The sequence below is a fragment of the Engystomops pustulosus genome, chromosome 3, assembly GCF_040894005.1.
Source record: "Engystomops pustulosus chromosome 3, aEngPut4.maternal, whole genome shotgun sequence".
NCBI classification, from domain to species: domain Eukaryota; kingdom Metazoa; phylum Chordata; class Amphibia; order Anura; family Leptodactylidae; genus Engystomops; species Engystomops pustulosus.
Genome location: NC_092413.1, coordinates 72,120,060 through 72,264,238, shown reverse-complemented (window position 1 = coordinate 72,264,238; position 144,179 = coordinate 72,120,060). Strand labels below are relative to the sequence as shown.

Below are 144,179 nucleotides of genomic sequence, written 5' to 3'. Positions count from 1 at the left end.
CAGAAATCGAAACTCATCAGACCAGGCAATGTTTTTCCAATCTTCTACTGTCCAATTTCGATGAGCTTGTGTAAATTGTAGCCTCAGTTTCCTGTTCTTAGCTGAAACGAGTGACACCCGGTGTGGTCTTCTGCTGCTTTAGCCCATCTGCCTCAAAGTTCGATGTACTGTGCGTTCAGAGATGCTCTTCTGCCTACCTTGGTTGTAACGGGTGGCGATTTGAGTCACTGTTGCCTTTCTATCAGCTCGAACCAGTCTGCTCATTCTCCTCTGACCTCTTGCATCAACAAGGCATTTCTGCCCACAGAACTGCCGCTCATTGGATGTTTTTTCTTTTTCGTAACCATTCTCTGTAAACCCTAGAGATGGTTGTGCGTGAAAATCCCAGTAGATCAGCAGTTTATGAAATATTCAGACCAGCCCTTCTGGCACCAACAACCATGCCACGTTCAAAGGCACTCAAATCACCTTTCTTCCCCATACTGATGCTCGGTTTGAACTGCAGGAGATTGTCTTGACCATGTCTACATGCCTAAATGCACTGAGTTGCCGCCATGTGATTGGCTGATTAGAAATTAAGTGTTAACGAGCAGTTGGACAGGTGTACCTAATAAAGTGGCCGGTGAGTGTACAATCCTGTTGTTCTTTCTCTCAGTTGTTGCTTATATGTTCCTTTCACTCAGAAGTAGCTTCTGAGCTCTCTCAATGGTTGAGGAAGAAGCCTTTGTTTTTTCTTGTTTATTGTCCTTGTCTGAGTGGTCCCGCTTGGTACTGTTACTTGTGAGACTTCCCTCTATGTTCTACCCCCATTTTTGCTATAGCTAGTGCTCATTATACTGGATTGGGTGGTTACGTCCCCAACATATGAATTTGGCATACCCCATACTTCGGCCCATCGTTTTACTTGGGTTCTTTTAAGGTGCCGGGGTTTAAAACCCCAGAGAGGAGGTCTAATGTCCTCCATCATATGCATAATGAGGGGGTACACTTTACTTTTACAAGAATCTCATTTTAAAAGGGACCATGTTCCTCTTATTATAGATAAAATGTATATGCCATGGTATCATAGTACCAATGTGGACTCTAAATCCATAGGAGTCAGTGTGGGCATCCATAAAAACATCCCATTTATCTTAGTAGATGTTAAGAGAGATTAGGAGGGGAGGTATATTTTTTGAAGTTATCTATTTACTCCAAGATTTTTACCGTGGGTAACTTTTATCTTCCCAAATAGAACCAATTACCTACTTGCACTTTGTTTTTGAGAGATCTGGAGACTTTTGCTGAAGGACTTCTGGTTATAGGAAGAGACTTCAATTTTGTGATGGAACCATTTCTGGACACAACTCCCGGTAGGCCTTTACACTCAGCAGATGCTGTAACTGTGCTGTGTTATTATGTTAATTATCTGTCTTATATTGGGTTACATGCATCACGACTTGAATTTATACGCTTGAAAACAGGTGTACCAGCCATGATTTAGTCACAATTCTTGGCCAGGTATTGCAATTCGCCGGTTGGATTCCCATCCAACCGGCGAATTGCAATACCTGGCCAAGAATTGTGACTAAATCATGGCTGGCATGGCATGGCATGGCAGAGGTGCCTGTCTATAGCCTGTGCCCGTACAGGTATAGGCTATGGCACAACTCTATGCAAGGCGTAGAAAGGCCCCAGTGGCAGTTTTGTCAGGAGGAAAAGGCCCCTAATAATTCTGGTGCATGCCGGGGTGGGGCAGCATCATATGCTGGAGAAATTTTGTCTTTCTTTGGGTTATATCTTATTACAGTTTTTGACTGTTTACTCTGTTTTTATACACATTTTTTTATCCTGTGGAAGTAAAAGTTTAGTTTTAGATATCACCATTTGTATAACTAATCACAGTTCACAGAAAAAGTAAGTGGGGAGTTGGTTATTAATGGTGGGGCCTATGTGAATAAATAATAAGGGCGCCACTATAGGTCTCTAAATAATAAGGGGTCCTACTACAAGTCTAGAGGGGATTAAATATTTAATAATAATTTAAGGAAACATACTAGCGTGGTAGTAATTTAAAGCTATATATACTATACTATATATACATATGCACAAAGAGTGCATAATTATTGGCCGTGTGCACATCATGTAATTTACTACCACGCAAGTGGTATACAGACAGTCCCCGGGTTACGTACAAGATAGGGTCCGGAGGTTTGTTCTTAAGTTGAATTTGTATGTAAGTCGAAACTGTATACTTTATTATTGTAGATCCAGACCAAAAAAAATTTTGCCCCAGTGACAATTGAAGTTTAAAAATTTTTTGCTGTAATGGGACCAAGGATTATCAATAAAGCTTCATTACAGCTTCAGTTGATTATTGCAGTCTGGGACTATAGTAAAGCATTCAGAAAGCTTCACCAGAGGTCAGAGGGGTCTGTCTGTAACTATGGGTTGTCTGTAAGTCGGGTGTCCTTAAGTAGGGGACTGCCTGTATTTCCTATAAGGCACTGTATAAAATTGATTGGGACATTTAATACTAAATATTTGTTAAGAGACACACTAAATTTTAAAAGAATAATTAAGGGGAAGATGATATGAAAAATAAGTAGGAGCACTGTATAAAAAAATAATCAAATAGATAAAAGAATTCATTGAAGGGCCTATATATAAAATAAATCATTTTATATAATGAATTAGAGGGGAAATATACAATTTATTAGGGGTACAGTATTAGTTATTCAGGGGTATTGTATATATTGCAATATATGTAAGGGTTGCAATGTCATTTTTGATAAATGCATGGGGCACAGTGTAGTTTTGTTTTTCAGGTATATTTTATATCATGGGGTGCAGAGCAAGTTGTAACATCCTTGAAGCTACTGTAACACAGGAAGAAAGGATTGGAAAGTGATGTTTTATTTTTTATTTCACTCTCACTTATATCCCTACTAGAGCCTAGAAAATTCCAAACCTGGATTTCTGTGATATAGGTAATATTTATGTGTTATGTGTAGGCCTAGGTACCACAGACAAGGAGCCTCAAGTACTTTAATTTGTACTTTTTATGCCTCATTAATCCCATTCTTTATCCTTTTAGAGATGGTATTTTTGAGGATATGCTTCCTTTGCTGCAACTTGGATATCACAAAAATACATTTTTATCTTCAATCCAAGCCTCTCAGCTCATCTCTTAGGGTGTGTAACATTTAAGAATCAGGATATGTTTATTCCTGTTCAATCATATAGATAGCTGCAGCACCCTTTTGATAGATTACTAGGTTTATTGTGAGATCCACCCAGATTTCCATGTGCATATAAAACATTTGTTTGGGTTATTTTCCCTTATAAAGATTAAAAACACTGGGTAGTAAGATAGCTTTTACAGAAGCAGCAGAATTCTGGGCTTTTAGCAGTAACTGGCATGTACAGTACAAAAAGACAAAGTTCAAACTAAATACAAGACCTCAGATCAGGGCACCCACTTAGTTCTAAAGCTGAGAAGGCTGACTTCCATCAAAACTTATGTTAAAAACCAAATCTATGTTTAGATGAGGTGAAAAAAAAGCTTTACCTCAGAGCAAGATACAGATTTTTCAAACCACTGCTTGTTTTACAATTTTTTTGTGGGTTTTTTTTTAAATCAATTTTTTTTCTTATTGAAGTCAGTAGTGGAAAAAAACAACAATCTATGTTACACAAAGTACTTGTATTTGAAAATGGAGCATGTTCTACAACTGCTTCTTTAAATAAAAATGTAAATAATAGTGCTGACTGTGACAAAACCTGCCACACCAGGGCTGGCACATGTTCACTTAGCCTTTTGATTTTATAAATGAATTTTTAGGGGTTTTAATTAATGATTTTTTTCTATAGTGATTGTCTGAATGTACTGTTACAGTAATCAATCAGTACTATCAAGTAATCAGATTGTCCGAGAGTATTCCAAAATTATACATCTTATTTAAATAATATTCTTAGACACAAATAGAGCAAGTGTATTCCTAGGACAAATGTGCTGAATAAACACATTGGCTCCCATCTGTATAAAGGAGACATTTATTGCCTCATAAACCTAAATGTAAATGATCCCATATTTTAAATAGCTGACACTGTGGTATCCTGAGTGCTGCAGATTGGGATATGTTGGTATCTCTGCCAAGTCAGATTACCTCTGGCTGGCTGGTCTTCTGGAAATTCAAGCCAGGTATTTGTAGTTATTTTTCCCATACTTATGAATTATAGGAATAATTCACATGGACTTGTTCATTTTAACTCAAAAGGAAAAAATGTGTCAATATAATTATTCTCAAAGGGAACACTGCAGAGGAAATATGTGAAATTCCTGTCTGAACTCAGTAAATGTATAAAAAATCAAACTATGATCAGATAAAAATTCAAGTTATCTATTTTGTTTTTCAAACTTAAAATTACAACAGACATTTATTTACATATTACATTAGTTTAGCAACTAAGTTACCGGTATTAAACCTAAATCAAATTACAATTTGTAATAAATTATACAATAAGGCTTCAAAAAAGTCACATTCTCACTTCATCAAATAAAATGAACATTTAACTAACACAAGTTACAACAATTATTTGTAGCTTAGGTTTAAAAAAAACTTTGCATTTTGATATAATGCAATGTTTACATGTACTAGGAATAACATTATTTGTACCTCATAAGTATCCCCTCATACCATAAAACATCTCAAAGGCATGAACATCAAAAGTTATGGTATTTGACACCAAGGAATTAGCAGATTATATTTTTTAACCATGTACATTGTGGGTGCCTTTAGGTATCTACATTCTTTAACAACCTTTGGCTACATGGTAAATGTCTAGGTATCTGTAGGAATGCAAGGATTCCATACAACCTTGAGATCCTTGAGACATTCTTTTTATCATGCCATAAATGAAACCTCTGGTCATGTAGGTGAAGGGTCTTGCTTCATAAGAAATAATTTCTTGATATGGCTTTAATAAAGAGAAATATTAATTTTTATTTATATGAAAATTAGCAGTGAAGTTCCACAGCCCTCTAGGGGTACACAAGGTCAGTTAGCTATTTTCACAGACAACCCCTGCAGACAAGAATTTGGGGAAGTACAGGGAGTGAGAGAGAGTGAACCATATGACCTCCTTCATGGCACAACACAATCTGAAGGCTGAGAGACTACTTTCATATATATACACATTTGGGGGGGGGGTATTTAGTCAGACACCTAAAAGCTGAGAGAGGCCTGTATTTGAAGTCAAAGGTAGACCTCAACTATTAGAGACAAAATGAGAAAACAAATCCAGAAAATCACATTGTCTGTCTGATTTTTAAAGAATTTATTTGCAAATTATGGTGGAAATAAAGTATTTGGTCAATAACAAAAGTTCATCTCAATACTTTGTTACATATTCTTTGTTGACAATGACAGGTCAAACATTTTCTAGAAGCCTTCACAAGGGTTGTACACATTGTTGCTGGTATGTTGACCCAGCGTCGCTGAGGAACACAGACTTTCAACTTTCTCCAAAGGTTTTCTATGGGGTTAAGATCTGTAGACTGGCTAGACCACTCCAGAATCTTTAAATGTTTCTTAGGAAGCCACCACTTCGTTGCCCTGGTGGTGTGCATGGGATCATTGTCATGCTGAAATACGCATTTCATTTTAATTCCCTAGCTAATAAAAGGAGGTTTGTACTCATAATCTTACGATTCATGTACACAGATCATTCATCCTGGTCCCTTTGCTTCACATCAGCTCCAACATCAGCTCAAAAGCATGATGTTGCTACCCCCCATGCTTCACAGTAAGTATGGTGTTCTTTGGATGCCAACATCTGTTTCTACCAAACCATTCTACTTTGATTTTACCAGACCATATGACATTTTCCCAATACTCTTCTGGAACATCCAACTGTTCTCTAGCAAAATTCAGATGGGCCAAGATATGTACTGGCTTAAGTAGGTAGGCATGTCCCTTGTGGCTAAGTGTGTTGCTGACGGTAGCCAGAGACTATACATATTATATATTAAAAAGACCGGTAGCAAAACAAAAGGGAATTAATAATGTTAATTTTGAGGTCATTTGAAAATTTAAAAAAATGTGTACTATAAATTACAAAAAAAACCTTTTTTCCGCTTTTAACCCCAAATAAGAATATAAATTGAAAAAATGTTTTTATTTATTAAAGGGGTATTCCAGGAATAAGCATAATTCATATACAAATGGGTACTCAAAATATAAGCTAATGTGTAATTAGTTGTTATTTAAAATTTTGTTCCCCTTAGCAGAAAAATGCTGTTGACATAGAGTGTAATGAAGAATTAAAATGCTACTGGCCCTTTAATCAGTCCGTTAATTTCCACCGCGCGGTCCATTGTGGAGAAGACAGAGGACAGAAGATGGCCACTGGTCACATGCCCACATCACATGTCCTGCACCTGCCTGGGCAGGTCATGTGGTCACCACTATGTTTGGCTGTAGTCAGTTGGTTGAAGTGCATCCAGTATGGTCAGTGTCATGGTGATGGCAGTTACACATCATTACTATGGTAACAGAGCAGCACAGTCTGTTATATCATCACCGGGAGCAGAGAATAAGAGGGAGGAGAAGTTACTGAGAACTAAAGGATGGTGGGACTTGTAGTTTCCAGTGGCGGCCATCTTAGTGATAACTCCACCTACTTTATAGAGGCCATAAATTTTGTAAATCATGAAATCAAACTATTTAAGCTCCGTTTTTTTTCTAATGACATTGAGTATTGTTGTACTCATTTATTTATAGCATCATGGGTTTTTGTGTCAGACATTCATATTCCCGGAATACCCCTTTAAGTTTTAACTAGCTCTATGTTTCCTGAAAAAAAAAGTTAATTTTAAAAAATTTTAAGGTAGCATGCAAAAAAAAAAAGTTATGGCCCTTAAATGCCACTTACGAATGTTCGTTAAAAATGCCCTTTCATTAGAGCATTTTCAGGCTGCGTCACTAAGGGGTTATAGAAGCAGTTACAGGTCTGTAAGAGCTACAAATCTTGCTTGTTTGTAGGTGAACAAATGCAGTGGGTACAGAAAGTATTCAAACCCCTTTAAATTTGTCACCCTTTGGAGGATTTACATTATTCCTCATCATGTCATTCACCATGGGATTTACCTCGATAAAGATAGTTGAGAAGGGACATTTCCTCATCTCCCTCCACCATTATCCCAAGTTTATTCCGCAGATGGTCAACATTTTCAGTTATTAGTTTTTTACAATTTATATATTTGTAAAACATACAACCTGGCCTTTTTTTATTTTCATTTTTCACTCCCCACCTTCAAAAATCTATAACTTATTTTTTTACAAGTAAAGAGCTCTGTATGGGCTTGTTTTCTGCGTAACAAATTGCAATTCATAAAGATGGTATTTATTTTTCTATGCCGTGTACTGGGAAGCATGAAAAAAATTCCAAATGCAATGAAAATGGTGAAAAAACGCATTTCCATGAATAACTTTTTTATACTTTGGCGTACAGAGCTGTGGGTGGTTTAATTTTTTGTGACTTTTGATGACGTTTTCAATGCTATCATTTTTAGAAATGTACGAACTTTTGATCACTTTTTATAGAATTTTTTATATTATATTTTAAAAAATGCCATTTCCAACTTTGGGCGCTATTTTCCGTTACGGGGTTAAACGCAGTGAAAAAACTTTGTTATATTTTGATAGATCGGGCATTTTCAGATGCGGCAATGTGTTTATAATTTTTACTGTTTATTTATATGACTTCTAGGGAAAGGGGGGTGATTTGAATTTTTAGTTTTTTATTATATTTTTTAAACTTTTTTTTTATTTTTACTATTTTTCTGACCCCCCTAGGGTACTTTGAACCTAGATTATCTGATTGATCCTACCATATACTGCTGTACAGTACAGTATGGCAGTATATGGAGATTTTCCTCCTTATTCATTACAAAACCCGCTAGATACATCAAGCCTCTTTAGCTTCAGCCTCTTGATGTATCACGGTGCACGAGATCAGCTGGGGGCTATCATGGCTGCGAGTGCGCAGGTGTGGAAACAGTAACACTTGCATCAGCCCACTACTGGCATGAAAGGGGGCGTATTGGGGCAAATCATCGCAAGTGGGGATAAGAGGAAGTGTCCAGAGCACCAATATTCAAACCCTATTACTGATTACCAGAGTTTTAGTAAACAATATAGTATTTATTATCTTCCCTATATTTGTGTAAGTACATAAAACAGAATACTACATTAAAAAATACAACATTTTTTAAATTTTTAAAATATTTTTTCTAGTATTTTTTTAATGTAGTATTTTTTTAAAATTTAGTATTCTGTTTTATATTGTACTTACACAAATATAGGGAAGATAATAAATACAATATTGTAAAATATTGTAATATAGTAATTAGTTCATGCAACAATAATAGAGTATGTCGTTTGAATATTGGTGCTCTCGACACTACCCCTTATCCCCATTTTCAGTTTTTGGTTCTCTAAACTATCCATGACCACAGTATATACATTCCCAATTGGTTGAGAAGGTATGCTTTGAGTAGCCCCACTTTTTATCTTTTTCAAATAATCGCAAGTGCTAGCAATAAGCTAACATTTGCGATTATTTCAGGGCTTCAATGCCACTAAAATGGTGCAGAGGCCCTGGTAAATATGCCCCAATGCCTATATAATTACACTATCCCCACAGAATCCATTATAGTAAAAATGCCCTCACAATAGCTAATAAATAGAGATGAGCGAGCACTAAAATGCTCAGGTACTCGTTATTCGAGACAAACTTTTCCCGATGCTCGAGTGCTCGTCTCGAATAACGAGCCCCATTGAAGTCAATGGGAGACTCGAGCATATTTCAAGGGGACCAAGGCTCTGCACAGGGAAGCTTGGCCAAACACCTGGGAACCTCAGAAAAGGATGGAAACACCACAGAAATGGGCAGGAAACAGCAGGGGCAGCGTGCATGGATGCCTCTGAGGCTGCTTAATCGTACCATTATGCCAAAATTATGGGCAACAGCACGGCCATGACAGAGTGACCGAATGAGGCTAGATAGCATCTAAAACATGCAATAATTGACCCTGACACTATAGGGGACAGCATGCAGAGGCAGCGGCAGCAGCGGCAGGCTAGAGAGTGTCATGGCGACATACCCTAAATGGAGTCAGGCTTCACCAAAGGAGGTGAGCAAGAAGCGCTGAAATGATTTCCTATGTGAACAAATGGTTGACAGTATATTTAGTCGATAACACAGCATGGTGGCGACATAGTGACCAAGTTCCATAACGTATCTGGTGAAACACCCGAAAAATTAGCCTGACATAGCTCGTTTGATAAGGGGACGACATGTGGAGGCAGCCATGGAGACGACTTCCATGATTAAGAGCGACAGTATGGGGCATTCATATTGCGCTGCTATGATTGCAACTTCAGGTCTCCAGCATGGCGGCGACAGATGGGCCGAGTTCCACTATGTATCTGGTGAAACACCTGAAAATTCTGCCTGACAAAGCTCGTTTGATAAGGGGATGATGTGCTGCATATCCTCTCGTGCTCCAGCGTCTGGGGTATACAGAGTTTAAATGAGACATTGGTGGACGCTGTGGAGGATCGTGGAGGCAAAATGGACAGGAAACAGCAGGGGCAGCATGCATGGATGCCTCTGAGGCTGCCTAATCTTGGGATGGAGCTGGCGGTCCACTGACAGATGAGCTTTCGCCTGTCCAAGCCCCTGTCTCTCGGCTCCTCCCCACCCAAAATGGGCCTTAGGGCCAGAAGCGTTTACTTTGAAAAAATTATAATTTTCAAAGCAGGCCAGGTCGTTTGAATATTTCACCTAGGAATAATGGAATAGCATAGTGGTTCTATTTTTAATTGTTTTTACAGAAATGGTTCCATGATTAAGAGCGACAGTATGGGGCATCCATATTGCGCTGCTATGATTGCAACTTCAGGTCTCCAGCATGGCGGCAACAGATGAGCCGAGTTCCACTATGTATCTGGTGAAACACCTGAAAATTCTGCCTGACACAGCTCGTTTGATAAGGGGACGATGTATGGAGGCAGTGAACTAGTAGTAGATTAAAGGTGCTGCAGTTAAATCTATGTTAGTTGGATCATGGGATGGAGCTGGCGCTCCGCTGCCAGGCGAGCTTTCGCCTATCCAAGCCCCTGTCTCTCGGCTACTCCCCAAACAGCACTTCTAAGAACCTTTTGTATAAGATCAAGTGTAGTAGCGTTCTTATAAGTTTGGGATATGGCGGGTGAGGGGAATGTAAACAGGTGCGCAAGAAGTGCTGAAATAATATCGGTAAATGATAAAAGTTTGCCAGTATATTTTGTGGATTACACAGCAGGGTGGCGACAAAGTTAACAAGTTTGATGTGGAAGCCATGAAAACAACCCAAAATTCTGCCTGACACAGCTCGTTTGATAAAGGGACCATGTATGGAGGCAGTGAACTAGTAGTAGATTAAAGGTGCTGCAGTTAAAACTATGTTAGTAGGATCTTGGGATGGAGCTGGCGCTCCGCTGCCAGGCGAGCTTTCGCCAATCCAAGCCCCTGTCTCTAGGCTACTCCCCAAACAGCACTTCTAAGAACCTTTTGTATAAGATCAAGTGTAGTAGCGTTCTTATAAGTTTGGGTTATAGCGGGTGAGGGGAATGTAAACAGATGCGCAAGAAGCGCTGAAATAATATCGGTAAATGATAAAAGTTTGCAGGTATATTTTGTGGATTACACAGCAGGGTGGCGACAAAGTTAACAAGTTTGATGTGGAAGCCATGAAAACAACCCAAAATTCTGCCTGACACAGCTCGTTTGATAAGGGGACCATGTATGGAGGCAGTGAACTAGTAGTAGATTAAAGGTGCTGCAGTTAAAACAATGTTAGTTGGATCTTGGGATGGAGCTGGCGCTCCGCTGCCAGGCGAGCTTTCGCCAATCCAAGCCCCTGTCTCTAGGCTACTCCCCAAACTGCACTTCTAAGAACCTTTTGTATAAGATCAAGTGTAGTAGCGTTCTTATAAGTTTGGGTTATGGCGGGTGAGGGGAATGTAAACAGATGCGCAAGAAGCGCTGAAATAATATCGGTAAATGATAAAAGTTTGCCAGTATATTTTGTGGATTACACTGCATGGTGGCGACAAAGTTAACAAGTTTGATGTGGAAGCCATGAAAACAACCCAAAATTCTGCCTGACACAGTTCGTTTGATAAGGAGACCATGTATGGAGGCAGCTATATGGACGACTTTTGGAGGCAGCTATGGCGATGACGTGTGGAGGTAGCAATGGAGACAACGTGTGGAGGCAGCTAAAAAGACAACATGTGGAGGCTGCTATGGAGACAATTTAATTTGGATAGTGCCTGTATGTGGCAGTCCAAAAAAGTTTTCAAACCAGAGGAGCAGGTAGGTGGCCCTCCAGAAAAATTAAATACATAGAGTACTATAGAGCCAGTTGGCCCTGGCAAAAAATAGCCAGTTTCCTCTGCTTTAGTGTACAAAGAGGAGGAGAAGGAGGACAATGAGGAGGAGGAGTGCATACATTATTCAGGTTGAGCTTCTTTCACCTGGTGGAGAATGAAAATCCGGAGAAATCCAGGCTTTATTCATCTTGATAAGCGTCAGCCTGTCAGTCGACAGGCGTGTACGCTTATCGGTGATGATGCCACCAGCTGCACTGAAAACCCGCTCGGACAACACGCTAGCAGCAGGGCAGGCAAGAACCTCCAAGGCCTAACAGCGCCAGTTCATGCCACATGTCCAGCTTTGAAACCCAGTAGTTGTAGGGAGCTGTGTGATCATTTAGGACGATGGTATGGTCAGCTACGTACCATCTTTCTGTAAAGATCAGCCCTACTCTGCCGAGACTGGGGACAGGTGACAGTGTCTTGCTGGGGTGACATAAAACTGGCAAAGGCCTTGTAAAGCGTACCCCTGCCAGTGCTGGACAAGCTGCCTGCTCGCCTACTCTCCCTCGCTACTTGTCCCGCAGAAGTACGCCCTCTGCCGCTAGCGCTGTCAGAAGGGAAATACTGTTTCAGCTTGTGCAGCAGGGCCTGCTGGTATTCATGCATTCTCACACTCCTTTCCCCTCCAGGGATGAGAGTGGAAAGATTTTGCTTGTACCATGGGTCCAGGAGAGTGAATACCCAGTAATTGGTGCTGGAATAAATTCTTTGAACGCGAGGGTCACGGGATAGGCAGCCTAGCATGAAATCTGCCATATGCCATATGAGTCCCTTCGCGCAAGAATTCACTCCCCTCACTGGCCTGACTGTCCATTTCCTCCTCCTCCAACTCCTCTTCTTCTGCCCATACACGCTGAACAGTGAAGGACTGAACAATGGTCCCCTCTTCTGTCTCGCCAACATTCTCCTCCTCTTCCTCCTCATCCTCCTCCACCTCCTCCGATATGCGCTGAGAAACAGACCTAAGGGTGCTTTGGCAACAAGGGAATCTTCTTCCCCCGTCTCTTGTGACGAGCGCAAAGCTTCCGACTTCATGCTGACCAAAGAGTTTTTCAACAGGCCATGCAGCGGGATGGTGAGGCTGATGATGGCTGCATCGCCACTGACCCTGTTGACTCCTCAAAGTTACTCAGCACCTGACAGATATCAGACATCCACCTCCACTCCTCATTGTAGACTTGAGGAAGCTGACTGACCTGACTACCAGTTCTGGTGGAAGTTGACATCTGGCAGTCTACAATCGCTCTGCGCTGCTGGTAAACTCTGGATAACATGGTTAATGTTGAATTCCACCTCGTGGGCACGTCGCACAACAGTCGGTGAGCGGGCAGTTGGAGGCAGCGCTGCGCTGCCCTGAGAATGGCAGCATCTGTGCTGGACTTCCTGAAATGTGCACAGATGCGGCGCACCTTCGTGAGCAAATCAGACAGATTGGGGTATGTCTTGAGGAAACGCTGAACTATGAGATTTAACACATGGGCCAGGCATGGCACATGTGTCAGTCTGCCGAGTTGCAGAACCGCCACCAGGTTACGGCCGTTGTCACACACAACCATGCCTGGCTTCAGGTTCAGCGGTGCGCCGTGATGCCCTGTAATAGCTCTTGGGCGGTGTGCATTTTATCGCCTAGGCTCAGCAGTTTGAGCACCGCCTGCTGTCGCTTAGCGATGGCACTGCTGCTGTGCCTAGAGCTACCGACTGATGGCGCCATTACCACGGATGGTAATTCAGAGGAGGAGGTGGAGGAGGTGTGGGAGGAGGAGGAGGCATAGTAGGCCTTTGAGACCTGGACCGAAGTAGGCCCCGCATTCCTCGGCGTCAGCAGTAAATGACCAGCCCCAGGGTCAGACTCGGTCCCAGCCTCCACCAAGTTAACCCAATGTACCGTCAGCGATATATAGTGGCCCTGCCCGGCAGCACTCGTCCACGTGTCCGTGGTCAGGTGGACCTTGTCAGAAACGGTGTTGGTCAGGGCACGGATGATGTTCTCTGACACAAGCTTGTGCAGGGCTGGGACGGCACATCTGGAAAAGTAGTGGCGGCTGGGGACCGAATACCGAGGGGCGGCCGCCGCCATGAGGTTTCGAAAGGCCTCGGTCTCTACCAGCCTATAGGGCAGCATCTCCAGGCTAAGCAGTTTGGAGATGTGGACGTTGAGGGCTTGGGCGTGTGGGTGGGTTGCACTATACTTCCTTTTGCGCTCCAGTGTCTGGGGTATGGAGAGCTGAACGCTGGTGGATGCGGTGGAGGATCGTGGAGGCGAAGATGGGGTTTTCGCACGGGAGGTGTTTGGGCCGTGGTCCTGGGCAGGGGGCTGACTAGCAGATGACACAGGGGAAGGAGCAGTGGTGTGCCCGGCCGGAGGTGAACGGGCTTGGTGCCATTGAGTGGGGTGTTTAGCATTCATATGCCTGCGCATACTGGTGGTAGTTAAGCTAGTAGTTGTGGAACCCCTGCTGATCCTGGTTTGGCACAGGTTGCACACCACAGTCCGTCGGTCATCCGGTGTTTCTTTAAAGAACCTCCAGATTTCTGAAAATCTAGCCCTCGCCACGGGAGCTTGACTACGGGAGACATTTGGCGCTGATGCACCAGCTCTGGCCCTGCCTCTCCGTCTGGCCCCACCACTGCCTCTTCCAACCTGTTCTGCTATAGGACTCGCCTCTGTCTCAGAAGCACTGTGTTCACCCGGCCTATCAACCCAGCTTGGGTCTGTCACCTCATCATCCTCCGATCCCTCAGTCTGCTCCCGCCTCGGACTTCCTGCCCTGACAACAACTTCACCACTGTCTGACAACCGTGTCTCCTCATCGTCCGACACCTCTTTACACACTTCTTCCACTACGTCAATAATGTCATCGTCACCCACAGACTGCGACCGGTGGAAAACCTGGGCATCGGAAAATAGCTCAGCAGCAACCGGACAAGTGGTTTGTGACTGTGGGAAGGGTCCAGAAAACAGTTCCTCAGAGTATGCCGGTTCAAATGCCAAATTTTGCTGGGAAGGGGCAGACTGGGGGGAAGGAGGCTGAGGTGGAGGAGCTGGAGGAGTGCTGATTTCGGTGACATGGGTGGACTGCGTGGAATAATGATTGGTGGACAAATGGCTAGAAGCATTGTCTGCAATCCACGACATCACCTCTTCGCACTATTCTGGCCTCAACAGTGCTCTACCACGAGTCCCAGTAACTTGAGACATGATGAACCTAGGGAGTGTAGCTCTGCGGCGTTCCCCTGCTCCCTCATCAGCAGGTGGTGCCTCACCCCGCCCAGGACCACGGCCTCTGACCCCTGCAGTAGTTTGACGCCCACGTCCATGCCCTCATCCTCTACCCCTAGCCCTCGGGTTAAACATTTTCTAAATTAAAGTGTAAACTTTAAAAAAAAAAATTTGTGTTTATTTTTTTTTTTTTTAAACAAAACGATGCTATCCTATTGCTATGGCTAGTTTCTAACCTACACTGACAGCACACAACTGGATTTTGTGCTGTGCCTGATGACTTTGAGTTATAAAAAGAAATAAACGTAAAAAAAATAAATAAATCAGCAGACTGTGCCTAATTCAAATCAAACCCCTAATAAATTGTCCCACTTCAATGTTTGAGGTGGATATGTGTGTCACTAAGAGCTAAACACAACGGTCGCAAGTCTCCCAGCAAATTACTCACAATATGGTACTAGCTGCACTACTAATGCCAGCAATCCCAGCCACAAGCAATCAAAAAAAAAGTAAAATATAACGCTATTGTAGGCCTAAGTAAGCTGTTGCGGTTCTCCTATGGCTATTTTCTAGCCTACACAGAAAGCACACTGCTTTGCCAGATTACTTTGAGTTATAAAAAGAAATAAACGTAAAAAAAAAAAAAAAATCAGCAGACTGTGCCTAATTCAAATCAAGCCCCTAATAAATTGTCCCACTTCGGTGTTTGAGGTGGATATGTGTGTCACTAAGAGCTAAACACAACGGTCGCAAGTCTCCCTGCAAATTCCTCACAATATGGTACTAGCTGCACTACTAATGCCAGCAAGCCCAGCCACAAGCAAGCAAAAAAAAGTAAAATATAACGCTATTGTAGGCCTAAGTAAGCCGTTGGGGTTCTCCTATGGCTATTTTCTAGCCTACACTGAAAGCACACTGCTTTGCCAGATTACTTTGAGTTATAAAAAGAAATAAACGTAAAAAAAAAAATCAGAAGACTGTGCCTAATTCAAATCAAACCCCTAATAAATTGTCCCACTTCGGTGTTTAAGGTGGATATGTGTGTCACTAAGAGCTAAACACAACGGTAGCAAGTCTCCCTGCACATTACTCACAATATGGTACTAGCTGCACTACTAATAGCAGCAAGCCCAGCCACAGGCAAACCAAAAAAAAGTAAAATAAAACGTTATTGTAGCCCTAAGAAGGGCTGTTGGGGTCTTGTAGAATCACTCCTGCCTAACACTATTCTAATAGAACACCCTAACGTGTAAGGGTACCACGTCATGCTGGGTGGAGTGCAGAGTCTCCTGGCTTGTGATTGGCTCTGTTTCTGGCCGCCAAAAATCACAACGGCGGGAGATGCCATTTTCTCGAGCGGGCGAAGTATTCGTCCGAGCAACGAGCAGTTTCGAGTACGCTAATGCTCGAACGAGTATGTTCGCTCATCTCTACTAATAAAGTAACCATGTCCCCACAGTAAGTGATTTAGCAACGATGTTGCCATGAAAAGCCCTTGTGATCAGAGAAGACAAGCACTGAGCGATATTTCTTGAGTTTTATTCCAATATAGCAACAAGTTACACATCAGCCATGTCCTATGGTACAGTGCCGCAGTTTGCTCTCCAGACAAAGGATCATCAACAACTCCTTCTAAACAAGTTTTCAAATAACAGCCCCACACCCAAAATCCACCCCCATTTCCTCTGCTATCTGATTATCACCTAGTAGGGGGGTGGGAATTTATTACACTAGTACAGCCAACCCCCACTGGATCTGTGGAATGACCAAGACTTCTGGAGGAGTGTAGAACATTCCAAGACTACTGAGGTCAATATTACACCCATGATTATATACAATAGAAAACAAAGCAGTGTAGAGCTGCACCATGAATGAGGGCTTGGCGGGTGCAGGTCTTCGTGGGGGTTCTGACATAAACCTAGCTCAACTAGTACCAAACGATGAAGCAGCACTCCAGGATAAAGTAAACGGGTTTTATTCCACCATTAAATAGCAACATTTCACCTTTTCCATAAAGGCATTATTGATAATGCCTTCATGGAAAAGGTGAAATGTTGCTATTCTATGGTGGAATAAAACCTGTTTACTTTATCCTGGAGTGCTGCTTCATGATTATATACAAATACACATAAAACTCACTACAAAACACCATATACATATCAACACCATATACATATCAAGAATACGCCATAGACTACCGTAACAGATGTACCACCTACTGTAGTCATTATTGGAATTGTTATCACAGTAGTCATTGTAGTAACCATGCGCACACAATAGCCAGAACATTAACAGTGCCCCCACTGTAGCCAATGTAGCAATAGTATCACCAAAGTTACCATTACAGACACAAGGCCCCCAACAGTAGCCAATATAATAACAGTGCCACCACAATTACCATGATAGTCACATGGTCCCCAATGTATGCAATATAGTAACAGAGTTCCCACAGATGTTAAAACTTTAACAGGGCCGCCAAAGAAGCCAAAACTGTAACAGGATTCCCTCAGTAGCAAGCACAATCAAAGGGTCCTTCACTGTAGCCATTACTGTCACAGGGCCCCCAGAGTAGCAAGTATAGTGACAAGGTCCCCCACACAGCAGCCGTATAGCCACAGGGATCCCTACTGCAGTCATTATTGTCAAAGCCCCCCCCACACACAGAAGCCAATTATAGTCACAGGGCCCCCATACAAGAGACCACCGGGTTAAAAAAAATGATACTCACCTGTCACCTTGCTCAGCAAGCACATCTTCTGCTCCTGCTTTATGCGGAGGTGGAGGGATGTCAGGAAAAGGAGCTGGCTTAAACAACACTTAGACGTAGCCCTTTGCCCTGAGCTAAAAGGTCAGGGGCAATGACGTCATCTGCGCGTGCACTGACTGCTGGTGCAAACATGTAACATCACTGTGTCAGAGTCCAGACTGTGCTGGAACGCACTCAGCTCAGGACAAAGGCCGTTAACTGAGTATCCTCTAATCTGGTGCTAGCAGAAACAGTGTTCGCCAGCCATTTCCTGTTAACTCAGGGCAAAGACCTGGCTAGACCTATGCCCTGAGCGAATGAAATGTTACCGTAACATGACAAATAAGTGTTGGGGCCCACCAGTCCAAGGGGGCCCTGGCAAATACCCAGTTTGCCACCTCCAAACACCGGCCCTGGGCGTGCCCCCTCCTTGTTAGGTCTTGTACCAGTTGTGACAGTTAACTGTCTTTTGCTAATGCCAAAACCCTTCTGCCATTCGAGGACCTTCAGGGTGCTGCCCCCCATTCTATATTAGGGTAGTTAAAGTACTCCATGATAAGTACTTCAATGTGTTTTGAGGGCACATATATTTGACTTATCAATTTATCTGCTGCCTCCATTATATTTAAAGCCTTATAATCAACCACATGTAATATTTTATTCTTTTTTACTCCCCTTATCTCCAACCATAGGTACTCATTCTTATTTTCCTTGCCAATATCATGTGATGCTGCTCCTGGGCTTACCTATATACCTTCATATTTATTTATTAGGGTTGGTCAGCTCAGGATGAGCCTCCATCACACTTTTTCCTCTACCCCTTTCTTTAACTACTATCAAGCTACCCACCTATGAGCCCACAGCTTGTCCTCCTTCGCTCACCTCATTTTAATTGACCCTAGACAGTGTCAGCTGTGTCTAATCTTGACCCTGCTCCAGAAGAAAAATGCCCATTAGTGTTGCCAGTTGACTATTGAGATCCAAAACCTGGGCTTCCAAATACTCAACTCACTTGCATCTAGTGCAAACATACTCACCCTCATTCATCTCTTCAAGAAATGCATACATATCTGAGGACACACACTTGATAGAGATGTCCATGTAGTTTTTACTAAAATGGGGATGAAAACAGATAGTACAAAACCATTAGTAGCAATTAATATAACACCAAATACAATAGCACTGCTTAAAAGGACTAAGCAAGCAAAATCCTTTTCCCAAACTATGCACCCCCCCCCCCTCCCCGCCAAAAAAAAAACTATGCACTTGCAGCATTCTTGCAGTCCTTGCTCCACTCTGTATCTACACTTGCAGCCTCTGTGGATTAGGGACTGAAGAAGTTAACAACTTTTCCCCCCACCCTTTCAGTTCTAGTACCAAAATCTCAGTACTATTGGGCAATCCCATTAATAGTTATACAGTCTACTTTCAGTGACCTCATTGAAGCATATAGATCTTAGGTCTCAAATTTACCCAGAGGCCGCTGGTGGTAGAGTCTGGATGAGGCCGGTCCACATCAGGTTTTCCACAAGAAAAGCTCTTACAAAAACATTCCAATGTTATCAAATGTCTTGATTTTTTTCATCTTATTTTGTGTTAAAAATTAAATTAATTAATTAATAAAACATAAATCAATCAGTAAAAAATAAAATAATAATAATACAGCAGATATACAGTAGAAGACTGAAGAAACCACATATAGTTGCTGACTAGAGAAATTAATTATTATTCAGATTCAAATGTCTGTATTTAACTTTGTGAACATGAATTGAACAGTGAACATAAACAGTTTTGAACATGGCTTCTTCTGCCTACTTCTTGCTGCTAGAGATCTGGCAGCGCTTGCATAGCCGAGCCACATTTGGAGGAAGCAGTTGAGACCCTCAGTGGGGCTTGAAGATGTTCATCAGTAAGTCTGGACCTGTACTTGGACTTATTGAAGTTTAAGGTAGAAACGTTTTTCAGACAAGTATGTGCTCCCAAAAAGACACATGGTCCACTTGGACATTTGGGAAAGCTCAGAGAAGATGGGGGCAAATCTCTCAAAAATTGCCCAAGCTTGTCTGCTTTTCCATTCACCTCCCTGAACTTGGCTTTGAGTTCAGAGTTGCACTGCAGGTCAATTAGCTCAATTTGAAGCACAGGAGGGGCATCTTGCACATCAAAGGAGAAAGGGTCTGCAAAATGTGAAATGTGGCTTTGTGTGTCTTGAAGTCTGCAAATCTGTGATCAAATTCCTCCTTTAGCTTCAAAATGACATCCACACCCACCTTGCCACTGAATGGTGTGCCATGTGCCTTGTAAGCTGGAAAATGGGAAAGGTTTGTCCGAGAAAGCTGGGCTTTTCATAACAAAAGTTTTGTAGAGGGCCTTGTAACTTCTTGTTTAGTACATTGAGATTATGTTTGAGATCAACAAGAAAAGCTAAGTCCATGAGCCATTTTGGATCAGCACAGGAACAGCAACCCCATCTTCTCCATGAAGGCTTTCACATTCGCTCTCAACTAAAAAAAAATCTCTTCAATATGTTTCCACTGCTGAGCCAACATACCTCTGTGAAGTAGAGCACATCACCATATTCTGACTCCATTTCCTCTAAAAGCACAAAACCTTCTATGCTATAAGCCCCCGCATCTGATTTGTTTGATGCATTTCACAACAAAATACATTACATTGTCAAACTTCAGGCATGTGCTGCAAAGGGTATTTTTTTTTAAAACAAGTTTGTATATGTCCCCTATGAATTTTAAGGTGTTACGGAATTTGATGGCGCTATATAAATAAAGATTATTATTATTAATATTATTAACAAGTACCACCAGTCCATTTTGCTCCCTGTCGTTGATGGCGCCCCATCAGTTGCTATTCCAACAAACCTCCTCCAAACGGGCATGGTATCACAAGCCCCCACTTCCTAAATAAAATTACAACGACTTTAAGGAATAAAGCAGACTGTGTTGTTTATTATGGGTTACATAAAATTAATAATTAAACAATTTAAATAATTTAATTAAATCGGAAAATCTCCTATCCCATGTTTTTAACCCCTTACACTTCCCGTAATATTCCATTTTTAATCACATACCCTTACAAAAAATGTTCTAAAAAGTGAAGTTACATGCCCTTATATGATACGACTGAAAATCGAGTCTGGTCACTGAGCTGAAAACAAGCATTGGTGATTAGGGGTTAATTAACTCTATTTATTCAACCAATGACAAATAAGATGAAACAAAAAAGCGCCAAATACAAACTGTACCTATTAACCCTATCACTACCAAACACATATTTCATTAAACTTATCCCTTGTACCAACCAGGGGGTTTATAACTGGTGGCCCCTGTCATTCTCAATGGCATCACAGAGCTGGTGTAATATCTCTTGAGCGGTGGTCTGGCCATGCATTGCAATCATTGTAAGCAATCGCTGCAATGACTTCAAAATTGTCATAAACGTCACAAACATAGATGGCAAACTGGGCAGTGTCGGTGATGTCTCATCAAGAGGTACACTGGGGCTGTGTAATTTATAATTCCACTTGGTGTCACTGTTTCAGTTTTTAGCCGATGCATCTTATCCACTTTTTTTTTTTTTGGGCCACAAGCTTGAGACCCCTGATATAGACCTATGTTGCTGGATATATCTGCTGAAAAAGAGATAAAGGTAGAGTCCTATATTTCTTTTTGCTAGGAGTTTTTATGGGTTTAGTATGGGATCATCTTACTGCCATTTGGTCATTGCTCCTGTTATAGTCAAGTGATCTATTGTTGTTTATAGCAATTAGTAATTATTTGTAATTTGGCTGTACTGGCTATTGGTGATTTTATTGTTTATAATTTATATTGTAAAGTATCATGTACTCTATTACTGTTGAAGTCTGCTACCTAAGGGGTGAGTGTTCCATTCTATCGCAAAAAAATGAAAGTAGGTCTCCATATGCAGTAGTCTCAGAAAACTGAAGGTCGGTGATCAGAAATAACAGTGACAGAGGCCGCTATCACCACTTGCTAAATGGCTGAGATGATGCCATCTTTAACCCCTTAACGACCTGGCCCTCATTTGTTTTTTCATTTCCATTTTTCACTCCCCACCTTCGAAAATCTATAACTTTCGTAGTTTTACATGCAAAGAGCTGTGTATGGGCTTGTTTTCTGTGTAACATATTACACTTCATGGTGATGGCATTGAGTAAACAAACAAAAGAATTGTAAACAAAATATTTTATTTTATTTCAAAATAATGACACACTGATTAAAGATGGTATTGTCCTAGGTGGGAGACAAACAGATGGTGATATCTCCCTGATGACGTGGTCCCTGCTCTGCAGCTGACCCCACACATCAAAAGGATTCCCTGCCTGATGTCTGCTCTGGGGAAGCACTAGGAGATGTAGACACCCTATAAACTATACTACCATAAACATACGTTGGTTAGCGTATAAATAAAACCTATTGTACATCCCTCCATAAGAGGGTTGAGGAATCCCAAAGAGGACATTTAGTAAACAAACAAAAGAATTGTAAACAAAATATTTTATTTTATTTTAACTTGTTCACGAATGCCCGTTGTATATTCACTGCGGCGGTCGGGTCCCGCAGCATGTAGAGGGCCCAAGCCGGTAAGTCTTTCCTGCAAAGCTACCAGTAGCCTCAAAAAGATGGCGGCGCATGGGCGTCGCCTAGGATCATCTCTCCCCGTGACGTCATCGGGGAGCGGCGATCCGTCTCCATGGTAGCCTCGGGTCTTCTGAAGACCAGAGGCTGTTTCATTTTAACCCCTTCACTACAATGTGCTGATAGCACATTGTAATGAATGAGGAGGAAAATCCCCATATACTGCCATACTGCAGTATGGCAGTATATGATAGGATCGATCAGACAACCTAGGGTTAAAGTACCCTAGGGAGTCTGAAACATAGTATAAAGAAAAAATTTTAAAAGTTAAAAAAAAAATTATAATAAAAAAACCTTAAAATTCAAATCACCCCCCTTTCCCTAGAACTGACATAAATATAAATAAACCATAAAAATCATAAACACGTTAGGTATAGACGCGTCCAGAAATGCCCGATCTATCAAGATATATTAAAGGTTTTTCAATGCGTTTAACCCCGTAATGGAAAATAGCACCCAAAATCGAATAGCACCCAAAATCGAAAATGGCACTTTTTTGCCATTTTGAAAAATATTTAAAAAATCTATAAAAAGTGATCAAAAGATCGTACAGTTCCGACCTAAAAATTATATCATTGAAAATATTATCAAATGTCTCAAAAAATGACCCTGCCCACAGCTCCGTACAACAAAGTATAAAAAAGTTATTGGTGCCAGAAGATGGCACAATCAAAAAAAAATTTTGTACAGGAGGTTTTAATTTTTGTAATTGTATGAAAACATTATAAAAGCTATACAAATTTGGTTTACCGGTAATCGTAGCGACCCAAAGAATAAAGTAGACATGTCATTTGGGGAGCTCAGTGAAAGACGTAATATCCAACCCCACAAGAAAATGGCACAAATGCGTTTTTTCACCATTTTCACAGCATTTGGATTTTTTTACCGCTTCCCAGTACATGGCATGGAATATTCAATACTATCACTATGAAGTGCAAGTGGTTACGTAGAAAACAAACTGTCACACAGCTATTTACGTGTAAAAATAAAAAAGTTATAGATTTTTGAAGGTGAGGAGTGAAAAATGGAAATGAAAAAACATGAAAGGGCCCGGTCCTTAACCGGTTAAAATAATGACACACTGATTAAAAATGGTATTGTCCTAGGTGGGACACAAACAGAGGGTTGTATGCCAAGCAGCGGATCAAACCTTATAACATTGTTAATGCAATCATATATGGCCATTGCTGCCAGCATAAGATCTAGTGGTGTAAATGGGGCAAGCTGGAATGCATAAGTGTGGTAAATAGTTTTACAAGGGAAAAATTCTCCAAATCATTAGTACAATAAGAATGGCTTATCCATATTGTTGATCGCCGCTGCTGTGGACGACAACAGCCCCGACGTACGTTTTGGCTGGGTTGCAGCCTCCGTCTGGGCGAAGGCTGCAACCCAGCCGAAACGTATGTCGGCTGGGCAGAAATTTATTTAATTGAATTAAATAGAGACCTTGTGTCTGGGGAAGCCCTGGGATATGTACAGACCATATATGGACAGATGGTGATGTCTCCATGATGACGTGGTCCCTGCTCTGCACACATCTCTCCAAAGGATTCCCTGCCCGATGTCTGCACTGGGGAAGCACTAGGAGATGTAGACACCATATATGGACACATGATGATATTACCCTGATGATGTGGTCCCTGCTCTGCACTAATCTGACACATGTCTCATCCGGCAGGGAAACCTTTTGTCTGTAGAAGCCAATCAGAAACGCAACTTCTGCCTTTAAAAGTATATACTAGTGCTGGACCTGGAGGGAATATCGGGGACAATCTCCCAGCTGCCCATGAGGGCAGGGCAGAGGCGAAAAACCAGGACTGCCCCGCCAAATCCTGAACGGTTGGGAGATATGCTGTTTTTGTATCCAGCAACAAATAGATAAAAAGTGTATTTAATTTTTTTCATATTGATATTCTTTTGTGTGGGGTTTGGTAGATCTGTAGGTATTTTACTCGGAGACATTCACCTTTACTTATCTTGACAGGATGCTGCCTAATTAATAGCGAGGTTTCTTAGCCAGATCTTTTCTTGCTGTGAAAGCAGCAGCTTATTTTGGCATCTGCAACATCCCCACCGAGGCCTAGCCTTTTCTTGGGGCCTGTAGGCAGCCGGGGCCCAGACTACCGGAGTGGGTGGCGGATGCGGCCTAGGCACGCTGATGTCACAGTGCTTGGTATGGGTACCAGAGGGCTGTCCTACAGCCTAGCAGGTCTTCAGCAGGTGGTGTGTGCTAAAAATATGGAGGGAGAGGCTGATGTACTGTTTCTCCCTGGGGCAACCCCTTAATGTCTGTAAGATATGTCCCTGGGTAATGGATGGGGAAGCCTGTGGTGGTAGAAAGCCGTATCCAGGAATCAGACAGAGGCAATGTTGTGCAAAATAACTCACAGTTCTTTATCGAACAACAGCAAGCAGTGATCATGGAGAGGAGTCCTCAGGAATATGGCACTGCCCTGGTAGTAGATGCAGGCTGGGATGGAGCTGTGTCCAGTTGTAGAAGCTGCAGCTCTGAGGCTCCTGACTCTGGTAATGGGATTAGGTTATGTGTCAGAACTGATGGTTTACTGACACTGTCTCTCTCTTCACTCCAGTCCATGTGCTGAGAGATCTGGTGGTAAGGCATGTGCTCTTGAGGAAGCATGAGGTCCAAGAGCTTGCTCCTCCCTGCCGAGGGGATTTGTTCTCCTGGTCCGCTGGTGGCTACCTCTCCAATCACATTCCAGTGTACATGGCAAAACACAATTGGTTGGAAACTCACACCCAATTAACCATTGCCTGTTCAGGCAGAATCTACAGCTGCTAATTACCTGAGTCTTCCTGCATTCACCCTTAATGAGTTAATCAGGCTCACTAGATGGACCCTAACAGGTAGAGGGCCTTATTGCCCCCTTTCCTATACATTGGCAGGGGTGTTGCACATGAACGTATTATATAGCAAACAGAAAAGCAAGTGTGCAAGCTTTTTGCGGGTGTTCAATGTCCAAAGTGGGATTTAGGATTAAGGGACTTAAGGTAACTGCTGTTTTTATGTGGTACACTTTTTCTGTAAATTCTTCTTTTCTTCCATATTTTCTCTTGTATGCCCCAGTAGTACAATGGACTACTATTAGTACAATAAGTGCCAATGCTACACAGTGTACATCCTGTGGCATGTATGCCTTCCTTTAACAGCTGTTCGAGGGGGAATACTGCTATGTTGGATGAGTGAAAATTTCTCATCTGGAAGCCCAGATTCTGGATCTAAATGAGCAAATTTCAAGGCTGCAGGCAATTGACAATGTGGAGCACAAACTCACTGGAGAAAATGGGTGTGGGAATGGTTGTATGGAGGTGCAGAGTGAGGTGGAAGCTATTTGGGTAATATGTAGAAGGCGGGGTAGAGGGAAGTTGCAAGTAGTCTAGTCCTGATCTGGTGCACCCCAATAAGTTTGCCAAGCTGGTGGATGAATGGGATATTAGCACAGGGGTAGTGATGCTGCAGCAAGACTTGGCCTCTAGCAACCATGGGACTGTCTGCTCCAGTAAAAAGTGGAATGGGAGCACAAGCAAGGTCAGAAAGGTGCTGGTAGGGGGAGATTATTAATGGAAACAGACAGGACCATCTGTCACAAAGATTATACATACCAAACAGTGAGTTGTTTTCCTGGTCCACATTGGCACCAATGACAAAGTAAGAGGTAGGTGGAAGGTCCTTAATGATTTCAGGGACTAAGGCCATAAGCTCAGGGCAGGACTTCAAAGGTAGTTTTCCATGCCACACCAGAAAGGCAGCAGTAAATTAGGGAGGTAAATAATTGGCTCAAAAGTTGTTGCAGGAAGTAGGGGTTTGGGTTCATGGACCAAATGGTATACACTCCCGGTTACTGCATGAACCATGTCCTGTGATAGACAGACCATTATTTTTAATATTTGAAGATTCCTTTAGGACTTATTCTGCTCCACAGGACTGGCGCAAAGCAAATGTGGTGCCAATATACATAAAAGGATCAAAAAGAGATCCTGGAAACTTAACTTCTGTTGTGGGGGATATATTTTTTTTGGGGGGGGGGATTGTTAGAGATGCTATCCTGGTGTATCTCACTCTACTTAACCTTATAAACCAGAATCTGCATGGGTTTATGAGGGATAAGTACTATCAGACTAATCTGATTGGCCTCTATGAGGAGCTAAGTTCCAGACTGGATCTGGGGGATGCTGTGGATATTGTATATCTGGACTTTTCCAAGGCATTTAATACAGTGCTGCATTAAAGGTTGGTACATAAAATGAGACTGCTAGGACTAGGGGAAATTCTGTGTATTTAGGTAAGCTAAGCTGTGTAAAGTAACTATTAATTAGGCTGCTAGTATAGCATTAGGAATGGACAGAGAAATGGTTGATGAGGTTTGATGTAGATAAATGAAAGTTATGAACTTTTGGAAACAAAAAGCACAATTATGTTCTAAACAGTCAATTACTAGATAAAACTGCAGCTGAAATGACTTGGGGGCTTTGGTGGATGGTAAACTTAATTTTAGTGACCAGAGCCAGGCAACTGCTGTTAAAGCAAATATAATTATGGGATATATCAAGAGAGGCATAGATTCTCACAATAAAGAGACAGGTGTACCCATGTACAAATCACTGGTCAGACCACACATGGAATATTGTGTACAGTTTTTGGCACCAAGAAGAACTAGAACGGGTGCAGACTAGAGCAACCAAGATTATCAGAATACAATGATAGATGGTTATCATATTTGTGGTTATTTAGTGTAGAAAAAAGGATGCTGAGGGGAGACCTCATTGCAATGTACAAATACCTGAATGGACAGTACAAGGATCTCTCCAAAGATCTTTTTATATCTAGACCTGTGACCAGGACAAGGGGGCATCCTCTACACCTAGAGGAGAGGCATCAACCATCTTCATAGACAAAGGTTCTTTACTGTAAGAGCTCACTGTGAAACTCTCTGCCAAAGGAGGTTGCTATGGAGGACTCTTTATACATCTTCAAGAGAGGCCTGGATGCCTTTCTGGAGAGCAAAAATATAATGGTTTATGGGGAAAAAACATTTCTTTAATTCTTAAAGGTTGGACTTGATGGTCCTATGTATTTTTCCCAGCCTAGCCTATGTACTATGATACTTCTATAATTAAAATATAGGTCTTTATATTTTCATTTGTTGTTACTTGCAACATGCAGCATAGTGTTAGATAAAAAATCTAAATGCTCAGGAATCAATTTAGCAGGATGCTAAGAAATTTGACAGGACTTATAAAAGATACAATATATTTGCTCAAAGTGCAACTCCAATTGTATCATTATTTTTCCCAAATTGTAATATGTGAGTCCCCCATTTAAAACAAACTGAATGTTGTACATATTGCGCTGCTCACATTTTCCTCTCTAAAGCTCTGTTTCTCTAAATCATTCTCAGCATCATCGAAGTAGGTGGAGACTTAACACTTCCAGTCTTTGTCCTAAATTTGAGTCAGTTATAAAATGTCCTCACTTCTCATGATGATCTGTATTCTCTCATGCGGTAACTAAAGTGAGAAGTAACTCAGAAGTAACTTAACCCCTTTCTAACTAGGCCTTAAAAGGCTTTAATGAGAGGGGGCATTTTGTAGTGAATTTTTATAATTATTGGTTTAAGGGCCATAGTTTTCTTTTTTTGTTCAGAACCTTAAAATATTTTCTGGCTTTTTTTTGTGACATGTGGGGATATTTAAAAATAAAAATAGTTAAAGATACTTTTTTCATTTGTAGTATTTTGGGGGCTTAAACTTGCAAAAAAAGGAGTAGAATATTTTATATTATATTATGTACAGTGTATTTTTTTTCAGTCGCCAATTAATTCCAAAATCATCATTAAATTCTTTCTCCAGTGTGTGCTGGTCATTTGGATATATAATATGCATAGTCTTGGGCAAACGGGGAAACTATGATGTTTTTATAGTGCAGGGGATAATTTTTTTATTTTATTGGGATATATTATTGTTTATTTTAATTTATTTATATTGTCCGTTTGTGTATGTGTATCTATTTAAACCATATATGTCTCCCCATGAGTTCATAAAAAGACCCTGGAGGACATTTCCACTTTCTAGTTTTCACCTGTAACTATGCATCTATATGAGCCCCATACAAGGTGGGCGTTTGCTTACAAATCAAATATAGGCTTTCTGTATTTTCAGAATTGACTATTTTGGGGATAAATACAGTTTTGAATTAAATTTTACATATTTCACATCAAAACCCCCTATATAATCAACCCATTTTCAAATCTTCACCCCTCAACCTATCAGAAACAGCTTTTAGGAAGATTGTTAACCCATTGAGATCTTCATAGTAATTGAATCAAAATGGAGGTGAAATTTAGAATGGTCAAATTTTGTGAGTTATACGTTCATTTAGCCCTAAAATTTACACATTTCCAAAAGATAAAAAGAGAAAACCAACCTTACAATTTGTTATGCAATTTCACACTAATCTTAACACTAATGTGGGGAAAAATCTATCATTTGTGCATCGCTGCCTTCCAAGTAGCATAACATTTTTACTTTTTTGGCTATGGAGCTGGTTGATGGCTTGTTTTTTGCTGGACATGTAGTACTGTGCAACAGTATTATTCTGGAGTACATATGCTTTTTTGTTCAGTTTTTATTGCATTTTTGTGGGATTCAATAGGTAAAAATCATAATTTTTGGCGGGTTTTATAAGTTTTTTTAGCGGTATTAATCGTGTGGGTTCAATAATTATTTACTTTTATTCTATGGATTGTTACGGATGCAGTGATACTATATATGTGGGGTTTGTGTTATGATTTATGAAAGACCCCCGGAAGGCATATTAAATGCCACGGTGGTGCTGACTGCGGCATTTAATGGGTTAAACACCCGCAATATGAACCCACTCCGACCACCAGTGTTACACTGGGTTGTCGGCTTGTAGCTAAAGCTGGCACTCCATGTATCCCGATGCCAGTTCAACTTCGATCCAGAGCTGAGCCAGCATCAGAATCGCGGCGAATATATCCACTGCTGAGCGCTAAGTCACTGCGCTCATTGGCTGATATATCAGCCGCAGAGTGGGAAGGTGTTAAAGGACATCTACCACCAGGATCAAGGATTGTAAACCAAGCCCATTGACATACGGATATGTGTGCCCCCTCCGCTAGGATCTGTTCTTTTCTTATGCCCTGTTTTTTTTTTTAAAAAAAAGGCTTTTAGAATTATGCAAATAAGCCTGAGGGGCTTTGGGCTCCATTGGTGTTAATGAAGCCTGGAGCCCCTTAGGCTCATTTGCATAATTAAAAAAAATGTTTTCTGAAAAACAAGGGCATAAAAACTTCTGATCCTGCCAGAGGCAGAGGTTTACAATCCTTCACCCTGGAGGTGGAAGTCCTTTAACATATATAGAAGCTGTTTTTGCACTGGTAAGATTAGGGGCTCCATCTATTTCAGGTAAAGAACAAACTCAATTGATGATGGAAATAAACACTAATAAATAAAATACAAATCCCTATCTACACTATAACAATCATCCCCATCAAGGCAAGATGATGGGGAGGTCTCCAAGGGTGCCCACCACTTTACTCAAAATCTCATTCTGCATGCAGTGAGCTTTTCGGGAGTTGTGCTTTATGTAGATTTGAAATGTGAAAAAATACATACTATACATTACAAAAAAGTCTTTTTCTCCAATTTTTTTTAACCCCCCAAAAAATAAAAATGAACAAAGGGTCCTTCAGCATTTTTTAACTTTGTGTCACCAAAAAATGCAAATATTATTAAAGGGAACCTGTCACCAGCGGGATGCCTGTTAAACCCCTAAACATACCTTATAGGCCGGTGTAGTAAATGCTGTCCAGACATGTCCTTTTAACGCTGGTGTGTCAGCCGCATGCTGAAATATCCCCTTATATCCAATTCATCTACTACCCTGTTTCCCCTAAAATAGGACATCCCCCGAAAATAAGACCTAGTACAATTTTGTTCAATCTGAGAAATATAAGGCCTCCCCTGAAAATAAGACCTAGCGGCCGCCATTGCAGCGGACCCCCATGTCATACATTAGTATTAGTAGATTTTTTAGATGCTGCAAGAGGTTGTGACAAGAGGGAAGAATTACAGAATAAAATCACTGACTGTTGCAGGACAAATACGCTACAAGCTGCTACATGGACATGAAGTGCTCATTTAAGGAAAGTTCTATTGCTAAACATGAGAGATTGGGGCCAAAAATTCCAATAGTTCAGAGTTTGGAGAGTAATAAGGATGTTTTAGAAGTTTATTTTCTTTTTGTTCACCAATAAATGTAAATTCTTGTACATGGAAAAATAAGACTTCCCCTGAAAATAAGACCTAGTGCCTCTTAAGGAGCAAAAATTAATATAAGACACTGTCTTATTTTCGGGGAAACAGGGTAGTTAGAGGGGAAGGCTTATGGGTTGACTAGTCAAGCATGCACCCAGCCTCCGGCCAGGTGCATCATTAAAACATGCGTTTGTGCCGCATGAGCTGTGCGGGTTTCTCCCTCCTGATATGCACAGGGCCAGAGAGGAGATACTACCCGTACTGCGCATGTCCGAGATTTCGGACGAGATCGCAGAGGCTTTTAGCATTATGCAAATAAGCCTGAGGGGCTTCGAGCTTCATAGTTGTTAATGAAGCTTGGAGCCCCTCAGGCACCGATCGAGGGTGTTATCGGTAAGTCTTTGCTCCAATATGCTATGCAGCCCTCTCCATGCACTCGCACCCGACGCGCACTGTACTATTACGGCGCATGTCGGGAAGGGGTTAACAGGCGTCCGCTGGTGACAGGTTTCCTTTAAGGTATTGTACAAGCCCTTAGACCAGTGGTGACGAACCTTTTAGAGTGCCCAAACTACAACCTAAAGCCACATATTCCTAACAAAGTGCCAAATGCCAACTTATTGGTCCCTGCTCTGTCACAAGTTCAAACATATTGGCGTCCTGTGGACACAAATACAGTAGAAAGAAGGAGAAACTATTATAGCTTCCCTCTATCACAGGTCCAGAGAAGGGGCTCCAATGATAATCCAGCTCTGTCCTCACCTCCTTGCTCCTCCTGTACTTCAAGTCACTTTTAAAAAGTGTTGAACGTGGCACATCCTGGGCTGCCTGTGACTTCAGGAGGAGGAGTCCTGAATGGTGACCTTTGTGCTGGGTGATGGCCTGGGTGCCCACAAAGAAGGCTCCAAATGCCACCACTGGCACTTGTGCCATAGGTTCGCCACCAGACCAATACATATGAAAATTAACTAAGGGGTTAACATACCTCCTAAGAGACTGAATCCAGTTTCCAAATGTTGTGTTTTGTGTAGACCTCACTATCTTCACACATACAGTAAATACACACGTTAGCATTTTTTAAGTCAGTTTACTATAATTAGGTAATTAGGTCACAGTTGGACATTGTTCATTTTTGATTAATATATATATATATATATATATATATATATATATATATATATATATATATATATGAAGTATAGCTCAACCTGTCATTTTTATCTATTTTACAATTTTATACGGTGGTTACGTTTCACATTTCCAGGCATTTAACTCCATAGCTAAGTGTTCATGTAATGAAGACCATTTAATCTTCATATTTAAAACGTTGAAATAGTTGCAAACTGAAATCCGGTAACAAAAATATGAAAAAAAAATAAACGTCACATTTTTCAGAAGAGTAATAAATAGTTCAATAGTGCCCTCTACTGGCCTTTTTTTAGTATTGTAGATTTTCTTTTATAAATAATAAATGAATGAAATAACAATGTGCAATTGAATGGTTTCTTCTCTTTTTTTTTAGCATCTTAATAAACGCTATATGTGGTCTTTTTGGCGGCCATTTCAACCGATAGGAAAGTGATGTGTTTAAAAAAAACTGCTATAAAAGTGGTGTGTATCACTGTGTGTGTATTTACCAAGACAAAGGGGCACATTTACTAACAACAGTGCAAACTTCACTAAGTGCAGTTTGCCTGTGTAGTGTGCAGAGGGGGCCCGATTAATGATTTCTGGTGCACTTTCTTCATAAATCTGTCACCCTCTGCACTGCTCGACGGAGTGCACCACCTTTTTTGGGTGCACCTTTAACATGGGGTATATGCACAGTCCGACTGAGCACCAAAACGCCCCCTAATTTGTGTTGCATGATGCCTAGTGCAGCCATGCCACAAAAGAGTCACATGTGACACAGATGTGGAGCAGACACTTCTTAATTACCTGTGTAAGCAGTTTGCACTAGAAAGAACATGTAAAGTCTGACAGAAAATTGGTGCATGGCCCTTAGTAAATTTTGCTCAAAAAGATTTTGTGTTATTTAGGTTCCACAATAAATGGCGAACATTTTTATTACAAAAAAACAATGTCAGATTTGTATTATTTTTTAAATATACTGAACAGAAAGGGTTCCACAGTAGGACATATGAAATACAAAATTGTGCTATTAAAAATTACATTTGGTCCCCCCCCCGCCCCCCCCCCAAAAAAAAAAGACCTCTTACAGCTATGGTGACCAAAAAATTAAAAAGGTAAAGTTAATTGTAGAAGGAATTGCAGAAAATAAATTAAAAATAACCTGGCCATTAACATATAAAACAGGTACAGAGATAAGGGATTAATAATATTAGTAAAATATCTCTATCCTGGAACTATATATTAAAAGGGTTTCCAATTTTTAGTAACCGATTTCATATCTCTAACCCCTTCACACAACACAAAGTACTATTTTGTCTGCAGGGGATGTATAGACAGAGCTCACAGGCTGATCTCTCTCCACACATGGCGTGTGTCAGCTCTATAAAACAGCTGACACCTGCTTCTAACTGCCCAAGTCGGTGCTGGCACCAATCATGGAAGTTAACCTGCTAGGTGCTGCTATTAGGGTAAACCACAGTATTTAACAGTCCTGCCAGTGGGTGCCACCATCTTGGATGTGCAACATCCCCCACCGGAGCCAAGCCTTTTCTTGTGGGCCAGGAGGCAGCCAGAGGCACGCGAGCGCACAACTATGACGTCACTTGGCCACGATACCGCGTGACGTTATGATTTGTGCGCTGAGGCTGGAAAGAAGATGGAGTCACAGGGGAGAAGAAGCCGAAGGTGGGGATATCGTGTTTTTTTTTTTTTGGGGGGGGGGGGTTAAATGCAAATTCACTGGCCAGGGACAGGATGTTCGTTGGTCGCGGCCAGATAGTATTTTACAGAGTGGGGGCAGCGCTGTCCCAAGATGCCGCCCCATCAAGCAGCATCAAGTCGCCTCATGGGTGGTGCGCCCCTGCTAGCACATAATAACTCTCAAACATGTACCACATGATCAGCCGTTCCATAACGCTTTTAACTTTAAATTGAGGTGCTTTTTTTTTTTATCTAGAGTAACTATGAATTTTCTTTTGTTTTACCATACAAATTCTGCATTTGTCTTTCTTACCTGCTTATGGCAAGTAATATAGTTGAAATTGCTTCTAAGTCTTCTGCCCCTCTGAAACCTGTGGAGTGCCACTCACTGCTCAAGGGCATGCACAGGGGCATCTGTGGCAAAATCAGAGGCTCTGTGGTAAAAGCACAGTAAATGGCATATTTTTATATCTTTATATACTATCCAGCATTTGTAACAGAGCACCTGATAGACTGTGTCCCAATTGATAAGGTATAACAACAATCGAAGAACAACAGAGCATAGTTTTCAGCATATAGTATATCAGTTTTATTGATAAGACAGGTACGCATGCAATATGTGCAAATACTAATATAGGAGCTTGTACAAATCAATACGACTTTGCCACGCATTACTTTATATACTATATCGACTTTGGATACTATTTTTATTTTTAGATACGTGGAAACACAACAAGTACCATACATACTTGACTATAAGCCAACCCGAGTATAAGCCGAGGCACCTAATTTAACACAAAAAAACTGGTAAAACCTATTGACTCTAGTATAAGCCTAGAGTGGCAAATGCATTGGTCACAACCTCCCCAGTATATAGCCAGCAGCCCCTTGCCCCCAGTATATAGTCAGCAGCCCCCTAGTATATAGCCTGCCCCTGCCCCCTAGTATATAGCCAGCAGTCCCTGGGGCATAACGATCACGCTCACACTGCTGTTGGAAGGGATGGTCCCGGGCCACATCAGTCACAGATAAACATCTGCCTGTCACAAGTTTTCTATTATCATTAATTGGGGTGCTGTATAGGTGTTATATCCCTTTACATAGAGGGCAGTATTATAGTAGTTATATCCCTGTACGTAGGGGGCAGTATTATTGTAGTTATATCCCTGTACGTAGGGGGCAGTATTATTGTAGTTATATCCCTGTACATATGGGGCGGTATTATAGTAGTTATATTCTTCTACATAGGGGGGAAGTATTATAGTAGTTATATTCTTGTACAAAGGGGTGCAGTATTATAGTAGTTATATTCTTGTACATAAGGGGGCATTATTATAGTAGTTATATTCTTGTACATAGGAGGCAGAATTATAGTAGTTATATTCTTGTACATAGGGGGGCAGTATTATAGTAGTTATATTCTTGTACATGGGGGGCAGTATTATAGCGGTTATATTTTTGTACATAGGAGGCAGAATTATAGTGGTTATATTCTTGTACATAGGGGGGCAGTATTATAGTAGTTATATTCTTGTACATGGGGGGCAGTATTATAGTGGTTATATTTTTGTACATAGGGGACAGTATTATAGTAATTATATTCTTGGACCACACTTAATGGTGTTGATCCCACCTACTAATGGGACCCTTTAAGATTTTTTTTTACAGGGCCACTGTTAATTCCCAGATTGCACCTGTCCGTGTTTGTTCTCTGTTGCTCCAGCTAAGGCTCCATCTTCAGCTCCCCGAGCGGCCCCGTCACATACACCAGTTGACATCATAGTGTATGCTGATGTCAGACTCAAGTATAAGCCAAGTTAGGGTTTTTCAGCACATTTTTTGTGCTGAAAAACTCGGCTTATACTCCAGTATATACGGTATACAGGTAGTCCCCAGGTTACGTACAAGATAGGGTCCATAGCTTTGTTGAATTTGTATGTAAGCCAAAACTGTATATTTTATAATTGTAGTTCTAGACATTTTTTTTTTTTTTTTGACAATTGGAGTTTCAAATTTTTTTGCTGTAATGGGACCAAGGATTATCAATAAAGCTTCATTACAGACACATTATAGCTGATCATTGCAGCCTGGGACTATAGTAAAGCATTCAGAGAGCTTCACCAGAGGCCATAGTGGGCAGAGAGGTCCATCTTTGACTAGCGGTCATCTGTAAGTCGGTGTCCTTAAGTAGGGGACCGCCTGTATACGCCAGTATGAGAGTTGTTTTTATAAAATTGTCTTAAGCTTTGCATTTTCCCTTAGCTTCCATCTTTTAGGATATATACATATGTATTTCTTTGGTAATACTGTATTTTTGGGGGTTTTATGAATTTGATGTTTCTATGTATTTTATATGGACAAAACCTTTTTTTATCATTAAATGTCCAACTGCAATGTTATCTACTAGTGCCAATTTTTCTATTATGTCCATTCTATTAGCTTGCCAACCATAAAATTGTTCAGCAGTAAAATGACATTATACTGCAATAGAGCAATATTGCAGTATATTGTATGAGCAATCAGACGCCCCAGGGGGTTAAAGCACCCCATTTCCCTATAACAGATCTAAAATTAAACAGTAAAAATCATAAACACGTTAAGTATCACCACCTCCCAAAACGCCCATTATATCAAAATATAAGAAAGAGGGTTCCCGGCACTGTAACAGAAAATATTGCCTAAATATGGCAGTTTTGCATCTTCCACACATAAATATTTGATTATAATTCTTTTGTACTAAAGATTTCATTTTTTAAATCTACTAAAACATAAAGCCTATTTAAATTTAGAATAAAGGGGAGGTATCATTTGGAGCACACAGTGAAAGCTGTAAAAACCGAACCCACATGCTAAGCCCACATTTCTGTAAGCAGAAAAATGGCTTTTGGAATGAAGGAAGTAAAAAACAGAAACTCAAAAATTCTAAGGAAAGCAAATATCCCAATAAGACTGTTACCTCGACTTTGACATTTTGTGATATATAAAGATTTTATTTTTATTTTAATAAAACAATATAATAAAACAGGTTGATATAACAGAGTGTAGCATAATATATCAGGATAGTATATATTGAAACATCACAATATAGCCAAATATATCGGAAATAGTATGTGTGCTGGGCCCTTGCACTCACAACCCCGTTAATTATTATTACTACTATGTATCCGTAGAGTTCTCAAAATGTATCCATAAAAGATATGTCCATAAAAAATCCACAAAGAATCCACACGTAATCCAAATTCAGGTTCCACTTTATTAGGTACACCATGCTAGTAACGGGTTGGACCCCCTTTTGCCTTCAGAACTGCCTCAATTCTTCGTGGCATAGATCCAACAAGGTGCTGGAGATTTTGGTCCATATTGACATGATGGCATCACACAGTTGCCGCAGATTTGTCGGCTGCACATCCATGATGCGAATCTCCCGTTCCACCACATCCCAAAGATGCTCTATTGGATTGAGATCTGGTGACTGTGGAGGCCATTTGAATACAGTGAACTCATTGTCATGTTCAAGAAACCAGTCTGAGATGATTCCAGCTTTATGACATGGCGCATTATCCTGCTGAAAGTAGCCATCAGATGTTGGGTACATTGTCGCAGCAGAAATCAAGACTCATCAGACCAGGCAACATTTTTCCAATCTTCTACTGTCCAATTTCGATGAGCTTGTGCAAATTGTAGCCTCAGATTCCTGTTCTTAGCTGAAAGGAGTGGCACCCAGTGTGGTCTTCTGCTGCTGTAGCCCATCTGCCTCAAAGTTTGACGTACTGTACATTCAGAGATGCTCTTCTGCCTACCTTGGTTGTAACGGGTGGCGATTTGAGTCACTGTTGCCTTTCTATCAGCTCGAACCAGTCTGCCCATTCTCCTCTCACCTCTGGCATCAACAAGGCATTTCCGCCCACAGAACTGCCGCTCACTGGATGTTTTTTCTTTTTCGGACCATTCTCTGTAAACCCTAGAGATGGTTGTGCGTGAAAATCCCAGTAGATCAGCAGTTTCTGAAATACTCAGACCAGCCCTTCTGGCACCAACAACCATGCCACGTTCAAAGGCACTCAAATCACCTTTCTTCCCCATACTGATGCTCGGTTTGAACTGCAGGAGGTTGTCTTGACCATGTCTACATGCCTAAATGCACTGAGTTGCCACCATGTGATTGGCTGATTAGAAATTAAGTGTTAACGAGCAGTTGGACAGGTGTACCTAATAAAGTGGCCGGTGAGTGCATATATATATATATATATACATACATATATACAGTATATACACTATATACACCATAGATTAAAAAAAAAAAACCTTTTCCCACTTTTTGTAACTTTACAAACTAAAACCCACAAAAAACTAAAAATTAAATAAGTCCTTAAGTTAATTTTTGACTAGTTCTAAATGTCATGAAAGTGAGGGGGAAATGTCAGAAACTCTATTATGACCACAGAATCCAATTAATTTTGGAGAAAATTGCTCCCTTACTTATATAAATGTGGGGTAATGAGTTTTTTTACATGGCAGCTGTGGAGCCAAGTGATCAAGGTTTACTGGCAATGTACAGAGAAAAAATAATTCCCCTCCCACCCCCTGACAAAGAGGGGTGTGAATGAAAACTAATTAAAAAGAATCTGTCTGACTCAAGCTATACAGTTTTAACATTAAAGGGATTTTCCTATGAAACAAGTGCAACACCCCTGCCGATGTAGCTTGCAGCCTGTGTAGGGTCTGATCAGCCCCACAGCAGATCACTACATAACACAGATGAACACTGCAGCAGTAGAGTCTGCCTGGTAAGGCAGGAGTTAAGTATTAAATGTGATGTAATATGTGTCAGCCAATCACATATGTTAATATCTTGTATTTGTGAGCTGAGATGTAATTGGAGGAGTAGCCACCACCTGATTGGCTGATTAGAAATTAAGTGTTAACGAGCAGTTGGACAGGTGTACCTAATAAAGTGGCCGGTGAGTGTATATGCTTTCTTTGTATCAAACAATGTAATTTGCGCTGTAGTATACTTCACTGTATTTAATGTAAGCTGCAGTCTCTGCATACAGTACGTAGATACACGTAACTTGTGCAGTAATAGATTTAGTTTTACTCACGACCGAAGTCCCGGGGAAGGATCTTGTATTACCATCTGTCCTTACTTACATAGATAGTGTGGTTTCTTTTCAAGCGCATTCGCACTTTGGAGTCCTGACGCACCACAAGTTTAAGCAGCGGCTTGTTCTCGGCCTCCAGTTATAAGGAGAGATTACTCACTTTTGTAGAGTTTCTTTTGTTTTTAAGGTTCTGTAGTTTTAGAAAAAACTTCTCCCTGTCTGGGGAGCAATAACCTTGGATCGACTGATCATCACTTGTTATCACTCTCTCGTCAAAAATTAAAAGGGTAAAGTCCTGAAGGGTTGGCCATTTTTCAATAAATATGCTCCATATTTATTATGTAGCATATATTTTCTCTGCATGTACCATGTGCCTCCTTTTGCTTTTCCCACCATGCTGCCCTCTGCATATTGCAACTTGTAGCCTCACATTCACCATGCCTGTCTGCAAACTCTGAGTTACAGGAATCTATGCATATACAGACTCTTTTAGTCCTTCTTAATGGCGAGCTCCACTGCGTCTTGACATACACAGTAACTTTACAAACTAAAACCCACAAGAAACGAAAAATTAAAAAAGTCCTTAAGTTAATATTTGACTAGTTCTAAATGTCATGAAAGTGAGGGGGACCACAGCATCCAATTTTTATCAGTGCACAGACATGTAAACTACATCTACAGATCCATAGAGAGTCTGCACACAGCACTAAAGTATCAGACTAAAGTAAGTATCAGAGAAGATGAATCAATTGATGTAATACAGTAGTATTGCAGTATATGGTAGGAACGATCACACCATCTAGGGTTTTTAAAAAACATTTTAAATCAATCCTCCTTTCCCTATAACTGATAAACTGATATAAAACGTAATAAACAGTAAAAATCACAAACATGTTAGATATCGCTGTGTTCCAAAATGCAGATCTATCAAAATATAAAGATGCTTCTTCCTGGCGGTGAATCCCATAACGGACTACTACTTTTACACCATTTTAAATCACATAAAAAATGTAATTAAAAAGTGATCGAAATGTCGCACAGTCCTCAAAATGGTAGCAATGAAAACATTGTCTCATTTCGTAAAAATGTATGAAAATGTACTAAAACGCAATAAAACCTATATAAATTTGGTATCACCAAGATCATATCGAACCAAAGAATAAAGCAGAGGTGTTATTTGGAGCACACAGTGAAAATCGTAAAAAACTGTCCTCACACGAAAGTGACGCAATGCATTTTGTTGCCAATTTTACCACATTTGGAATTTTTCCAGCTTCCCAGTACCTCATACAGCTCTGTAGAGAGAAAAGTGAAAAAGTTATAGATTTTTGAGGTTGGAGAACGAGAAATGAGCAAAAAAAACCTGCGGATTAAGGCAGTAAAGGCACGTAGGAAATTTATGTAAAAGAGTGTCCAACTCTCAGTTTGGGATTTAAAATACTTGATACTGTATTTTATGTGATAGAGCAACATAAAGTATCAATAAAATACATTTAAGTATAAGGATGTAACATTTAAAAATGTGAGAAATTTCAAGGGGTAATATAATGGGAATACAGACAAACATGCAATGTGATATTTGTTTTTATTTTCTAGTGTTCACCACCTGGAACAGTCAAGGATTTAAGACCTATCCACAGAATCCCTACTTTCTCATGATCTGTGGGTGTCTCATCACTGAGGATAGGGCCTAACTTGTGCAACATCCCCCACCGGGGCCTAGCCTTTTCTTGGGGCCTGGAGACAGCCGGGGCCCGCAGTACCTGAGTGGCTGGCGGTTGCGGCCTAAGCACGCTAGTGTCACGGTGCTTGGTATGGGGAACCGGAGGGTTGTCCTACAGTCTGGCAGGTCTCCAGCAGGTGGTGTTGGCAAGAAATGATGAGGGAGAGGCTGCTATAGCGGATCTCCCTGGGGCAACCCTTTGGTGTCTGGAGTATGAGTCTCTGTGTGGTGGAACGGGTGCCCGTGATGGTGACAGCCGTAGTAGCAGGGACCAGACGGAGGCAGACCTTGAAAAAAAATAACTTACAGTTCTTTATTGGAACCGACAGGAACAGTAGCAACGTGCCTTGACAAATGGTAGAATGCTGGAGATGCATTTGGAGGGAGCCACAGGAGTAGATCACCAGCCTGGATGCAAAGGGCAGGCTGGGAGGTAGCTGTGTCCTAGCAGGATGCTTCAGCTTGTCCTGGGTTGCTTCAGATATCACCCTTGAAGGTAGGATGACACCCCTTTCCTCTCACTAACTCACTACACTCTTCAGACAGGGAGCTGAGCTCTCCTGCTCTGGTCTGGTGTGCTGGGTGCACTGACTCTTCTGAGTCTGACTGAGCTCTTCCTCTCACACTGGACTTTAGAAGTTTCCTGACCAGGAGTTTTATTACTCCCACTGGTCAGGTGGTGGCTACTCCTCCAATTACATCTCAGCTCACAAATACAAGATATTAACATATGTGATTGGCTGACACATATTACATCACATTTAATACTTAACTCCTGCCTTACCAGGCAGACTCTACTGCTGCAGTGTTCATCTGTGTTATGTAGTGACCTGCTGTGGGGCTGATCAGACCCTACACAGGCTGCAAGCTACATTGGCAAGGGTGTTGCACTTGTTTCATAGGAAAATCCCTTTAATGTGAAGACTGTATAGCTTGAGTCAGACAGATTCTTTTTAATTAGTTTTCATTCACACCCCTCTTTGTCGGGGGGTGGGAGGGGAATTATTTTTTCTCTGTACATTGCCAGTAAACCTTGATCACTTGGCTCCACAGCTGCCATGTAAAAAAAACTCATTACCCCACATTTATATAAGTAAGGGAGCAATTTTCTCCAAAATTAATTGGATTCTGTGGTCATAATAGAGTTTCTGACATTTCCCCCTCACTTTCATGACATTTAGAACTAGTCAAAAATTAACTTAAGGACTTATTTAATTTTTAGTTTTTTGTGGGTTTTAGTTTGTAAAGTTACAAAAAGTGGGAAAAGGTTTTTTTTTTTTAATCTATGGTGTATATACTGTATATATGTATGTATATATATATATGCACTCACCGGCCACTTTATTAGGTACACCTGTCCAACTGCTCGTTAACACTTAATTTCTAATCAGCCAATCACGGCAACTCAGTGCATTTAGGCATGTAGACATGGTCAAGACAACCTCCTGCAGTTCAAACCGAGCATCAGTATGGGGAAGAAAGGTGATTTGAGTGCCTTTGAACGTGGCATGGTTGTTGGTGCCAGAAGGGCTGGTCTGAGTATTTCAGAAACTGCTGATCTACTGGGATTTTCACGCACAACCATCTCTAGGGTTTACAGAGAATGGTCCGAAAAAGAAAAAACATCCAGTGAGCGGCAGTTCTGTGGGCGGAAATGCCTTGTTGATGCCAGAGGTGAGAGGAGAATGGGCAGACTGGTTCGAGCTGATAGAAAGGCAACAGTGACTCAAATCGCCACCCGTTACAACCAAGGTAGACAGAAGAGCATCTCTGGACGCACAGTACGTCAAACTTTGAGGCAGATGGGCTACAGCAGCAGAAGACCACACCGGGTGCCACTCTTTGCAGCTAAGAACAGGAAACTGAGGCTACAATTTGCACAAGCTCATCAAAATTGGACAGTAGAAGATTGGAAAAACGTTGCCTGGTCTGATGAGTCTCGATTTCTGCTGCGACATTCGGATGGTAGGGTCAGAATTTGGCGTCAACAACATGAAAGCATGGATCCATCCTGCCTTGTATCAACGGTTCAGGCTGGTGGTGGTGGTGTCATGGTGTGGGGAATATTTTCTTGGCACTCTTTGGGCCCCTTGGTACCAATTGAGCATCGTTGCAACACCACAGCCTACCTGAGTATTGTTGCTGTCCATGTCCATCCCTTTATGACCACAATGTACCCAACATCTGATGGCTGCTTTCAGCAGGATAATGCACCATGTCATAAAGCTGGAATCCTCTCAGACTGGTTTCTTGAACATGACAATTAGTTCACTGTACTCTGTGGTGGAACGGGAGATTCGCATCATGGATGTGCAGCCGACAAATCTGCAGCAACTGTGTGATGCCATCATGTCAATATGGACCAAAATCTCTGAGGAATGCTTCCAGCACCTTGTTGAATCTATGCCACGAAGAATTGAGGCAGTTCTGAAGGCAAAAGGGGGTCCAACCCGTTACTAGCATGGTGTACCTAATAAAGTGGGCGGTGAGTGTATATACAAAGAAAGAAGAAATAGCAGCACAGTCCTTTTATAGCAGAGCGTTATGGGTGCTATCCTCATTCTCACCAGCCAGAGTTCAATAGCTATCCAAAAAATGAAGACAGACAGCACTCCAAAGTAGTGAAAAAACTTGAGTGTTTTATTCTACCTCCTGCAACGTTTATATATGTACTGATAGATGATCAGACCCAGCAGGTCTGCTTAAACTTTGCACACCCAGCAGTCATGTAAGTGTCTAGTCTATATACTGCATATACTGTATATACTGCATAAGATTACTTTAGTGCTAAGCAGTATGAGGAGGGTCTCTGAATGCTGGAGATCTGATCCTGCGCCTGTGATCAGTGCGGGAAACTACAGCAATAGCAAGAGACATCGCTACCGACACGAGACCCGTACTCAAAAGACAGTGGACAGTTGTGATTGAGTTACTATTTCTTGTTATTAAAATAGTGGGGGGGTTTTGCACATGTTGCAGATGTAGATCTATTGGGCTTCTTTGTTACAGGACAGTTTTAGAGGAGTAATAAACAGTGTTCTTCCATTCTAGCTGTAGCTCCCAGCGTTGCCCGGGATAGTAAATAAATCCTGTTAACCCATTCTATTTTGTTGTAGCTAAGAAAAAATATTTTATATGCATCTTTAGACTGTCTCTGTCTCATTCAGTGACTGTCTGCCTGTCGTCTACAGCTGATCTCTGATTGGTTTCCTTGAGCAACTGGAACAGTTTTACCTAAGACATTTCTAATAAATATCCCCCTATCTCTGCATCCTTATCCAGAGTAGTAAATATATGACAATTTTCCAGGCTATCAGCGGCGCCAATCACTCAGAATAGTTCCTTTTCATAAATGAATATCTTTATTCATAGGCCGAATAATAAGCGTTTCGAGCCCGGTCCGGGCTCGAAACGCTTATTATTCGGCCTATGAATAAAGATATTCATTTATGAAAAGGAACTATTCTGAGTGATTGGCGCCGCTGATAGCCTGGAAAATTGTCATATATTTACTACTCTGTTCTCCGACGAATTCTATTGCCGGAAAAAAACCAGGACGGCTGCCGAGACCACTACAATACCTAAGCTACTATACGAGTTGTACCGCTTGTACTACCAGAAAAGGTGAGCAGATTACCAACCAGAAACTGCTTTCACACATGTGGCGCTTGTATCGGTTTTCTCTCTTCTCTTTCTAATTCTGCATCCTTATCCAGCTTACCTCACACATAAGTGTCTTCTACTCATTGCCTATAGTAACCAATCAAAGTTCAGAGCTCATATTAATGACCTGTGGCAGAACAGCAGCAGCAGACAATGGCCCCTGTATATGGTGGGTAATAAGTGGGTTTTGGAAAAAGTGGGTAAAAATTTTGTCTCACATATTTTTAGAATAACCTTTAGAATAACCTTCTTTTTAATCTAAAAAATCTATTTATTGTGGAATTTCTGCAACCAATTGAGGCCTCATGTGAACGACTGTAAGTGACGGCTTTAAAAAAAAAAAAAAAAAAAAAGAAACCTCCCGTGCCTCTCCCCATCGCTCTGACCAACAGCTCCAAGAAGCAGAGCTTTCACCAAAAAGGTGAGGACTGAGGAGGAAGTAAGAGCAGGCAGGATCCCACCCCTATGGTAAGTCAGAAGTTGTGCCATGCTTCTTTCATTTACGGATGATAAAATTGAACAGTAAGAGTAAGTTCATTTTCATTATGCTTTTTTTTCAGTAGTGTTCTCTAACAAACTTTTGAGGCCTACACAAAACAAAAGCAGTTATACTGAGAATTAATTACATTTAAATATACTCTTGGGTGAGTTTTTTAAACACATTTGCTTCATATGCATGCCGGATTTACCAGACTGAAGTTACTGCTAAACTTAACTGACATGTTGATTTCGGCTGTAGTAGGTTTGGGTTGGTATACCTAACATGTGCATGAAGTGTCTGTTTAAGAATAATCATGGTCCTGGGCAACCAGTTTAAGAGTAACTGAAAACAGCAGAGGAATTTATCATGCGTTGTATGCCATATCTTCCCCCTTTTGTCTCTTCCATTTTTTTTTTTTTTAAATAGGCACAACATACTTTTTTACTTTGCAAAAATTTGAAAAAGCAAGCATTTATCACTTTTATACTCCTCTAATACTTGATATTTTATGAGAAAGATCAACATAATGTATTGATAAAATACATTTAAAAATGTGGTTGTAAAGTTAAAAAATCTGGAAAGGTTTGGCTGCGTTTGCATGTGGCGTTTTGAAAAGAAATGCAAAAATGCTGTTGACATCGGGGCAGATTTACTTACCCGGTCCTGTCGCACCCGTTGTACCCGTTGTCTGATGAGGATTCGGGTCTGCAGTGATTCACTAGGATCGTGCGCCCGAGTTCCTGCAGGTGTTGCTACTGCACCGAGGTCCGCCCGAGTTCAACTTCTACTTCTTGGTGCATGTGAATGCTTGACCTTGCGACACAATTCGTTTTTTAAATTCCACTTTTTTTTTCAAATCCGTCGGGATGAGCCCCATTGTGTGTAAACGCAAATGTTAATCAGGGCTGTGGAGTCCAAGTGATCAGAAAAACTGAATTAAGGCAGGATTGTCCATTGTATTTTCTTTAGTTTGCCTTCCCTCTACATTCACGTTTGTAGAAGTTAGCTGATCTAGCTGCTTCTGGTAGCCAGTCAGTGCCCCACAGTAGCCAGCAGTCACGTTGGTGACCCACAGTAGCCAGCCAGCAGACACGGTAATGCCCCACAGTAGCCAGCAGGCACAAGCATGCCTCACAGTAGTATATGAAGGGGGTGGCATACTTACTTTTTCCTGCTGGACCTGCAAAGCCTGATCACATCACGTGTATTCCTGCTCTGGTTTATCTCTGGCCCAGGCCAATTTTAGACAAAGTAGGGCTCTGGGCAAAACTAGAAGCGGGGCCCCAAATAAAACAATTTTATGAACAGTCGCATTTAGTAAGAAGCGCCCTTTAGGCCTGCACAATAATAACAATTTGTAGTTTACAAACGGTAATATGGGTAGGTAACCTGTAATATTGGACTGTAGGAGAATTTTATATGAAAAAGATTGATGATAGAAGATAAATATGAAAGATTATATAGATTTATAGATGATAGACGATATGGGAGTTAGATACAGTATAAGATAGATGGGAAGATATATAGATAGGAAATAGACAAATTATAGGAGATAGATAACTAGATAGAAGTTAAAGGGGTATTCTCGTCTGGGCATTCACATTCAGTTTCATTAATCTGCTATATATAAACATTTCTTCAATTAGATGTTATTAAAAAAAACAAAAAAAAAAACATCCATGTATGTCATATGGTCCCTTAGAAACAAGACTGACTCCTTGGATACCACCACCTCTGCTGGACCGATTGCAAAAAGAAACAAAAAGTTATTGTATATGAAATGTCTGGGAGTTACTGCATGTCCCACAGCCGTCCTGTGGTAATGATTGCAGAAGCCAGGTGGTCAGGCAGGACTAAATAGCGCATGTCTTGCCATGTATGCTTTCCTTGAACAGCCGTTCGAGGGGGAATACTGCTGTGTGGGATGTGTGAAAATTGCTCATCTGGAAGCCCAGATTCTGGATCTAAATGAGCAAGTTTCAAGGCTGCGGGCAATTGACAATATGGAGCGAAGTTTGCTGCTCCTGGAGCACAAACTCTCTGGGGAAGATGGGTGTGGGGAGGGAAGTATGGAGGTGCAGAGTGAGGGGGCAGCTAGTTGGGTAACATATAGAGGGAAGAGTTGTAGGGAGTCTAGTCCTGATCTGGTGCACCCCAATAAGTTTTCCAGGCTGGCGGATGAGGGGGATATCAGCTCTGGGGTAGCAATGCTGCAGCAAGACATGGCCTCTAGCAACCAGGGGACTGTCTGCTCCAGTAAGAAGGGCAATGGGAGCACAGGCAAGGTCAGACAGGTGCTGGTAGTGGGAGATTCGATTATTAGGGGAACACACAGACCTGTCACAAAGACTGTGCATACCGAACAGTGTGTTGTTTGCCGGGTGCTCGGGTTCGGTATGTTGCGGATGGGGTTGACAGATTACTGGGAGGGGCTGGTGAGGAACCAGCAGTTATGGTCCACATTGGCACTAATGACAAAGTAAGAGGTAGGTGGAAGGTCCTTAAAAATGATTTCAGGGATTTAGGCCATAAGCTCAGGGCAAGGACCTCAAAGGTAGTTTTCTCCGAAATACTGCCTGTATCACGTGCCACACCAGAAAGGCAGCGGGAGATCAGGGAGGTAAATAAGTGGCTCAAAAGTTGGTGTAGGAAGGAGGGTTTTGGGTTCATGGAGAACTGGGCTGACTTTTCTGTCGGCTACAGGCTCTACAGTAGGGATGGGCTGCACCTCAATGGGGAGGGTGCAGCTGTTTTGGGGGAAAAAATGTCGAGAAGGTTGGAGGAGTGTTTAAACTAGAGACCTGGGGGGAGGGCAACTACACTTGTGCAGGGCAAATAGACAGTGTACATAGAGAGCTGGGAAGAGTCATAGTCCATGAGGGAGGAAGGGGGGCTGGAATGAGATTGGGGATTAAGGCCAAAAGGAATACGGACAGGGAAAAACATATAAAGTGTATGTACACAAATGCCAGAAGCCTCACAAACAAAATGGAGGAACTGGAACTCTTGATGTTGGAGCGGAAATATGATATGATCAGCGAGACATGGCTGGACAGTAGCTATGACTGGGCTTTTACTATAGATGGCTATAGTCTTTTTAGAAAGGATCGTATAAATAAAAAAAGGGGGAGGGGTTTGTTTATATGTGAATTCTTGCCTCAAGCCTGTCTTGCGAGATGACATCAGTAACGCAAATGCAAATGTGGAGTCCCTATGGGTGGAGATAAGAGGAGGGAAAAAGAATAATAAAATATTACTAGGGGTTTGTTATAAGGCTCCAAATATAATGGAGGCAGCAGAGGAAATGCTGATAAGTGAAATGGATGCGGCTTCAAAGCATGGTGAAGTACTTATCATGGGGGACTTCAATTACCCAGATATTGACTGGGGGGCAGAAACCTGCAGGTCCTTCAAAGGTAGCAGGTTCTTGTCAACAACAAAAGACAATTACCTGTCGCAATTAGTCCTGGAGCCAACAAGAGGGGGGCACTGCTGGACCTTATCCTTACCAACAGACCTGATAGGGTATCAAAACTACAGGTTGGGGGGAACCTGGAGAATAGTGATCATAATATCTTTGATTTTGTATTACGCTTTACTAAGAGCGTTAGTGAAGGGGCAACCAACACTCTAAACTTCAGGAGGGCAAATTATCAGCAACTAAGGGAAGACCTTAAAGGCATAGACTGGGATAATGTTCTCAAAGACAAAAGCCCCCCCAAAAATGGGACTTTTTCTCATATATTCTGAAAAAGTCCTGTGAGAAACACATACCTTATGGGAAAAAGCATAAAAGGAACAAGAAAAAGCCTATGTGGCTAACTAGTCCTGTAAGGAAAGCAATAAGCGAGAAAGATAAGGCGTTTAAGGTGCTAAAACGTGAAGGTAGCGATGAGGCATTACAGGATTATAGAGACAAAAATAAATCCTGTAAAAAGCAGATAAAGGCTGCAAAAATAGAGACTGAGAGAAATATTGCCAGGGAGAGCAAAAATAATTATTTTTCAAGTATATAAATGATAAGAAGCTAAAAACAGAGATTGTGGGACCCCTTAGAAATAACATGGGGGTCATGGTGGAAGGAGATGAGGAAAGGGCCAATCTACTGAATGTCGCCTTCTCAACTGTCTTTACCCAGGAAAATCCCCTGGTGGAAGACACAATGAGGAATAATGTAAATTCTTTTTGGAATGTCAACAGTTTAAACCAGGAAGAGGTACGGCGCCGCCTCGCAACCACTAAGATCATCGGGGGTTCTGCATGAATTATGTACGGTGATAGACAGACCGTTATTTTTAATATTTGAAGATTCACTGAGGACTGGTTATGTTCCACAGGACTGGCGCATAGCAAATGTGGTACCAATATACAAAAAAGGATCAAATAGCGATCCTGGAAACTATAGACCCGTGAGTCTAACTGCTGTGGTGGGGAAAATATTTTAGGGGTTTGTTAGAGATGCTATCCTGGAGTTTCTCACTGTGCACAATCTTATAACCCAGCGTCAGCATGGGTTTATGAGAGATCGGTCCTGTCAGACTAATCTGATTGGTTTCTACGAGGAGGTAAGTTCAAGACTGGATCTGGGAGACGCTGTGGATGTTGTATATCTGGACTTTCCAAAGGCATTTGACACCGTGCCACATAAAAGGTTGGTATATAAAATGAGACTGCTGGGAATAGGAGAAAATCTGTGTTTGGGTAAGTTATTGGCTTAGTGATAGAAAACAGAGGGTGGTCATTAATGGCACATTCTCAGATTGGGTTGATGTTACCAGTGGAGTGCCACAGGGGTCAGTATTGGGGCCACTTCTTTTTAATATTTTTATTAATGACCTTGTAGTGGGTTTACACAGTCAAGTTTCAATATTTGCAGATGATACTAAGCTGTGTAAAGTAATAAATACTGAGGTCGATAGTTTAGCATTACAGAGGGATTTGTGGAAGCTTGAGGAGTGGAGAGAGAAATGGTTGATGAGGTTTAACGTAGATAAATGTAAAGTTATGCACTTGGGCCATGGAAACAAAAAGTATAATTATGTTCTAAATGGTCAATTACTTAGTAAAACTGGAGCTGAAAAGGACTTGGGGGTATTGGTGGATGGTAAACTTAATTTTAGTGACCAGAGCCAGGCGGCTGCTGCTAAAGCAAATAAAATTATGGGATGTATATGGGAGAGGAATAGATTCTCATGATAAAGACATAATTTTGCCCTTATACAAATCCCTGGTCAGACCACACATGGAATATTGGGTACAGTTTTGGGCACCAGTGTATAAAAAGGATATAGTAGAGCTGGAACGGGTGCAGAGGAGAGCAACCAGGATTATTAGGAGAATGGATGGATTAGAATACACTGACAGATTAAATAATTTGGGATTATTCAGTTTAGAAAAAAGACGACTGAGGGGAGACCTCATTACAATGTATAAATACCTGAACAGACAGTACAAGGATCTCTCCAAAGATCTTTTTATACCTAGGCCTGTGACCAGGACAAGGGGGCATCCTCTACGCCTAGAGGAGAGGCGATTTTACCATCAACATAGACAAAGGTTCTTTACTGTAAGAGCAGTGAGACTATGGAACTCTCTGCCGCAGGAGGTTGTTATGGCGGACTCTATGTACATGTTCAAGAGAGGCCTGGATACCTTTCTGGAGAGAAAAAATATCACTGGTTATGGGGATAAAACATTTATTTAATTCTTAAAGGTTGGACTAGATGGACTTGCGTCTTTTTCCAGCCTTATATACTATGATACTATGATGTCTGGCCACTGCTGCCAGAGTGTGAGGTGGTCGTATCCGAGGAAGCAATCTTCACTCAGGAACATTTTTTTTTTAATAACATCCAATTGAAGAAATGTTTACATATGGCAAATGAATTGAATTAAAATGTAAATGCCCAGATTGGAATGCCTCTTTAAGCATCTTCACCCTGGCATTCAACCAAGGGGTATTAAAAGGAGCAATACATCTTCTTCCCACAAAAGTCCACCTGCAGGGGGCGCCTTTAGGAGAGGATGCCTTGCGCAACTGTCAAGTTTGCCGCCCCCTAAAACTGACCCTGGCCCTGCATCTAACACCACATGATTCTGCCCTCAATGGCGCCTGCCCCCAAAAGCCAGCAGTGCCGGCAATGGCCCACAGTCGCCAGCGGTCACAGAGATGCCCCACAGTTTCCAGTTCTCATATGAAAGCCCACAGTAGCCAGCATTGAAGAGGGTCAGATTGTTTCAGATCTACCTCAGATCTACTGAGGTACCTCAGAGTTTAACTGGATGTAAAAAAAAAATGTTTGGATAAGATAAAAACCAACTGTCCATCACCAGAGCTCAATTGTTATCTAAAAACATAAATCATGCTAAAATAAAAAAGGAAACATTTTTTACTCTACATTATCTTCCACAGCTTAATTTCAAGTACTACTTTAGACACTATCTGTATATATCACTACATGGTCCTGTGATTGAGACACTTGTCTTAGAGGGGGTCACATGTTAATATCGTATGTACAGTTACCTAGTGGGCACAAACAATAAGGTAAGTAGAACACCAGTGAGAAAAACTATGATGTAGAAAAAACAATTTAATAGCTATTTAACTGATTCTAGTAGAATTTTAACCTGGCTGAAACCATATCTAGATTTGCAATAGCCCCATCAGGGACAGAAAACAGATCAACAATGGCACCCTTCCCGACCAGCCCAAATACCAGCCAAAATAATGTTACTATAAAAATAATTATAATTACCCTGTATATGCAGTAGACCTCCCTTCTACATGAAGTATTAAAACAGTTATGTATATTTTCTGTGATGTGGTCTACCGGAGTGATGCAAATCTTTGTAATTTTTATGATAGAGGATAAATTCTTGGATAAATTGTTTTACATAAATTCTTTTTTTCTGTTCTCCCAATATTTATTAACCCCTTTCAGCGCAGCCTTTTTTCGTTTTTGTGTTTTCATTTTTCACTCCCCACCTTCAAAATCTATAACTATTTTATTTTTCCATGTACAGAGTTGTGTGATGACTTGTTTTCTGCATAACAAATTGCACTTCAAAATTATGGTATTTAATATTCCATTCCATACTGGGAAGCGGGAAAAACATTCCAAAGGCAGTGAAATTGATGAAAAACCGCATTTGCTGATATGTGCCCCCTCTGGCAGGATTTGCTCTTCTTTTTGCTTCTTAAGCCCTTGTTTTTATGAAAAAAGGTATGAAAAATTATGCAAATGTATCTGAGTGGCTCCAGGCTCATTCGACATCTATGGAGCCACTCAGGCTCATTTGCATAATTTTAAACACTTTTTTCATAAAAAGAAGGAAGAAGCAAGAAACTAAAAGAAGAGCAGACCCTGACAAAAGGGGACATGCCGGCTTGTAAGTGTACTTGGTTTACAATCCTTTATCCTTGTGGTGGATGTCCTTTAAGAAGAGCTTGGACTGTCCTTCCTACATACTGAAGATAACATTTGCTTTCAATAAATATAGGACATACTTGGCAGTTCAAGTCATATTTGATCTCAAAACGTTCATTACTGACATTAAAGTTGAAATGATTTTATCCAGAAATAATGATTTTACAGCGCTTATCATTGCACTTCTTAATCATGTAATGTTGTAAAGGTGCTAGGATGTTTTTTAGGGGTTGAGGATCTCCTATAGTCAACCTAGTGTTTTCAAGAATAATTTTACCCAATATGATGTCCTTCTTTAGAATGGACCAGTGTTTGTGCAGGATATCAGGTATTGCTTAAGATTCTGCACTGTAGCAAGTAGTAAAGGCTGCAATATTTGTCTCTTTAGACGTTTCCTCTAGACATTGTTCCTCTTCGTTCTTGCTGGAGCAGCAACGTGTAATCACATCATGCGTCCACCTGCGCCTGGTTGTCACTGGCCTTAGGCCTCACCAGCCTTTGACCCAGTCTCATATGGATGCATCACCATACGTTGCTTGCTCTGCAGGCAACGCATTTATGCAGTCTGTGTAATAGATTGAGAGAAGTGGAGCATGGGAGCTGCAACATAAATTCATAAATGTCTAATACGTATGCCTGCAGGGAAATGGGAGTCCTTTTATGAGTCTTTTCTAGTGAAGACACATACAAAGAAGCAATTCACAAGTGGGTAAGAAAAAATCATTTGCATCCTTGTCTCTCCCATGCATATCTACAAGGATACAAAAACAGCAGACTGCCGTCTAGTTTGTTTTTCCCCAGAGGTAGGTAAGAACACAGCGCCCCTTCTATATTTGAGGATGTAAAATATCAATGATACACAGAATGTACATTGAACATAACACAGACCATTTTTTAGTAAAGCAGATAGGTATTAACAGATGTAAAATCCGAATTAAGAAGATAATCTCCAACTTTATTTTATTAAAACTAGAATATTTATTAATTTTGCAATACAGGCGGTCCCCTACTTAAGAACACTCGACTTACATACGACTCATAGTTACAAACGGACCTCTGGATATTGGTAATTTATTGTACTTTAGTCCTAGGCTACAATGATCAGCTGTAACAGTTATCAAATGTGTCTGTAATGAAGCTTTAGTGTTAATATTGATTCTTATGACAACCCAACATTTTTCAAATCCAATTGTCGCAGAGACCAAAAATGTTCTGGCTGGGATTACAATGATAAAATATACAGTTCCGACTTACAAGATAGGGTCTGTAGGTTTGTTCTTAAGTTGAGTTTGTATGTATGTAACCCGGGGACTGCCTGTATAGTATTTTCCTTATGCACAATAAGCATCTTTTTATTTGTATATAAATAACTTTGAACAAAATCCTGTTAAGTGAAAACTATTAGGAACCTGTAAGGCTATTTTTTCCCCAATGTGAAGCAATTCTGCATTGGGTGCAGATACTCCTCAGCTGTGTTCACATACGGCTTTTCGGAGTGGCGTTTCTGCCGATTTTCATTACCATTCTCCAAGCATCAGAGATAAGCTGAAATTTGATGACTTTGGATAAGCTAAAGGTGGTGAGCATGTGCTGTGCGTCTGTGAAATGGCCCGCTACCGAAAAAAACAGGCATGTGTGAGAAGTCCAACAGGGTGCTGAGCGACAGAGTTAGGAGGCTGAATAAAGGGTGCACAGGAGGAAGGGTGGGCGGGCCATCGTGACTGCATAGTTGAGCTTCCCCACCTCTTTGACTTCTGGAGGAGATGGGAAGAATAAGGCCACCTGCACAAGTTGGGAATTCTGAGCAGATTTTGTTGTGGAAAATTTGCAGAGTAATACAGTAGCATTAAGGTGTATGTGATTTGGAAAATTCATGTGGACAGTGGCCCAAATTTATCAGAAGTGGTGCAAACTGTCTGCTTGCCTCACTCATGTGCAGGGAGCACCAGATAATTCAAAATTGAACGGTGTTCAATAATCTGGAGCAATCTGCAAGGCTATGGATAGTGTGCATGGAAAGTTTTCTTTTTGATACACATAATGCAGCATGCGAAACAATTGTGTTGAGGCACAATAATAAATGTGAAGCAAACTAGAAACACACGAAGACACCCTTTTAGGTGCACAGATGTCTAATGTGTTGGACAAAGTGCAGCCATGACACAAAAGTGGCACAAACACTTAATAAATACGTGTGTAAGCTCCAAAGACATTCCTTTTAGACACAATGATATATCTGGACCAATCTGTTTTTTTTCCATGCATTAATTGATGTTCACTTAAAAAAAATTCAAAAGATGATCATTTCACTTTTCTTGTGCATCCTCATGGATATTTGCATGGGCTTTTACATTGAGGTCCATGGGCATGTGAAAATCTTTATCAAAACCTTACCATGATGCATATTTTTGCTTGAAATGATGTCAGATCAGAACCAAACAGAAAAAGGCGGAAATAATGCATGTAAATCTGCAAAGACGCACTACAAATAGAACAAATCTGTATCAAAAACACACAAAAACTGTGCACATAGTGCAGCCATCCTAATCCTGCAGTAGAGCACAGGCTGCATTCAAACGTTAGGTAAACAGGATGTAAACACAAGTGTAAAGTAAATGGTAACACAACAAGTGAATATGGACAAAGGTTTGTAGTAGACAAAAGCAGCTGTAAGGGGCAGTAGTAATAATTTTTGGATCTGTATTTTACAAGTATCAGTTAACAACTTAACTTAAAGAGGTCAGCACAAGTAAGACCCCTCCATTCAATAGATCTACCTAATCCCCTCCCCAGCCCCTCTTTATTGACGTCAAATTTATTGATCTGTGTAATTCCAAAGTTTATTAAATGTACCTTTATGCTGAGACCTCTCACAAAATAATAGGTGGGATCGATGGACCTCTGCTCCAGCGATCAGGGACATTCATAAGAGGGCCGTGCAGGCAGTCCCCTCTATTTATGCACCCCCAATCCCCCGGCTTCAGTTTGTAATAGATGCCGGCGATGCAGCTTCAATGAAAGGAAATGTCAGTGAGGCCGCGCATGTGCAGTTAGTCCCTGTGAGCGCCGAGAGCATATAGTGCACAATGTCAAGAATCGTGGCCTGGGGAAGGGGCGGCCTGTGAAAAGAGAGAAGTGCCTGGACAGCCCCCTAATGAATAAGCCGGACTGCTGGTCTGTCGATCGGACCTATAAGTATGTTATAGTAGTGAAGCCAGAGTTATGGAATTGCCTGCTTTAGAAACTGCATGGAGAGTAGATTTAGTAGGTATGTTTGGTTGGGGGAGGGGGGGGGGGTTGTGGTGACAGGTCCTCTTTAACATAGTTTTATAGTTAAATCTTTATATTTTACAGACAACGCAGTATAATTTACAGGATAGCAATACATTGTTCTTGTCCAATAACTAGTTGACTACTTGTACAAAGTACTGAGCACTTGTAAAGTGCAACAAGTGAAAAACTCATTACTCTTTCTTTCAAATAAATTGTTTGAATGTTCTATGGCTCCTCAGAAGTTCATCTGTTGTCCAGATAAATCTAACACATGATCCTGTTCCAGATGTGAGATGGCTCATCACTTAGACTTCAGAAGATCTTCCCAATTAAATGCTTCAGAATCAGATGCCAGCTCTTTGCTTTTAGGCACAGCTGGAAATATTGACTGCATTTTTTCTCTAAATTCTTTGAGCTAGATAAAAAAAATATACACAAATTAAGTAAATATAATGTACAAAAAAGTAAATGCTACATGTGGAGTTTACAGCTGATTTCACCTGTCATATAACAAGTTTCACACAGCAGTATTCTAAGCATTAATTTGCAAAATTATGTACAAGTCAAATTCCCACATACAAAGCCCTTAATATTTGACCAAAGTGTCCATCTGCAGAGGGAATAAAACCCCCAAACCTTTTAGGCACAAGACATTTCAAACAGTTTTTGCGAATTCCTAAACATAAGTGTTCTGTGGCCCCCTTCCTCCCCAATGTGCTTGAATTGCAACATCTGCAAAGATATTGTATGTTCTCTCCGTGTTTGCGTGGGTTTCCTTCAGACTCATAAATTACCCCATTGTGGAAACTACACCCCTCAACGTATGAAAAACCACTTTTAAGAAGTTTGTTAACCCTTTACGTGTTTTATAGGGGTTAAAACAAAATGGAGGTGGAGTCTGCAAATTGTAATATTTTTTCACAATACACTCATTTTGGGTGGAAAATTAAACATTTATAATGGATTAAATGAAAAAAGGCTCCACAAAGTTTGTTACCCAATCTCTCCCGAGTACACGGATACCCCATATGTGCTGGTAACCTGCTGTATGGGCGCACGGCCGGGCATAGAAGGGAAGGAGGCGCCATCCAGATCAGATTTGCTATGTCACATTGTACAGGCTATAATTTTTTTCTTTTTTTTTTATTGAGGACTTATAGGGGCTTATTTCTTTTGCCACATGAGATGCACTTTTCTGGTACATAATTTTGGGGCATCTATAGCTAATTGGTGAGATTTAATTAACTCTCTGTTGGTGGAGGAAATGAAAATCAATTTTTAGGAAAATTTTTGTGTTTTTTTTTTTTTTTGGGCCGTTAACCATACCATGAAAATAGTATATTATTTTTATTCTATGGGTCGCCACGTTTATGAAAATACTTCATTTATATATATTTTTTATTTTTTCCCATTTTTACTGAATAAAAAGTAATTTGGCAAAATTGTTGTTAATTTTAGCATCACCGTCTTTCATATGCATAACTTTTTTATTTTTCACCTCATAAATCTGTTTAATGGCTTATTTTTTGTAAGAATGATAGCTCTTTTTAGTGGTCTTATTTTAGATTGCATAACTTTTTAAAATCACTTTTTTAGAGCATTTTTAAAGGGCATTAATAAAAAATCATCTTTATCAGAGAGTTTTTTTAGGTTGTTTTTTACGGGGTTCACTTTGCGGATCTAATAACGATTCTGTTTTATTATACAGATTGTTACGGACGCAGGGATACCAAATATGTGGGGTTTTGTGTATTTTATTCAATTGTACTGGATAAAAACTAATTTGGAGAAAATCTTATTCATTTTAGCATCACCATCTTTTTATATACATAACTTTTTTATTTTTTGGCTGACAAATCTTGTTAGGGGCTTATTTTATGCGATAACACTTGTTCTTTTTAGTGGGCTTATTTTGGAGTGCATAAAATTTTTTAAATCACTTTTTAGAGCATTTTTTATAGGGTATTAATTAAAAATTATCTTTTTCCGGAACGTTTTTTGCGTTTTTTTTCCTCCGGCGTTTACCGTGCCGGTCCAGTAACAATTCTGTTTTATTATGCAGATTGTTACGGACGCGGCAATACCAAACATGCGGGGATTTTTTGTGTTTTTATGGTTTTTTTTATACTTTATTAAGTTTTTTTTATGGGAAAGTGACATTTTAGGGGCTTATATTTTATGTATTTATTTTTTATTTATTATAATGTGTAGTGTTAACTGTTTTTGCATATTTTTACTTATGCATACTTGAACTTAAACCAGTGATGCTCTGATCACTGGTTTAAGTTCAATACACTGCTCTACAATACTATTTTATTGTAGAGCAGTGTAAACTGTCTGAGCAAGCTTGCGCATGCTCAGACAGTTTACAGTCAGACCTGGAATGGGTCTGGCTGCCATGGAGACCGGGCAGCTCCGGGGCACATGCCAGTCCACGGAGCTGCCCAGAAGAGGATCGGAGCTCACCGGGGGGATCCGATCCACGGCGGACACCCTTACACGCCGCGGTCATGCTTGACCGCGGCGTGTAAGGGGTTAACACCCGCGATCGGAGTCGGCTCCGATCGCGGGTGTTACAGCGTGGTGTCAGCTGTAATAGACAGCTGACAGCCGCTGCTTCTGGTACCGGCTCCGTTCGTGAGCCGGTCCCAGAAGCTGGACGTTATACTACGTCTAGCCCCGGGGATGTAGTATAACGTCGTGGTGCGCCTAGGGGTTAAACTGCTCCACATCATTTCTAGTCCCTTTAGAGGTAAGGAAAGCCTTCTGTTTTTTATAATAAAATCTGTGGTGGAAACCTCCAGCATTTAATTGACATATATACATACGCATAAAATCGACACCACAGGCCAATTTATATACATACTCTGAATTCACAATTCAGCCATATTATCATTCCTTTTTTTTAATGTTCAATAAATTTAAAAAAAGGCAAAATCCATTCCCAAATACCATTAGCTTTCTATTCTGGTCCTGCAACTGTTTGAAATGCTTTCACGGGCTCATATGGGAACTAGTGATTATGCCTTTGAAGTTGAACACTAAGTGGCATCAGCAACACACAGGCCAATTGGGAGTCTTCTCTATCTTGGCCATGTCTTTCATGTAAGACTGCAGGGAATAGGATGCTGACTTGCTGGTAATGAATTACACGGATTAGCTGTGAAACGAGGTGATCAGAAACAGACATGTTCCTATTTTTCTACATCTCTAAAGGTTCACAGGGACAAAAATAGCTCTGGAAAACATACACACCGCTTCTTTTGGCTTGTTTAAAAGCGATTATCTAAATGTTACTCTTCAAGTAAACTTGATACAAGCCTCCCTGTTGGAGGCACGAAGGAAAAGATTTCCCAAGATGCATTAATAAAATCAAGGCTAACATATGGATGGAGGTGGTAGGTGATTATATAGCATTTAAAACAAAATAATTCACATATTCCATGTACCGTATATGCTCGAGTATAAGCCGACCCGAGTATAAGCCGAGACCCCTAATTTCAACACAAAAAACTGGGAAAACCTATTGACTCGAGTATAAGCCGAGGAAAATGTATTGGTCACAGCCTCCCTGTATAAATTCTGCCTTACAGCCTGCCCAGCCCCTGTAGCTTACAGCCTGCCCAGCCCCTGTAGCTTACAGCCTGCCCAGCCCCTGTAGCAGGAAAAAAAAAAAATAACACTGTACTCACCTTTTGATGTCCCCCATGGGTCCTCTTCTGTCTCAGACAGAAGAGGACCTATGGGTGACGTCAGAAAGGCGAGTTTTGAGTATAAGCCGAGTTAGGGGTTTTGAGCATAAATTTTGTGCTGAAAAAGTAGGCTTATACGCGAGTATATATGGTATTTTATAATATTTTTAATGGAAGCACCAAGCCAAAAAAAAAAAAAATTAAAATTGCACTTTACTATAGAATAAAGATTTTTAAAGTCACATAGTTTGTTACATTGCTCCTATACAATTTTACCAAAAACACTGCCAGTTTGAGTAGCAGAAAAAAGTGACTGCAGTGGCCATCAATTTTAAAGTTGATCTCTTGCAGGAGTCTTAACGAGTTTATCCACTGGCAGTATTTTTTCCTCTTTAGCTTGTGGACAGATGGATTGTAATCCCTGCAAGAAGATTCCAGTTGCCAACCTGTGTCTCACCATTATAAGGAGGCTCCAGCCTAGAGCATTTGTTGTCACAAGATTCGGGGTGCCAATAAATGCCAGTTTTATGCAGAAAACGCACTTTAAGAAATTCCATACTTGGTTCTGAGCCTTTATATAACATTTTAGGCTTTGTAGTTAGGAAATATATGCCTGATGTAATGCGGTGCTACTGCAGCATATACAGTAAAGCAGAAGTGTGTATTTCTTAAGGCTAGATTGCTTTTCCATGGTCAGTTATAAATCAGTTATTGTAAACCAAACACACAACTATGAATGGAATACAGAAAAAGAGCCAGATAGCACCAAGACAGAAAACTGGTGGGATTGCAGTGGTAAATATACTTTTCTTACAGCTGTTTTTGTATTTTACCCCCAATGTCTTTATGCTTGTGCAACACCCTCGCCGATGCAATGGCGAGGTAGTGCTTGCGAATACGTCCCACCTACATTACATTACATGGTCCTGATAGGACATAGGGATATTGCAGTGGTGAATCCTGCCTGGCAAGGCAGAGGTTAAGTATCTTGTATAATGCAAGATGCTGTTATCCAATGATATGTGTTACATCCTGTGCTCTGTAAGCTGAGATGTGATTGGAGGAGCAGCCACCACCTGACCAAAGGGAGGTAATAAAACCTCTGGCCAGGAATGTTCTGGAGACTAGATTATTCTAGTAAGGATTCAGAGAGATTCTGTTGTAGGAGAATCAGTGAGTGAGTGAGTAATCTCTGTCTAGCCCATACCAGAGCAGGAAGAGCCTAGCCCCTGCCTCTGAAGAGTGGAGCATTAGACTAGAGTTAGTGTAGTGAGGAAAGGGGTATCATCTTACCTTTAAAGGTGATACCTGAAGCCCTACAGGACAAGCTGAAGCTTCCTACCAGGACACAGCTGCCTCCCAGCCTGCCCTCTACTTCCAGGCTGGTGAACTATCTCCTGAGGCTCCCTCCAACTCACATCTCGGTACCCTACCTACCTGTTAAAGGCACGTTTGCTGCGGTTCCTGCGGTTCAAATAAAGAACTGTAAGTTGTTTTCTTCAACTTCTGTCTCCGTCTGGTCCCTGCTAATACGGCTGCCTTCATCACCGGCACCCTGTCCATCACCCAGAGACTCACACTCGGGACATTAAGGGGTTGCCCCAGGGAGATCCGCTATAGCAGCCTCTCCCTCATCATTTCTTGCCAACACCACCCTGCTGGAGACCTGCCAGGCTGTAGGACAGCCCTCCGGTTACCCCGTACCAAGCACCGTGACAATAGCGTGCTTAGGCCGCAACCGCCAGCCACTCCGGTACAGCGGGCCCCGGCTGTCTCTAGGCCTCACCTTTAAGGCTAGGCCCCGGTGGGGGATGTTGCAAGTGGCGTCACGAACAGGATATATACTTCTGTGCCTTATTCTGGCACTAAAGACTGTACTTTATTAAGAAACGATTGTACTGCCTAACCCTGCTGCCATCCGGGTTTAGGCCCAAGTATTTGTGTGTTTCTACATTGAACTTTATACTGCTGCCATGTGCTGTCGAGCGCCGCTCCAGCACTTAATTCCTGCAAGAACTGTTTCAGCTCTGCTACATCCGGCGCTGCTGCGCCTGAAGCATTTACCTCAGAGGCGTGTGGCGCAGCAAGTATTTCCAGCCCGCCAAATCCTCACTGGCGGGTACTCCAGAGGCGTCACTAGGCTCCGCCCCCTGCGCGAGTGGCGCGAACTACCGTGGAGGAGGAGCTGGAGCGAGTGCGGCCGGCAACGAAGAGGGTTAATCGGCCATTTTGGATTTCGGCGCAGGCCGTGCCTGAAGCCTGCCAGCAGTGTGCGCCTCATCCGGAGGTCCGGCGTACGTGTCCTGCAACCGGAGAACACCGCGGAGCATCACTGAGCCCTGCTGCCTGCCGGACATCGGGAACGGAGACTTTCGTGCACCGGAGCTGTCCTGTCACCGCGGCTGATCCTGAGTGAGTACCGCTGGGGAAGTTAAAGGGGGGTAGAGATTGTTTCCGACGCTAGGTTATTGGCTCACCTCCCAGGGAATAGTGACTGTGTCTTAAAGTGCCCACGTCCCATTCTAGCCATCGCCCATAGCAACGGACATTGTGTAACCCTACAGACTTCCCTCAGCTAGGCCAGTCATGTCCGCCCAGGACGAAGATACGGGACTGGCGCAAGTCCCGTCCCCTGGTCCCTCCTCAGGGTACCGGAGCATGTTAAGTCCTCCAGAGAGTCCCTTCAGCCCTGCTACAGCTAGTGCCCCTGGGACTCCCACCATGATGCCGCTGACTATGCCCTACTATCTGGGGGCCCCCTGGTTACCCTACTACGAGGGAGAAGCACATACTCTCCCTGAATTCAGGGACAAGTTGTTAGCCACCTTCGCCTTGCTCCCGTTCACAGAGGAACAGAAAGTGGGCATCCTCATCGGGCAGTTGAAAGGACCCGCTCTCCGGGAAGTCAAGTCTTGGCCCCGAGAACAGTGTCAGAACGTGGTCCGGATTCTTGATAGGCTACGCAACACCTTTGACAAGTGTACTGTCTCCGAGTTGAAGCAGAAATTCTTCGGGAAAAGACAGAAGCCCCAAGAGTCCCTCCGAGACTTTGCCCTCTCCCTACAGGAGACATGGAAGGCCATCACCTGCCTGGAGCCCAAAGACGCTGAAACCTCTGATCAAACCTTAAGGGAACAATTCATTAATGGACTTGTTGATAGAAATCAAAGGTGTCAACTAAAGATCATCTCTTCTCAACATGCCCAGGCCTCCTTCCTTGAGTTTAAGGAAACTGCCATTGACATATTAGGGGACCGACCGCCTACTGGACCGCAGAAAGAGCCTGAGTCCGTGGAAATGGAGGAATCTGCTCTAGCTTGCTATCCAACGCAGTCGACATCACCTACTCCTGCGGCTACGGAAGTTGCTGACTTAGCAGGACAGGTCTCTAATCTGGCGGACACCCTGCATAAAATCCTCGATCGGTTGACCCAGGTGGAAGTGACTATCTCCGCTATGAGGAGGAAACCTCCAGAGAACCCGGTACGGTCAGCTACTCCTCGTGAATCTCCGACTAAGCAGCGCCCAAAAGAGGCGAAGTCGTTAAGCACCTGGAGTCAGAAGAAACCCCGCCAGCGGTGCAGCTACTGCCATAAATATGGGCATGAAGAGAATGATTGTCGTCAGTTAAACGACAAACCCTTGGAGCTAAGGGACGACCTCCAAGGGAAGAACTTGTAAGTCCCCGAGATGCTAACTGGATGCCCAGGTTCGTGGGGACTCGCCCCATGGTTCATGTAACCATCAATGGAGTTACCCTACCGGCCTTAATTGATACCGGCTCTCAAGTGACCACCCTCCGGAGTGCTGCCTTCGAGAAATGCCGAGGAAAAGCATCCCTAGTCCAGCCTCCAAAGGCTTACTTGAACATTATTGCTACGAACGGAAAACCCGTACCCATCCGCGGCTACTGGGAGCCCACGCTAACCATTGGAGACACTGAGTTAACCAGACAGGGCGTAGTGGTGACACGTGTGCCCGAAAACGGTAACTTCTCCCTGGTACTGGGTACCAATGTCCTCCGCAATTGCTACCCTGAAGTGCTGAAGGCTCTCCACGACTCCCTGCCAACAGTGCCCAATGGTTCCCGGAAGGTAATTCAGGAGACTATGCAGGTTCTAGCGGCGCAACAGAAGTTTGCTGGCCCTAATGGTGAAATCTGCAGAGCCCGGATCAAGGATCCCCAACCTGTCCGCCTTCAACCTGGGACTGAGACGCTAGTATGGTGTCGAGCCTGCATGGGCGTCCAAGGTCAAGACTACCAGGCGATCGTAGAACCTCTACCAGCTGATGAAGACCTGCCCATTCTAGCCGCCAGGAGCCTAGTCACTGTATCCCGAGGACAAGTACCCATTCGATTACTAAATGTGGGAGACTCCCCAGTGGATCTGAGAAAGTACCAAGCCGTAGCCACTCTCTTCAGTGTCCATCCTGAAGACTTGGTGGAAACCTCTCTGTCTGCCTCCCAACAGTTGGAAGTGAAGCAAGGTGCTGAAGATGAGCCTGCCGAGCAATCCTGGTGGCTTGAGCTCAATATTGGAGATGACGATTTTACTCCTGCAGACCAAGTACAAGGTGTCCTGGATGTCGTTATGAAGCACCACCGGGCCTTCAGCAAACACCCACTGGATTTTGGGCAGACTACTCTGATCCAACACACCATCCCTACTGGCTCTCATCCTCCTATCAAGGAACGATACCGGCCCATACCTCCAGCCCGCTACCAAGAGGTGAAAAAGCTGGTACAAGAGATGAAGACAGCCAACGTTATCCGGGAGAGTCACAGCCCATGGGCTGCCCCGCTGGTCCTTGTGAAGAAGAAGGATGGAACCCTTCGATTCTGTGTTGACTATAGGAAAATCAACAATATCACCCACAAGGACGCCTATCCTCTGCCTCGAATCGAGGAATCCCTCGCAGCCCTAGGGTCAGCTGCCTACTTCTCTACCCTGGACCTGACCAGTGGCTACTGGCAAGTGGCCATGGCGCCAGAAGACAGAGAGAAGACGGCTTTCACCACCCCAATGGGCCTGTTTGAGTTCAACAACATGCCGTTTGGGCTATGCAACGCCCCAGGCACATTTCAAAGGCTGATGGAGAGATGTTTGGGTCATCGCAACTTCGAGACCGTCCTGCTATATTTGGACGACATCATCATCTACTCCAAGACTTATGAAGACCACCTCCAACATCTGGCTGAAGTCTTCCAAATCCTGACCCAACATGGGTTGAAGGTCAAGCCATCCAAGTGCCACCTGCTACAACCTAGCGTCAAGTACCTGGGACATGTGGTGAGCGCTCATGGAATTGAGCCAGATCCAGAGAAGATTGCAGCTGTCTACGACTGGCCTACCCCATCAACCGTACGGGACATCAAAAGCTTCCTGGGATTTGCCAGTTACTACAGGCGTTTCATCCCGAAGTTTGCCCAGCTGGCGGCTCCCCTGCAAGAGCTTCTAAGGGGCCTGCCAAAAGAGAGCCAACGTTCCCGAGTATCCATTGAGTGGACGGCCGAACGAGAAGCTGCCTTCCAGATGCTCAAGCAACGGCTGACTGAACCTCCGGTGTTGGGATATCCAGACTATAGTCTGCCTTTCACCCTATACACTGATGCCAGCAAGCAAGGTCTAGGGGCGGTATTATCCCAGCTCCAAAACGGAACTGAAAGGGTCATAGCCTACGCCAGCCGTTCCCTCCGAGAACCGGAGCAAAACGACCAGAACTACAGTTCCTTCAAGTTGGAGTTTCTGGCGTTAGTCTGGGCTGTGACCGAAAAGTTCAAGGACTACCTAGCTGCATCATCTTTCACTGTCTTCACAGACAATAATCCGTTGGCGCATCTGAACACCGCACGTCTTGGAGCACTGGAACAACGGTGGGCCTCCAGACTTGCCAATTTCAGCTTTACCATCAAGTACCGGGCTGGTAAGACCAATGACAACGCCGACGCTCTGTCCCGTCTCCCTGACCAGTGGGAGGGACCCTACACGGATGCTCAGTGGGAAGATGTGGAGATGCCAGCGTTCTATGCCCGGTTTGTGCGTCAAGATGCCCAGAGAGTTTACTCCCTACCGACAGAGGCAGCACCAGCTACTCCTCAAGAAGAGTCAGAGCCCCCTGCGGAAAAGGACCTCTGGATGAGTCTTCAGGCTGATAGCCGTGCCATAGGAGAAGTAATGGACTATCTCTCTAGTGGGCGAGTGCCTGAAAGAATCCGGCGCAGAAGAGCTGATGGAGAACTGTCTCAATTGTGGCGCCAGAGAAAGGCTCTGAGCATGCACCAGGGTCTGCTAAAGAGAAGAACTCTGGACCCTATCACTTATGATCGGATATACCAGATTCTGATTCCCAGGAGGGACGCCAAGATAGTACTGGAAATGTACCATGACCAGTCCGGGCACTTTGGCGCTCAGAAGACTGAAGCCACCCTCCGAAGGCGATTCTTCTGGGTCAACATGAAGTCCGACATTGAAGCCTGGTGTCAAGAATGCCCAGCCTGCGCCATCGCTCGAGGAGAGCGACACAATCAAAGGGCCCCTCTACGTCCCATTGTGAGCCAACGGCCCTTGGAGATCCTGGCATTGGACCACGTGAAGTTGGAGCCCAGCAGATCCGGTCACAGTTATGCTCTTACTATCATCGACCACTATACCAAATTTGTGGTTGCAGTACCTGTCAGAGATCTGTCTGCAAGGACTACCGCAGCGGCCCTGTGGAAGAGCTTCATCCTCCCCTATGGCTGTCCGGACCAGATCCTTACAGACCAAGGAACAGCATTTGAGTCCCAAGTCTTCCAGGAGCTGTGCACTCTATATGGCTGCAAAAAGCTGAGGACCACAGCCTATCATCCCCAAGGAAACGGGCTTTGTGAAAAGATGAATCAGACTCTAATCAATATGCTGAGGACTCTGACCCCTGCAAAAAGGGCTGACTGGCCAAAACTGTTGCCCAAATTAGTGTACCTGTACAACAATACCACTCATTGCTCCACAGGATACACCCCGTATTATCTGATGTTCGGGAGACACGGCCATCTCCCTGCTGATATGACCTGGGACATGGAGTCCCCTGATTCCCAGTCTTTACTCCCCCAGACTGACTGGGTTCACGAACACCAGAGGCGCCTGGCGGATGCCAGAGAAGTTGTGGATCTGCGGTTGGAAGAGGCCCGAGAGAAACAAAAAAGGGACTTCGATCGTAATGCCTGTGCTGAGCCTTTTGCCCCAGGAGATAGAGTGTGGCTGCGCAACAACCATCCTACCAGTAAGCTAGATGGGCGTTGGGAGCGTGAGCCATACCTAGTTAGGGACAGTCTCTCCCCTGAAGTCTACGAGATTTCAAGAGGAGACCGTCCACCACTCCGGGTACATAGGAACCGGCTGAAGAGATGTCTTCGTCCTTTTGCCCCTATGTCTACACCTCTCACCTCGACCCCCAACTTACAGACCTCCTTGTGTTCGCCTACCCCCAGTTTCTTGGAACTTGTGACTGTGCCTCAATTCTGTTTTGTTTCCACTCCAGTAAGAGGTACCTCGCAGAGACCATCATCCCCACCGCAGTCTCCAATACTGCTGCCTGTGGAGGATGATCCGGCTCCACTGTCTGCAACCCCTGAAACATCAGAGCCAGCTGAGACTCCGACTCCAGCGCCTGAATCAGAGGACGACGATGAGGAGATTGTTATCTTCTCCAGGCCGGAACTTCGAAGGTCTCAAAGGGAGACAAAAGGTAAAGCTCCTGCGTACCTGCAGGAGTATCAGCTGGTGTCACGCAGAAGCAGGAGGCAGGTACGCTTTTCTGACACCGAAGTACTTACCACCGAAGAAGATGCTGACTAACCCCTGAAGGGCTGTAGCCCACTTCAGGTACTGTACATTGTACATATTGTATATTTCTGTCCTAACCCTATTGAGCCAGAGACTTTCCTGAGACTCTTACCCTTATTTAACTCAGTCAAGAGACATACCTTGAACTGATTATTGTCCTGTGCTATGATAGCACCCCTTCCTCTGCCACAGCAGAGATAATTTCTTCAAAGGACTCTGTCCCTCTACACATAGAGGAGACCCTTTGCTTCTCAGTGCACTTTTCCCCACATCAAGGGCTGTACCCAGAAGATGGACTTTGTCACTAGAGACCTTCTGTGAGACTTTTGCCAGATACTACAAGGGAAAAGTGGCCATTGACTACTATTTTGCACTTAATGCCTTCCTTTTAGGTACGGACATTCTGTTTGCACTTTTTATGCCTTTCCTTTGCAGGAAAAGAGACATTTGCTACCGTGCTACCCTGAGTAGCCTATCCACCTCTGTAACGTTCAAGATGTGTACCCATTGGGCTCCTAAGCCAATGTGAATTAACCTGTTGCACACTGTCATATCTGCCAGTAGTCTGCATTAACCCTTTCATAGGCTTTTCAGGTTGTAGAGTGGCTGTGTCGGACCGTCTCTATATAGTACAATGTTTCATTGTGTCACATATGCCAATGTATGCATATATACACTATATAATTGCCGCCAGGGAAGAAGCGTTGATAAAACAACTATACAGGCCTTGGTGCAAGGAGTGGATTACAGGACATGACACCACACCTTTCCTACTGTACAGTTCGGTTTAATGGCGTCAGCGACCAACTGTCATACAGCTACAAATTTTTGTCTTAGTCCGACACCAACCCAGGTGCCTGTCTCCAGGACCATGGGCGGTTTGTCCCTACACCTCACATAGCCTGCACTTCCTCGAAGTGCCCTTAGCCCCCTCTGTGCCCAAACCATCGGTAGTCGAGCCGAGGGCGGCTCTTTCAATTGCCCCCGGGGTATGCAACACCCTCGCCGATGCAATGGCGAGGTAGTGCTTGCGAATACGTCCCCACCTACATTACATTACATGGTCCTGATAGGACATAGGGATATTGCAGTGGTGAATCCTGTCTGGCAAGGCAGAGGTTAAGTATTTTGTATAATGCAAGATGCTGTTATCCAATGATATGTGTTACATCCTGTGCTCTGTAAGCTGAGATGTGATTGGAGGAGCAGCCACCACCTGACCAAAGGGAGGTAATAAAACCTCTGGCCAGCAATGTTCTGGAGACTAGATTATTCTAGTAAGGATTCAGAGAGATTCTGTTGTAGGAGAATCAGTGAGTGAGTGAGTAATCTCTGTCTAGCCCATACCAGAGCAGGAAGAGCCTAGCCCCTGCCTCTGAAGAGTGGAGCATTAGACTAGAGTTAGTGTAGTGAGGAAAGGGGTATCATCTTACCTTTAAAGGTGATACCTGAAGCCCTACAGGACAAGCTGAAGCTTCCTACCAGGACACAGCTGCCTCCCAGCCTGCCCTCTACTTCCAGGCTGGTGAACTATCTCCTGAGGCTCCCTCCAACTCACATCTCGGTACCCTACCTACCTGTTAAAGGCACGTTTGCTGCGGTTCCTGCGGTTCAAATAAAGAACTGTAAGTTGTTTTCTTCAACTTCTGTCTCCGTCTGGTCCCTGCTAATACGGCTGCCTTCATCACCGGCACCCTGTCCATCACCCAGAGACTCACACTCGGGACATTAAGGGGTTGCCCCAGGGAGATCCGCTATAGCAGCCTCTCCCTCATCATTTCTTGCCAACACCACCCTGCTGGAGACCTGCCAGGCTGTAGGACAGCCCACCGGTTACCCCGTACCAAGCACCGTGACAATAGCGTGCTTAGGCCGCAACCGCCAGCCACTCCGGTACAGCGGGCCCCGGCTGTCTCTAGGCCTCACCTTTAAGGCTAGGCCCCGGTGGGGGATGTTGCACTTGCCATTAGGAGACCTAAGGCTGGGGACACAAAGAGCAGTTATACCACAGTGGAATCGTTTGCCAGCAGGGCTTCCACTCCATCTGTCCAAGAGGCACATGGACACTTAGATACTCGTCTCCTCCAGTCTCTGCCATGTACAAGATCTTCACACTATGAAACAAAATAGTGTGGTCACCTGCTGTTGTGATAGATGAAAGCCTAGGTCTCAGATTTTTTCAGTTAGAAGCATTTACAAAATTGCTACATTTTTAAAATCCTGATGCCTTTTGTGTTTTAGAATCATTTTGGATAAATTCTGTGTAAACATACCATAAAAATCAGTTGACCAACCTAGATGACTTATTTCTTCACCAACAGGTATGTATTAAATGCTGTAAATATACGATGCCTGTTTGAAGACGTTTACTGCATTTTATGTTTTTATTCTTTAGGGCCAGGGTAAAGGACTCACAAATAAAGTGTAATTTATTCCCCTTCTGTTCCCAAAAGTAACCATGACATCAAGATAAACACTTCTGCCTGGGATCTTTGATAAACACAGTTCTCTTGGGACATTTGTTTTCATGCCTTGAGTACTCTGTAATGAGATATTTTCAGCTGCAATATCATATACCCCAGCTAAATAGGACACAGGGAGGGAACGACTTATGTTATTCTAACCAGTGGAAACGCTCTCTGCTACAGAATAATAAAAATGTTCTTTGGTCTCCAGATGTACTGGGGCTAATAGGAAAATTTCACTTGCAGGGCTTTTTACATGTTTACTGTAATATGCATTTTGTCATACTGTAAACACTTTATTTCCTATTTAACCTTTTACATTGTAGCTTTCCTATGTTAAAGAAAATACAAATATATATAGTATATATTCGGACTTTCAACCTATAACATGTAGCCTTATTTTTTTTTTTAAAGATGCACTAAAGCAGACCTAATTATTGTTCTTATAATTCTGGCAGTTAGTAGAAAAGGGTAATTAAAAATCTCCATTCCAACCCCTTATGTCTCTGCACTGCTTTGGGGGGTATAAAATAAGCAACTAACAAGCAGGGTAAGCCAGCCATCCTTGCTTTATAATTATTTCCCGTCTTGGGTAGGACAAGATGGCTGGCTGTAAACAATACAGCAACAGCAGGCCCGGCTCCAGGTTTCAACAGGCCCTTGGGCGACAGGGCCTCAGGGGCCCCTTAGCAGTAAACTTGAATAGCGGCATGGATTCATTATATGCAGCACCCCTCACCCCCATGGATTTATTATAAACAGCCCGGGTCTCCCCATGGATTAGATGCAGCCCCCTCCCCCCATGGAATAATTAGGTGCAGACCCCCTCCCCCCATGGAATAATAATATGCAGACCCCCTCCCCCCATGGAATAATTATATGCAGACCCCCTCCCCCCATGGAATAATTATATGCAGACCCCCTCCCCCCATGGAATAATTATATGCAGACCCCCTCCCCCATGGAATAATTATATGCAGTTCCCTTCTCCCCCATGGATTACGGTATATGCAGTTCCCTTCTCCCCCATGGATTACGGTATATGCAGTTCCCTTCTCCCCCATGGATTACGGTATATGCAGTTCCCTTCTCCCCCATGGATTACGGTATATGCAGTTCCCTTCTCCCCCATGGATTACGGTATATGCAGTTCCCTTCTCCCCCATGGATTACGGTATATGCAGTTCCCTTCTCCCCCATGGATTACGGTATATGCAGTTCCCTTCTCCCCCATGGATTACGGTATATGCAGTTCCCTTCTCCCCCATGGATTACGGTATATGCAGTTCCCTTCTCCCCCATGGATTACGGTATATGCAGTTCCCTTCTCCCCCATGGATTACGGTATATGCAGTTCCCTTCTCCCCCATGGATTACGGTATATGCAGTTCCCTTCTCCCCCATGGATTACGGTATATGCAGTTCCCTTCTCCCCCATGGATTACGGTATATGCAGTTCCCTTCTCCCCCATGGATTATATGCAGTTCCCTTCTCCCCCATGGATTATATGCAGTTCCCTTCTCCCCCATGGATTATATGCAGTTCCCTTCTCCCCCATGGATTATATGCAGTTCCCTTCTCCCCCATGGATTATATGCAGTTCCCTTCTCCCCCATGGATTATATGCAGTTCCCTTCTCCCCCATGGATTAATTATATGCAGCCCCCTCACCCTCATGGATTATATGCTGCCCCTCCTCACCCCCCATTGACCAAATATGATCAGTAAAAAAGGAGATAAAAAAAAAATTCACCTCCGTCCTTCCGCTCTGCTGTCTTAAACTGTGTCCTCTTGCCGGCAGCTGCACAGTGCAGCAACGCAGGTTGGCGTCCTACAGCACATGGAGCGCCGCTTTACAGCACCAGCACCCAGGCACTGCCAGGCTTCTGGGTACTGAGATGTGACCGCAAGTGGGCCCACCCAGCTCTGACCCCTAGCAGTTGCCTGGGTATGCTGGGTGCTAGCGCCGGCCAACAGCCAGCATAGACTACCCTGTATTCTAATATAATGCAGTGTGAGTGATGGAATTAGAAATTTTGAAAAATAAAAACTTCTATTGCCACTTCACATTAAAAATATATTATGTAAAATAAGGTTACAATAAATATATTTTTACAAGTTAACTCCCTTAAATCAAGTACAAATCCAGTTTTTTGGATGCTGCACCAAATTAACCAGTTCGCAGTTGGGTCGCGCTGTATGGAGAGGGCTCACGGGCTGAGCCCTCTCCATAGCCGGTATGTCTTTGCTGCATATTGCAGCAAAGGCTTACCGGTAACACCGATCGCGGGTGTTATCAAAGCGATGGCTGCCGGCAGCCTCAAAAAGATAGCAGTGCATGGGTGCCGCCATCTTACCTGGGATCGCCGCTCCCCATGACGTCATCGGCGATCCGTCTCTATGGTAGCCTCGGGTCTTCGGAAGACCCGAGGCTATTTCGTTTTAACCCCTTCATTACAATGTGCTGATAGCACATTGTAATGAATGAGGAGGAAAATCCCCATATACTGCCATACTGTAGTATGGCAGTATATGATAGGATCGATCAGACAACCTAGGGTTAAAGTACCCTAGGGAGTCTGAAAAATAATAAAAATAAAAGTAAAAAAACTGATTATAATAAAAAAACCTAAAATTTTGAATCACTGCCCTTTCCCTAGAACTGACATACCGTATATACTCGAGTATAAGCCGACCCGAGTATAAGCCGAGACCCCTAATTTTACCACCAAAAACTGGGAAAACCTATTGACTCGAGTATAAGCCGAGGGTGCTGAAAAACTCGGCTTATACACAAGTATATACGGTAAATATAAATAAACAGTAAAAATCATAAACACATTAGGTATCGACGCGTCCGAAAATGCCCGATCAAAATATGATAACGGTTTTTCAATGCGTTTAACCCCGTAACTGAAAATAGCGCCCAAAGTCGAAAATGGCACTTTTTTGCCATTTTGAAAAATATAAAAAAATCTATAAAAAGTGATCAAAGGGTTGTACAGTCCTAAAAATATCATTGAAAATATCATCAAATTTCGCAAAAAATGACACCACCCACAGCTCTGTACACCAAAGTATAAAAATGTTATTAGCGCCAGAAGTTGGCAAAATCAAAAAAATTATTTTTGTACAGGAGGTTTTAATTTTTGTAAATGTATGGAAACATTATAAAACCTATACAAATTTGGTATCCCCTTAATTGTACCGACCCAAAGAATAAAGTAGACATGTCATTTGGGGAGCTCAGTGAAAGACGTAATATCCAAGCCCACAAGAAAATGGCGCAAATGCGGTTTTTCACCATTTTCACTGCATTTGGAATTTTTTTCCCGCTTCTGAGTACATGGCATGGAATATTTAATACCATCACTATGAAGTGCAATTTGTTACGCAGAAAACAAGCCATCACACAGCTCTTTAGGTGTAAAAATAAAAAGTTATAGATTTTTGAAGGTGGGGAGTAAAAAATGGACATGAAAAAACAGGAAAGGGCCGGTCCTTAAACGGTTAAAAATGATTAAGAGGTTGCATGTACCTCAGAAAGAAAATAAGTACCGCTTCTATCTCAAAAAAGAATCCTTCAATCAGTTCCATCAATGGAAAAATAAAGAAGTTTTGGCCGAACATAAAAAAAACATTTTTTTTTTGTCCATTAACTGTTTTCTACACTATAAAAAGCTGGTATCTTCATACTCATGCAGACATGTGAATTAACTCTTCACACAAGGACATACACTGCAGCTCAAAAGTTTTAGGTCATTTAGAAGTGTCCTTATTTTTGAAAGCACATTTCCTTTCAATGGAGCTAACATTAAATGAATCATAAATACACGCTATACATTGTTAAATTGGTAAATGACTATTCTAGCTGCAAACGTCTGTTTTTTAATGCAATATCTACATAGGTGTATACAGACCCATTTCCAACAACCACCACTCCAGTACTTCAATAGTACTTTAATTGTATTTGCTAACTGAGGCTGTGGTCACACATTGGGGGACATTTACTTAACCCCTTAAGGACGCAGGGTTTTTCGGCTCATTTCTCGCTCTCCAACTTCAAAAATCCATAACTTTTTCATTTTTCCGTGTACAGACCTGTGTGAGGGCTTATTTTGTGCGTAACAAATTTTACTTTTCCGTAATGTTATTTATTTTAACATGCCGTGTACTGCGAAGCTGAAAAAAAAATCCAAATGTGGAAAAATTTTTAAAAAAACAGCACATGCGTCACGTTCTTGTGGGCTCAGTTTTTACGACTTTCACTCTTCGCTCCAAATAACACGCCTACGTTATTCTTTGGTTCGGTGCGATCGCGGTGATACCAAATTTATATAGGTTTTATTGTGTTTTAATACATTTTCAAAAATTAAACGAATGTGTACAAAAAAGAAAAAAATTTTTTTGCCATCTTCTGATGCTAATAACTTTTTCATACTTTGGCGCACGGAGATGTGTGAGGGGTCATTTTTTGCAAAATGAGGCGACGTTTTCATTGCTACCATTTTGAGGTCTGTGCGACATTTTGATCATTTTTTATTTCATTTTTTATGTTATGTAAAAAGGTGTAAAAGTCGCATTTCGGACATTTGGGCGCCATTTCCCGCCTCGGAGGTCACCGCCGCCCGTAACCGTTTTTATATTTTGATAGATCGGGCATTTTGGGACGCGGCGATACCTAATATGTTTGTGATTTTTACTGTTTATTATGTTTTATATCCGTTCTAGGGAAAGGGGGGTGATTTGAACTTTTAATATTTTATTAATTTTTTTTATTTTTTAAACTTTTTTTTTTCACTATCTTTTAGACCATCTAGGGTACATTAACCCTAGATAGTCAGATCGCTCCTACCATATACTGCAATACTTCTGTATTGCAATATATGGCATTTTTGCAGCACATTCATTACAATGAGCCACTGGCTCATTGTAACGAATCTGCAGCTGCCAGATAGCCTCGTGTCAAAAGAAGACACGAGGCTACCATGGCAACCGATCGCCGCCCCTCGATGACGTTCGGGGGCGTGACGATCGAAAAAAAGATGGCGGCGCCCACGCGCCGCCGTCTTTAAAATGCCGCCAGCGACTTTGCCGGCGGCAACGGGGGGGTTAATAGCCGCGATCGGTGCTAGCACCGACCGCGGTTATTAGCGGTGGGGGTTTTATGCATTATGCAAAACCCCCCACCTTTGTATGAAGAGGACTCAGCCCGTGAGCCCTCTTCATACATCCCTTATACCTCTGCGCCGTAGAGCTACGGCGCAGAGCGTTAAGGGGTTAAAGTGTCGGTGTCTGCATTGGCTTTGTTACCGACCTGCTCCCGGAAAGAAGACACACATTTAATATTGTAGAGCTGTGCAGAGACATTTCTGGCGCCGAGACTATTTTCTGTCCCTGGGACCAAAATCTGTCCCGAGCACCAGAAATGTGTCCAACAATCCCTGCTAGACCAGTTTTCTTTTGGTCTACTTTCCGCCAGTTTACAGTGCCCAAAAAGGGCTGCGACACATATTAATTGTGTCTGAGTTTCCACTCCGCCAAAGCCACGCCCCTTTTCGGAGAAGAGTCGGAGCAGACGGAAAAAGTCATTTTTTCTGGCGCTGCCAGCTAATAAATAGGTAGGAGAGCAGAACATGTGGTGAAAGCGCCACAAAACTGGCGGAAACGCCATAGTAAATGTCCCCCACTGAGTATTGTATGTGTTTAATGCGTGCGTTTTAAACAGCTGAAGATGGGATTAAATGCAATGTTAATGTATGTGTTTGTTAAAGCTTTGTTAATGAATGTGTTAGCATTGCGTTAAAACGTTGCATTTTGTAAACAACAAACTAATTAGGCAAATCTCTCCAGAGGTTTGAAAACGCAGGCGTTAAATGCAAACAAAATGTAACATCACCGCAGCCTAAGAAGATTTGCTACAACGGTGTGTACTTTTCCCTTCAGTGGAGAGCATAACCTCTAACCAGAGAACAAAGAGAAGTGGAGGACTCGCTGCAGAACTAAGCAACAAGACAAGTACATTAGAGTCTCTAGTTTGAAAAACTGAGGCCTCACAGGTCCTCAAGTGGCAGCTTCATTAAATATTACCCGCCAAACACCAGTGTCAACCTTTACAGTGAAAAGGTGACTCCGAGATGCTGGCCTTCAGGGCAGAGTGGCACAGAAATAGCCATGCCTGAGACTGGCTAATAAAAGGAAAAGATAAATATGAGCAAAAGAAGACAGATATTGGACAGGGAAAGATTGGAAAAAAAAAGTTTTATGGGCAGATTACCGTATTTTTTGCCCTATAGGGCGCACCGGACTATAAGGCGCATTAGTCCGATGCGCCTTATATATGTAATAATTACATAAGGCGCATCGGACTATAAGGCGCAGGGTCCTGGGGCCGGGGGCGTGGCGGGGGCGTGGCGGAGGCGTGGCGGAGAGCCGACATGACGTGACGCGGCGACGGGACGCAGCGACGGGACGCGACGCCGAGACGCGACGGGGAACGCGGGGAAGGTGAGCGGGGAAGGTGGAGGAGGGCAGCGGATCATACTTACATAGGTCCCCGCTCCAGGTCCCGCTGGAGATCTGCTGTCTCCGGTCTCCGGTAGCGGGGACCTATGTAAGTATGGTCCGCTGCCCTGTGCCCAGCGCCATACATAGGGCGCACCGGACTATAAGGCGCACTTTGGATTTCCACGGAAATCCAATGCTTTTAAGTGCGCCTTATAGTCCGGAAAATACGGTAATCTAAGTTAAGGAGTTTGGATCACACAGAAGAACATTTGTGAAATGAAGAACAACTGAAAAGATGCTGGAAAAGTGCCTGGAGCCATCTGTCAGGCATGGTGGAGGTAATGTGATGGTCTGGGGTTGCTTTGGCGCTGGTAACGTGGGATTTTGACAAGGTCAAAGGGATTTTGAATAAGGAAGCCTATCACTCCATTTTGCAGCACCATGCCATACCCTGTAAACAACGCTTTATTGGAGCCGATTTCATCCTACACGGACAACACACAGTGCACACCCAGAGATGATCCCAGTTATGATCGTCTATTTAAGGTCCAGCCCATATTAGATCATTTTAGTGCCAATTTTGCCAAGGCCCACCAAACATGTGAGCATAGACAAGTCCCTGGTAGAATTTAAAGGGAGACTTCAATTCCGCCAGCACCTGCCCAATAGAGGGCAAGGTATGGCGTGAAGATGTATAAGCTGTGCAAAAGTTCATCAGGGTATACCTACAAGTTCAGGGTATAAGAAGGGAAGGGCTCCACTATAGTGCCCCCAGAATGCCCCCCCTTCCTGGGTGTTACAGGGAAGATAGTGTGGGATTTAGTGCACCCACTGCTGGACCAGGGCTACCACCTCTACCTGGACAATTTCTAAAGAGCACCACCCTGTTCAAGTGCCTCGCTTCCAGAAATACTGCGGCATTTTACGCAGAAATCAGAGAGGTCTCCCTAAGTCGCTGCTCGGGCAAAAACTTAAAAGCACGATTGCAAGGCACTGGGGAGCGACTCTGTATTGTGTGTTAAGTACAAGGACAAGAGAGAGGTCCTTGTATTAACCACAATACATGGGCACACCACCACCCCTGTCCCAGTAAAAGGTACCATTACAGAAACGCCCAAGCCGGACTGTATTTTAGATTATAACAAGTACATGGGAGGGGTTGAACCATGTGCTTCAACCATACAACGCCATGCTCAGAAAAACCAGGGTTATGTATGTAGATTGCTTCCGAATTTATCATACATCCCTGGATTTTTAGATTACCATGTTGTTACCCTGATGCACAGCTTATACATCATGCTGCATGCAGCACTTTCCCTTTTAAGCCCTTCCATGTGCCCAGCTTGTAGATTACTACCCCATATGGAGTATTGCTGTCCCCGGGAAACACGCGTCATGATTTTTGGGGTGTTTTTCTCCCTTGGCAGAAGCTGGGCACAAGATGATACAACAGATTTTTTTTTACTATGCACTATCCATTATGAATTTTTTGGGGGTCCACCTGTGGGGTTAAAATTCTAACTATACCCCTAGATTAATTCATGGAGGGGTGAAGTTTACAAAATGGGGTCAGTTCTTAGGGGTTTCTACTGTACTGGCCCCTATTGGCATCTACAAATGCTTCATGATGCCAAAAAGAAAAAAAAAGTACAATGCCTGTGATCGAAATGCAAGTTATTTCCTTTTGAGCCCTGCCATGTCTCCACCCTGCAGATTATTGCCGGTTATGGGGTATTGCCCTAAAACGGGGTAACCATATTATGATTTTTGATGTGCTTTTCGCCAGTGGCATGAGTTGGGCAAAATGCTTTTGTCACAACGATGGCATATTTGATAAATTGCAATACAAATTTTACTCTGCACTACTCACTTTGAAATACATTTAAACCAGCATCTTAGGATTTAAAATGCTAATACAACCCTACATACATTCTTTGAGGGATTCCCTTTCCAAAACGGGTCCCTACCCGGGGGTTTCTATTGTACATGTACCTCAGGGGCAACCCCAACACCAATCTAGTGAAAACGGAACTCCAAACCCTACATTTTGCTCCTTTCCTCCTGAGCCCTGCCGTGTCTCCATCCTGCAGATTATTGCTACCTATGGGGTAGCAATAATTTGGGGTACCTATTGCCCTAACCAGGGTAACCCGCAGAAGTTGCTACTAAAACTTGAAAGCTTCTCAAATCCTTAAAAAAAAATGGAAGCATAAAATTATGGGGGAAAAAAAAAAAACAACAACAATGGCAAAAGGTTTCTACCTTTTTGTCCAAAAAGTAGGACATTTGAAACTTTTAAATACCATATATACTCGAGTATAAGCCGAGTTTTTAAGCACAAAATTTGTGCTGAAAAACCCTAACTCGGCTTATACTCTAGTCTAAAATAAAATAACACTGTACTCACCTTTCCGACGTCCCCCGTAGGTCCTCTTCCGCGTCCAATGCCACCTCGGGTCCTTTGGATCCTCTTCGGGTGCTGGTGGCTCACAAACAATGACGTCGGCAAGCGGTTGACATAGTTTTGTGTGCCGCCTGAGCGCGAAGACCCAAAGAGGAGCGGAATATCCTAAAAAGGAGCTGAAGAACCCAAAGAGGATCTGAAGGACCCAAGGCGGCATCGGAAGAAGAAGAGGACCTACAGGGGGATGTCGAAAAGGTGAGTACAGTGTTTCTTTTTTTACTACAGGGGGGCAGGCAGGCTATATACTACGGGGGGGGGGGGGGGCAGGCAGGCTATATACACCCGGGGGGTACAGTACAGCACATGAGGGGACAGCTAGAAGAGATGGGGATTCCCTCCTGCCATTTCCCGCTGTTGAGTGTGAGGTGAATGGGGGAGGGGGATTATGATTGCTCTGCATCTTGTGACTGTGTGGATTATTTGTTTATATACAAGTGTAAGAAAAGCTGAGGTAGAGATAAGTGTAGTTGTGTGGTTATTACATTAGTTAGTGCTCTTGGCAGCACATGACTGAGTGCTGGAGCACTGAGCTGTGAGGTAAACCACTGAGAGGGGCTTATGTCACCCTTCATAATCAGCTCCTCAGTGAAGAGGGAATGTGCCTAGCAATAGCAATCTAAGGAGTCACTAACAGGGGGAAGGTTGCAGAATACAAGAGGAAGAAGCAAGATTCGGGTAACTAATCCAATTGCAAAAGGGCTTAAAATTACCTCCCCTACAACATATCAAAACTTTTTTGAAATGACAGTTACACTTTGAGCTATATCTATATATTTCTATCTCTATCTATAAATATATATATATATATATATATATATATATATATATATATATATATATATATATATATACACACATCTATATATTAAGACTACGTCTTTAAGGGGTTAATGCAGGCTCTGTGTATTTAAAACACAAAAATATACATCATATATGAACAAAAAGGACAATCTTTAGCAATCTGCCAGCTTGGCAGTAGTTTGAGCCCTGTGCCAAACGCATTTCTCAGCAAATGTACAAAAAAAATTAAGATGCTAAAGCGTAAATGGACATTAAAGGAAACCTACCACTTGAAGTGGCAGGTTTCAGATGGAAATACCGGGCACCAGCTCAGGGTGAGCTGGTGCCGGAGCTTATTTTTGTTAGTGTTTTAAACCGCGGTATCGCGGTTTAAAACACTTTTTAAACTTTATAGCTTTTTTAACTTTCCCCCACAATCGCCCCCGGCGCCGTTATCGTATGTTTTGCATTTATTTATGAGAAAATCAGATATTTGGTGAAAATGTTAAAAATTATCGATTTTTGAACTTCAAAATGTACTTTTTCCACACATAGTCATAACCGCAAAAATACTTAATAACTAACATTCACTAAATGTCTACTTTATGTGGACATGGTTTTTTATGCATACTCTTATTTTTGTAGGATGTTATGGGGTTTGGAACGTTAGGAGCGATTTTTCACATTTTCATAAAAAACGCAAAATCCTGCTATTGAGGGACCTGTTCAGGTTTCAAGTCACTTTGAGAGAACTAAATAAAAGTAAAACCCCACAAATTATAGAAACTATACCCCGCAACGTACGTAAAACAACTTTTATGAAGTTTGTTAACCCTTTAATTGGGTGTTAGAGGCAGGTGCTGGCGCCAGAACTTTGACATAATAGTACTGCAAATTGCGGGAAAGCACCTCCCGCGATGCAGTACTATTACGTCAAATGTCGGGAAGGGGTTAAAGGCACAGTGTCAGCCTATGCATGTGTATAGGCTTACACTGCTAATACCCTGCAATACATCAGTATTGCAGAGTATTATGAACAAGCAATCAGATTTTTACCTATTGAGTCCCACAAAAAATGCAATAAAATGCAACATGTCCCTTAAAAAACAAGCCATCAACCAGCTCTGTAGCCAAAAAAGTAAAATTGTAATGCCACTTGGAAGACGGCGATGCGGAAATGATAGATTTTTCCCCACATTAGGGTTTTATTTGGCAAATTTAGTCAAACATAAGAAAATATATTCAAGTCTGGTATCCCCGTAATCGTATTGACTCATAGAATAAAGAGAATTATTAGGCTATATGGTGAACACAGATAAATGCTAATAATGAAACTGCTTACTGACGCATATCCTGTGAACACATCCCACCTATGGGTGGCTTTGAACTCGATGTGGCCTCCTAAATGTAAACACCAGAGCTGCTATGGTTCAAAAATGAATCATAAATAACCTATTGTGTCCACACAGGGTGAACAAACAAAAGCAAAAACACATAAAGAAAATAATATAATAGAATCTTTATTAATTAAACATACAAAGACAATGTTAGCAAACAAAGCATAAAAAATGTGCAGCCACCGGGTATTGATGCACGGACAGAGGAATCAACCCTTAGGGCATTACAGCAACCGAACCAATAAGTATTATTTAGTAAGGGCTTAAACCACACTTGCATTGCAGTATAAAATGTACCAACTGAAGCGATAGCTGCTTCATTGTGTAAGGTGCATCAGAGTGGACAGCCTAAATGAAGCAGAGAATGCTTCCTTACCCATGTTGTAGATTGGATTGGTGTCTGTACCCTGGGTGACTCCGGCCCCGACGCGCGCTTCGGCTCAAATGAGCCTTCGTCTGGGGGTGGTGTCATCCGGGTCACAGGTGGACATATAAACGTATGTTCAGCCTATCAGGTTGTATAGTTATGACACGTGATCATGGCATATTACGTCAGCATTGTTACCGGCATTTCAGGCGCATGCGTGATAGCCGAGACTGGAGGCCGGCGCTGCACGCAGGCGCATTAGTGTCATTGTATCATGTGATAGTGATGGTACTAGTTACCGCCCCGTGCTCCAGCTGTCGTATACGGAGGAGAGCATGTAAGTGATAGAAGGGGTATTTGGTAAATAAACGCAAAACTTATCAGCCAAAATTTACCAGTAAAATGAAGTATAACATGTGGGGAAAAAAAAAAAAATCTCAGAATCGCTTTGATAAGTTCAAAAGTTATAACCATATAAAGACACGCATGTCAGAAACCAAAAAATGTGACTGAGCCATAAGCTACAAAATGGCTGCGTCCTTAAGGGGTTAAACCAAGCAAGATGTATCACTTTTTCTTATGTTTAATCTTGTCTGAATAACAGCACTTGGTGAAATTCTTAATAGCAGCCTCAACCAACTAATTGAAGTCTACAAGTTATTTTCTACATGCCCACTATGCCGTGTGCATATTGGAGTTATAAGGGTACAGTTGCTGCTCATTTTCTGTGCTTATTTTAGAAAAAAATAAAATTACCAAGTGTCAGTCTTGCTTAGTTAAGCAATGTTGCCAGAGTAAATTGTAGGATACAGTCGTTTTTAATTATAAAATATAGACACCTATTAATGTTTTAAAATCTACACGAACACTAAAATAATCAGTACTGTAGAGATGACACTTTCTGTTAGATCAAAAGAACCTTCCAACTTCTATATTACATACTCACACTGTGAACTCCTAGTGCTTTCCATACTGCAAAACTGATTAATCCAACTCCACACCAGGCATATAGAGAGCCCCATCCTAAAGCCCTGAGAGCAAGCGATGAACCACTTTCTGGCAAGGCAGCTGTTGCAGTAGCCCCCTGAAAGAAATAAAAACAATGAAAAGTGAGTAGCAACAAAGGACATCTACCATCACATAACCTGATGGTAAGTGCTTATACTCACCTCCCCCTCATGTGCCGATCACCAATAACCTTCTTTCATCTTTCAGAACTGCTGGATTTCATCGGGAAAACAAAAGCTTTATAAACTATGTAAATGAGCCTCAGGTGCTCCATTGAACGCCTCATGTCACCAGCTCTCCCTCTGCTATTCTCGCATAGTCTGGGCATGCCTAAATTATTTATCAGCATAGCACCCCAGGCTCATTTGCATCCTTTATAAAGTTTTTTTTTTCTAAAAGATGAAAAAGAAGGTTATTGGTGATCAGAACGGTGAGGTGAGTATACGCATCTACCGTCAGGTTATCTGAGGGTAGTTGACCTTTACTTAAATTTCTTTAAAAAACGTTTTATTGGATTTTGTGATACTTTATTAGGTCGGCAAGCTATATGCAACAGCAAAAACAGATACAATGAAATGAAAACACTGAGCTGTTTCAAATCATGTTTATCAGTTAACCACTTCTAACCACTTTTTTTTCAGGACACAGGGCGGTTTATGCAACTAGATGATACTTATTATATATTTTTATTATTGAAGGAAAAAAAAGGTGAAAACTATTTCCGTTTCAATATACTATTTTTAAGAGGTAAAAAAGATTCGGAGACTAAATGGTTTGTGAAACCATACCCTTGCACTTGAACTGTGCAAATCAATGGTATGTGTAGAATTTATTTGCTAGTTTGGATTAGCACAAGATGTGAAATCGCTAGAAAGCATTATGGACTTTTAAGGCCCATTTTCTGGCACTGCCATTTCACACAAAACATTATAAACACCCTCAAAAGAACTACATTTAAAAATGTTAACAATAATAATTCCTTTATTTACAGTAAAAGGTGTTCAATGAGTGGTGATGTGAATGAAATTATGAGAGAAAAAAAAAATTCTGTTTTCCAAAAAAAGATTTGGATTCTGAAGCCTTTTTTTAAACCTTCAGTATATGGCCTTGGAAAAAAACATACCAGAAGTTCCCATACTTCTATTTGCAGAAATGCCATTTTTAGCATCCCGAAGCGGCGGACATTTCGTCCCTGGGCTCTGGACTGCTTTTTATAAATCTCTTTTCAGCGATCCGGCATGTCAAGATTAGCAAAGAGCATCATTGAGATCAAGATGAAGAGGAGGACAGGTGAGTACCGTATATATTCGAATACAAGATGAGTTTTTCAGCACAATTTTCGTTCTGAAAAGTCCCCACTCGGTTTATATTCGAGTATGAAAAAAATTTAAGTGTGTAGTCACCCTCCGGCGCCGACTCTAGGCATCCTCTTGTCCCCGCTGTACGTCTTTGTGTTCCTACTGGGCTGGTAGATGCACATCTATGTGATCTGTAGGGACAAAAACTATGATGTCTGCTAACATCATGGCTTCTGTGCCGACAGATCACATAGACGTCCATCTGTGGTCGTCGAGAATCAGCGTCCAAGCACGAGTACTACGTTTATTTTTCATTAAAGGAGGGGGGGGGGGCGACTCGTGGTAAAATTAGGTTCCTGGGCATGTAGGTACTTTAATAAAGTGGTAGATTTCCTTTAAAGAGGACCTTTCACCACCCCAATCTTATTAACTTTAACATAGCCGAATTTAGGGACTTGCTCACCGATTCAGAGGCACTTTGAATTGTATTCCTAGCCCCCACCTTTACCGAGATATGAGCACCGTTCTCTGACCATTCAATGTAGCGGATCGTCAGACATATGCTGTCAGACATAGAACACAGCATGATATCGCGAGATCACACTGTGTTCTATTTGCCGAACATAGCAGCGCGCACCCGGCATACAAAATCATCACTATGTGCAGAGCGAACGGGTAGCGAGCAGCAGCAGGCAGAGTGGTCTTGCTAGCTATAGAACAGTTCTTGTGACTGTAGTGGGTCCCAAAGGTCAAACCCCAGTGATCAGATAGCTATCCCCTACCCTGTATAACAATTAAAAAGAATAATGCCTTTAAGCATCACACACACCTTTGTAAACCAATTGGGACTCCTCTTCTTCGCAAGGGAAAGTGTGGTACCAAAACCAGCAAGCATTCCTGCAGTTGCAACAGTTCCAAGAAAAACTGCACCTAATGGAACATTTAAGTTAAGTTAATTAAAAATAACCTTCCAAAAAGCTTACAATTCTGCAAATCATGACCATTTCCAGGACAATTTTTCTTTAAATCATTAAAAAATCTACTGCTATAATAGAAGTAAGAATATAAGAATATAAGTAGAATTTCTGGATATGCTGCTGGAAATTTCACAGTGTATCCCCCACATGTTACATAGCCACAGAACATTTTTGCAGCGTATTTTATAGCTTGTAATATTAAATTGTTATATACAGAACCCGTTTTATTGTGAACTGTAAGTACTGTAAAGTCTACAGTGAGGAAAACTGTCAAGACAACCAATTATAGTGTAGCTTTAATTTTTGTAGCACACTATAAGAAATGATGGGTATGCTGTTAACCCCTTAACGACCTGGCCCCTTTTTGTCTTTTCATTTCCATTTTTCACTATTTACTCTTTTATTTTTACACATAAAGGGGTGTGTGATGGTTTGTTTTCTGCGTAACCAATAGTGATGGTATTAAATATTCGATGCTGTGTACTGAGAAACGGGGAAAAAAAATCCAAATGCAGTCAAAATGGTGAAAAAACGCATTATGCACTTTTCTTGTGGGCTTGGATTTTTTGGCTTTCCTTGTGCTCCCCAAATGACATGTCTAATTTATTCTTTGGGTCATTATGATTACGGGGATACCAAATCTGTATAGGTTTTATGTTTTCATACATTTACAAAAACTTAAACCTCCTGTACAAATTTTTTTTTTTTTTATCTTCTGGCACTAATAACTTTTTCATACTTTGGTGTACGAAGATGTGGGTCAGGTCAAGTGGGTGCGTCTTTTGATGACGTTTTCCATGCTACCATTCGTAGGACTGTACAACCTTTTGATCCCCACTGTACGACCTTTTATTGATTTTATATTTTTCAAAATGGCAAAAAGTGCCATTTTCGACTTTGGGTGCTATTTTCCGTTACAGAGTATATTTTCCGACACAGTGATCCCTAATGGGTTTATGATTTTTATTGTTTATTTATATTTATATCAGTTCTAGGGAAAAGGGGGAGATTTGAATTTTTATTTTTTTTATTATAATTTTTTTTATTTTTACTGTTTTTCAGTCGCACTGGGGTACTTTAACCCTAGGTTGTCTGATTGATCCTATTATATGGGCATTTTCCTCCCGATTCATTACAATGTTCAAATCTCACATTGTAATGAAATGGTTAAAATGTGACAGCCTCAGATCTTCGGAAGACCCGAGGCTGTCCTGGCGACCGATCGCCGCTCCTCGATGACGTCAGGAGAAGCAAAGATTGTAACCACACCGATAACGGGCGTTACGGGTAAGTCTTTGTTGCAATATGCAGCAAAGACTAACCGGCTATGGAGAGGGCTCAGCCCATGAGCCCTCTCCATTTACCCGCACGTGTTGTTAAGCGGTCCCAACACACGGTCTCGGCGCCGAAGCCGGATCTATACTATGTAGGGAGCTATTTAGGTTAATAGTATACTTTGCTTGAAAGAGGGGCATTAGGTGTGGTCTATGGCACTGAAAACATTTTTTTTGCAGCACACACCCCTTTTAGTCATTTCTCTCCACCAAAAGTTGGGAAGTACGCATACCTTAACAAAAATGGGGTAATGATACCATGTTCCAGTGTTCAATTCAGGATGGAACAGATAATTGCCCTGATAATTATGATATGACCATACACAAAGTTCTGACCTGTCCCTGCTGTGCCTTAGATTTCCTCCCAGTCCCCTCTGTATTTACTTCAGACCCTGTGGGAGCTACAGCCGCACACGGCCGGTCCAACCGCGTCACCCGTACTGCAGCCACATGAGCGGCAGCTGAATGACCGTCAGGACACAGGTGACATTGCCACACACAGATCTGTATTGTCCCTCGCAGTATACACAACATGTCCACAACCTGCACCTTTAATAAGCAAAAGCTTCTCTTCCCGTGCCCCCTCGTCAGCCGGGAGCTCAGCGCCCGCATCCCAGCGCTCCCTCTTCTCCACAGTTTCCTGAGGCTCCATTATTACCGGAGCACCATAGCGCAGCTCGCACAGCTCCTCCCCTTCCGGGAGAACATCCACGCCTCACAGGATACCACATAAAAGCACCGTGCGGGGCTCCACTTCATAGCGAGACACTTTACTATAGAATCAAGTAATACTGCTAGTTGTTACAAATGGTAAGCACACCTAGAGCCGCGGACACAGGGGCCTTCCGCACCGGCCATAATGCCTCACAAGCGGCTATAAACACTGGCGGAGGTGTTACAATTGTGTGTAATGGGGAAGATTGTTTTGCCTCAAAAATGTTGTAAAATGTAATGCGCTGCATCAAAAGACAAAGAGCAGCGTTAACTTACACTACTATGGAAATTGCAAATTTATGAAAGCTGTGCAATAATGCAGTACATCCACGTATAAGACAGTGCCCCCAATAACATGCAGGACATCCAAATATAAGACAGTGCCCCCCAATAACATGCAGTACATCCACGTATAAGACAGTGCCCCCAATAACATGCACTACATCCAAATATAACAAAGTGTCCCCCAATAACATGCAGTACATCCAAATATAACAGTGTCACCCAATAACATGCAGTACATCCAAATATAACAGTGTCACCCAATAACATGCAGTACATCCAAATATAACACAGTGCCTCCAAATAACATGCAGTACATCCAAATATAACAAAGTGTCCCCAAATAACATGCAGTACATCCAAATATAATAGTGTCCCCCAATAACATGCAGTACATCCAAATATAACAAAGTGTCCCAAAATAACATGCGGTACATCCAAATATAACAGTGTCCCCCAATAACATGCAGTACATCCAAATATAACAGTGTCACCCAATAACATGCAGTACATCCAAATATAACACAGTGCCCCCAAATAACATGCGGTACATCCAAATATAACACAGTGCCCCCAATAACATGCAGTACATCCAAATATAACAGTGTCACCCAATAACATGCAGTACATCCAAATATAACACAGTGCCTCCAAATAACATGCGGTACATCCAAATATAACACAGTGCCCCCAATAACATGCAGTACATCCAAATATAACAGTGTCACCCAATAACATGCAGTACATCCAAATATAACACAGTGCCCCCAAATAACATGCGGTACATCCAAATATAACAAAGTGTCCCCAAATAACATGCAGTGCATCCAAATATAACAAAGTGTCCCCCAATAATATGCAGTACATCCAAATATAACAGTGTCCCCCAATAACATGCAGTACATCCAAATATAACAAAGTGTCCCAAAATAACATGCGGTACATCCAAATATAACAAAGTGTCCTCAAATAACATGCAGTACATTCAAATGTAACCAAGTGTCCCCAAATAACATGCAGTACACGCAAATATAACACAGTGCCCCCCAACACTGTGCCCACAAATAACATGCAGCACATCCAAGTAAATACTGGAAATACTGCATGTTATTTAGGGACACACTGTTATATTTGGATGTACTGCATGTTATTTGGGGGCACTGTGTTATATTTGGATGTACTGCATGTTATTGGGGACACTGTTATATTTGGATGTACTGCATGTTATTTGGGGGAACTGTGTTATACTTGGATGTGCTGCATGTTATTTGCGGGCATTGTGTTATATTTGGATGTACTGCATGTTATTTGGGGGGCACTGTGTTATACTTGGATGTGCTGCATGTTATTTGCGGGCACTGTGTTATATTTGGATGTGCTGCATGTTATTTGGGGGGCACATCCAAATATAACACAGTGCCCCCAAATATTGTGTATTCCTGCGTTCTTCTGTATTCCTGCGTTCCTGTGTGTCCCCGCTCCTGAGTCCTGTGTTGCCGTGTTACCCAAGTTCCTCCGTGTTGCTGTGTTCCGTGTGCCTGTGTTCCCATTCCCACCTGCCTGGACCTCCTGTTGCTGACCCCGGACTTGGACCTGACGTTGCATCTCTGCCGCCTGCCCTGACCCTGTAGCTGGACCTGACTACGAGATTGTCATCCGCTAAGGTACCTCGACCTCGGCTGCCACTGCGGGCTAGTCGCACCTGGGAACGACCTGGTGGTATCCTGCCGCAACAAGTCCAACCCGCTTTGCGGCGGGCTCTGGTGAATACCAGGTGCCGCTAGACTCCGGTCCCAGGTGTTGGCTAGTTCCACCTCCCGTGGTGGTCCAGAAGATCCACTGATCCTGACAATTTATTTGGACAGTGCAGACCAAACAGCAGAATAGTATCCATGTAGTCACATGTAGTTACTATGGTTTACTTACTTCAACTTCCCTAATGCCAATAAACACTCAACAGTTCCTCGGTAAAATCTAACACTGTAGTATTTTAATCCCCTCACCATGAAGCCCAAGTTTGGTTTATCAACAGGAATACTGTATTGCAGTATATGGGTATTTTCTTACTAATTTGTAACAGTGTGCCACGTACTGTTCTGTCACTTGTCATTAAGGTGTTTAAGGGAACCTGTCATGAAGAACAGGCACAATAAACCTCACCCCACTGTGCCTTTGTGCCTCCCACCAATAAAATAATTCTCCTTTGTCTATTTTTGCCACGCCCACTTGCAGGTAGCTCCACCCACCACCACTTGGCACCGCTAATAGCAGGGCGTGTAAAATGGTGAGAAGATCTGCAGTTTTCCACAAAGTTCTCACTGTAAATACACCATGTAGTGGCAGGGGCTGCATTCTTGTAACAACAGGGAGAGGACTTCCTGCCTGCTCTGGTTGAGATTTGATGGCGCACATCACTGTCAGTCAAAAGAAGGAGGTCTGTTTCACTGGTAGTCTGGGAGAAAACGTGACTCTTCTCTTCAGAAGTTGACTCTTATTTACTCATTTGCATATCAAAAAGACTGTAATTAAGGTACAGTGTCTCAGAGCCGGAGCATTTTTAGTACCTTTATGGTAGCCCACACACATAATGTAGTATATTACAGTACCAGGGTAGCATATTGGATATTTGAAAATCCCATATACACATTCAGGTTCATACTTCTCGGACCAGACCTCAAACCACCTTTGGTGGTGCAAAGATACATGGCAAGCTATACAGACCTGCTGGAGCTGTTGATTTAAGTGTTTGCTTTTTTTCCATTCACACTCTATAATCTCATTCACGTTGCTCATCTATCTCACCCACTGCCTGATGTGTGATGTTATAACACTTCCAGCACGCCCGGGTTAGTCAAAGTAGTGACCAGCCGCACTTTACCAATGGGTCTCCACGAGCGACATTTGGTCAGTGCTGCGCTGCTTCCAATATGGTCAGCACCAATGAAGCTATCATCAGCTTTACCATTTCCAGCTTTCTTCGACGGAGGATGTAATGGTGGCTAATGAGGAAAAAGAGGAGGAACAGATGATAGGCCTGTCCACACAAGACTCGCAGGGTGGATTTCTAGAGCAGTTGTCTGCTACGGCACTACCCAACAAGGGAACAGTTTTGGAAGAGGAAGACACAAATGCAGAAGTAATAGCACCATGGCCACAATGTGGAATGCCATGTTGACTATAGTCCAACCTCCATCACCTGCGAAGGGGGCACATAGTAACAGGAGGCAGAATGTGACTCATATGATGGAGGATTATCTGTCTGTAGGTCACCTGGTACTGAAGGATTAGTTCCTGGGTGGGAAAATTGGACATGTGATCAAAGCTTGACCTCTATGCCTTGCCGGTGCTGTCCTGTTCTGCGGCTATTGTGCTGTCAGAGCACGTGTTCAGCACCGCTGGTTGTGTCATCACCACTAAAAGGATCCACCTCTCTACTGTCAATGCGGACATCCTAAAATACATTAACCCCTAAAGAACGCAGCCATTTTGTGGCTTAAGGCTCAGCCCCAATTTTTGGATTCTGACATGCGTCGCTTTATATGGTTATAACTTTTGAACACAGTTACTGTATATACTCGAGTATAAGCCGACCCGAGTATAAGCCGAGGCCCCTAATTTTACCACAAAATACTGGGAAAACCTATTGACTCGAGTATAAGCCGAGGGTGGGAAATGCACTGGTCACAGCCTCCCCAGTATATAGCCAGCCAGCCCCTGCCCCAGTGTATATAGCCAGCCAGACCCTGCCCCAGTGTATATAGCCTGCTAGACCCTGCCCCAGTGTATATAGCCTGCTAGACCCTGCCCCAGTGTATATAGCCTGCCAGACCCTGCCCCAGTGTATATTGCCTGCCAGACCCTGCCCCAGTGTATATAGCCTGCCAGACCCTGCCCCAGTGTATATAGCCTGCCAGACCCTGCCCCAGTGTATATAGCCTGCCAGACCCTGCCCCAGTGTATATAGCCTGCCAGACCCTGCCCCAGTGTATATAGCCTGCCAGACCCTGCCCCAGTGTATATAGCCTGCCAGACCCTGCCCCAGTGTATATAGCCTGCCAGACCCTGCCCCAGTGTATATAGCCTGCCGCCGCTGCCGGACAGATTGCACAGAAGATGTACAGGGGTCGCCGGAAAGGTGAGTTTAGATATATTTATTTTTTTCACTCGAGTATAAGCCGAGTTTGGGTTTTTCAGCACATTTTTTGTGCTGAAAAACTAGGCTTATACTCGAGTATATAAGGTACTTATCAAAGCGATTCAGAGATAGTTTTTTTCCCCCCATGTTGTACTCCATTTTAGTGGTAAAAAACTGTAGAGTGGAGCAGCACTGTAGAGTAGTGGAATAAAGTCCTAATGTTGGGTGCAGGTCTCTGCTGACCGGGCTCAGGTGAGCAAGGGATAATCAAGAAATGAAGAAATAAGGCAGCACTCCGGATGAAGTTTTTGGTGTTTATTCACCCAATGTGGCACCTGCCATTTTAGTGGTAAATGTTGGATGATAAGTTTTGCATGTATTTACAAAAAAAAGAAAAAATGATGAATCTTTTGAAATTTTTTTTCAAATCATTGCATTTTCAGGCAGATTTACCACCTAAATAAATTGCTGAATAACATTTCCCATATGTTTATTTTACATGTTCATCATTTTTGAAATGTCTGGATAATTTATTTTGACTTCACACGGCTTACAAATCGAATATCGCTTTTCCGGATTTTTAGATTTAACTATTTTTGCCTATTTAACTAAATTTTACATATTTAATATCAACCCATTTTCAAATCTGAACCCCTGAAACTATCAGAAACAGCTTTTAGGAAGATTGTTAACCCCTTGAGAATTTCATAGTAATTGAATCAAAATGGAGGTAAACTTAGAATGTTCAAATTTTTCGGTTGTACGTTCATTTAGCCCTAAAATTTACACATTTCCAAAAAATAAAAAGAGAAAACCCATCTTACAATTTGTTCTGCAATTCCTCCCGAGTACAGAGACCCCCACATGTGGCCGTTATTTGTTTTATGGGCGCACAACAAGGCACAGAATGGAATTAGTGCCCTGCAGCTGCCAGGACTTTAGTTTTCCAATTGGTCCCTTTTGTAGGCTATAAAATTTTTGCTTTTTTGTTATTCAGGCCATATGATGAGATTAGTTGCGGGATGAGATATTTTTCCAGTGTTAGCATTTTGGGATTGTTATCCCCTATTGTTGAAAATTTAGGAACTTTTTTTGAGGGCAAGAGTAGAAAAGCATCAATATTTTTTCTTAAATTTTACTAAATTTGTCAAATAAAACCCTAACGTGGGAAAAATCTATCATTTTTTGCATTGCCGTCTTCAAAGTGGCATAACATTTTAAATTTTTTGGCTATGGAGCTGGTTGATGGCTTGTTTTTTCGGGACATGTTGTACTTTGCAACAGCATCATTCTGGAGTACATTTGTATTTTTGATCACTTTTTATTGCATTTCTTGTGGGAGTGTATAGGTAAAAATCATAATTTTTGGCAGGTTTTTAACAGTTTTTTTTAACGGTGTTTATCGGGCGGGTTTAATAATGAATTACTTTAGTTCTACGGGTTGTAATGGACGCGGTGATACTATATATGTGGGGTTTGTGTTATGATTTAGGCTTTTTTGGGGGTTATATGTCTCTTTATATGTTATGGGGCTTATGGGCATTTTTATTGATTTATTACTTTTTTTTTATTGAATAACATTTTTTTTACTTTTTTACTGTTTCCATCATGGGACATGAACAAGCAATCATCTGATGTATTGCAGTGTATTAGCCGTGTCAGCCTATGCACATGCAATCGTGGGGAAAAGACCCCCCAAAGGCAAGTTAAATGCCATGGTCGTAGATCTTGATCTAATTGTGGCTCCCTGTTTTTCAATCCTGTCATATTGTGGTCTCCTTTCCTCCATTCCCTTCATATTATGGCCTGCTGTCCTCCATCTACATGGAGGTGAAATTTAGAATGGTCAAATTTTGATGGTTATACATTCATTTAGCCCTAAAATTTACACATTTCCAAAAGATAAAAAGAGAAAACCCATCTTACAATTTGTTTAGCAATTTCTCCCGAGTACAGAGACCACCCACGCGTGGCTGTAAGTTTCCTCATTGGCCCCTTTTGTAGGCTATAACATTTTTGCTTTTTCGTTATTGGGGCCATGTGATGGCATTTTTTTTGCGGGATGAGATGCTTTTTCCAGTGTTACCATTTTGGGGTTGTTATCCCCTATTGTTGAAAATTTAGGAACTTTTTTTGAGGGCTGGTGAAGAAAAGCATAAATTCTGTACTGGATTTTTTACTTTTTTTTTTCGGTGTTCACCGTATAGCCCAATTGTTACCTTTTTGGCTACGGAGCTGGTTGATGGCTTGTATTTTTGTGGGACATGTACTTTGCACCACCAGTATCATTCTGGAGTACATATGTTTTTCACTTTTTATAGCATTTTTTGTGGGATTGAATAGGTAAAAATCATAATTTTTGAAGGTTTTTTTTTAACGGTGTCCATCGTGCAGGTTCATTAATTATTTACTGTTATTCTACGGGTTGTTATGGACGCGGTGATACTATATATCTGCAGGGGTGTCTGTAGGGGAGTACCAATTCTGTCTGCTGCCTGAGGCGAGCCATAGAAAGATGCCCCCCCCCCCTATATGTAATATATCAGATACAGCATAGAAAATAGAGCGTACCTCCATGTGGTATAAAATAGATAAAGCGTGCCACGATGTAGTATAAAATGCATATAGCAAACTGCCATGTAGTATAAAATAGATACAGCGTGCCGTCATGTAGTGTGAAATGCATACAGCGTGCCGCCATGTAGTATAAAATAACAGCAATGTGGATGGGCGTCACAGTATGAAAGGGTTTAACCCGATGGGTGCAAGCTATAGTGTGTCTGATCCTAGACCACAACTTGAACAGCAAAACAAGGAAGTAGCAGCACTCTGTCTCCAATTCAAAGGTGTTTATTCACCATATATATGTACATAATAGAATCATAACACATGCACAATTTCAATATTTACTGATTATGTTCTATTATATCAATGTGTTATGATTCTATTAAGCACATATTTAACAACTCATATTGTCAAACGTCATCACTGACGTCACATCCTGCGGAGGATTTAAACCCGCCATGTAACACTCCTGTCACTGCTTGAGAATGGCTACATTGAGTTAGCTGAAACATTGCTGTATATCCACTTGGTGAATAAACACCTTTGAATTGGAGACGGAGTGCTGCTAGATACAGCGTGCCGCCATGTAGTATTAAATGCATATAGCATACTGTCATGTAGTGTAAATTAGACACAGCGTGCCATAATGTAGTATAAAATGTATACAGCGTGCCGCCATGTAGTATAATATGCATACAGCGTGCCACCATGTAGTATAAAACTAAAATTTGCAATTATTTCAGGGCTTCTATGCCACTGACATGGTGCAGAAACCCTGATAAATATCACCAATACTGGATAAATATACAGCATATATACACACTCATACAGTTTATACAACATCTACACACATACTGAGTATACATACAGCAAATACACATATACAAACAGTATATACACACACTCACACACACCATATTCAGAATATACATATATACAAACATATATACATACATATATATACACACATCTATACATACACATACATACACATAAATACATACATATACATACATACTCACTTATACATATATACACACATCTATACATATATACTTATATTTACATATACATAAAATGTACCTTTATTTTTTCTTTTTCTATGGTCCTGGCTGTTCGGTCTTTATCTTCAGAGGGGCGGGGGGATGTGGACTAGAGCCGGGGGGACCAAAGTCGGGAGGGGTGAGGGGACCAGAGCCGGGTGGGGGGGGGGACCAGAGCCGGGTAGGGGGGGTGGAGACCGAAGCCGGTGTGTGGGGGGTGGAGACTGGAGCCCGGTAGGGGCGGGGGTGGAGGAGACAGGAGCCGGGGGGGGGGGAGACCGGAGCCATGCAGGGCGAGGAAGCAGTAGCCGGGAGCGGAGGGAAGTGGGGGAACTCGGAGTGGACAGGTGGGGCCTACGGATGGTTATGGCGCTGTGGAGGGTGGATGTGCCAGCCGGCTGTCAGGGTGGGAGGTGTCGATTCTCAACTTGCCTCATGGCAAGTGCGCCCCTGTATACCTGGGCTTGTGTTATGATTTTGACTTTTCTTTGCGTCTTAAGTCTCTTTATATGTTATCACGAGTATGCCGAGGCGTTGTAAGGCGGTAATACGGGCACGTGGAGGCCACATACAATACTGAGCCTCATTTCGACTTGTTTGAGCTTGGATCAGCCTTAGTGTGTTTCACTTTATTATTGTGGGTGACTCCAAATTCAGGCATCCATTGGTTAATAAACTTGATTCCCATTGATGATTTATTTCAACTTTGTACAGAACAAAGTATTAATGAGAATATTTATTTACTAGGATATATTATTTGAGTGTTCTCTTTATTTTTTGAGCAGTTTTGTCAGGACTGGGAGTCTGTGGACCCTCTGGACCAACACGGGAGATGGTACTAGCCGACCTGGTACCGGAGTCTAAGTGGCACTCGGTTTTCACCAGAGCCCGCCGCAAAGCGGGATGGACTTGCTGCGGAGGGATACCACCAGGTCGTTCCACAGGTGCGACTAGCCCAGGAGGAACTCAACATTTCTTATCAGCCTGGATCTTGGTACGGGCCGTGGCTCATAGAAGAGACTGGCGGGTCTGGTCCCAAATAGACTTGAGGTCCTGTACCAAATCCTCTACCGCAGGGACAACAGAGGGAGTAGACAACTGGAGAGGCGGGTGAGGAATACATCCATAGACCACAAAGAACGGAGCCGAGACGGTAGACCCAGAGTCCAGGGAATTGTAGGAGAACTCAGCCCAAGGTAGCAGGTCAGCCCAGTTGTCCTGACGGGCTGAAACAAAGTGATGGAGGTAGCAGCCCAAAGTCTGGTTCACCCTCTCCACTTGACCATTAGACTGCGGGTGGTAGGCAGAAGAAAAGTCAAGGTTGACCTGCAGTTGGTTACATAAGGAATGCCAGAATTTTGATGCAAACTGGACTCCTGGACATGATGTGTAACGGATGACCATGCAGCCAGAAGATGTGTCTGAAGAATATACTGGCAAGCTGTAGAGAAGACGGAAGACCTGGAAGGGAAACAAAATGGGACATCTTTGAAAACCGGTCCGTCACCACCCAGGTGACAGTACTGCCCGAGGAGACAGGCAGATCGATCCATTGCCACATGGGACCACGGGCGACTGGGTATCGGCAACGGCAGTAACAGTCCAGGCGGTTTGAGACGGGAGGCTTTGTTGTGGGCACAGGAGGAGCAGGATCACACAAACTCCCAAACATCTTTGACCAGATCTGGCCACCAGTAGTAGCGGGAGATGAGGGCCATGGTGCATTGCACCCCAGGATGCCCAGCCACACGAGAAGAATGTCCCCAGGATAAAATCCTCCTCCAGAGAGCAGGTTTAACATACGTCTTGCCGGGAGTTAGCTGACGAAGATCCACTGGAGCTGCAACAACAAGCTGGTCCGGATAAATTATGTGTCGAGGAGCTGGTTCTTCTCCGACAACATCCGAAGGGCATCAGCCTTGACATTCTTGTCAGCCGGACGAAAATGGATCAGCAGGTCGAAACGGGAAAAGAACAAAGACCACCGGGCTTGCCTGGGATTCAGGAGCTGGGCTGTCTGGAGGTATAACAAGTTTTTGTGGTCAGTGTACAGATGGTTGGCACAAAGCCGACCAAGAACTTGACGTACGTGTGTCCGATGGGATTAAGGGTCTGGAGAGTATATCAAAATGTCGTCCAGGTAGACCACGGCACACGTATAGAGAACATCCCGGAAAATGTCATTCACAAATTCTTGAAAGATGGCAGGGGTGTTACACAGTCCGAAAGGCATTACTAAATATTCAAAATGCCCGTCACAGGTATTAAACGCTGTCTTCCACTCCTCACCTTTGCGGATCCGGATGAGATTGTATGCACCCCGAACATCCAGCTTGGAGAACACCCTGGAACTGCGTAGGCGATCAAAAAGTTCCGTAATTAATGGCAGAGGGTAGCGATTTTTAACTGTGATCTTGTTCAGCCAGGGACGTAAGGAGCCGTCCTTCTTGGTGACAAAGAAAAAACCTGCACCAGCCGGAGAGGAGGATTTGCATATGAAACCCCTCTGCAGGTTCTCCTTGATGTATTCAGACATGGCAGCCGTCTCTGGAGCCGAAAGTGAATAGACTCGACCTCTGGGAGGAGTGGTGCCAGGCAGGAGATCCACAGGGCAATCATAGGGACGATGTGGTGGCAAGGTCTCCGCTTGTTTCTTAGAAAAAACTTCAGAAAAGTCTCGGTAACAAGCTGGCAGACCCTCCAGACTTGGAAGACACAGTAGAGGAGAAGACCGGAAGTGGTGCCACCATACATCGGGATTGCCATTCAGGACTTCAAACGCAGGATCTCACCAGTCTTCCAATTGAGAACCGGGGCATGTAGCTGGAGCCAAGGAAGACCCAGAAGAAGAGCTGATGTGGAGCAAACCAGAACATAGAAAACCAAATTTCCTTGATGTAGGGCTCCAACCTGAAGTCGGATAAGTTCTGTGCAGTACCCGATCGGATTGGAAAGAAGCTGTCCGCTTACAGAGGAAATTAACACGGGAGACTTGAGGGGGACCACCGGAATGTGATGCCGGGAAAACGAGAGCGGCATCCACGAAGTTCCCCGCCGAACCGGAATCCAGGAATGCCGAGACCTGCACGGGGGCACTGGTGCCGACAATAAAGAGCACTGGAATAATCAGCCGTGGAGAAGCTGAATTCACACTAAGGCACGCCTCTCCCAAAAGCTCTAAGTGCTGGCGTTTCCCGGACTTTGGGGACGCATTGGACAAGTCCCGATGAGGTGCTTGGGACTGACACAGTACAGACAGAGGTTTTCTTGGAAACGTCTTGATTGTTTCCCAGGCGTAAGTCGAGCTCTGTCAAACTGCATAGGTTCACCAGCAGACTGAGCGACCAGAGGCTGGAATGGCTTCTGGAAGACCGGAGCCAACCGAGGCGGATGTGGAAGCCGGACTAGAGGTCGCTTGTGCCGCAACTCTTCAGTTCGTTCCAAGAACTGCACGTCAATCTGGGTGGCCAAGGTGATAAGACCACTCAAAGAAGTCGGCAGATCACTGGCAGCTAATGCATCCTTTACCCGTGAGGACAGACCTTTCTTAAAAGTTGCACATAAGGCCGCCTCCTTCCAACAGAGTTCAGACGCCAAGGTGTGGAAATGGACAGCTTATTCACCCACGGTGAAGTCTCCTTGGCGTAGATTCCGTAGTTCTGTTTCCGCAGATGAGGCTCGTGCTGGTTCCTCAAACGTGGACCGGAACTCTGCCAGGAAGTTGGTAAGAATGGCCATAACTGGATCATTCCTGTCCCACAGGTGAGGAGGCTGATGATGAACGCCACCTTGGAGCGCTCGCTGACTAACTGAGATGACATTAGTTCAATATGCAGCGAGCACAGGGTGATGAATCCTCTGCCCTGTTTGGGATCGTATTTGTTAGGCATTTGTTAGGCATAGACAGACTCATCCTAGGCTCTGGTGCCGGTGAACAAGCCGGGAGGTCGCAGGGCTAGTCGCTGGAACTGCTGCCGGAGTAGTCACCGGGACTTGATGCTTAGGCCGGGAGTCAAGCAGCTGTTGAAGTGTCGAAGCGACTTGGCCTAAAAGTTCTCCTTGGGCAGCAATCTGCTGAGACTGCCGGGTGACAACACCGGAAAGTTCAGCCAGTATCTGATGTGGCTCCTTGGCGGGGTCCATGGCCGTATGTTACTGTCAGAGCTGGGAGTCTGTGGACCCGCTGGACCACCGCGGGAGATGGTACAAGCCGACCTGGGACCGGAGTCTAAGTGGAACCCGGTGTTCACCAGAGCACGCTGCAAAGCGGGATGGACTTGCTGTGGCGGGATACCACCAGGTCGTTCCACAGGTGCGACTAGGCCGCGGTGGCTTCCAAGGTAGTAATACAGGAGACTGTACCCGGAGTGGCGGCAGGAGAATAGCAATGGAAGGCACACTAGGACTCACGTCAGGAATCACAGGACCACAGGAACGGACTGGCACACAGGACCACTTTTTAAATGAATATAAATAAATTTAGATGTACTTTTTTATGTAATGATGGTGAAGTATAGGACCCATTTTACTGAGTAAAAGGAAGGAGTTTACACAGTACTTTGAGGGGGATTGTTGGTATAATCTAGCCCATAGATAGTTATTGAAAGGATGCAATTGTTATCAATTCTATATTATCGTCTAAGACAGACAGTAATATAAAAGCAGTGGCCCATATTTATCAAAACTGGTGTGCCAGATTAATCAAAACTGGTATTTATTTTGGGGGGAACTTTGTTCATGCTGCAGAATTGTGGTGGGCACAGTGCAGCTGTGACACAAAATTGGTGTAGACACTTTAGAAATAAGCGTGTAAGCAGTTTGCAAATTTTTTCAGTGCAAAGACAGATAAAAAACTGGTATAAACAAACAAATGTTGCCCAGTATCATTTCAATTTACTGCAATACAGTTGTATTGCAGAATTTTGTTTAAGTGATAAGACCCCCAGGATTCAAGTACTCTAGGGGGGAAAAAATAATAGTAAAAAAAAATTCAAATCATCTCCCTTTCCTCAAAACACATCTAAAAATAAATAAACAAGTAAAATCGAAAATATTAGATTGCCGCATTCCAAAATATCCGATCTATTAAAAAATAAAAACAATTATTAAAAATGATTACAGTACATCGAGGGAACAATATAGACCCTAAGATGAAGGAAGAATAAGTTTAGCCTGAAAACAACAAAAGACAAAATGGATCATGTTGTCTAACGTCATCTAACCTTGCATGATAAAAAAAATATTTGTTTCAAGATAACACCCATAAAAGAGATACCAAAAAACTTGGGATCAGAGAATCATATTGAATTTATAATTCAAAAGTCTAACACCGAGAAACCTAAATAAATTCAATGGGGGTTATTTATCATAGGTTTTTCTGGACATATTTGTCATAAAAAATTGTCAGCCTTTCCCTCCATATTTCTTGCATACACCACCTGCTGGAGACCTGCCAGGCTGTAGAACAGCCCTCGGGTCCCCATACCAAGCACCATGACATCAGTGTGCCTAGGCCGCAACCGCCATCCACTCCGGTATTCTGGGCCCCGGCTGCCTCCAGGCACCAAGAAAAGGCTAGGCCCCGGTGGGGGATGCTGCACTTATATGTTAACATAAAATAGTGATATTTTCATTTAAAAAAAACCATAATGAAAATGGAATCAGTGTGTATTATTTTATGCTTCATACTGAATCTCCTTTCTGATATTAACCTAAATTTTGTTGAAATTCACTACCTTAGTTTGTTAAAGCCGAGGTATTAGACATACATTAACACAAAGGGTTTTTTTTTAGTTGAGCTCCAAGTTTTAACAATGGGGCATTGAGTCAATATGAATGCACAAAGCTGCTTAACAATTCTAGAAAACTGACTAAGCTGCTGATATCTTCAAATTACTAAAAACCCTTACAAAACTTAGACAAAATGTGTGCTGAACAAAACTAAAATTCATTCATTAACCCCTTAAGGATGCAGCCATTTTATAGCTTAAGGCTTAGCCCCATTTTTTTGATTCTGACTTGCGTCGATTTATATGGTTATAACTTTTGAACATTGTTACTTATCAAAGCGATTCTGAGACTGTTTTTACCCACATGTTGTACTTCATGGTAAATGTTGGCAGATAAGTTTTGTGTTTATTTATAAAAAAAAAAGAAAAAATGTTGAATTTATTTGAAAAATTTGCCATTTTCAAAATTCTAATTCATTGCGTTTCATGCAGATAGATTTACCACCTAAATAAATTGCTGAATACATTTTTTCATAATTTACTATTTTGGGGAGAAATACCGTTTTGAATGAAATTTTACATATTTAACATCAAAACCCCCTATATAATCAGCCCATTTTCAAATCTGCACCCCTCAAACTATCAGAAACAGCTTTTAGGAAGATTGTTAACCCCTTGAGATCTTCATAGTAATTGAATCAAAATGGAGGTAAACTTAGAATGTTCAAATTTTGTCGGTTACACACTCATTTAGCCCTAAAATTTACACATTTCCAAAAAATAAAAAGAGAAAACCCATCTTACAATTTGTTCTGCAATTCCTCCCGAGTACAGAGACGTTATTTGTTTTACGGGCGCACAGCGAGGCGCGGAATGGAATTAGCGCCCTGCAGCTGCCAGGATTTTAGTTTTCCAATTGGTCCCTTTTGTAGGCTATAAAATGTTAGCTTTTTCGTTATTCGGGCCATATGATGGGAGTATTTGCAGGATGAGATGCTTTTTCCAGTGTTACCATTTTGGGGTTGTTATCCCCTATTGTTGAAAATTTAGGAACTTTTTTTTGAGGGCAAGAGTAGAAAAGCATCAATATTTTTTCTTACAATTTACTAAATTTGTCAAATAAAACCTAATGTGGGAAAAATCTATCATTTTTTGCATTGCCGTCTTCCAAGTGGCATAACATTTTAAATTTTTTGGCCTTTGCAGCAGCATCATTCTGGAGTACATTTGTCTATAGACTAAGGGCAAAGGGCTGTTGACCATTTACGGGGGCAGGGGCTGGTAGGCTATATACTAGGGGGCATGGGCTGGCAGGCTGTATACTGTGGGCATTGGCTGACTGGCTGTATACTGGGGCCATGAGCTGACTGGCTGTATACTGGAGCCATGAGCTGATTGGCTGTATACTGGAGGCATGAGCTGACTGTCTGTATACCGGGGGCATGAGCTGACTGGCATACTGGGGGCATGGGCTGGGTATATACTTGGTGTCAGGAGGCTGGCTAGCTATATAATAGACTTTTGCCAAACTACTTTTCAAGTCCTATAGATAATGTGACCTATAAAGTGTTGCTGGAGCCCTATGTAACCCAAAAGACAAATAAATGCAGTTTTCTCTTTTGAGTGGCCATCCGCCTTATATTGTGGCCTCCTGTCCTCCATCCCCCTCATATTGCGGCCTCCTGTCCTCCATCCCCCTCCTATTGTGACCTCTTGTCTTCTATCCCCCTCATATTGTGGCTCCCTGTTTTTCAATCCTCTCATATTGTGGTCTCCTGTCCTCCATTCCCTTCATATTATGGCCTGCTGTCCTATATCTTCTCTCATATTGTAGCCTTCTGTCCTCCATCCTCCCTCATATTGTGACCTCCGTCCTCCATCCCCCTCATATTGTAGTCTCCTGTCCTCCTTATAGGATAAGGATAATATCTGTCAGTCTACAACAACAAGGATATAATGATGTTCCTTGGCCGACTTTACTACTGGGCCAACCAAATCAATCGTTGATTTCAAATAGTACCTACATAATTTGCAGTGGTACCAAAGGGCTCTTGAAATGTGACACAAAGTTAATTAACTCTCTGGGCAGGATTCACAGTACATTTGTACTTTAGTAAAAACCTTGGGGCAAAAAAAAAAAAAACATAAAAGGGCACATTTACTTACCCGTGCGGAGGAGTTCACAGAAAGTGCATTGTCCTACAATAATACACTGTGCCGCGATTCACTAAGATCATGAACTCTGGCGGACCTAATTCCCCGCTCAGGTCCGCCAGAGTTTACCTTCTTCTTCCTGGTGCATCTAAGTGCTTGATCCCGCGATACAATTTGAAACTTAAATCCCGCATTCAGTCTGTAACCATCGGATCGTCCATTTTTGTTGCATGAAATCCAGTGTAGCTGTGCGAAAATCCAATTCCGTGCACCACACAATACCCTGTTAAATACCTGTCACATCCTAAATTTCCGCTTAGCTTATGTGCAAGATCCAATACCACTCTGCAATAGGATACTACAAACTACCAATAATTTCCCCATGTACGTTTTCTACCTGATAAAGTAGATCCTGGACAACAACCAAAAAATCAAGAGAAACACCTTGTTGCCTTCTGCATATTGTGACACACCATTTGTCACTTCTGGCTATTAACAGAACTCTGTGGGAACTCTGAGATAAGTCGTCCTAAAATTGTCCAGTGACACATTCAATTCAAACATATCTGGAGCTTCCTTCGATCTTTAGTGTCACCAGCAGGCACTGGTAGGGGAAAATTCTTAGTTGAATTACTGGGTCCGCATGCGAGACAAAATAATGCATACTGCTATTTTTTCTCACTGTCTGCACATTCCTGAAACATGGACATGTGAACAAACCCATAAAAAAATGCCATCCACAAAAAAAGGATAGTGTACAGACATTAAAAATGCCCTTCTAAATGAACCCTAAGCTATACATTTTATATTAATATTTCCAGGACAACCTTTACAATACATACAATAAACGGTCATAAAACACTAAGGCTCTCTTCACAAAATACTGGTTGACTGTTACTGATCACATGTGTTTCAGTGGAAATAAATAAGTCTGTAGGCTGAGCCCTGCCCCCAGACCTTAAATTGCATTTTTAAATGAAATATAAATGCCCCCTGTGACCGTATCGCACTCAAAATTGGTGCAATCCTAGTGTGAAGATAACTTTCCATAAATGTAGACATGTGGTCCTTGGATACAACCACCACTGCTGGAGTAATTGTGAGGGATTAGCTTGCGGCAAGACAACTCCCAAATGCAGTCAAAGTAACAGTGACATAAAAACTTTTGGTTCAACAAACATAATTGTGCATGTTAAACACAAATCCTTATAGAGTGCAAACATTACAAAAAATTCCTACTGACTACTCAGATTGTTTGTTCATTTTTGTTTCAGGTGTCTGGAAGTAACCCAAGTGTTTTACCTCACATAGGTAATAAGTAGGTTTACCGTGCAGGAGACTTCAGACAGATAGACAGGATCCCTACCGGCCCTTGCCAGTGTGTGGCGCACAGTTTAGACCAGCTAAAAGCAGGTATACAAGTAGAACTTGACAGTCTTAAACTACGATGATGAATCTGTTGCAGAAAAAGGCTACTGTTGTCGAGCTCTGCACTGAGAACAGCCAAATACATATTGACCTACATTTACTAAAAACAATGCAAACTGCACTATTGCCTGTGTAGTGTGCACAGTGCGGCAGATTCAGGATTTACAGCACACGTTCTTCATGAATTTGGAGCTCCCTAAACTGCCCTGACAGAAAGCACCAACTTTTTTTTGGGTGCACCATTGTCATAGGGATTGCAACACAATTCTGTTGCATGATCAATGTGATGTACAGTCTGACTGAGCACCCATTTCAGTGCAGATATTTGTGACGCATGAAGAATTGTGAAGCTGCGCCATAAAATGATTGCGTGCAACACAAATGTGGTGCAGGCACTTTTTAAATACCTGAGCAGGCAGTTTGCACTTGATAAGAACGTGCAAAGTCTGACAGAAAACTGGAGCAAGCACTTTAGTAAATGTGGGCCATTGTGTGGGGATTGCACCTGCTGAATGGTATTGTAAAAGTATAAAAAAAAACAAAAAGCTGGGCACGCTACAGCAATACAGTGATACTCTATAAGAGGGGATGCAACTCCTAAAACAGTGATGGCGAACCTTTTAGAGACCAAGTGCCCAAACTCCAAACCAAAGTCTATGTAATCATCGCAAAGTGCCAACACATCTATTTAGCCTAAAATCACACCATACCACTCTATAAGGGACATATAATACTGCCACGTGATAACCATTACCAGTGCAACAAGTTAAATACCACCATACTGATAATAAACAGACCACTATTTATCCAACATCACCAATTATATCACAAAGCAGGAGCAAATACAGCGGAGAACACTACCCCCATCCAGTGAGGAACACTACCCCCATCCAGTGAGGAACACTACCTCCACACAGGGGCAATATGAACGATTGTTGAATTCAGCAGGGGATGTGTAGGGTAATGTGTATGTTGTAGGGTGGAGGATGGGTGCACTGAACAGCAGATCTACATGGAATCAGGCAGGTGAATTTACCATCAAATCACCACATATGACACATGTCTGTGGCCACACACACATATACATATATATATATATATATATATATATATATATATATATATATACATACATACATACATACATACATATATATATACATACACTTCACTTGGTACAGAACTCTGGGCACCTGTGCCATGCTGTCAGTGAGGGCAGTGTAGTGCACCCCAGGGTCACTGGCAGCATAGCACAGTGACAAGTGATCTGTTCCAAGGGCAGTATATATGTGGCCGCAGACATCTGTCATACAGGGCAGTTTGGGACACTAAACAATAAGCACCTATAGTTGTTTAGTGTCCCAAAGCTGCCTGCCTACTGCCTGTGTAATACACACAGGGCAGCTCCTGCCTGCTCCCTCCTGCTGCACTTCTCTGTACTCACTGGGTGTTCTGGAAGCTCGGGCAGTTCTCTCTCACTCTGCTTGTGTTCCCGGGCTGAAGGGGGAGGGGGAGGGAGTGGAGGGGTGGGCACTGACCTGCTGCTGTGTCTCTAGGCAGCACTGTTGAGCACAGAGAAGGTCTGATGCAGACCACAGTGAGAGAGATCGCTGGAGCTCTCGGCGACCGGCAGCTTTTCCTGCCTGGCCAGTTCTATAGAGACGGCAGTGGAGATGGTGCGTGTGCCCACAGAGAGGGCTCTGCGTGCCCTCTCTGGCATGGGTGCCATAGGTTCGCCACCACTGTCCTATAATATGCAAGATGTTCTCACAGTGTGTAAGATTAACACAAACTATGCAGGATGGAAGGAAGCTGTACATTGTATGAAATAACCATATAGGTTGAATCTACAGCCACCTCATGGTGGTAATTGAAATCATAAAAATGCAACCACAAAGCAACCCCTTGAGAGGCAGACCAGTTCCCCCGGTTCCCCTCACATCCTTTTTAACCCTTTAAATACTATTCCATTTTCTTTTTTTAAAAGGTTTATTGAACAATATATATGACTGTACAATAAAATCCTTGTGAACATTAAAGTATTGTTAGAACACAACATCATAAATGTAAGGTTGCATTCACATGACCATATGATTTCTCCAGTCCTTTATTTTGGTTCCATTTTCAACTACCGGCTCACTCGTGCGAGATGGTATGTGGAGTGTGCCTTGGGCATTCTTAGTAACAAGTGGCAGGCTCTCCATAGCTCTATTTAAACTGACCCTGACAAAGTTAAGAAGGTAGTGCAAGCCTGCATTATTCTTCACAACTTTGTTCTATCCCCCTGGACAACACTCTCCAAGGACGACTTGGAGTGGCAAGACTGTTTGTTCATGAGCAGTTTGCTTCCTACTTTTTTGTTCTATAATGCACAATCCTGCAGGGGTCACATCTATAATGCACAATGCTGCCGCGGTTCCATCTATAATGCACAATGCTGCAGCAGTCACATCTATAATGCACAATGCTGCAGAGGTCAAAGCTCTAATGCATAATGTTGCAGCGGTCACATCTATAATGCACAATGCTGCAGGGGTCATATGCACTCGGCTTGAAGGGACATGTGCATACGGCAGCAAGGGACACATCTACTGGACATGTTAATTGGAAAGTGGGTGCTGCACAGGGCTTTAGTGAACTTGATAGGGACATGGGGGACCAATCACCACTTACCAAGTGTGTCCCTTTGCTTTGCAGTTCCATTCGTAAGCCATTAATTGGGAAGTTACCTCTTCCCGCCCTCTTGCCTTCTGCCCACCGCCAGCATAGGTGTCCAGACGCCTCCTACGGCCATTTTCATACAGTCGTGTGAACGCAGCAATACTCAGCGATGTTGCAGGGAAGCTTTCTCAATGACAAAGGCACAAAGATCCGGCAGGGAAGGAAGGGAGGTGCAAACAATACGGACTACATGCATAGATACCAACCGAATACCTAGAAAACACCACCCATCTTAAATTCTCTATTTAGACCCTCTGGTTACAGGGTATTTAATTCATAGATCCATTTGAACTCAAAACGTTTTAGAGCCTTTTCCATATCACCACCTCTCAATCAATAATGCAAAATCTGAGTGAAATATGGTGGTTATTTTTTAGAAAATGTACAGCAAAGGGTAGATCTGTTTCCCCAGTTTTAATTGTAGCTTTATGTTGATTTATATGCAGGTAATGTAGTGTAGTTTCACCTATGTATAAATACCCACATGGCCATTGAATTTATATAGAGCTTATAAAGCCGGAAGTGCACGTAAAATATTGCTTGATGTAATATCGCTTGCCTGTTCTAGGATGAAAAAAATGTTCCCTTTCATCATATTGTTGCAATTACAACAACCAAGACATGGGAAACTACCTGTGTTCCCCTTTATTTTTTTATCTACTTGTAAATCAGCATATACAAGGTGGTCACCCAACTTTTTCGCTCTTCTGAGCGCCATTATCAGAGGTTTTTGAAATTCAGATATATTTGATAAGGAGTCCTGTAGGATGGTCCAATTGTCTTTCAAGATATCTAATACTTTGCTACTTAATGGGCAAAAAGTTGACACAAATGGAACCCTATTATTCCTCTCTGTATTTTTATGTTTTGGTCTCAAAAGGGTTTGTCTCTGGCATGCTCTAACTCTATATTTGATAAGGCTGAGCAAAGGCTTGCGATAGCTTCTCTTTTCAAATTTTAAACACATATCATCCAATCGTGGATTTACTTTTTCTTCATATGCAACTATTCTCCTCACTCTCCGTAGCTGGCTAGATGGGAGAGAGTCCGCCATATTATTTGGATGATGACTGCTAAATAGTAATTTCATGGGTGCTCCTGCAACCCATGTCTCAGGTCACAGGTGCACCTGTGCTCCTTTGTGTGCCCCTCCACGCCAGCAGTGTCACTCACCTCCCCACGATCCAGCGGAGGCTTGTGTGAGTCAGCGTGCACGTCCCCACCTACTGGTGTGCATGTGTACCTGCTCTGCAAGATGTAAAGGGCCAGCGCACCCCTAATTGCCGCTGGCCACTTAGTAAATAGCCAGCATCTTCCCTTATGGCCACTTAGTAAATAGCCATCCCTTATGCCCCGCCAGATCTTTGACTTCGCCAGCCTTGACCTTTTGCCATGCTCCTGACCTTGATCCCATGCGTGCTGCCTGTCTCGACTTCTTGCCTGTCCCGACCATGATTCTGCCTTATTACTCTGTACTTTGCCCTGGCCAGTTAATAAAGGTCAGTTTTAAGTTGATCAACCTGAATGCTGACTACCGTGTCCAGAAATTGTAAATGTTCTTTGGATTTCACCATCGTAAATCACAATTCCTGTATATGTAAATTAATATAATTGACAAACGATACCAATTCAATATCACTCCCCTTCCATAAGAAGAATATATCATCTATGTACCTCATCCAGTTAACCACACTGTGGCAATGGCTGGATGGGGACACAAACAATTTCCAACAGAAAAATGATTAATTCTTTACCATCCTCATCCATGTCCCAATCATGTATTGCTTCAGCGACAGCCCTTACTCCCCTTTCATGATCGATACTGATGTATAAACTTACAACGTCAAAGGACACTAAGATATCACCATTTCCAATCCCCAATGTATTTTATTTATTAATGAAATCTGTGCTATCCCTGAAGTAATCCACAAGATTGTCTACAGATGTTCAGTTCACGTTCTTTATGTATTGAAAGATTTTTTTCTGCCTGAATAGAACGTTTAAAAACAAAAACTTTATTGTATGACAACTATTAAAACCTTGGGGTACTAAATAGAGTTTTCTTTACTGGACTCAAGCTTACCAGTGTGACCATCCTTAACCCTCTATTTGTGATTAGGTGCTGAGTGCCTCCAAGGGTTCTGGGATCACACACTGGACTAGAGTACGCCAACCTCAGCACTATGTATGTCTGAATAGCATCCAGGACTTGTGTCTGGCTGCTAAGGGTTAAAGCAAGCCAATGAATTGCCTATCTACGTATTTCCCTGCCTTACGTATAATAATGAAATACTGTGAGCATAAAACTAAAAGCGTTTTGTAAAGGCCCTTACGCCCTTATGACCGATGCATCATCAGAGGCATACCACCATTAAGGCACATTCACAAATTATGGGATGGCTGTATACTAAAGGGAGTTGGCTGGCTATATACTAAAGGGGGCTGGCTGTATACCAAAGTGGGCTGGCTGATAAAGGGGGCAGGCTACTCAAGGGTGCTTGCTGGCTATATACTGGGAGGCTGTGACCAATGCATTTCCCGCCCTCAGCTTATACTCGAGTCAATAGGTTTTTCCAGTTTTTGGTGTTAAAATTAGGGGCTGCAGCTATACTTGGGTCAGCTTATACTCGAATATTAACGGTAATTAAAATAGGTTACATCTATTCATATTAGCACTTAAACGAAGTAACCCGCGCTATTAGATGGATGTTGCACAAAGTAATGCTTTATTTGTCTTCTTTACCCTGAACATCGAATGAGGAAATATTACCACAACCATATCTGTAAGCAACCCATACACATTTTCTTATAAGAAAACATTATTCCTGAAAAAGAACAGTCAGTTCATAAATATTATCTCAACCCCCTTTCCCCAGTTTCTCATAAACATGCGTAGCAATTAAGAAGCCCCAGTTATATCCGCCATTATATATGCAGGGATAAATGGGTATGTCAGAAGGATCGTCTCAGCCTCAGACCAGGTATAATTGTGGTTAATTACTGGCAGGATAATAGCTAGAACCTCGCCAGCTAAGTCACGGAGCTCATCCTAGTTGCGGCCGCTCATACAGGAAGCTAGGCCACGCCAACCCCAAGTACAATGCCATTTCCGTTCTTTTGCATTTATATTTTTCACTCCACTTATTTAAAAATCTATACCTTTTTATTTTTCATTTACAGAGCTGTATGAGGGCATGTTAACAGCCTTTCATATTCAATACCGGTTACGGGAAGCTGGAAAAAAATTACCAAATTTTAGAAAAAAACGTGTTTGCGCTATTATCATGTGGAAACGTTTTTTACAGCTTCTACTGTATGCTCCAAATCTACTATATTCTCTGGGTGTGGGAATATCAAATTCATATAGTTTTTATTATTTTTATTAAATTTTCCATACAAAGGTAAGGTGTAATTTTTCACAATGTGATGACGTTTTAATTGCTACCATTGCTACCATTTTGGGGACTATAAGACCTTTTGATCTTCTCTGACACCGTCCGCCACTGATTGGATGGTGTCAGAAGTTTAGTATACTCACACACGCCCTCATTCCCTCTATTCTCTGACAAACCTTGACATTGACTAGTCATAGGCTCATATTTCCGGAACAGTAGGGGCTAGGAGCCAAATTCAAAGTGCCCCTGAATCACAACGCAAACCTCTATATCATGGTATGTGGCGTTTGTCTCTGTCTCAATCTCCTGCCAGTTCCTGACCACGGTTTTGCCTTATGATCCTGCACTACGCCTTGGCCGCCACCGCGGACAATGTTGTGCCTGTGGAGCGACCTGTTGGTACCACGCTGCAGCAAGTCCAATCCGCTTTGCTTCGGGCTCTGGTGAAAACCGAGTACCACTTAGACTCCGCTCCCAGGTGTTGGCTTACGTCTTATGCCTTACATAAGTGTTTTTCAATAAATTAGAATATCAGCAAAAAGTTTCAGTAATTCAATTCAAAGAGTAAAATTCGCATATTATATAGAGTCATTACAAAACTTATGTTGAGTGTTTATTTATGTAAATGTTGAGGATTATGGCTTACAGTCATTGGGGTACATTTACCTGGTCCTATCTCGTTCCCCGATCCGGACGGTCCGACTAAGATGAAGTCCGGCGCGATTCACGAAGATCGTGCATGTGTTACTTCCCCACTGAGGTCTGCCGGAGTTCACCTTCTTTTCCCGATGTATGTGAATGCATGTCTTGCGACACAATTTGCAGTTTTAAATCCTGCGTGTTGTCTGAATCCGTCGTATTGTCTGGCGGCCTGCCCCCCGATTTGTGTCACGTGAAAGCCGTCGCCGATGCGCCAAAATATGATCGCCTACGCCAAAAAAACCCTAGATCTTGTGTCAGGGTCGTAATCGACAATTAACCGGTCCAGTCAGTCACCTCCAAATCAGATAGAGCAAGTGTGCACGTTTTCAAGATAAAATCTGAGATAAGATTATTCAGTTTTAATCTTAAACAAGCTCTGCACTCTAGCTTTCATGACAGCAAGATTGATTTTATTTCCGTGTTTTTAGCTTTTATACAAAAGAGAAAAAGGTGTGGTTATGTGTCATGCAGCATCATAATGGGAAAGGGTTAAGAAAATTTGTTTAGCATCCGATGTGCCCTGGTTGGTCAGTTCCAGTATCTGGGCAGATAATGTCCTGGGCGTTGAGTTTCGATATGAGTGATGAAGCCTTTTTGGAATCAGGAATGTTGTTCTATTCCTGGAAATAGGGTGTTGGCTGTGTGGATGCCGGCACCATCTTAAGTTACATATCTGAGCATATTGCTGAGGAGGAAAAACTTTAGTATTTGCCAGCTATATAAAAGTATAAAAATATAAAACTAGAAGCTCATGTACAGATATTCCCCTTCACACTTGGATTTATTAAATGATTGGCAGGTTGATAGTGAGGCAGGTGATTTCCTTCCTGTCCATCACATGTGTTCCTGGAAGCCCTCAGCAAACCCAAGTTTTTAAGTCTAGCTCTTCCCAAAAAAGGTCTAGACTGCGTGCTTTGGTGTAGTGTTATGCTTGAAAAAGGTGTACCACTACACTGAAACGTCGCTTCTATGGAATGAAGATTCACGCTTTTTTCACGCATATTGGAGTGCTGCCTCTTCAATGGAGATATACACTCACCGGCCACTTTATTAGGTACACCTGTCCAACTGCTCGTTAACACTTAATTTCTAATCAGCCAATCACATGGCGGCAACTCAGTGCATTTAGGCATGTAGACATGGTCAAGACAATCTCCTGCAGTTCAAACCGAGCATCAGTATGGGGAAGAAAGGTGATTTGAGTGCCTTTGAACGTGGCATGGTTGTTGGTGCCAGAAGGGCTGGTCTGAGTATTTCAGAAACTGCTGATCTACTGGGATTTTCACGCACAACCAACCGAAAAAGAAAAAACATCCAGTGAGCGGCAGTTCTGTGGGCGGAAATACCTTGTTGATGCCAGAGGTCAGAGGAGAATGGGCAGACTGGTTCGAGCTGATAGAAAGGCAACAGTGACTCAAATCGCCACCCGTTACAACCAAGGTAGACAGAAGAGCATCTCTGAACGCACAGTACGTCGAACTTCGAGGCAGATGGGCTACAGCAGCAGAAGACCACACCGGGTGCCACTCCTTTCAGCTAAGAACAGGAAACTGAGGCTACAATTTGCACAAGCTCATCGAAATTGGACAGTAGAAGATTGGAAAAACTTTGCCTGGTCTGATGAGTCTCGATTTCTGCTGCAACATTCGGATGGTAGGGTCAGAATTTGGCGTCAACAACATGAAAGCATGGATCCATCCTGCCTTGTATCGACGGTTCAGGCTGGTGGTGGTGGTGTCATGGTGTGGGGAATATTTTCTTGGCACTCTTTGGGCCCCTTGGTACCAATTGAGCATCGTTGCAACGCCACAGCCTACCTGAGTATTGTTGCTGACCATGTCCTTCCCTTTATGACCGCAATGTACCCAACATCTGATGGCTACTTTCAGCAGGATAATGCCCCATGTCATAAAGCTGGAATCATCTCAGACTGGTTTCTTGAACATGACAATGAGTTCACTGTACTCAAATGGCCTCCACAGACACCAGATCTCAATCCAATAGAGCAGTGGTGGCGAACCTATGGCACTGGTGCCAGAGACGGCACCCTGAGCACTTTCTGTGGGCACCCAGTCCATCACCCCAGAATGAAGTTCACCAGATAGAACTCAAAGAATCTGCCTGGAGAACCTTCCTACAATGATAGATGAATTTGCCCTCCTCCTTTCAACTGCGTTGGTTTCCTTGGGAGGCTGAAGGATTGAAAGTTGTCATTGAACAAGGAGAAATACATTACTGCTTAAAGTGCTGCGCTGGCACTTTGCAATAAATAAGTGGCTTTTGGTTGAAGTTTGGGCACTCGGGCTCTAAAAGGTTCGCCATCACTGCAATAGAGCATCTTTGGGATGTGGTGGAACGGGAGATTCGCATCATGGATGTTCAGCCGACAAATCTGCATATTGCAGCAAAGGCTTACCGGTAACACCCGCGATCGGTGCTAGCTTTGCCGGCAGCCTCAAAAAGATAGCGGCGCATGGGTGCCGCCATCTTACCTATGATCGCCACTCCCCGTGACGTCATCGGGGAGCGGCGATCTAATAGCACATTGTAATGAATGAGGAGGAAAATCCCCATACTCTGCCATACTGTAGTATGGCAGTATATGATAGGATCGATCAGACAACCTAGGGTTAAAGTACCCTAGGGAGTCTGAAAAATAGTAAAAATAAAAAAAAATTAAAAATAAAAATTATAATTAAAAAAAGCCTAAAATTTCAAATCCCCCCCTTTCCCTAGTACTGACATAAATATAAATAAACAGTAAAAATCATAAACACATTAGGTATCGATGCGTCAAAAAATGCCCGATCTATCAAAATATGATAACGGTTTTTCAATGCGTTTAATCCCGTAATGGAAAATAGCGCCCGAAGTTGAAAATGGCACTTTTCTGCCATTTTGAAAAATATAAAAAAATATATAAAAAGTGATCAAAAGGTCGTACAGTCCTAAAAATGATATCATTGAAAATTTTATCAAATTTCGCAAAAAATTACACCACCCACAGCTCCGTACACCAAAGGATAAAAAAGTTATTAGCGCCAGAATTTGGCAAAATCAAAAAAATTATTTTTGTACAGGAGGTTTTAATTTTTGTAAATGTATGAAAACATTATAAAACCTATACAAATTTGGTATCCCCTTAATCGTACCGACCCAAAGAATAAAGTAGACATGTCATTTGGGGTGCTCAGTGAAAGACGTAATATCCAAGCCCACAAGAAAATGGCGCAAATGCGGTTTTTCACCATTTTCACTGCATTTGGAATTTTTTTCCCGCTTCCGAGTACATGGCATGGAATATTTAATACCATTGCTTTGAAGTGCAATTTGTTACGCAGAAAACAAGCCGTCACACAGCTCTTTACGTGTAAAAATAAAAAAGTTATAGATTTTTGAAGGTGGGGAATGAAAAATGGACATGAAAAAACAGGAAAGGGCCCGGTCCTTGACCGGTTAACAGTTGAATGACATTTGTAGAACAGGTTTCCCCTTCAAAATAAAATTCCCCCATTCAGTTCATGTCTTTAACAAAACTGCACCTAAAAACACCTCAAAGCTTATTGCAATGCAGTTGTAACTACAACGTGTGACTGCACTCTGAGTGTCTTTTATACAGGGAACAAGTTCCAACATGTACAAATAATACAATTAATGGGTGCAGAGTAGGAGGAGCTTCTTAAAGAACAGCACTGACATAGACTGAATTCTTACTGGTTTGTAGGGGGTCAAATACTTATTTCTGCAATAAAATGCTAATTAATTATTTCAAAATCATACATGGATTTTTTTTAGACTCTGTATTTCACAGTTTAAGTGTACCTACAATAAAAATTACAGACCTCTTCATTCTTTGTAGGTATGAAAACTAGCAACATTGGCCTGGGATTAGATACTTATTTCCCCTACTGTGTGTATATATTTATATAAATATTTGTAAATGTATAATGTTTGCTCTTCTCTAATGCATCCTACTGCCAGACTGAAATGCAGCTGTGTATACTTCATAGTTTTCAAGATAACATTCATTCTGTCATAGTTTAAATTTTTAATCACTTGAAAGAGTTCTAAACTTGGAAAGCCATATTAATAATCTATAACATTTATGAGGCTCTTAAGAGTAGAAGATTCAATGTTGTAAACTACCTGCATTCTATAACATTCATCTTATAAAAAGAAATTATTTTTATTATGTTAAAGTAGAACCATGTATTAGAGCTGTTGACTTGAGGTAAGCTCACATTGTGAGTCTTTGTAATGTTAAAGGTAGTAGTACTTGGCCAACATATAGTTAAATCATACAGCACGTTATTAAAAATTATCCTGATTAAAAACCTTTGTGTTTCATATTTTATGGTGTCTCATATTACAATACACCTTCTTAAAGAACAAGCTTTCCCTAATATCTTCAATATTAAATATTCAATATACAAAGGTTGCATTGTAATAATTGAGGTAGTGAAGTTTCAAGATTAAACTATTAAGATATAAAATATTTAAATTAACTTTTTTGTATGTAAGAGTAATTTAATTAATGTATTTCAACCTTATAGTCTTTTAGCCTAGATTTTTAAAATACACATTTAGATAACTATGAAGAAAACTGTTTACATACCTACCTAAATGTCACAGGTGTCCCCGCGACCCACATCCCGGGTCGCGGGCACACCCGTGCCTCACTCCGGTCCCCAGCTCCCCTCTGTACTTCCTTACCTCTCCACACTCCTGCTCCGGATCAAGCAGCCCAGCGAGCGTGTCGCCACACTCTAGGGCACCAGGTGGGCGTTCGAGGATTTGAAGGGCCAACGCACAGCTAAATAGTGCAGGCAATTTACAGGAATTCTATAAAAGCTGTCCACTTCCTGCATTCCCCACCGGATCTTTGTACTGTATGCCTCAGAGAAAGCTTGTTTTGTTGCCTAATGCCTTTCTGCTTATTTTCCGTTGTGACCCTGGTTTGCGCCGATTTCCCCTGAATTGCCCTGGGATTTTGGCGCACGCAATCGGATTGTGGCTCATCGGCGCTGACATGCACGCGACGGAAATCGGGGGGCGTGGCCGAACGAAAACCCGATGGATTCGGAAAAACTGCCGCATTTAAAACAAAAAATGTGTCGCAGAGCTTGCACTTACCTTCACTCAGCCCGACTCGGTGCATTCCAGTGCATTCCAGGGAACTTCAGCGCAGCAGCGCCACATGGTGGACGTCGGAGGAACTGTCTTAATAAAACCCGGCCGGACCCGAATCCAGCGCAGAGAACGTGCCGCTGGATCGCGAATGGGCCGGGTAAGTAAATCTGCCCCATTAAGTTTCACAGTTCATGTATCTAGATATCTAATAGATTTTGTCATTAACCACGGAATTGAATGAAGCAGTTTTGTAAGAAAATTAGCAAATATTCCCATTGCAACTAAAGCTAGTGTTATATCTTTATCATTAATGTGGGGGGAACGTATGAAAACACAAGTTATACCTTCAGTTAAGATCTCTTTAAGGGTACTATTATGTTCCAAAATAGGAAGACATTTACTTACTATGTGTACTGCCTGTTGGTAGTTAGAACTATATCTAATACTGAAAAGCGATTTAACTGGGACGCTCAACATACAGAGTGATTTTCTAGCAGGGTAATGTGCACAGGGTTTAGTGTTGCCTATCCTGCTTGACCTATCACAGATGGCATTAGAGTAGCCCCTATCACATAAACAAGATGAAATGATATTGTATTGATTTGTCGGTTTCCTCATCAGAAGAGGCTCCCTTATGTATTCCCCATTTGGTAAATTTCTAATAGTATGGTGATAGCGAGTATTGCCACCAGTAGGCTTCAGATAAAGACTGGTGTGTATCTTTTTAATCACCCTTGTTTTATTTCCCGTCACCCTGTTAGGCAGACATCAAAAACAAGATTAAGGTGTCAAAATGTTCAAAACTAAGTTTAAAGGAAACCTACCAGTTAGAATGGCAGGGGTAAGCAGTAAGTACCGAGCACCAGCTCAGGGTGAGCTGGTGCCGGTGCTTACTTTCGTTAGTGTTAATAACCGCTGTATCGCGGTTTTAACACTGTTTAAACTTTAGAGCAGAAGAGGCTTCGGCGCTGCGTGCGCACATACATAGGAAATGTCGGAGAGGTTGCGCGCGCACGGTCGCCTCGAAGCCTCTTCTGCTCTAAAGTTTAAACAGTGTTAAAACCGTGATACAGCGGTTATTAACACTAATGAAAGTAAGCACCGGCACCAGCTCACCGTGAGTTGGTGCTCGGTACTTACTGCTTACCCCTGCCATTCTAACTGGTAGGTTTCCTTTAAGGTTGAAATTATTATGATTAATGTATCTGATAAACGACTGCCTTAAGGTGTCCAATCCACCCCAAGAGGCAGTTGTCGATATATCTACAATTTCCAGCGAAAGGGTTATCGACATAGTACAAACATCTTTTCTCCCATAAAGCTGTGTAAATTTTGTCCACAGGAGGAGAGAATCAAGCTCCTGTTAAGCAACCTGTTTCCAGTATAAAAAAGTATCAAATGTGAAAATATTGTTTTGCAAAAGAAAAGATAGCACTGTAACTATATTGTCCTTAACCCCTTAGCGCTCTGCGTCCAATATATCCGACACTGAGCACAGTGACTTGGCGCTCAGCGTCCAATATATTGGACGCAGAGCTGATACCGCTTCAGCTCAAGATCTGAGCCGAATCAGCATCGGGATATACGGGGGGCCGACTGTAACTAATAGCCGACAACGCAGTGTAACACCGCATTTAACCTGCCTTTGGGGGGGCCTTTCCCCCTCGATAAACCCCCCCGCACCGTTTTCGGGGGGCACCGTTCATTGCTATGGCAGCCCTGGGTTCCTAAATTTTCAACAAAAGGGGATAACAACCCCAAAATGCAAACAATGGAAAAAGCACCTCATCCCACAAAAAAATGACATCACATGGCCCCAATAACAAAAGGCGAAAATTTTATAGCCTTTTAAAGGGACCAATGGGAAAACTAAAATCCTGGCTGCTGCAGGTCCCTCCTTCCCTTCTGCTCCTTGCTGTGTGCCCCATAAAACAATTAACAGCCACATGTGGGGGTCTCTGTACTCGAGAGGAATTGCAGAACATATTGTAAGATGTGTTTTCTCTTTTTATCTCTTGGATATGTATACATTTTTGGGCTAAATGAACGTATAACCGACAAAATTTGAACATTCTAAATTTCACCTCCATTTTGATTTGATTACTATGAAGATCCCAAGGGGTTAACAATCTTCCTGAAAGCTGTTTAGGATAGTTTGAGGGGTGCAGATTTGAAAATGGGTTTTTATGTTTTGATGTTAAATATGTAAAATTTCATTCAAAACGGTATTTATCCAGACATTTAAAAAATTATGAAAATATAAAGTAGACATATGGGAAATGTTATTCAGCAACTTATTTAGGTGGTAAATCTATATGCCTGAAAACGCAATGATTTAGAATTTCGAAAATGGCAATTTTTTAAAACAATTCACCATTTTTTTCTTTTTTTATGTAAATAAATGCAAAACTTATCAGCCAAAATTTACCACTAAAATGAAGTACAACATGTGGGGTAAAAAAAATATCTCAGAATCACTTTGATAAGTAAGTGTTCAAAAGTTATAACCATATAAAGCGACACGAGTCAGAAAACAAAAAATGGGGCCTAGCCTTAAGCTATAACATGGCTGCATCCTAAAGGGGGTTAAAGAGGGATATAGTAATATACTGTGCCCCCTATACGCTCTTGTTTTTCAATGAAATCTTGGAGTGCTGCCATCTTTATATATATTTTTCAGCTGAGAATGTTTCCATTTATGAATATGTTGCTTGTTTTTGAATTTATAGATACAGTCATGTGCAAAAGTTTTGAGAATGATGCAAATGTTAATTTTTACAAAGTCTACTGCATCATGTTTTATAATGGCAATTTGCATATACTCCAGAATGTTTTAAAGAGTGATCAGCTGAACAGCAATTAATTGCAAAGTCAATATTTGCCTAGAAAATGAATTTCTTACCCCAAAACACATTTTAACTTCATTGTAGGCCTGCCTTAAAAGGAGCAGCTAACATCTTTTCAGCGATTGCTTCATTAACTCAGGTGTGGCTGTTGATGAGAACAGGGCTGGAGATCAATCTGTCATGATTAATTAACCCCTTCCCGACATTTGACGTAATAGTACTGCATCGCGGGAGGTGCGTTCCCGCAAAATGCAGTACTATTACGTCAAGCTTCTGGCCCCGGCTCCTGAACGGAGCCGGGGCCAGAAGCTGCGGGTGTCGGCTATATGTTATAGCTGACACCCGCCTCTAACACCCGCGATCGGAGATTTCTCTGATCGCGGGTGTTAACCCCTAACACGCCGCGGTCGCGCTGACCGCGGTGTGTTAGAGGCATTTAAAGTTATTTAAAGTTGAATCGGACCCCCCCGCGGCGCTTACCGGGGGGGTCCGCTCCTCCGATCGCAGCCCCGGGACTGCCGGTGCCCGGGGCTGCGCGATCCTCCTCTCGGTGCCGGGTCCGTGCCTCCTGGCAGGACCCGGCTGTAAGACACTGGGCATGCGCAGCATGCTCAGTGTCTTACATTACACAGTGCAATACATCTGTATTGCACTGTGTAACCTGTAAAAAAGCTTGAACAAGTGATCAGAAGATCACTTGTTCAAGCTTAGATGTCAGTAACTGTAAGAAAAGGAAAAATAAATAAAGGTTTTTTACAGTAAAAATAAATAATAAAAGAAAGTGAAAGTCCCCCCAAACACCACATTTCCCTTTACACAAGTAATAAAGTATAAAAAACACTAAATCACGAAAAAACCCCACTTATTTGGTATCGCCGTGTCCGTAACAATCTGTACAATAAATCCTAATCATAATTGGACCCGCTCGGTGAACGTGGTAAAAAAAAAAAACCAAAAACTTGCCAAAAATTAAAACTTTTTATCAAATTGCTTTACAAAAAATGTTCTAAAAAGTGATCCGAAAAAGTTACAAGCAAAATGATACCAATAAAAAGAGCAACTTGTCACGCAAAAAATAAGCTTACAACCAGCTCCGTAAACCAAAAAATACTATAATTATGCCACTATAAAAATGGCAATACTAAAACAAATGCAATTTTTTCTATTCTAGTTTTCCTTCAATAAAATTGGACAAATAAAAATAAAACTATATAAATGAGGTATCACTGTAATCGTAGTGATCCGTAGAATAAAGATAATATATTATTGTTATGCTACAGTGAACAACCCCCCAAAAAAATGCTAAAAATCCAAAACAAGAATTGATGATTTTATTTTCCTCCACACGTAAAAAGTTAATAAAATTTCTTCAATAAGCTAAAAACCCACTAAAATTAAGTTTTTTTTTACAGTGCATCTCGTCTCGCAAAAAATAAGCCCTTATTTATCTAAATTGCTTAAAAAATAAATAAAGATTGTATAGCCTATTCCCAACGAGCGTTGTTATAGAACGGTGCGGCGGGTAGTGACTTTCCAACACCGGTCAGGGTAAGACGGCGGCTGTTCACTGATCGGGGTAAGACGGCGGTTGTTCCTGACAGCCATCCATCCTGCCCCATGGACCAGAAGGGTTACGTCCCCCCCACACACCCCCAGTTTATTATCGCTGCTACTGGCTCATCAATTCAGACGGGCCGATAGCAGCGAATTTACTTATGACGTCAGTAATACCGGTCACCATGTCTATAGACACGGTGATCGGGGCAGGGTGGCGGCTGTTCCTGACAGCCACCAATTTTGCCTTGCGGTCCAGAGGGGTTTTGTTGCCCCCCTCTGTCCATGTTTGCCGCTATTTGCTGGTCGATTTGGTCCAGCCAAAAGCAGCAATATTCGTCACAATGGGCATCGCTAGGGTGAATAAAAGCAACACTTGGTGATAATTTCCCTACTAAAACGAAGATTTGGTACAAAAGTGCTGGCCGTGTACATTGTACAGATTATGGTGTACAACTCTTACGAGCTGTTCCAATGTGCATGCCCTGACGTATCATTTCTCTGTTTTCAAGAGGAAGATATTAGGAAACTAATATTGGGACAAGAAAGACGGAGCCCCAGTACCTCTGGTTTAGATGTTCCTTTGTTTTGCCAGGACAGCATTTTCCCGGTGAATTCTGCTGCTTCTAATGGTAGGACTCAATAAAGAGTCTGTTCCAAAAGAGAAGTTAGGATGGACACTACATACTACTAAGAGACCTGCAACAACTCCAGAGTGACAACAGTTTAGTTGGTCCCCTGGTATATTCTACCTCCTTATACACTAGACATTCACAATTCACGCCCAACCTGTTGTGAATTAATTTCGGTAAAATGAATAATTGTAACAACTGTTATGTCCCGTTGCTCCCTATACCCCTCCATTATTTCATAAGGGGCGCCACATAATGGGCACTGAACTTTCCAGAAATAATTGAAATTTCCATCTTGGACTCCATTGCACATCATATTTGGAAACCACCTATATGTTCAAAATGCTCATTTCACCACGTGTATTACCCTACACCACATATTACACCTTGCTATATTCCCCAAGGGGTGTACATTCAACAATTAGGGTCACTTTTTGGGTTTTCCTCTGTTTTGGTACCACTACGGCTCTCCAAATGTATCCTGACACATGTGAAGGATTTCTTACAAATTTGGCCTCTAAAAGACAAACATCCCTCTTTTCCTCTACTGTGCGCCCATAAAGCATTTTATATGCACATGTGGGGTACTTCTACACTCGGGAGAAATAGTTTTACACCTTTTTTGGGGTTATTTAATATATTATCCCTTGTGGCTTACATAAATTAGGGGTAAGGTGACATTTATAGGAAAATTTTCACCTTTTTAATGATTCGGGCCTAATTGGATCATTCACCTGTAGGGGCAAATACATATATTACACATTGCAAAATTCTCTAAGGGGTGTGCATTCAAAGATTAGGGTCACTTTTCGGATTCTTATCTGTTTTATACCACTAGGGTTCTCCAAATGCATGTCAAACATTTCTGTCAAATTTGGCTTCTAAAAGGCAAACATCCCCCTTTCCTTTTACTGTGCGCCCATACAACATTTTATATACACAAGTGGGGTACTTCTACACTCGAGAGAAATAGGTTTACACATTTTGAGGGGTTATTACATTTTTTTATCCCTTGTGGCTATATAAAATTAGGAGTAAAATGACCTTTATAAGAAAATGTTCACCTTTTATCTATTTAAGTCCTAATTAAATCAAAAACCTTTACGGACAAATACACATATTACACCTTGCTAAATTCTCTAAGGGGTGTGCTTTCCAAAATGGTGATACTTGTTGGGGTTCCGCTCTGTTTTGGTACCACTACGGCTCTCTAAATGCATCCTGACACATGTAAAGGATGTCTGTCAAATTTGGCTTCTAAAAGGCCAACGCCCCTCTTTCCCTTCTGAGCTTCACTGCATACCCATACAACATTTTATTTGCATGTGTGGGGCAATTTTATACTTGGGAGAAATGCTAGTACACATTTTTTGGGGTTGTTTCATCTTTAATGCCTTATGGGATACAAAAATTAGCCGTAAAAGTGACTTTTTTGGGAAAATGTTCACCTTTTTCCTTTTAGGGACCTAATTGAAGCAAACACCTGTAGGGGTAAATACACATATTACACCTTGCTGAATTATCCAAAGGGTGCACTTTCCAAAATGGTGACACTTGTTGGGGTTCCCCTCTGTTTTGGTACCACTAGGGCTCTCCAAATGCATCCTGACACATGTAAAGGATGATTGTCAAATCTGGCTTCTAAAAGGCCAAAGCCCCTCTTTCCCTTCTGAGCCCTACTGTGTACCCATACAACACTTTATATGCAAAAGTGGTGCAGTTCTGTGCTTAGGAGAAATAGTTTTACACATTTATGGGGTTGTTTCATCTTTTATCCCTTGTGGCTTACAAAAATTTGGGGTAAAAGTGACTTTTTTGAGAAAATTTTCACCTTTTTTCCCTTTTGGGGCCTAATTGAATCAAACACCTGTTGGGGAAAATGCACAAATTACACGTTGCTAAACTCTCCAAGGGGTGTACTTTCCAAAATGGTGTCTCATGTTGGGGCTTTCCTCTGTTTTGGTACCACTATGGCTCTCCAAATGCATCCTGACACATGAAAACTTTTTCAGCCATATTTGCCCTGCAAAAACGAAACAACGCTCTTTCCATTCCAAGTGCCCCCCTGTGCCCGTACAGCAGGGTACCGTGACAAAATGGGTATTGGCATACTCAAGAGGAATTGCCCTCAACATTGTAAAATGCATTTTCCTTTTTAACCCATTGTGAAGGTGCAAATTTTAGTGTTCAATGAATCTACAGTAAAATAAAATTACATTTCTCTAATTTCACTTTCATTTATCTTTCACGCTCATGAAACGCTCAAAGGGTTAACAAAATTCCCAAAGGTTGTTTTGAATATTTTGAGGGGTGTAGTTTCTAAAATGGTGTCATTTGTGGGGGGTTTCTGTCATGTGGGCCTTATAAAGTCACTTCTAACTAAATTGACCCTCCAAAAGTAGGTTTTGATGATTTTTGTGAAAATCTGAAAAATTGCACCTAAAGTTATAAGCCTCCTTACATCAAAAATAAAGGAAAAGATGTTTGAAAAATGATGCCAAGTTAAAGCAGACATATGGAAAATGTTAGTTATCAAGTTATTTTAGTGATATGACCAACTTTCCAAAAAGTAGAAAATTTTGAATTTGGAAAACATAGTTTTTTTCAAAATTTTTGCCAAATTTCCATTTATTTCATAAATAAATACTAAATATATTTATTAAATTTCTCAACCAGCATGAAGTACAATGTGTCACGAAAAAACAATCTCAAAATTAACTGGATATGTTAAAGCGTTCCAAATTTATAACCACTTAAATAGACACATGTCAGATTTTAAAAAATGGTCCGTGTCAGGAAGGTGAAAAGTGGCTTCAGCGTTAAGGGGTTAAAGGACACCTGTCATCAGGTCTCTGTCACTAGTCTTGTGACCTCTACCTGTTGGAGCAGCTCACAAGGATCCCATCCCAGCCTTTATCTAGTTATTTCATACATTATTCATTGTAAAATCATCTATTCTTTATCATGTAAATGAGGCTGGTCACATGGTCAGAGGCAGTGATGTCACCCCTGTTACCCCTCCCCTCTCCTCCCCCTGCTCATGTCTGTGTGTAATGTATAGTAAAGCATGGCTAGTATGTGTGCTGCATCTGCTGACATGCTGCATCCTCCTAATACACAGGTAAGTGACACAGACTTCAGCTACACATGAATCTGACATGTTCTGCTGTAACATGGCTGCCTGGAGCTGCTGTATCTCTCCTAAACACACACACATGCACACACAGGCTGCAGGGGGCGTGGCCACCAGCACCAGGAAGCACATCATTATACAGCCTCACATCATTATACAGGCTGTCAGTCATGCACTGGGGCTGTGGCCGTGCCTCCCACTCATGAATAGAGTGGACAGCTTGAATATGCTAATGCTTCATTGGACATTTCACAGGTCATTTGCATACAGCTTTAGGACCTCATTGCTTAGGTTTACAGTCATGTAGAGGGACAATGAAGGGATAGAGGCAATGCTCTCTAATGGCAGTTTATGAAAATATATTTAGTTTAGGGGGGTTATTTTGCATGACGGGTTCTCTTTAAGAATCATACCACTGGACACTTTAAAAGGAGGCTGGTGCTTGGCATCATTGTTTCTCTTCTGTTAAACATGGTTATCTCTAAAGAAACAAGTGCAGTTATCATTGCACTGCACAAAACTGGCCTAATAGGGAAGAGTATCGCAGCTAGAAAGATTGCACCTCAGTCAACAATCTATCGCATTATCAAGGAACTCAAGGTTCCATTGTTGCCAAAAAGGCTCCAGGCCGCCCAAGAAGGACCATCTCTTAAAAGTGTTTCAGCTTTGGGATCGGGCTACCAGCAGTGCAGGGCTTGCTCAGGAATGGCAGCAGGCAGGTGTGAGTGCATCTGCACGCACTGTGAGGCTGAGACTTTTGGAGCAAGGCCTGGTGTCAAGGAGGGCAGCAAAGAAGCCACTTCTCTCCAGAAAAAACATCAGGGACAGACTGATATTCTGCAAAAGGTACAGGGAGAGGACTGGGGTATAGTAATTTTCTCTGATGAATCCCTTTTCCGATTGTTTGGAACATCTGGAAAAAAGCTTGTTCGAAGAAGACAAGGTGAGCAATACCACCAGTCTTGTCTCATGCCAACTGTAAAGCATCCTGCAACCATTCATGTGTGGGGTTGCTTCTCAGCCAAGGGCATCGGCTCTCTCACAGTCTTGCCTAAAAACACATTCATGAATAAAGAATGGTACCAGAAGGTCCTCCAAGAGCAACTTCTCCCAACCGTCCAAAAGTAGTTTGGTGATTAACCCCTACGGGACTCGGCCTCTTTTGGCCTTAAGAACGCGGCCCCATTTTTCAAATCTGGCCTGTGTCACTATAAGTGGTTATAGCTTTGAAACGCTATGAGATATCCAGGGGATTTTAAGATTGTTTTCTCATGACACATTGTACTTCAAATTAGTTTTAAAATTTGGATGAAATCTTTTGCGTTTAGTTATGAAAAAAAACAAAATTTGGAAAAAATTTGGAAAAATTCTGTATTTTCAACGTTCTAAATTCTCTACTTTTGATGCAGATAGTGATAGCACCCAAATAAATTCATAACTTACATTTCCCAAATGTCTGCTTTATGTTGGCATGGTTTTTTAAGATTCCACATATTTTACTAGAATGTTATGAGGCTCAGAATTTAGGCATCATTTTTCACAGTTTTTGTAAAATCACCAAAACCTGTATTTAGATGGACCTGCTCAACTTCTAATTGACACTGAGAGGCCTAAATAATAGCGAGACTTGTAAATTACCCCATTATGGAAACTACACGCCTCAACGTATGAAAAACCACTTTTAAGAAGTTTGTTAATCCTTTAGGTGTTGCAAATTGTAATATTTTTTCACAATACACTCATTTTGGGTGAAAAATTAAACATTTACAATGGATTAAATGAAAAAAGGCTCGACAAAGTTTGATACCCAATTTCTCCCGAGTACACCAATACCCCATATGTGGTGGTAACCTGCTGTATGGGCGCACGGCCAGGCATAGAAGGGAAGGAGGCGCCATCCAGATCAGATTTGCTATGTCACATTGTACAGGCTAAAAAATTTTTCTTTTTTTAATGTGGACCTATAGGGGCTTATTTCTTTTGGCACATGAGATGCACTTTTCTGGTACGTAATTTTGGGGCATCGATAGCTAATTGGTGAGATTTTATTAACTCTTTGTTGGTGGAGGAAATGAAAATCATAAATTTTTAGGAAAATTTTTATTTTTTTTTTTAGCCGTTTACCATACCATAAAAATAGTATATTATTTTTATTCTATGGATCGCCACGATAACGAAAAGACCTCATTTATAAAGATTTTTTTTATTTTTTCCCATTTTTACTGAATACAAAGTAATTTGGCAAAAATGTTGTTAATTTTAGCATCACCATCTTTTCATATGCATAACTTTTTTACTTTTCCCCTCACAAATCTGTTTAAGGGCTTATTTTTTGCGAGAAGGATTGTTCATTTTAGTGGTCTTATTTTAGAGTGTATAACATTTTTTAAATCACTTTTTAGAGCATTTTTATAGGGTATTAATTAAAAAATATCTTTTTTCGGAACGTTTTTGCATTTTTTTTTTCCTCCGGCGTTTACCGTGCGGGTCCAGTAACGATTCTGTTTTATTATACAGATTGTTACGGATGCGGCAATACCAAATATGCAAGGGTTTTATTGTGTTTTTGTGGTTTTTATACTTTATTAAGTGTTTTTATGGGAAAGTGACATTTTAGGGGCTTATATTTTAATGTATTTATTTTTTATTTATTCTAATGTGTTAACTTTAGTGTTTTTCACTTTTTACTTATACATACTTGAACTTGAACCAGCGATGCTCTGATCGCTGGTTCAAGTTCAATATACTGCTCTACAATACTACCGTATTTTCCGGGCCATTAGGCGCACCGGAATATATGGCGCATTAGTCTGATGCGCCTTATATATGTAATAATTCCATATATAAGGCGCATCGGAGTATAAGGCGCAGGGTCCGGGGGCGTGTCAGAGGTCCGGGGGCGGAGCGGAGACTCGACGGGACGAGACGCGACGCCGAGACGCGACGCCGAGACGCGGCGCGGAACACGGGGAAGGTGAGCGGGGAAGGTGAGGTGGAGGATGGCAGCGGACCATACTTACATAGGTCCCCGCTACCGGAGACAGCAGATCTCCAGCGGGAACTGCAGACCACGCGGCAGAAGTTGTTCGTGCCGCGTGGTCTGCAGTTCCCGCTGGAGATCTGCTGTCTCTGGTCTCCGGTAGCGGGGACCTATGTAAGTATGGTCCGCTGCCCTGTGCCATACATAGGGCGCACCGGACTATAAGGCGCACTTTGGATTTCCAAGGAAATCCAAGACTTTTAAGTGCGCCTTATAGTCCGGAAAATACGGTATTTTATTGTAGAGCAGTGTAAGCTGTCTGAGCATACAGACGGGGTCTGACTGCCAGGGAGACCGGGCAGCTCTGGGGCACATGCCAGTCCTCGGAGCTGCCCAGAAGAGGATAGGATCCCCCAGTAAGCGGCGCGGGTGATCCAATCCATAGCGCAAACACCCTTACACGCCGCAGTCATGCTTGACCGCGGTGTCTAAGGGGTTAACACTCACAATGAGAGCCGGCTCCAATCGCGGGTGTTAGCGCAGGCTGTCAGCTGTGATAGACAGCTGACAGCTGCTGCTTCTGGTGCCGGCTCTGTTCGTGAGCCGATGCCAGAAGCAGGACGTTATAGCACATCCCCGTGCACTTAGCATCTAGCCCCGGGGACATACTATAACGTCCTGGTGCGCCTAGGGGTCAACAATGCCTTTTCCAGCATGATGGAGCACCTTTCCATGAAGCAAAGGTGATAACTAAGTGGCACAGGGAACAAATCATGGGATTTTGGGTCCATGGCCTGGAAACTCCCCAGATCGTATTGCCATTGAGAACTTGTGGTCAATCATCAAGAGACGGGTGGACAAACAATAACCAACAAATTGTGACAAAATGCAAGCATTGATTGTGCAAGAATGGACTGCTATCAGTCAGGATTTGGTACAGAAGTTGATTGAGAGCATGCCAGGGAGAATTGCAGAGGTCCTAAGGAAGAAGTGTCAACACTGCAAATATTGACTTGCTGCATTAACTTATTCTAACTGCTTATTCTAAAAGTTTTTTTAACTCATAATATGATTGCACTTGTATTTCTGTATGTTATAAAAACATCTGACAAACACACAAAAAAAACAGGGGGCAACAGATGTGAAAATATAATATTTGTGTCATTCTCAAAACTTTTGGCCATGACTGTACACTGTGCCCAACACAGACACTATGTCATGGGTTCCCCTGCGACCCATATCCTGGGTCGCTGGCGCACCCGTGTGACCTTCCGGTGCCACCAGAGCCTGCCTGCGGGGGAACTCCACCTGGCTCCAGCGACAGTCTCCCGCTGATAATTGGCGCTGCTCTGCCACCTTCCCTGCTAAATTCCCAGCCCATTCCTGTGTCCCCTGACATATCTTTGTGCTTCTATGCCTAAGAGAAAGCTTTGTTCCATTCCCTCTGCGATTATCCTGCTTTCTCGTAGTAACCTCGATTCCGTTCCTGACTCCGATCCCGTCTGATCCTGTGCTGCTTGTCCTTGACCACGAGTTTGCCTGACATTTTGTACTACGCCTTGGTCGCCACTGTGGACAAAGTCGCGCCTGTGGAATGACCTGGTGGTACCACGCCGCAACAAGTCCAACCTGCTTTGCTCACCATGTGAGTTAAATATGAGCGTCAAAGAGAAGTGTCTGAATACTTATGACCATGTGATATTTAATTTTTTTCTTGTTTAATAATTTAGCAAAAGTATCTACATTTCTGTGTTTTCTGTAAAGATGGGGTGCAGAGAATACATTAATGAGGAAACAAATAACTTTTTTGACCTTACCAATTGGCTGCAATGACCCAAAAAAGTGAAAAATTTAAAGGGGTCTGAATACTTTCCATACCTACTGTATATATACACACAGTGTCGGACTGGAATACCTTGAGCCCACCAGAGAAAATTTTTTGGGGGGCCCACCCTTCATGTAAGAAGAAATACTACCAGACTTATCCGAATTGAATTGTAAAACACATTCTAGCAGATTTATTAGAAGCATCAAACATTAGATACAGAGCCAGAACCAAGGTCCATACATAACTGTAGCATTCGGCCAAGCTCGCAGCCATATACGTGTCCCCACAATGGCAGTGTGAATGCACCCTATCGCTGTCAAATCATCGCTAGGAAAACATCTTATTATATTACTGTGTACTGTGGCTGTAGCTCCATGTATGGCTGTGTACTGTGCCTGTAGCTCCATGTATGGCTGTGTACTGCTGCTGTAGCTCCATGTATGGCTGTGTACTGCGGCTGTAGCTCCATGTTGGCTGTGTACTGCGGCTGTAGCTCCATGTATGGCTGTGTACTGCAGCTGTAGCTCCATGTATGGCTGTGTACTGTGCCTGTAGCTCCATGTATGGCTGTGTACTGCGGCTGTAGCTCCATGTATGGCTGTGTACTGTGGCTGTACACAGGGCCTCCCCCTCTTCCCCCAGTATAGACACAGGGCCCCCCTCATCCCACTATAGACACAGGGCATCCCCTTACCCAAGTATAGACACAGGGCCTCCCCTTACCCAAGTATAGAGACAGGGCCTCCCCTCATACCAGTATAGAGACAGCCCCCACCCCAGTATAGAGACAGGGCCTCCCCCCAGTATAGAGACAGCCCCCCCCATTCACCCTAGTATAGAGACAGGGCCCCCCACCACCACCACCCCAGTATAGAGACAGGGCCTCCCCCCCCACCCCAGTATAGAGACAGGGCCTACCCCCCCCCATCCAATATATAAACAGACCCCCTTCACCCTAGTATAGAGACAGGGCCTTCCCCCCACCCAATATAGAGACAGCCCCCCCCCCCTTCACCCTAGTATAGAGACAGGGCCTTCCCACCACCACCCCAGTATAGAGAAAGGGCCTACCCCCTACCCAATATAGTGACAGCTCCCCCCCACAGTATAGACAGACGCACAAAAGGGGCGGAGACATACCTCGCAACGGAGCACATAACGTCCAACGGGGCACCGGTCAGGCGCGGCCACGCAAACATCGGAGAGGCGCGGCTGCATCCATGTCGGCAAAAGGATAGGCGCGGCCGCGCAGCCATCGGGCAGGCGCGGCCCCAGCAGCCATCGGGCAGGCACTGCCCCGTAGGCATTGGCCGCCGCGGCACAGCAGGCGCCGGGGCCCACCGGAGGATTCTCCGGTGGGCCTGTCCGACGCTGTATACACACACAGGGCTTTTTTAAACTAACCAAATCACCTACCTTACCCATGTTCTCATGTGTTCCTCTTTCTCCTGCTTCTGCCGTCTGGCTCCTGGCTGCAGCTGATGACTCATACAGTGTGATGATGTTATCTTCATACTGCATGCTCACAGATGAATCCCTGTGCAGCACACTCATTATCAATAGCCCCCCACATACTCCACATGGTCGGCACCCTGGGAAACGATCATGCTTCAAGTGATATGCCGCAGTCCTACACACAATATGATAGGTTATTCATGTCTTTAGGCCCGTGACATCACAGGATGACCAGGAAAAGTCATCTGGTCAACAGCAGCAAGTACAGCTTTGTTATCTCTGATGGCTTGACGGTTTAAGTAAACCATCAAGCCATGTTGCAAGTCTCTCCAATAATGAGTTGGCACTGGATACCATTGAACAGAAAGAAGAAGGAAAGTTCTCAGCAGCACAATTGTATAGAAATGGCGGGTGCAAGCTCCCAGGACCAGGAAAACAGGTCCTCCAAAACATGTACAAAGAAAAGAAGCAGCACTCAAACGCAGGTAGATGTAAGGTGAAAAGGTGCTGTCTTTATCCCATAGTGATAAAAAGAGTGAAAAGAAGTCTCATGACCTCCGACATACCACCCCTTATTAACCATATAAAGTGCATAAAAAGTGCTTGTAATATTAATCCACACATAATAGAATAAAGAGCAAATAGTCAAGGCAAAGAGATACATCACAGTAGTTGATAAATATAGTAAAGTGAATAGATGTTGTAGTAAGATGTTGATTGCTGTATTAGTACGTACTGTTATGATGTTACAAACCTGTGAAGAATGTAAGTGTGAACAGCACATGTAAACAAAAGCTAGAAAGTAAGCCTGCTGACTATCATGTGTAATTAAGGCTAAATGCACACTGCCGTGTGCCCGCCGCACCGTAGCACGGCGGGCACACGGCAGCGCAGGGAGAGGAGGAGGAGGTGAGCGCAGCTCACCCTCGCCCCTCTCCAAAGCGATGTATGTCCGCGGCGCAGTAATACGGGAAAAGATAAAACATGTCCTATCTTTTCCCGGGCTACAGAGAGGTATGGTGCCGCACGTCGCGAGCCCATAGAAGTGTATGGGGAACGTATATCGGCCTAATATACGTTGGCCGTATATACGTTCCCCATACTGTAGTGTGAATGCAGCCTAAGTCTGTTTATCCCCGATCACAGTAAAAGTAGAAGGTGCCGATGATAGCACATGTTTGGATAATGATAAAAGTAGATGAAAACTCAAAACCCAAAATGTAATAAAATAAATGCCACATAATAGTATAATCCTCACTTAAGAGGTCTAATAAGATACTGTATATAGAGAAGTTTAAAACAGTATAAATTCATTCAGTGGCTAGTGGGAAGGAGGGCCAGGCCACCAAACTCTGGGGGGTCCATTCAAACTAAAATATCTAAGGGGACCCCTGCAACAATTTAGTGTTGCCGGAGCCAAACTATGGGCACCATGTCACACACTGTAGTGCCACAACAGCATAATAATGCACTGCCCAACATCTAATATTAGAGCACATTTAATATATAGTACATGAGCGTGGTTAAATAACTGCACAGAGATGACTGAAGAGGCAATTACATGGCTAGAAAAATATTAATCATAAAAATTGGAGAAAATGGAGAAGTATTGATGTGTCTGTTTAGAAAAAAAACAAATATTATATAAATTTCAAAATATATGGTATAAATACATAACAATCACAGAAAAATGAAAAACATCATCAACAATGTCCAAAAATAGAAAACTACTAATATGATTAACCTATATAGTACTTTGTTTGAAATCCACATTTAGAACCATAGGTTTTAAGGTGTCAAGAATAGAGATTTTAACTCATGCTGTAATGATGCTCCCTGTCACCACCCCTTCGTAATGGTGGGAAATGGTCAAACAAGCAAAATCTGAGATGCTTCTCTTTATAGCCTGCTTCCAAGAAATGTTTCTTCTGAGAAATTCAATATTTGTACATATTTACTGCACCAAGACCCAACTCAGTACATAAATTCAGCCTCTGAATCTCGATCAGTAGAAAAAGATTACATAAAAACAGTACCAGAACCACACTCATAAATATTGAGAGCATAACTTTGAGCTCATTGGTGATACCTGCACTTAATGGAATCTGAAAACTCACAGATGTCTTTGATCAAAGGAGTCTCTTTTAATTTCTTCTTCAACCTGGTCGCCATTTTAGCTTCTTCCAGCCATAACTCGTCTCTGCAAAATTTAACAACACTAAAATTTTAGGTTCTTCACTTCATCATCATCTTCTCCATCTTATTATAAAAAACCTCATACTGTTCTATAACAGTACAGTACCAGGGCTACAACAGTAGCCAATATATTAACAGTTATTCAATATAGTCACATTGTTATCACACAGAAGACAGTATAAAAAAAATGGATCCCAAGGATTGAAAAAACTGTTCCTAGGGCAACCATTCCTCTGCTCCTGGACAACAGAAAGCGTAACTCCCGCATGACTATAGTAAGCATAACTTCTGTAATATTTAAAATTTCTCACGGTCACCTGAGAAATGATCCAGGAGCAACATTTTTACCCTAGGTTTCTGAGAGAGAAGGGTCTGTTGGTGCTGTAGCAGCTTAGGCCTTGCATTGTGAAAGAACATTGACATGGTTAGCCAGCTCAGAAACCAGCCTTTGGAACCGGTACACAAGATCTGGAATGGTGGTCATACTGAACTGGACCAGAAGGAGATTTTTTTGAGTTTGGGTATACTATATACATGTTCAGGACTGGAGAAACAAACAGACACAGTGGGACTTTTGACGAACCCTCTTCACAGCAGTCCCTCTTTACTTCTCCAGACTACTCTAGGTGGTAGCTAGACAATTAGTCTCTGTTCCTCACTTGCACCAAAGTGCAAACACAGAGACCAAGAAAAGACAATGGAATAGACATCAAATATGGATCAGAACAGATGAAATATAAGGTACAAAATCAATGGGCAAAAGGGCAGTCAAGAATACAGGAAAAAGCGTCAAAGATACCAAAATCAGTTTACAGAGTACAAAACTATAGTAGGCAATGAGTACTGATCCACAAGACCATAGAGTCCATAGAGGTCCAGAAAGTAATTGGATCAGTACTCTGACGTCAGACAAGATGGCAAGGGTATCAGAAAGAGTTTGGGGCTGATTTACTTAACCGGTCCCTTCACGATCCAGCGGCGCGTTCTGTGTGGAGGATTCGGGTCTTCCGGCGATTCACTAAGGTAGTGCGCCTGATGTCCACCAGGTGTCGCTGCTGCGCTGAAGTTCGTCGGAATGCACTGAAGTTCACCGTCCTCCGCCGGGTGAAGGTAAGCGTGTGTCAAGCACACTTTTTTTTTTAAATGCGGCGGTTTTTCTGAATCCATCAGGTTTTCGCATGGCCAGGCCCCCCCCCCTCCCAATTTCCTTCGCGTGCACGCCAGCGCTGATGCGCCACAATCCGATCGCGTGTGCCAAAACCCCGGGGCAATTCAGGGAAAATCGGCGCAAAATGGAAAAATTTGGGTAAACCCCTGGAAAAACGCGATTCAGGCCCTTAGTAAATGACCCCCATTATGTTAATCACAGGAAAAAGTAGTGTACCAAAGCAGAGTCTGCAGGGGGGCAAAAAGGTGTGGTACAAATCAATCAAGGTTGCCAGGAGAATGAATACACCAGTGTTCAGACTAGTAAGAGGCAGAATTTTAAAAAATTTACACTATCAGCGCATCCTTGGCCATACTCTACAGATCAAGCATAGTGTAAGAACAGATATAACAGAGTGCATGGCAGCATTTGACAGTACTTCCTTTCTGGCTAAAAATCTCATGCAGTCTCCTTAGGCATCAACAAGGAAAGATGATTTGAATAATAAAAGGAAATCAAATATCAAGATGTGGGTGCCTACTTGCAACCTGTCAAGCTTTTTTGAGTAGGCCATCAGTCTTTCAGTCCATCATATCATTTAAATGTGTTGTCCCTTGGGAAGATACAACTGAGAAAAAGCTTTCTGTTGTAATCGAGTAAATCAGGTGTTCTCTTTATTCATCAGAAATACATGCAACATGAGAAATAAAGAGAACAACTAATTCACTGGATTACAATAGAGTGCTGCTGCTTTTTCCTTAATTGTATCTGAACCCATGCAACTGGTATCTTTCTGCTGCGGGCACTCGTAAACAGGCCTAGACTGGGCAAATTTGGATGTTGTCTCATACTTTGTTTATAAGTCCCAAACAAAGTTTGAGACAGCAAGTCCGACAGCTGGGATCCCCACCAAGTATGCAAAAGGGCCCCCCTGCAATTAGGAGAATGGGGATCCTGTCCCCACTTCTGGTTGGAGTGGCAGGTCGAGCATTTACCCTGCCGCTCCTACCAATTTTATGATAGCGGCCGAAGATTGCTGAGCACACCGCATAGCAGGTTAAGATTTAGTGAATTCAATATATCTTAAATTAAGAGCTATTATCCCATATCCAATCCCATGGGACCCAGGTATTGCCTTGCTGTCTCTTGGTATGGAAAATATTCCACTCAATCATGCGACAATTATTTCTCATTGCTTAAATGCAACTAGGAATCTTATAGCTAAAAATTGGAAATCTTCTAGTCTCCCCTCTATACAAGAAATTTTTCATACAGTTAATAATAATTATAAGATGGAAATTCTTATTGCAAAAACAAAAGGTCAACAAAGCATATGCGAAAAACAATGGGCAGTATGGACTGAGTTCCTGTCTGCTCATCCATTATGATTAACAATATGGGCTATGTAACTTTTAGCAGCATTTCATTTATTACAATTCTGGAGGAAATTTATATGGGCAATATTTTATGTTCTATGTTACATGTTAATTATTTTTCTGTTATAACATGTATTGCTTGACTTACGTCTACATTTTGAAAATCTGATTTCATGTGCCAACATTTGTAACCACGGTAATACATGCATTGTATTTTTGTTACATACTGTTTTTAAAAAAAAAAAACAATAAAAAGAAAGATACAAAAAAAAAAAGATTTAGTGATGTAGTGTTAACAGGTAGGGGTTAACTTGCTAATTTAGAGCTTGCTATTAGCCAGTTAAAAGCCTAAAACAAACATTTACCACCTTTGTTATGGGAAGAGGCAGGTACAATCCATTAGCTAACTATGTATAGATGGTTACTTCCTGGAATGGCTGCAGCTTGGTATTATTGGGGACTGATTTGGCAAGCTCTGTGTAGAGCTGCATAATCTGTGTGCAATATATAAATACAGTAAAGGAATACATTATGAAAGCCCCAAAACAATGGGCTCTGACACTGCACTTCTGGTACTAGAAATTGGTGGGAACCTATGCTATGTTTTTTGAAATTAATAATTGAACAAAAAGGACACGAGGTCGTCCTTAGTTTCCTTAACCACCCAGATATAATACAGTAGCAGCAGCCTAAAATTATTGTTGTGTGACAAGTCATTGTTTTTGGGCTTTTACAGCCCAATAATATCAGCCTGCAGCAGGCACAATACTTGCCCATCTATAGATGGTCCAGAACAATAGTGTACTCGGCTCTATCTGGCACTCCTGGCAGCAGTGGGTACAACGGTAATTGTAAGAGGATTAGTATTAAATTAACTGAAATATTTAAAATAATACACACACATTTTTCTTTACCTTTTTTGTTATGCAAATGAAAACTTCCTGACACACTCTTGTTAACAGTTTTATTTTAAAAAAATCCAAGAGTTCACCAGTATAGTCCATAGCATACATGAATCTGGTTTTAAAAAAATTAAAAATAAACACACAGAGTTGGGTATTCCTCAGCCCTTCGTCTCAGTCTAAACTCAGACCAGGACCTATTCTTGTCCGTGTTTGCGGCTCTGCTCACCCATAGAAGTCTACGGGGGTGTGAAAAATACATATGACACATAGGGGGGGATTTACTAATTCTGAGGCAAGCACGACTGACGGCATTGGCGATCAGTCTCCGGAAAGCACAGCCCGATGTTTTAAAGTGGCTCACGCCTGTAAGTAAATAATGGGTAGACGGTAATAATCAGCCGTGCGCCATTAAAATGCCGACATCAATGAGGTGTGCGCCAAAATCTTACATGGACTGCGCCTTAATTTTGCTCTCTGACCAATTTTTTCCTTGTCTATTGTGCGCCAAAAATTGCGCCTAACAATGCCGATAAAATACACAAAAATGTGACAGATAATGTGGAAAAGTTAGGGCACGCCCACTTGCGCCAAAATAAGACGGAGGAGTCGGGATAGTCAGAAACATCTGTTCTTTCTGGTGCAAACTCATTATAAATATATATACAGTACAATAAATCTAAATTGCAGACACCTTTGGTAACTGTTACAGCTGGTTTTTGTAGCCTGGGACTAAAATACTGTAAATTACCAACATCCAGAAGGCTGTTTGTAACTAGGGTTCGTCTGTTAGTTGGGTGTTCTTAAGTAGGGGACCGCAGTATTGAATAGTGTCCTGTTAATTGACCTTCAGAAACATTTTCATCATTTTCAAAACTTTTACTTTACTTCAATATTCACATATATACATCGATTTTCATATACCGGTAAGTAGATATTTCCTTTCTTTTGTGCAAATTATCGGCTGGTAGATATTTATATACTCCTGTGAGTGTGAACACTATACATATAGTTTGTAAAGTCGCCTTGCTCGGCGATCTTAGCACTCACTTGTTCGCAGCCTCAGGGCTGAGATGTACGTTTACACTCATAGGAGTATATACACTCAGATACACACAGTGCCCACCCAGAGATGACCCCAGTTATGGTTGGTTATTTACGGTCAGGTCCATAAAAGACCATTTTAGTGCCAAGTTTGTACAGGCGTACACCCCCACAAAACATGTGTCCATAGACGAGTCCAGGGTAGAATTCAAAGGGAGACTTCAATTCCAACAGCATGGTGTGAAGAGGTATAAGCTGTTTGAGAGTACATCAGGGTATACATACAAGTTCAGAGTTTCTGAGGCGAACTGTCACAGGGGTCGCGGGCTCCCCTGTGCCCCTCGGTGCCAGCTGGCGCAGCGCCTGCGCTGCTTACCTGTCCCCGCTCCGGATTCCCGTCCGCGGCCCATGTGCACATGTCTCCTAGGGTGCCTGCGAGCTGGCTTCATGAAATTTTAAGGGCCAGCGCACCGGTAATTGGCGCTGGCCATTTCACAGAAGGCTATTTAAACCTGCCTCTCCCATCACACCCTACCGGATCTTTGTGCCTTAGAGAAAGCTTTGTCTAATGCCCTGCGCTGTTCCTTTCCTGACTACGCTATTCCTGTGCTTCTCAGTATTCTGCAGGGAACTTAGTGGATGCCGCTGTGGTCTATGGGCATCACATCCCTGTGGTCCTTCTCGAGAAGCCTCTGGTCATCTCCTTGGTCACCGGACAAATGCTCTCCGATCCAGTACCGCACCGAGCCAATTTCCCTGCAGGTCGATTTTTTGCATAAGGAGAGACTGTCCTTCTATGTGCTGCCACGCTCTACCTCGTCTCTCCTGCTGGGTCTTCTGTGGCTGCAGCTCCATGCAACTGTTCTCAACTGAATGACAGGGGAAATTCTTTGTTGGAGTCCAGAGTGTCAGTCCCGTTGCGCCTGACTTGGCTTCCTCTGTGATTCCCAAGTCTTTGGAGGGCCTACCAATGTGTTACCAGGACTTTGCTGACGTGTTCTCCAAGAAGCAGGCAGAGACATTGCCACCACATCGTCCCTACAAATGCCCTATAGAGCTGTTGCCTGGTACCTCTCCTCCCCGGGGTCGGGTGTACTCTCTCGATACCTGAGACCGCTGCCATGTCGGAGTATATTAAAGAGAACCTGCAGAGAGGGTTTATACGTAAGTCCTCCTCTCCAGCTGGTGCAGGGTTCTTTTTCGTGACCAAGAAGGATGGCTCCCTTCGTCCTTGCAATGATTATCGCGGACTTAACAAGATCACAGTTAAGAACCGATACCCTCTGGCGTTGATCACGGAGCTCTTTGAACACCTACATGGCTCCAAGATTTTTTCCAAGCTGGACCTTCATGGGGCCTACAACCTCATCCGGATCCGTAAGGGTGACAAAGAGAAGACATCATTTAACACCCTAGATTGACATTTCGAGTATCTTGTGATGCCATATGGACTTTGTAAAGCTCCGGCTGTCTTCCAGGAATTTGCTGTATACTATACTTTGTATACCTTGAGACCCACCAGTCTCACATAAGGCAAGTTCTTGGCCGCCTACGGGCTGATTGTCTCTACGCCAAGCTCAAGAAGAGTCAGTTCCACCAACAAAGCATTCCTTTCCTCAGTTACATAATGTCCGACAAAGGTCTCCAGATGGATCCTGCTAAACTGTCTGCAGTTCAACAGTGGCTGCGTCCAGAAGGTCTATGCATCCGGAGGTTTCCGACGCTTTGCAAACTATTACTGGCAGTTTACTCCACATTACTCACCAACACCAATGGCACCAATCCACCCAGAAAGGGCCTAATGGCCGAAAACTCACATGCGGATTCTTTTCTAAAACTTTTTCTCCCGCAGAGAGAAATTACTCTATTGGGGATAGAGAACTTTTAGCCATTAAACTTGCACTTTTCTTCTCACACTTCAACCTGTTAATCCACTTTTGACCTGCGCAGAAAAATATCAAATCGAATGCCCTTTCCCATGCCTACAATGTCGTTGGAGAAGAGCCGGTTCCTCAGCATATTATCTCTCCGGAACAATTGGTTGTTGCCACTCCGGTGCATCTGCGGCAGCTTCCGCCTGGCAAGACGAATGTCCAACCTGCACTGCGGAAGAGGTTTTTGTCGTGGGAACATTCTTCATGCCTGGCTGAGCACCCTGGTGTGCAACGCACTGTGGTCCATATCTCCCACTACTACTGGTGGCCTGACTTGGTCAAAGATGTTCATGACTTTGTAGGTTTCTGCACTTGTGGGGTCCTGTGCCCATAATAAACCTTCCCGCCTGAAACCGGCTAATCTCTTGCTTCCGTTACTGATACCCAGTCTTGGGGACATTCTTCGTGCCTGGCTGAGCACGCTGGGGTTCAACGCTCTGTGGTCCATATCTCCCACTACTTCTGATAACCTGACTTGGTCAAAGATGTTCAGGACTTTGTAGGTTCCTGCACTTGTGGGGTGCTGTGCCCATAATAAACCTTCCCGCCTGAAACCGGCTAGTCTCTTGCTTCCGTTACCGATACCCAGTCGCCCGTGGTTGCATGTGGCTTTGTCACGGACCTTCCGCCTTCCTCTGGCAATACCGTCATCTGGGTGGTGACAGGCTGGTTTTCCAAGCTGTCCCATTTTGTCCACCTTCCAGGTCTTCCATCTACTCCACGTCTTGCCAGCTTGTTCTTTCAACATATCTTCCAGCTGCATGGTCTTCCTCAACACATCGTGTCTGATCGAGGGGTTCAATTTGTGCCGAAGTGCTGGAGTCATTGCTTGGGGAAAATCATAGAAGGCATGGGAGTCGGGCACAATGCAGCGACTCTTTATTGTGTGTTAAGCACAAGGTGCTTCAGGAAGGGTCTAGATGCCTTTTTACACCTAAATAACATTGATGGTTATGTTATATAGAATTGTTTCCCCTAAATCCCTTCCTCATCCAATCCCTTCCCTTCCTTGGTTGAACTCGATGGACAAGTGTCTTTTTTCAACCGTATAAACTATGAAACTATGAAACAATGCATGGGCATTCCAGCATTCCTGTCTCATAACTAGGTCCCAATACAGAAACCCCCAAACCTGACTGCATATTGGATTATAACAACTACATGGGAGGGGTTAACTTGATGTACCACTTGCTTCAGCCTTATAACGCCATGCGGAACTCAAGGGTGTGGTACAAGAAGCTGGCTGTGCACATAAAGCAGATGGCAATGTATAATTCATATGTGTTACATCGATGTGCAGGCCAAAACGGGAACTTTCCTGGAGTTTCAAGACATAATGAAGCATTTGTTTTTTTGGAGACCAGAAAGGGGGGAGTGACAGTACTTCTGGAAGCAAGGCCACATGCAGGTCCGGGACAAGAAGTAGGCAAGGGTAAGCAATTGCCTAAGGGGCTACTCATCCTGGCCCCCAGTAGCAATCAGCGATATGTGTATCTTTAAGATACACATATCGCTGGTTGCTGTACGCAGCTGCCGCCCTCTATAACCAAGATGCTTGGCTGCCAACTTAATTGTTTAGGCACTGCCTAGGTTTTAGAGTGAGAGGATGCTGGCGATGCGGGATGGACCATGCGGTTGCATGGTAGGTAAGTATTTTGGCTATATACTACGGGGGCTGGAAGGCTGGCTATATACAACAGGGGACAGACTGGCTATATACTATGGGGGTCAAGCAAGCTATATTCTACAGGGGGGCTGGCTGGCTATATACTGGGGGAGGCAGGGGAATGGCTGGCTATATACTATGGAGCTGGCTGGATATATATTGACTGGCTATATACATGGTCAACCTATATACTGGGGAAGTGTGCTGGTGCCACCATAAATTATATGGTAGTATATATTATAGTATATTGATGGGTCACAGTGTATTATCTGTATATGTAGGGGGAAGCTGTTATGTAGGGGACATTATATTGACTTTGATTTTTTTTGTAAGGAGGGTGTGTTGAGATGTTCTCCAGAGGCCACAGTCACATGGGTGGCAAATTCTGCAGAGATAAGTCACGACTGGGAGAAGTTGCCATGATGTTGATGTTGTTGCCATGTGATGGTACAATCACAGTGATTGTATATGTCGCAGGCTCATCCGTGCCCCTCCATGTATGCTCGCGTGGTGCCTGCGCTTCGTACCTGTCCCCGCGCCTTATCCCGGTCCTCCAGTGGTGGGTGTCCCCGTCTCGTAGCTTCAGAAAGTTTAAAGGTCCTGACTACGTTCCTATGCTGCCTACTTTGACCTATTGCTGATTCCAATCTGTGCTGCCCTTCCTGACCTTCTGCCTTCTTCCTAACGTCTGTGTACCTTGCCTTGGCTGCCACCAGGGATAAAGTCGCACCTGTGGAATGACCTGGTTGTACCACGTCGCAGCAAGTCCAGACCGCTTTGCGGCGGGCTCTGGTAACAGACGGATGCCACTCAGATTCCAGTCCAAGGTGTGGGTCCACTACCCCTGGACCCTTACAGTAAGATCCGGCGATGGACCCTGCCAAGGTTCAGCTGTCTAAACTGGCTGATCTTACCACCGTTGTGGTCGAGCAGTCCCAGCAGATTGCTGCGCAAAGTGAACAGCTTTGACAAGTCACCGCCATGCTGCAGCAATCGATGGCAACTCAGCAACAGCGTCAAGCTGCTCCTGCTATTCCGGTTTGCCTACCTACCGCTGAAACTAGGCTGAGACTATCCATGCCTTCTAAATATGATGGGGATCCCAAGTTGTGCAGGGGCTTCATCACCCAGTGCCCCCTGCACATTGAGCTTATGCTGACAAATTTCGTCATGGAACACTTTAGGGTGGCATTCATCATCAGCCTCCTCTCAGGGAAGGCCCTGGCATGGGCTACTCCCCTCTGGGACAGAAAAGACCCGGATACAGCTGACATCACCTCTTTTTTTTGCTGAGTTCCGGTCCATCTTTGAGGAACCTGCACTGGCGTCTTCAGCTGAGCCCGCACTGCTGAACCTGCGTTAAGGGGACTCATCTGTTGATGACTATACGATTTAGTTCCGTACTTTGGCCTCTGAGCTAGCCTGGAACAATGCAGACCTGATTGTGACCTTTAAAAAGGGACTTCTGGGAAAGTTAAAGACGCGCTGTCTGCACGTGGCCTGCCGACTACTCGGAGCGACCTCATCTCTCTGGTCACTCGGATTGATATCCGGTTTATGGAGCGCTCCGAGGAGCAACGTCTCGAGCAAGTGCAAGTCTGGGTCCGACGTTTGCCTCGTCTGGCTTCTGCATTCCAAAGACCACTTCAGCCACCTGCCGTGACCCCTGCAGAGGAACCATGCAGGGGGTCAGAGCTCAGCTGTCTTCCAAGGAATGTTCCCGGCGACGTCAGGAGAACCTATGTTTCTATTGTGCCAGTCCAGAACACTTCCTTCAGTCCGGTCCACTTTGTCATCAATGTCTGGGAAACGCATGCACCTAGGGTTCTTGGCACGTCTTGACATATCTCTCTTACTCAGCTCCTGGACTGGTAATCAGTTTCAAGCCTCTGCCTTCCTGGAGTTCGGTTCAGCAGGAAACTTTGTGGATGCTGCCCTGGTCTCTTAGTACCGTCTTCCTGTGGTCCGTCTCAAAAAGCCGCTGGTCATATCCGTCAGTGGGGAGATTCTCAAAGACCCGATCCAGTGCCGCACTGAACCCCTATGCTTACAAGTGGGGGTCTTGCACAAGGAGAGACTATTCTTTTACGTGCTAACCCGGTGCACATTTTCAGTTCTTCTGAGTCTTCTGTGGTTGCAGCGCTATGCACCAGTGGTCGACTGGCAGCCGGGTGAAGCTGGATACTGGAATGCCAGTCATGTTGTCTGGAACTTCCGAAGTCCTCCAAGCGTCTGGCGGGTCTCCCCGCTCCATATGTGGACTTTGCTGATGTTTTTTCAGAGAAGCAAGCAGAGACTTTGCCACCACACTGACCCTATGATTGCCCGACTGACCTGCTGCTGGGCACATCTCCTCCACGGGGTCGGGTGTACCCAATGTCTGTGCCCGAAACTGCTGCGATGTCGGCCTACGTGAAAGAGAATCTACAGAGGGGGTTCATTCGTAAGTCCTCTTGTCCTGCTGGGTTCTTCTTTGTAGCCAGAAAGGATGGGTCACTCAGTCCATGCATAGATTATCGTGGCCTAAACAAGATCACCATGAAAAACTGTTATCCTTTGCTTTTGATCACGGAACTCTTTGTCCGCTTATGTGGAGCCAAGGTCTATACAAAACTAGACCTCTGTGGGGCGTGTAACCTCATTCGGATCCGCAAAGGGTCCGCGATGAGTAGGCAACTGTCTTCAATATTCATGACGGGCACTTGGAGTACCTGGTCCATGCACCAGCTGTTTTTCAGGAGTTTGTCAATTATATTTTCAGAGAGTTGCTATATACCTGTGTTGTGGTCTATCTCGACGATATTGTGGTGTTCTCTACAGACCTTGAGTTCCACCAGTTCCACATGTGGAAAGTCCTCAGTCGTTTAAGAGACAATCGCCTTTACGCCAAATTCGAGAAGTGCCAGTTCCACCAGAAGAGTCTTCCCTTCCTCAGCTATATCATCTCTGACAAGGGTCTACAGATCCTGCCAAGTTGTCTGCCGTACTTCAGTGGCCTTGCCCAGTGGGACTACATGCCTTAGAGATTTCTGGGCTTCCCCAATTAAAGGATTGCAATTTATTCCACATTTCCCTTCTCTTGTTTCTCCTACTGTGGCGCTGACCAAGAAGAACAGCAATCCTGGACTCTGGCCTCCGGCGGCTGAAGAAGCCTTCACTAAGCTGAAGTCTACCTTTGCCTCTGCTCCAGTTCTCACACGGCCTGATACAGAGAAGTCGTTCAAGCTGGAGGTTGATGCCTCATCCGTTGGTGTTGCAGCCGTTCTCACCTGGAAAGGGCCCAAAGGTCGAACCCTAACCTGCGACTTCTTCTCTAAGACCTTATTAGCCGCAGAGAGGAATTAAGCCATTGGTGATCGGGAATTTCTCGCCATGAAGCTAGCTTTGGAGCAATGGCGCTATCTTCTGGAAGGAGCTCATCATCCGGTCTATATCTACACTGACCAGAAGAATCTCCTGTAACTCCAGACTGCTCAGCATCTCAATCCTCGTCAGACTGACTGGTCCCTCTTCTTTTCTCGATTCAACTTCCTAATTCACTTCCGTCCATCCGAGAAGAACGTCAAAGATGATGCCCTCTCGCGTGCCTCTGATGTTGTGGGGGAAGAATCGGCTCCTCGGAATGACTAGTTGTTGCTGCTCCTGTGGACCTACGGCAACTTCCTCCTGGCAAGACCTATGTCCGACCAGCTCTTCGAAAGAGGTTACTAACTTGGGAACATTGCTCTCGTGTGGCTGGGCACCATGGGGTGAAGAGATCTATTGCTCTCATATCCCGTTACTACTAGTGGCCAGATCTGGTCAAGGAAGTTCCAGATTTTGTGGGTTCCTGAGCTTCCTGTGCCTGTAACAAGTCGTCACATCTCAAGCCAGCAGGTCTGCTCCTGCCATTGCCGATATCCAGATGCCCGTGGACTCACATAGCCATGGACCTTATTACGGATGTCCCATCTTCTTCTGGTAATACAGTCATCTGGGTGGTTACGGATCGCTCTAAGATGTCCCACTTTGTTCCTCTGCCAGTTCTGCCATTAGCTCCACGCCTTGCCAGCATGTTCTTCCTGCGCATCTTCCGGCTTCATGGACTTCCCCTGCACATTGTCTCGTCTGTGGGGTCCAGTTTGTTTCCCGTCTCTTACAATCCCTGTGGGGTCAACTTCAAGTGAAGCTGGACTTCTCATCTTCGTACCATCTGCAGTCCAATGGACAAGTTGAGAGGGTTAATCAGACCATCCGCTGCTATCTCCGCCATTTTGTCCGGTCCCAGGTGTCGCCGTACATCATCGTCCATGGTGGTCCAGTGGGTCCACTAACCCTGGAGCCTAACAATATAAATATTATTATGTTTTAATACTAAAAAAAAATATTAAAATCTTTTGTGAAATAAATTCTTAGTTTTGCCAAATTGTGACAGCAATGCATTTTTCATACTATTGCGTATACCATTGTGGGAATGGTAT

General features: G+C 42.8%; 1 protein-coding gene across 2 annotated transcripts; it reads right to left on the bottom strand.

Moving 5' to 3' along the window:
• Positions 1-52,582: 52,582 nt before the first annotated feature.
• Positions 52,583-131,649, bottom strand: TMEM242 (transmembrane protein 242). Of its 2 annotated transcripts, none has more exons than XM_072141066.1 (4): positions 131,572-131,649; positions 83,547-83,647; positions 81,358-81,495; positions 52,583-55,327 (listed from the first exon to the last, which is right to left on the bottom strand). In XM_072141066.1, exons 1-4 carry the CDS (start codon positions 131,624-131,626, stop codon positions 55,214-55,216), a joined length of 408 nt encoding a protein of 135 aa, XP_071997167.1. In that variant the 5' UTR covers positions 131,627-131,649; the 3' UTR covers positions 52,583-55,213. The 2 variants fall into 2 exon arrangements, with proteins under 2 accessions (XP_071997167.1, XP_071997165.1); XM_072141064.1 differs by lacking the exon at positions 131,572-131,649 and adding an exon at positions 85,578-85,749.
• Between the last annotated feature and the right edge of the window lie 12,530 nt (positions 131,650-144,179).

Excerpts from the sequence above, each read along its gene's own strand:
- TMEM242 (XM_072141064.1), bottom strand. The coding sequence starts at position 85,680 with ATGGAGCCTCAGGAAACTGTGGAGAAGAGGGAGCGCTGGGATGCGGGC. Across the intron at positions 83,648-85,577 it reads GAAGCTTTTGCTTATTAAAG|GTGCAGTTTTTCTTGGAACT; the intron begins GTGCAGGTTGTG and ends ATGTTCCATTAG. Across the intron at positions 81,496-83,546 it reads GTCCCAATTGGTTTACAAAG|GGGGCTACTGCAACAGCTGC; the intron begins GTGTGTGTGATG and ends TATTTCTTTCAG.